Below are 144,179 nucleotides of genomic sequence, written 5' to 3' on the forward strand. Positions count from 1 at the left end.
TTTTTTATTTACACAAAAGAATTTTGGCCTTATTACTTCATCGATCACGGATTAAGAAAATCTAACCTTAAAAATTAAGTACCTCGTACACATTATCAATTGGCATTAATTAAGTAAATTCTGAAACATTATCTGCACGTACTAAAATTTCAACAAATTGATCAATTGGTATTAATTAAGATGGAATCACAATTTCATAGTCAAATATTGGAATCAATTGAAGCATCAAATTATGCGTATACCTGATTCATTTGTTTCGTTGTAATTAAGGGCTTAAACCCTCAGCTCGCGGGAAGCAAAGTATAATGGATGGTCCAAAAGAAATGATTGCAGAAAGAGGAATTGTTTGCAATGCAAATTATTAAACCTGAGAGCAGTTTTTAAAGCTGAGTGGACTGGGCCAACGCATCGACATCAGAAGATAAGCCCACGCGTACTCCGTACAATGATATCAAGTCTCCACCTATGGGGTTTCGATTTTATCTATGTGGCTATTATTTAACTCTTCAGATTAGGATAAACATCAAGAGCTCAACATTAATTATTAGTATTAGTACTTTCAGCTTTAATAATCGATAGATTCATTAAGAAATAGTTACTTCTAAAGTAAGGTATCCCAGCCAAAAAATATTGAATCAAATGGGCTGGTGTTCTACGTGACTTTGAACTATCTAGCGTCTCTTGCTGATAATAAATTTATCTGTAGTCCCGTTTGGAGTTAACGTACATAGTACTTTTGGGTGCTAAAAGTACTTTCGAGATATTTGATAAATATCATTTCATAAAATTAGGAGTGGAGCTTTTGATGTTAAAAACACTTTTAGTAAAAATTAAAATTTGGTACTTTTAGAATAGTTTTTATGTTTTAAAAAATAAAAACGTTGAATTTAATATTTTATCCTATATTGTTAACTAAATAAAGAGATAAACACATTTAAAAATTTTAAAATGACACGTTATCCAATAAAAAAAAGTACTTATTGAATTATATATCTTACTAATATACTTAAAAGTACTTGAATACTTAAGAAATGCATTTATAAAAAATTTTATTAGGTGAAATACTATTCAATAAGATACCATAACCACAAATAGGCATTTTTCTCTTTTTTAAAGGGATCAATAGGAATTCTTACTTATCCTTTTAATGACTCAAATCCGTAACCTCTCGCTTATGATTGAGGCGTTTTACTAATTAAGTCGCACTTCATTGTCCACATTTGAACTCGTTAATTCATCTTTATTTAGAACAAAGTATCTGAAAATAACAATGATTCCAATTAACTTCTATCCACAAAAAGGTAAATACATAAAGACAATCGTAGGTTTCCCAGACTTCTTGAAAATGTGGTTCTGATATGATATTATTGGTTCGGGATTTTTCTGAAAATTTCATCCAATTGAAAAACGTGCTGTTTGCATCCAAGTCGAAAATCGACAAAATGGGATTTGTTGTAGAATGTATGACTAGGTTCATACAAATGTCTTTTTCTACGTAAAAATCATGATAGACTTTGAAAGGTTTTTATTTCTACCCGTTGGCCTAGCTGATATGAAACTTCCAGCTCCGTCCCCCACTTTCTATTTCCTCCTGGAAAGTGGAAATATATTACACGTTTTTCCTTTTTCTCTTTTCTTTTCTAGTTTCAAAAAAAAAAAAAAGAAAAGAAAAGATCAGCCAACTAAGCTGAAAAACAGATAGACATGACCGCGGCGTCCAGTTCATTTCGTCCAACTAGGACAAAAGGGGTCCCCAGAGGACCCCATTCTTCTACTATAAAAATGGCATCATTTTAGGCTAATTCGATCATAGCCAACCACGGTCAGTCAGTTAAGCTGCTAATATCTTTTTCCAGAATTTTGTAAACATGGCTGGAGCAACGGCTAAATTTCGCCAAAATTTTGACCAGAACAAGATGGACAAGTTTTATGGTGATCAAGAAAGTTTTAGGGAATTAATTTTTGGGTTCATTGAGGAATTTTCTGAGGATTCATCTGAGAGTTCCTGCAGCTCTACCTTTGAGTTTGATGATAGAGCTATAATTGAAGAAGATGTTGACGAGGATGAGAATTTTTCCATCGTCGAGGAGTCCAAAGCTTTCTGGGAATCCCAGGAAGATCTTCTCCAGGTAAAGTTTGTGGTATTTTTATGTTGTATTAACAATTAAGAAGCTTTAGTATTGAGTTGTACTTAACCTTTCCTTTCTTTTCTATAATTATTGCAGACAGCTCTGTGTAGGACTACTTCTATTGAAAAGACAATCAGGCAGGCAACAAAGGAAGCTGTGAGGGATATAAGTTCAGTTGGTTTGGATTGTGCTTGTGACAAAATGGTTGGCAATAGTTGTGAGATTTGTTTGAAGAAGGAAATCTGCAATCGCCTTCGAAATGCTGGATATAGTTGTGTTGTTTGCAAGTCCAAGTGGAAAAAGTCACCAGAAATTCCATCAGGTAAATGAAGTTGAATGAATTTAATCAACCAAGTTACTGTTAATTTTGATCAAGAAAGAATGAAATGGAGAATTACATTTTGGTCCTCAATATATAGTGCAATTCAATTTGAGCACTTTCATGTTTTGAGTCCTCAATATATAGTGTAATTCAATTTGAGCACTTTCATGTTTTGAGTCCCTTTTGGTTTAGCAATGGCAATATGTTGTTTCATTACATGTAGACGCAACATTATATACTGTAATTTGAACTAATTAATGTCAGCTCATTTCTTGTCGTAACATATATAGCATGTTGGATAGTTCGCATTAAGATATTGAGAGTTGTTTGTTGTTAATTTCAGGGGAGCACACCTATTTGGAAGTGGTGCAAAACTCAAAAGGTGGTAAAGGAGAAGTGAAGATACTTATTGAGCTGAATTTTAGAGCTCAATTTGAGATGGCTAGAGCAAGCGAAGAATACAACCGGTTAATCAACCAATTACCCGAAATTTTTGTTGGGAAATTTCAAAGACTACAAAATCTAGTAAAGATCTTATGTGCTGCATCCAAGAAATGCATGAGGGAGAGAAAAATGCACATTGCTCCATGGAGGAAGTATAAGTATATGCTAGCTAAATGGCACGGCTCACCGGATCAACAAAAAGTGGCTCCAATTTTGTCGCCCGTTAGTCGCTTGGGTCGGGCAACGAGGCCAAGAACCTCGATGCTTACTTTTGATTTGGTTGGTAGTTTACAGGGAATACAATGTACCACAATGATCAAAGTAGTATGATAAAAGAGAGCTGTTTTTTTTTTTTTTTTTTTGTGGCCACTACAGGTTTTTATTTAGATGCTAATTTTTCGTCTTTCCAAATAATACAAATAAAAAATAGCAAAAAAATTGACACAAGATATATATATATATATATATATATATATATATATATATATATATATATATATGTTGTTACGTTTCCAGTGGATTGATTCATTCGCGGGACAAAACCCGATAATATTTTGTATTCAAGCCTGAAAATGTGGTCCTACTAGTTGCTGATCAGGAAGTTATCTTCATCTATCAAGACTTGAAGAAGACAACAGAACTGCTTATGTGATGTTTGGTAGCAGATAAAAGGGTTCTTGGTTGTGACTTGTGAGGGTTGCTACTTGAAGAGTAGTCCCCACTTTGTTACAAAAATCATCATTTCCGTAAGGAAATTTGGGCTTTGAAGATAATTTTTTTTATAACAAAAAAGATTTTATTGTAATTCAAACGAGTGCTAATACAGAAATGATGCTCTTGGTTTACTACTATAGACATTTTCAAATTAAAAAAAAAAAATCCCAATGGTAAAAGTCAAAAGTGCGATTATCGTGCACCGTACGTGATGAATAAATTGCAGTTTTAGTCCTTGATTTATGGAGGACGTCCGAATTTAGTCCTCTCAAACCCTTACTTGGCTCGTTAGCCCGTTTCTTTTTCGCCGACTTAGGTTCATTGAGATTTGGGGAATATTCTGGCTGATTAATGTACTTGATACTCGTTTGGTGTCAACAACGATATGTTGGAAAGGTTAAAGATCTCACTTGCATAGCATAATTTTTTCTTACAGACTCCACCCTTTTGAGGCTCTCTTCATAGCATTTTTGAAAAGTAAGGTACTAAATTTGCCAAAGTTAGAATTTTCATGGACTAAATTGAACAGCATCCCAATGTCAAGATTTCCCCTTTTTTTATTTTAACTTTTATTTTTGTTTTGGTGCAAGCAAGGGCTAGAGTCTAGATCCTTGCGTGCATATCTTTCCTTGGATCTGATTAGTTCCATTTTGGTCAATTCTCTGTAGATTCAAGTTTTGTGGGCATTTTTTTAATAACACAGTTAAATCATCTGACTCCTAAGGAACCCACAACTTGTCATGTCTTACGAGGATAATAAAAGTAATATTAGGGAATAAAGATAAGGATAAACAATTTTAGGGTTTCCTAGTTTGATTTTCAATCACTCCCTCTTCCTTTTTCTTTGTGAGGCTGAAATTCTCTCTTAATTTAAAAAATTAAAAGTAAGGTATAAATTAAAGAGGATCCATTAGTTGAATATAAGAAATCGAACATTGTTTAGTGGATCATATGAGGTTGCAGCATTTTGAAATGCTATCACAGCAATAAAGATGTCTAGATTGTGTCAAAAGGTTAAAATACAAAGATTTCCAATTTGAAAAGAAAAAATTTTTTAATACAAGACTAAAATTTGGAATTTTCTATTTTTAACATGGCATCAATGGCTAAAATCGACCTTTTCTTGGTTTGAAATTGATGGTTAAAATTGCAGTGTCCGTGAACAAAAACTAAATTTCATATTTTTGCTATGAAACTTTCCACTCAAACATATTACTTTCGGAGGAAAAACCCAATGATATATGTGACAGCCCCACCTCCCCCTAAGGCGAACCAAAGGGGTCGGCGGGCCGTCTTCCCAACTCTTGTCGGGACTCAATCGTTCACATACAGTTCTCAATTAAATTACAATATAAATCTCAAATATACATCAAGTTCTCCAAGAATTACATATCCCAAATGAAGTGAAAACTAGTTCCCAAGCGTGGAACGTACACGTACATCCATTCAAGTCCAAACATTCATACAATCCCAACTATTACACAAGAGAAATCTAAAACTCAAACTATATAGAAGATAACCCATCCGGTCACATGAATAAGTACTACGAGCACTTCCTTCACCTCGAGCCCTGCAGAGGGGAATAAAAATAGTTTTGGGATGAGCTAGAAACTCAGCGAGTAACCAGTAAAATCAGTAATCTAATCAGTTTCACAATCGTTCATTTCAATGATGTCATGATTTAGTAGTCACATATACGTTTATTGCTCTCGTGAACCAGTGAAATCATTGTACCCAAACACCCAACGTTCAAATCGATCACTTAATGTTTAACAGTAAGAGGGAGCCCGTTGATGCTCCAGATGAACATGAACAGTAAGACGTGGTGGAGACGTTGGTGTTCAGCACAAGACTCCCCAAGAACTCATTGAAGCCAAATCATGTTATAAAGTCACATGCAAGCACGCATGATATGCAATCGAATAAACAATGCAAGAAAACGTTCATAAGTAACTTTGGAAATAGTTTGGGGTCACTCACCTCCGCGGCTCAGAAACCATCCATCATATACAGTGTCCTCGATCCAATCCAAGTCTTTCAACCCAAACTCAAAGCAACCAAGCACTCTCTAAGTTCGGACAACATTTCCCCTTACTTTCTTTATTTTCTAACTTATAGACAACACCAATACCAACCCAATCAATCACAATTACCCATACGGTTCGTAGACGATAAAACATATCCAATTAGGCCCACAATACCTTTCAATCAAGCCAATTAGAAACTCAATAACCAATCCATAAGAAAATCCCAAAATTAAACCCTAGAAACCGGAGTTTATTCCCTCAAGCGAAAATTTTCCGCAATCAACCGTAATTAACACACAAGAGCTTCATTTAACACCATAACAAGCTATCAATTCAAGACCAATCCATGATTATAATATAAAATCAGAAAATCCCCTAATAAATCAGAAATTCACCATAAATTCCTTCAACCCATGAAATACTCCACAATACAACATATTTAACCACCAAAAACCCTTAATTAACCAATATTAGAACAAAAGAGAACTTGTTTATCCAACTTACCTCAAATTCAAGAAAGCTTTCAACTTAGAGCTTCCCTTCCAAAATCAACCCATCAAAAGCTTTACACCACTATAGTACACCCTTGTATGAAATATTTTTCAAAACCATCGGTGAAAACGCAAGATTTGGTGAAGATTGAAACTAGGAAAAATTGAGAGCTTTTCTCTCTTATGAAGCTCGGCTGACTTAGCAAGAAATGAAGATATTTTGGGCAAAAAAAATAGGATAAGTAATGAAAGAAATAGCCGGTCAAAACCTCTGACCGACTGTGACACGTCACAATCCGGCCGGATTCCTGGGCGGATTCTGGCCAGAGACGAAAACCCCTTTTTTCAAAACCCAACAACAATCCGGCCAGTTCTTTTGCGGCCAGATTCGGCCCTTTCATTTTTCACAAAATTTTTCGTTTCGTTTCCAGTTCACAAGCAGCGTTCATCCACTGTCCAACAAAGATATATAGGTAAAATGAAAAACCCTCCTTTCGGGGCGTCACAATATATTCATGTAAGTAGTCCCAACGCCAAATTCATTAAACTAGGGGACAACGGTAAATTTCGAAGGACATAAGATAGATTTCCCTACTCCAAACTCCTTTAGATAATAAATTTCTAAATTATTCGAAGAATTCTAGAAGCCAAGGTCTCTATAGCAGTAGGTAAAAAGTAAATTTAAGTCACAATTTGGTGAAATATTGAATAAGGAAAAAGACTAAAAGACGTTGAAAAGAAAGTGAAAAGTGATCAAAGTAGAAATCATCTATATTGGCTACGATTTTTCACGATTTTGACATAACCATTAATACATGCTCTCTTTTTCTCATGGAAATCATCGTGTCATCCAAAAACCCCTTTCCGACTCATCCTAAAGTACTTCTTGATGTTGACAAATCTTAAGTAAATCAAAGGGTTTTTAGTTTATTAATATAAGAGGTAAGATTCCCTCACTTTTTGAAATTTAGTAATTGATGTTATTTTCCTTCTGATGTATGAATCTTCTGCCAACTTGCCATTGATGCAAAATTTTTAAATCAATGAAATGGTCATTGTTATCTTTATTAAAAAAAAAAAAAGGTAACCACATAGTTTTGAGTATTTATTTACTTTCAACATGCAAAATTCCTTATCTTTTCCTTCTTTTTGTGCTAACCACATCAAATTCACTTCGAGTGCACAGCTAATTTTCTAATGATTAAAACATCGAAATTTAAATTTGCTTGAATCCCTTTCTTAGTTTCGTCTTCGCGTTTCTTCATGTCATTATTGTCTGGACTTCTGGTGTCTGTCTATTTTTCTTCAAAAGAAGGGTAGCCGTTGCTGAACTGGATCGAGATACTTAATTGGGTAGATCTTATCTTGTTTTGACCCAAGAAAAGGTAATTAGGATTAAACTTGACACTTGAAGAAGAACCTTTTCAATTATAGATAAAAGTATCCTACTTTATACTTTTGATATGATTGGTTAGTGGTTTGGAACCCATGGTTTCCGTAAAGTTTTTTTTTTTAAATAATGATTGTACTTGTTTTCAGCTTTAGTCTTATCAAATTAATTGGGAAAAATAATTTATTAGTCATATAAATTGAACTTTCGTTCCTTCAAGTCTGAAATCTTTCAATTGAGTCCTTGAACTAGCTGGTAGAAATTCATCTAGTAGACCCTGTGGCACAAAAAAGAAGCTCAAATTGTTTAACGGCAGTTAAATATATCCTCACAACTGCAAATTTTGGAGCTTGAGGTGCAATTTTTGAGAAGGGCTGTTTGAACACTTTTAATATATATGTGTATATATATATATCTATATAAAGGAGTTATAATTTGTCTGTTAGGTGATTTTCATCTGACATTTTAAGGAGCAATTTGGGGATTGGATAAGCATTATACAAGTAATCCACCTTAGAGTACAAGCAAGTCATGCTCATTGGAGTATGAGTTTACTACAGTGCCTTTTGTGAGATGATGATTACATTCGCAAATAATACTTATGTGTCATTAGTGACAATTTCACCCCTTTAACCATTCGTTTAGTACAATGGTAAGACAAAAAGAGAGGGATGAATTGGGGTAAAGCCATTCGATTGAATTAAATGTGTTTAAAACAATATTATATAATGGGCCAAAATAGAAGAACCATTTGTGGACTGTAACTGTAGGAAGTTTTGTCTTCTTCATCGTTAAAACTCAAGAAACATTAATTGAGTTCTTCTAACAAAAGACATTTATTTGAACCAGTAATTGTAGCTTGTTGAAGAGCTCATTAAAGTGTAAGAGGCTAAGAATCATTTGAACTCAACTCACAATTGTAACTGAAAACCCCCCATGTTCTCCACCATTTGTAGATTAGTTTTTGAACTAGGTGGCAATAATGGCAATCACTAATATATGAAATTGTGGCTTCAAATGTTTCTGTTTCACACCGTTAGAGTTAGATTTGCAAAGGTATGCTCATTTTCAATCATGCTTTTAGCTTTGTGAACTGTATATCTTTGTTTGCACAATAAAAATTTCTAAATTAGCTTTTGTCATAGCTATTGCAAGTAGGTGAAGCGTGGGTAGATTTTTTTGTTAGATTGCATTTTGTTTCTCAAGGTACAAGATAATTGTGTATTCCCACTTGATGCATGTCATCAGTTGTTTAAATGTGATTACAATTTTATTGCATTGATTACAGTTGTGCGGCGTCTTTGACAAGTGTGTGAATAATTGATCTAGTTTTAAAATTATATTACAGATGATGCAATTTTTTATTTCAATAGTTAAGTGCATGAGATAGTGTGTGCGGGTTGAAATTGCTATTTGAATAGACAAGTCTCTATATTCAAATGCTTTGTTATTTTTTTATTGAATTTAGTTGAACTCATGAAATAGAAGTTTTTGGAAGTAACAATCGAACCAAGCTCCACTCCAGAAGCTTTGACCATAATTGGTGAAACTCAAAGCTCTGCAGAAGGCGCTCAACCATCACCCAAGAAGCACTCATGAAACAGAAGTTTTGCAGAAGGTGCTCAACCACCAACCAAGAAGCAGAAATCTAATCATATCCTTTCTCATCCCTATAGCTATTTACCTATTTTTTTTTCCAAGAAAGCTTGAATTTTTAGAATGTAGGTAAGGAGATTTGATCTATTGACCTACACCCAAGTAAAGTTTTAAAGATCTCTTGATGGTTAGAGTAGTTGGTTAGCTATTTGCCTACTTACCTCTTAGGACTACTACTTTATCTATCTATCTATGTGAATAATATGAGGTTGAATAGTAGAACCATTCAGTATCAACCCTCAATCTGAACTATAACTATGTCTATTATCCCTTCACTATGGTCGTGTAAACTTTTATAATTCTCTCACTGATTTTATGCTATAATAGTATGCAATGTTTTATCTACACCTAGTATGACATTTTTGGCTACCATTAATAGTATGCCTTACCTAAGGAAAAAATAAATTGTCCAACATTACCAAATTATTTAACAACATCGCAGGTATAAGCTCCCATGCTTTGGATGGGCCTTCTCCCTAGTGTTTTGGATTAAGAAGGACTTAAAGACTTTAAACTAATTTCGAATTTGAGGACTTTATTAAAAGAATTTGATTGTTTCCTGTAAAGTGTATAACTAAACTTTTCCTCAAAGTTTAAAGCCTGTAAAGTATCTGTGAACTCTCAAGAATCTAATTAACTTTAAATTAATTCCATAGAAGTTCTGGAAAGCTAAAGCATGGGAAGGGACATAAAACAAGCAAATCTGAACTTTGGCTGACCCAATTATATCGAGTTACAATACGTAGGTTGTTTGAACCCGTATGCAAACGTTTTGTTTTTGAAAAAAGATATATAATGTTTTGGTGACTCCTGACGCATTACAAAAAGCACAATCAAATGCAGACTTTCAATTGGAAAAGAAAAAATTTACGTTGATAGATGATACAAAAATGAAATCTCTTAGAAGCATTGAATAACAGTCATGAACATTTCTTCAGTAAGAAACCATTTTCTGACATATATTGACTTCATACCAATCAGCTGATGCCCGAGTGTAGCTCAAGGCAAAATGCCATAAAGGGAGTTCGTGATTTAGGTAGACTTTTGTTGTTAAAAAAGTGAGCTATAGACCAATAAAGCTACATCTCTTTCGTTGTCTTTGCTTTGCTGGATTCTCTCTATCAGACGAATTCTGGAAGACGAATGCTAACTTAGATATGTGGTGTAGTTGTTGTACGAGGATAGTGCAGAGGGATTAATGAAAAGATATTTTGTTTAGAAGCCTGAAACATTTTTGAAATGACCCGTTAAAGATGGAGTCCAGCGGATGTCTTCTTTAAAGAAGACGACATGGTATATAAGTATGTTATCGTCAGGCTCAACTTGCAGTTCATGAATGTGCAACTTATAGATCCATTTCAGGTTATTCTATATTTTTGGTGATTCATTTAATCGTGCTTTTGGATGTCGCTTTTGCATGCCAACTGGTGAGATAAGGAACTGCAAGTAGCTTAATATAAAATAAAGCCTTTCTTTATCATCGATTGGATCCAATCCATATTTTGTTTCTTCTGCAATTTTTTGGGCCCTTGTGTTTTCTTTCTGATTGATTATTCCCCCCCCCCCCCCCCCCCAAACCCCCCTTCTCTTCGCTACTTAGTGAATGACCAGCTAGAAGCTTCAATGGTTGGATTTTTCAAATATTTTTGCTTTCTTCAGTGTGAATATTTTTTTTTTAGCAACATCAGTGTGAATGTTTTAACTAGTAAGTTAGTTTTAGGCCTTAAAAGATGTGTTTATTGAGTTTAGGTCCCAAAAAATATTGCCCATTGATAATTGGGTCCCCTTGGATTTAGTAGGAAAACCACTACAACCCCATACCTTACCAGTTAAAGTCCCCAAATGATTTCAAATGAATTGCAAAAGCACATGCATATCAGGATACAGAACAAAAAAAGCCGCTTTGTAGATTATTTATGTAGTAGTAGCATTAAAGTGCTCAAATTAATTATCTTTCCACATTATAAGTATACATCCATCATGAGGTTAAAGTTCCTCGTAAATTTCCCACTCCTGCTCTTCCATTTCTCAAAAATTTGGTATTATGCTCAACATCTAACAGATAAATCAGAAAAGGTATGGCAATAGAACCGAAAACAAGGAATTTCTTTTCACAAACTGTTTGGTTTTTTTTTTTTTTTTTTTTTTTTTGCAAGTTGATCTTCGTAAGGCGATGTACACTTGATTAAGTTACAAATGTTGCATATGATTATTGGGAAGACTTTGCATGCAAGTCCATGGTAAGATCATATCTAGTCATGGCTGTTGCGTTTTCAGCTACGCAAACTAATTAAAGGTAAAATATTCATAAGGGATTATAAGCCGAAATTACCAACAACCTCAAAATTTATTTATTTTTTTTAAAAAAAAAAGGAAAAAAGGCCACTCAATAACATTTTTTTGCCTATAGGAGAGGCGTGGAATTTAAAAAATGGGGAGAAAGTAAGAAAGCTTGAATCCAGGCCTCTAATTGCTCAATGACTTTGATGCACTCAAAGTACCTCCAAAAAAAAAATGTACCTTAGTTATGAACTTAAAGCCGCAGGATAGGAAGGTTCATCTTCAATCGAAGAGACTAAGAGTAAGGATTGGTTTTGGAATATTCAGATGCCGAATGGCGGCCTAGACTGCTTTCCCACTAATATTCGCATAAGCTATTGGAATGTCCCATTCTAACATCTGATGACTTTAGCTAGCACTAAAGGGTAAGCATAGATCCTACCCCACCCTCTTGGCCGATGAAGATTGACTCTAAACCTACATGTGAAAATACTTAAGCATTTCATCTTTTTTTTTTTTTAAAAAAAAGGGGTTCTGCAATTACCTATGAAAAAAAGTAAAAATCAAGAAGTTGAAGCTATATTAATGGATTGTCTATAGACTACCAATCGGCCTAATGTAGAAAGTTACTCCACAAAAACACGAGGGATCACAACAAAATACTTATAACATTTCTCTCAAGTCTCAACCAATTGCAAATTAATTCTTCTAGTGGACCCAAAACAGCATTATCTCAAGGATATGAGCTAGTAACAGGAACATTATGTACGTTTAATTGATTTAAAAATAGCAAAATACCCAAGGTCTGCAATAGTAAAATCTATTTTGTATTGCTAGTCGATGTTATGGATATACTAATCCAAATGGGGTGGGGGACTTCTTTACAAATTATTATCTATTTGACCGAGTCTCTGGTTTATTTGATTCGCACATTTACAGAATCTATTATGACTTCTCCTTTAACCATTTCAATCGAGCAAGAGAAGTTCTAAGGTATTCTTTTATTGTATTGCTACTGTTTAATAAAACTATTGGCGCATATACTCTTGATCCAACACGAGATCAGAAGGAATAAACTCTACAAATAATAAATAAATGGGTAAATTACATTTTACCCCCCTGTGGTTTACCCTTTTTTTACATAACCCCCCTATGGTTTCAAAAAAGCTATACATAACCCCCTCATGGTTTGGATTAAAGTGTCAAAGTAACGGAAATAGTCACTCGTAACGGAATTTCTTAAAATGTCGAAATTACCCTTATAAATACATGACACATTAACCCCCTATGATTTTTATATTTTACCATATAACCCCCTTATGGTTTAATACTTTACCATATAACCCCCTTATGATTTTCAAAATATACACATAACCTCCCTTGGTTAATACATAAATTTCAACCTTACATAAGGGTATTTTTGACATTTTAGGTGACGCCGTTACGAGTGACTATTTCCGTTACTTTGACACTTTATCCAAACCATAAGGGGGTTATGTATAGCTTTTGAAACCATAGGGGGGTTATGTGAAAAAATGCTAAACCACAGGGGGGTAAAGTGGAATTTGCCCTAAATAAATAAATAAAGACACAAGAGATTTTCAGCTTTAAGCACATACCCAAAGGCTTATCATTGGGCTCTTTCTCTCCAATCATCTGAATATTACATTTTTTTCCCAATTCAATCATACAGCACAAACAATAGAACACAAAAATAGTTATTGGTAGCAAACTATTTGTGATGAGTTAACAGTTAACTACTATAATGCTATTTCCTAAAAGAAAAAAACCCACTATAGTACCATTTCTGTAATGAGTGACTGAATATTCCACTGGAATATTACTTGTATCCTACAGAACATAGTTATAGAGTACATAATATACCGCAATAAATTCGAATAAGTCTAACTATACTATAATTTCATATTTGCTTGGCATAAAAAAGGGCACATCCTATATTCACTAGCATGCTATAGAATATCCACATTTGTTTTACATCAATCATTCCGAGTCTGGTGTAGCGGCATGCCTTCAAAGAAAATATAGATAATCATGGGCGCGGCGGCCCGTATGTTAGTCACTAGCGAGTCGTCTTCGGGCCCGAATATGCCCCTCTTTATAAATACCTTGGCGTCTAGGACCATTTTTAACGTGCATTTCTTTCTTGCTAAATTTCAAGTAGCAAAAGCAGTTTCATCTCTTAGCATCTCAAGAAATCATTGTCATGGCCGCCATTAACAAAATTCAAGTGGTTTCCAAAGAAATATTAGGGCAAATAGCAGCAAAAAATGGTGATACCAATCTTTATGAATCCCGTGATGCTGGGGAAATGATTTTTCACTTCTTTGATGAAGTTGAGGAGTTTTCATCTGGTAGTTCGTCATGTGGTTCTTCTAGCACTGGCTTTGATGGCAAAGAAGGCGTTTATCATGAGGATGTGGAGGAGGACGACGAGGCAGCAGCTGTCGACACCGCAGAAAATAGTTCTAAGGCTGAGGCGGCTAAAGCCTTTTGGGACTCACAAGAGGAGCTTTTGCTGGTAATTTAGCTTATATATATGTGTGTGTGTGGCTGCTTTTTCTTGATTCTGTTGTCCTTTGTTTAGAGGTGGCAAAATGGGCGGGATGGGCGGGATTTGCTTGGGTTTGAGATGGAACCGAGTCATATGGGTAGGGTTTGGGTCCAACCTTACCCATATGTGTTTTGGGACTAACTTGGGCGGGATCATTTTGGGATGGGTTTAGATTCATCCCGCCCAATACCCAAATTCATTTTCTACATATTTTTTTTCCTTTAATTCATTTTTTATTTTTTTATATAATTTTAATATTTTTGATTTATTAAATTTCTTTTAGTTTTATTAAATAAACATGCAAGTGCTTTATACTCAAGATTCCCACCAAAAATTGGATTAACAAATAAAGGAAAAGATAGATATACAGCCATATTCCAACATATATCAAGATGGCCAAGGTCCTTAGGACGTTGAATATTTATCCTCATAATTGTCCAAGGATGACAGGTCTAAACTAACTGAAATGCTAGAAATTCTTGTGGATAATGACTAAGAAGACTACTAGATTATATTCGCTGGTATGACTATAAAAATTGTTAAAGATAATTTTTGAATCTAAGACTCCGTTTGGATTGACTATTTTTTCAAAAAATAAGTTTTTCAAATACAATGTTACAGTAATATACAATAACTCAAGAAACATCCCATCCATATTAGTATATCAAATATTTCAAAAAAATTTTATAGTAAAAATTTTTCATATACACGGCTACAATAAAATATTTCAAAAACACCTACCAAAAACAGCTAATCCAAACGGAGCCCTTGCCATTTGAGCCCAATGGGTACCCAAGTATTTCCCATCCTTTCCCATTCATTAATGGGTATAGTTGGGATGTGTCCCAACTTAAACCCAATACCAAATTATAATACCCATCCCGCCCAAAGTTCCTTTGGGCATGGGTAGCCCATTGGGACTTGGGACAAATTGCCAACTTTAATATGAATTGAAACTTTACATTCATGTTCTTGGTTGTTTTTTGATGCAGTCAACTTTACGTCGGACCACGTCATTTGAATCAAAAATCAGGAAGGCAACAAAGGAAGCTATAATGGAGTTAAATGCCATTGGTGTTAATTGTGTCTGCCAGAAAAGGGCTGTTGATGGCTGCCGGAAATGTATGCGAAAAGGAGTCTGTGATCGGCTTCAGAAAGGTGGATTTAGTTGCACCATTTGTAAGTCCAAGTGGAAAAGCTCACAGGAGATTCCAGCCGGTAAGTGGAGTTAAATTTATTATTAGTTAATTGAATCGCCCTTGTGTGATTGAAACAAAATAAACTCTTATGAGTAGCTTTTTGCTTACTAAATTTCATTTGTTAGGACCAAATTTTTTTACTTTAGTGCTACAAATGTGGTCCCGGGTGTTTCATTTCTAGCGGCCACCATGTCACACTTTTGGAAATAAGAAAAAGAATTTTTGCACTTTGATTATTGGATAAAAGGTAGTTTTATAATATGTGTTACAAGAGAAAATGTGTATTGCCATATAAATTAATCTTATATACATGCATATATGATTATGATTAGATGCATGGCATGTACATAAAATTTGTGTTTAATAGTGTATACATTATCATTGTCTAAAAAATTAATTCATACCATACATTAAAACTTCACGAATTTGCACATCTTAATTAGTGGACCTTACTTATGCAGTTATGTGTAATGGTTCTATAGCAATACAATTAGCAGAAGTTTCAGAACAAAATTGTATGTTTCACTCTTTATAGTGGATAATAAAGCACGTAACAACATTTGATGGGTTTTTTATTTGTGTTTTTCTTGACTTCCCATTTGAAGACATAAAACCCCATCTTACAGATCTCCTAACTAATTCAATCTTTGCTAATCGTTTAGGGGAGCATACCTACGTGGAAGTAGTTCAAGATACAGGACCTAAAAGAAGTGAAGTGAAGGTGATCATTGAGTTGAATTTCAAGTCAGAATTCATGATGGCAAGAGGTTGTGAGGAATATAACCGGCTACTTGAACGATTGCCCGATGTATATGTTGGAAAGACTGAAAGACTCAAAACTCTGATCAAAATACTGTGTTCTGCATCAAAGAAGTGCATGAAGGAGAATAAAATGCATATGGCACCATGGAGGAAGCATAAATACATGCAAGCGAAGTGGCTTGGCAAACCTGAAAAGCAACCAACATTAATCTTGCCTGAACTGCATATGGAAATCAGGCCATCAAGGCCCAAGGCCTCCATGCTTACCTTTGACTTTTCGGATAATTTGAAAATCTTGCACCCTGCAACCATGATTAAAGTCTTGTAGTCATAATTTTATGGTCAATTTTGCAAGCTAGATCTCTTATGTTGTACTTTAAATTATGAGAAGCGATGGTAGTAATGAAATTTTGAGAGTTTTGTGTATGATTTCTTTTGAGAAAAAGTATTGGTTTGTAAATAAGGTAAGAGATTTAATTGTTTTGAACGAAATTAAATTGTTTCCAAGCAGATGAAAAAAAATGTAGTTTAGTGTAAATGTCAATCTTGTCTAGCATGATGGATGCAAATTCAATGCGTCGTAACCATGGTGTCAAGCTGAATGTTGATTATCTTTCTTCCTACTATCTTCGTTGAAGTTTACGAACATTGTTGGTTTGAGCATCCTTGTAGCTTATCAAGATTTTGCTTTTGTATGGTGAGTTTTTGCCAAAAAGTTTTTAAAATATTCACTTGATATATAATCACTTTCTTATCTCCTATATATCACACTGGTACAGTAAGTATATATGTATAAATGTATATATGTATATGTGTATATGTGTGTGTGTTTGTGTATTACCAAAATTTCAAAAATTGCCATAACTTTCTAAATAGCACCTACTGCCTACAGTTTTCAGTACTAATCAAACTTTTATTTTATGTATGTCATCATCACCTCAATTAAAAACAAGCTCAACTTGCAGTTCATGAATGTGCAATGATATAAATCCATTTCAGTGTAAATCTATTCTTTTCGTGATTTTCTTAATTGTGCTTTCGGATGTCTCTTTGCGTGCCAGCTGGTGATTTTTTTAGGGTAAATTATATATAACTTTCTGTGACTTTACATAATGTCAGATGATCCCTTTAAGATTTTAAGATAGCTATATAACCCTTATATAGTTTTCTATAAAGCAAAAAATGGTTGGAATGTACAATTAGTTATGGCAATTATGCAAGATAGATGCGCTCCAAAAGTGCATGTGATCAAATCATAATATCTACTTAATCCCTCTATGATTTACACAAATATTGCGTTTGTCCACATGACCCTCCATTAATGGTTCTATCTCAGGCGATTATATTTGTCATTTGATTTAGTATTTAAGTAAGAACACTACTGGTATTTTAATTAACGACGTTATATAGGTTTTTTTTTTGTCAAGTTTTGACTTTACATGAAACTATAGAGAGTGAAATTGACATTTTAAAATATTAAAGGGTCATGTACTAATAGATGAATCTATAGTGGAGTTATTTGTAATTTATCCTTTTTTTTAATCTGGATTTTTGTCCTTATGCCTCTTCAGGTTTGTTTTTCTAATTTTTTTTATCAAAAAGCTGGTTTCTTTAAGAAGGGTATAACCTTTGCTGAAGTGGGATGGATATACTGAATTGGGTAGATCTTATCTTGTTTTGACCTAAACAATGTTAATTAATTAGGCTTATACTTGAAACTTGAGGGAGGACCTTTAAGATTATACATTGGCATATACAACAATTTGTGCCTACTTTGTATTCTTGTTATGATGGATTAGCGGTTTGGAGCCCACGGTGTTCCTGAGGCATTGGTTTATTGATTCTACTTAATTTCAACTTTATTATCTTCGCGAAGGCAGACATATATAAAAGTGTTAAATCCTTATTTCATGTTAAGAGTTCACAACCTATGGGGTCTTTAACCCTTGGAAGTTTAAAAATAAGAGTTAATTTTACTTTGGACTTTTAATCTATACTTAGATTTTCACTTAAATTTTTAAAGTTTAAAGTGAGACACTTTAGTTTTTAAAGTATAAAATTTGTCCATTTTAAGTAAAATCTTTTCTACTTAAGTTTCACACAAGTTAGTTTAGTCGGTAAGAACGGATCAATTCCTCACAAAAAATCGTGTGTTCAAATTTTGTTGTTAATGTAAAGGCTGCATTGATGGATATATAATCTATAAGAACTCTTGCAAGTGAAACATGCCTTGACTCGTAATTATGATCGAAGTCGAACTCATTCAAACTTTTTTCTATTTAAAATAAAAAGCACTAGAGAGAGTTCATCATCTTGGTATATTGAAGTGCTGATTTTAATAGTAATACTACGACTTTTGTTGTTAAAGTGAGATATGAACCAATGCATTTGTATCTTTTTCGTTGGATTACTTTGCTGGATTCATGTCATGCCAATTTTGTAAGACGAATGCTAACTTAGATATGTGGTGTAGTTGTTGTACGAGTATAATGCTATTGATAATGAAATGGCAATTTGTTTAGAAGACTGTAACATTTTTTAAATGCCCGATTAAAAATGAAGTCCAGCGGATGTCTCCTTTACAGAGGACATTATGGTATGTCATCATCACCTTAATTGAAAAACAAGCTCAACTTGTAGTTCACGGATAATGTACAATTTTTAAATCCATTTTGGCGTGAATCAATTTTATGGATGACATTTTTCTCTGTGCTTTTGGAGGTCCTTTTTGCATGCCAACTGGTTAGGATAGGAACTTAATCAAAGCAGCTATACCATTTTTAACTAGGATTCAAATTACTATAAATTATTGGGTAAAAAACAAAAAAGCCCATGTGGTAAGTTTAATATACAGAAAAGTCCCCTATGGTTTCAAAATATACAATACAACACCTCATACTTTGAACTAAATTATAAAGATGACGGAATCCGTTAAACTTAACGGAAATGACTTATTGGAACCTAAAAAAATTTTTTATGCCTAATTTTTATCAAATATACCTATTCTATCCCTTAACCCTTAATTCTCTCTACTTAGAGAATAAAACAAATGATTTTTTTGAGTTGTCTTTTGCTTAATTATATCAGTGCATTTTGGTAATTTCATCCATTTCCGTTAAGTTCAACGGATTCTGTCACCTTTACAATTTAGTTCAAAAAGCATGAAGAGTCGTGTTGTATATTTTGAAACCATGCGGGACTTTTCTGTATATTAGGTTAACCACAGGGGGTTTTTTTGTTTTTTACCCTAAATTATTTGGGATCCTTGTCTTTTGATTCTGATTCTTTTCACTTCTTTTCTTTCATTCTTCTCGACTAGGTGAATGAATAGCTCGCCACTTCAATGGTTTGATTTTGGCAAATATTTATTTTCTCCAGAGTGAATGGTTGTAAATCGCAAGTTCGTTAGGCCTTAAAAATGTGTTTGTTTTGTTCAGATACCATATAAATTAGCCCCACTGGCATTGGATTTTATCATATTTAATAGGAATAGCACTAGATCCCCCGTACCGATACCAATGGAAGTCCCCTAATGATGTTAATCATGTCAGCAGACATATTATGAGGAAAACTGAACGCAAAATCACCCTCTCTTGACCATCGAATTCTCCTGTAGATTATTTTTGTAGTTTGTACTACCACATTAAAGTGTCCCTACAAGTTAATTATCTTCATAAAAGTCCTGCTTCTGTACTACACCTCTTCCATTTCTCGACCGTTTGGGGTTAATCCACAAACCTGGGATAGAAAACTCAGAAAACATATTGGCGTAAAACTCGAAGCCAAGAAACAAGATTTTTGCCTTTTTTTTGCCCTCTTAATTTTAGTTCAAGGAGGGACGGCAAGCTAGTGTTAAGCACATTACTCATAAGCTAGTGACTGAGATTTGAACTCCGTCACAATAGAAGAAGTAGCGTATTCGTCGTAGTTGATCCGAAAGTCTTCTTGGTCCTACGTTAATATGAAACCCTACTTTGAGTTATACTTTAAGTTATTTATCATAACAGTCCTGTAACTTTAGCCCCCGGCGCTTGAAGGAATTCCCCCCATGGGTTGGGATTCCACGGGGGACAAACAAGTGAAGGGAGGCCTGGGAGGGCTCCCAAACAATAGTTTTAATCATAATATAATCTATTCCTTACCTTTCTTACAGCTTCTAAAGGAAGTCTTTAAACATCTCTGTGTTTTGGGGGAGGGGATCTTTAACTCATGATAAAGAATAGGTAACTCGGTGGTGCAATTTGTCGCACCATGACTAACTCCTATTCTTTAAGTACAAACGTTTTGGTTTTATTTTGTGTAATACTTTATAATTTGATTGATTATGTGATTATTAAGAACACTTTAGAATATAAATACATGATAAGATCTGGTTACTGTTTTTTTTTGTTTTATTTCGTGTAATATTTTATCATTTGATCCTTATAAGATGCTAAACAATTGATATTATAGGATTATTAAGAACACTTTAGAATATAAATATATGCACTACAACAAAAATGACCTTTAACGGCATTTAAAAGTGTCAGTATAGATAATTTAACCTGACACTTTACCTTTTATGACACTTCGGACGAGTGTTGTCCCTTCCAATGTGGGGATAGACTCGTAGCATTCAAACGTGTCAGGATAGCTATAGTATAACATTAGGATATCGAATTCTATGCTGACACTTTTAATTGCCAGGAGTTTTTTTTTTAATATAGAAGTAACCTGTAGGTAGTGCTCTCTGCTATACATTCTGTCAATCAGAAACCCAAAGGACTTGTAAAATTATCCCAAAAAATAGAATGCATATAGTAATCTAAAAACAAAAGTCAATGCTCAAATATAATTTATTGAACTAAAAGTCAGTAACAAGTACTAACATAGCAAATCCCTAACAAGTACAAATTTGAAAGATTCTCTTGTGCACAAACTAAAAGATCCTCATGTGCACAAACTAAAAGATTCTCTTCACTAACAAGTAGAAAGAACTTGCAGTAGCTTCCAAACTTTCCAATGAAATGAGAGCCTTCAGTCATAACCACGAATACCCCATCAATCTTCAGCTGGTTCCATCTATGCACAAAGTTTGTTGGGATTATTAGATCATCATAGCTAGCAATAAAATTCATTAATGTGTGAAAAGCATAAGGAACCACTTACCAAAGCTGATCTTCAGTGTAGTTTGTGTGCCTCTCGCATGTCTTAATCCACTTCTTGAATCCATTGACAGAGCATTGTGCAGTAAAGATTGCTGTAGCTGCTAAGAGAGACGAGGGAACCTAAGCATTTCATACCCGACGAGGCACAACTCAACGATCAAGAAGGACAGAAGCTCCAACTAGTCACCAGAAGATTATTGCCAGTTATTAGGAATAGAAACAGAAACTTGAAAGGAATTTACTACAAAACAATAAAAACAACCGAACAAGAAAGGAATGATTGAATCATTTGTTTTTTAAAAAACAATTTTCTGAATAAACATGGCTTCTCTCTTTCACTGGCTTGTCAACATGTATCCAGCACTCGGTGGTCTTTTTGAAGCTCAAATATCTTTTTCCCTTCTTTATAGCTGCTTCCAAAGGCTGCTCTAGAAATCACATCGGTAGAAAGGCTTTGCAGTTCAGGATTGATATCAATTTCACTCCATCCATCGGATGCAACCAACATCTTCTATCGATCAATCAGGTTCCAGCAACTTGCTAAAAACTCTGGCACCATTCCCTGCTTTCTTTAAGTCATAAGTACATAGGAATGAAGCTCACTTATATTAACAGTTTAGGCATGCAACTTGATCAAGATAATGCACTTTTGCTCTTACTTAGCATAACTTGTTGACATCAGAAAAGTTCTTTTTATTGCAATGCATTTAATTAAAGAATGTTCAGTTATGTTTCACATTCTTTTTGGTCAAATGTACTAAAAAAGAATTGTCTACCCTGCTTTTCCGACCATTAGTCTATAAGACACCAACTAAATAGCCAAAAGCCTACCAGAATAAGATATGAAGCATTCCACGAAGCATTACTTACACTGCAGTGGGACAGAAAAAATCAGAAAAATTCCACAGTAATCTAGAAGAAAGCAGGGATTACCGGCAGCTTCTCATGGTGGAATGCAGGAGTAATTAACCTTCTACGCTTGGCCCATTTCTCACCTTCCAAGGTTGAGACTCCCAGCGTTAAAAGGTCCACAAGAGGATTCTGTGGAGGCTTTTGGAAGTGACCATCCTTGTCATTCAATGTCAGCCTCATCAGCTCTGCCTTCCCCATTATCAGTCTCGACCTTGTCCCAGTCCAACTCAGGCATACTTTTCCTACTTTAGCAAACCAAGCCACCATTAATCACAATTCAATGGAGTCATAGTTTTTATTTTTCTTGGCAGATGTAATTGTCGAGCTTGTAATAACATGCAAATAACTAAAAAGTTTCACCCCTCAGAACTATGTAAACTATGATTAATTCAAATTGAATAAACTAGGCTTCTCTCTTTCACTGGATTGTCAACATGTATCCTTTTAAGACTCTTTCACACGAAGTATCTGGTCACATGAGATTTATTTGTAATCACTTTTCTAAGATTCACTAGTTTCTCGGTTGTCTAGACATTTTATCGAACAGGTTATAGACAACAAATTCATAACAAAATAGTCACATGAACCAAGTAGACAACCGAGAGGAATAAAGCTAAACAACAAGTGCACTCAAATTATAAACAATTACTATATCCATTTCAATCTCAAACAGACTAGGCTAGAGGATGGGTATCGGTACTCACAAATCAAGGATTCTGCTGTGGCTTTCTCGTCCTGGTTGTAATCGCTCCCCATGCTAGGAAAGGCGGGATACTCTTAGAAAGGAGAGTCTGGAACTCTTTCACAGTTCCCGTGGCTGATTGTTCGTTACTTTAACCGGTCACAGGAGCCAGAAAGAGCGAAAGGAAAGAAAGTGGAAGAAAGTCTCCTTTAGTATCTCGGTGGTCTATTATTTTCCAGGTTTCTTTACCCATCTGCAATCGCCTTGTGCCATCTACAAAAAGCTCCGATCTTAACGCCCCTACTTGGCTGAGAGATAATTTGCCGAGAGTTAGTTTGCGGAGAGAGTGTGTTTTTTGTGAGAGAGATCAGAAGAAGCAAAATTTAACTAAGTGTTTTGGCCGGCAAATTGAAAGTTTTGAATATTTCACAGCAAATGAACCTTCTGCCAATTCACTATATATGATGTTGTTTTGTGCCTTTTCTTTTTTTTTTTTTTTTTGGTATATCTCACATTTTCTCAAATGTCATGATAGGTAGTCTAAAGGCACATTATCATTCTTATATCAGATAAAATTTAAAAAAAATTAGAGTGTATATTATTGAGTTGATAACAAATGTCATAATTGAAGTGTTATAATGACACAAACCAACAAGTGTCCTTATAGGCATGTCAGGAAAAGCCATTTTTGTTGCAGTGATGATAGGATCATATCTAGATCTGGTCACTGTTCTTTTAGCTGGTCAAAGCAATTAAACATAAATCATTTTAAAGAAACTGTAAGCCAAAATAGTCTGCCTACATTCAATAACTCAAGGGGCAAAGAGATATTAAGCAAACCTTGGGGTTTAAAGTGCAAATTACAGACAAAATTATTAAGCCATTTTGTCCTCTCTACAATCTAGTAGCCTGAATGGATCATTCTTTTTTTTTGAAAAGATAGAAAGAGGGAGAGATAGAGAGACAAAGAGGGACAGCTGGGACAGGTATTAATCTGTTCATCCTCAACAGTGATAATAGAACCTTGATGTCTCTCAGATAGCTCCAAGAAAGTATCTTATATCAGCAGGATGGGCAGGTTCATAGTTGTGAATTTAGTCATGCACTTGTGCCTGCAGCATGGGAAGGTCCATTTTGAAGGAAATAAACTAAGAAAAATGAGATCTGGAAATGGGAATAATTCCGATGCCCAAGGGCCATTTCTGTTCTCCTACTAGTGTTCGCATAAGCAATTGGAATGTCCATTCTAACGTTTCTTGAATCTACTAAGTAGTAAGTGACAATTGGTGCTAATGTCCTATCCTTCTGGCAAATGAGGATAGGAGCCAACCTATCAACCTACTTCTATAAAATATACCTATAAGTTATTTTTTTTATCCAAAAAAAGGAAGAAAAGTTTATGCAGCTACCTTAAAAAGAAAAAAGAAAAAAGAAGAAGATAAAATTCAGAAGAAGTTAACACCAAAAAAAACCATATGTGTTTCTGCTCTTTTCTTAAATTTCTTCTGCAAAATTGTTGCAATTCAAGGGATTGTTGATAATTTTAAAGCATTAATTAATATGGATTTACTTTCTTGGGGCACCAAATAGAAACAAAAAAAAACTTGTAATATAAGGGAAAAATAATTATAAGTGATTCTTTTCTTTTAATAGGGATCCTATGTGGCAATAAATGGATTAATAAGGGAATAAAAACAAAAAGAGAATTACTTTGGGATTATTTTATGAGAAGTAGATTGTTTTGGCCAAAAACTCACAACAAAACAATAAAAGCGAGATATAGCTAGAAGATAGGATATATATGTAAATGCGCTTGCTATCCGATGCGGTGATGCCATAAGAATACACAATAGTGAGACTGTCATTATTGTTTCCATGAAAGGGTAAATTTCTTCTGCAAAATTGTTGCAATTCAAGGGATAGTTGATAATTTTAAAGCATTAATTAATATGGATTTACTTACCTGGGGCGCCAAATAGAAACAAAAAAAGCTTGTAATATAAGAGAAAAAATAATTACAAGTGATTCTTTTCTTTTAATAGGGATCCTATGTGGCAATAAATGGATTAACAAGGGAATAAAAATAGAAAAAGAATGACTTTGGGATTATTCTTTGAGAAGTAGAGGGTTTTGGCCAAAAACTCGTGAACATTGGAATTTAAGCCTACAAATGAAATCATAATTACAATTAATGAGCTTCCACTTCCCATTATTCAAGCCATTTAATATGCTTAAACAAATAAGTTAATTATTTAAAAAAGGGGATGCGGATCCTCTGCGACAGCAAGTGTAACCACAAAGGACTTTTAACGATCGAGATCGGCTGAACAGATTTAAAAATGATCTTGAATCAGATCAATCTTAATCGTTAAAAGTGCCAACCGTGATTTTAGTTTGCACCCGTAACTACAAGGGGTATCTAGACCCAAGAGAAAGGATAAAGGTGATACTGTAACTGTACATTAACTATGTTATACTTAATAATAGAGTATTTTGGAAATGATTGACTGAATATTCCACTTGAATATTACTTGTATCCTACAGAACCTAGTTAAAGAGTGCATAATATACCCTGTTGGAGTAAATTTGAATATGACTAGCGGTAATTTCATATTTGCTTGGCATAGAAAAGGGTACATCCTATATTCACTAACAAGCTATAGAATATCCACATTTGTTTTACATCAATTATTCCTAGTCTGGTCGTGTAGAGGAATGCCTTCCAAGAAAATATATAGATAATCATGAGCGCCGCGGCGGCCAGTATGCTAAGTCACTAGTGAGTCATCTTTGGGCCCGAATGTGCCCCTCTCTCTATATAAATACCTTGGCCTCTAGGACCATTTTTCATGTGCATTTCTTTCTTGCTAAATTTCATGTAGCAAAAGCAGTTTCATTCCATAGCATCTCAAGAAATCATTATCATGGCAATAGCAGCAAAATTTGGTGATACGAATATTTATGAATCCCGAGATGTTGGGGAAATGATTTTTCACTTCTTTGATGAAGTTGAGGAGTTTTCATCTGGTAGCTCATCATGTGGTTCTTCTAGCACTGGCTTTGATGGTGGAGAAGGCGTTTATCATGAGGCTGAGGAGGAGGATGACGAGGCGGCGGCGGCAGCGGCTGCTGACACCGAAGGAAATGGTTGTAAGGCTGATGCGGCCAAGGCCTTTTGGGATTCCCAAGAGGAGCCTTTGCTGGTAATTTACGACATATATATTTGGCTGCTTTTTCTTGATTCTGTTTTCCTTTGTTTAATATGAATTGAAATTTTACATTCATATTCTTGGTTGTTTTCGAATGCAGTCAACTTTACGTAGGACCACTTCTTTTGAATCAAAAATCAGGAAGGCAACAAAGGAAGCTTTAATGGAGTTAAATACCATTTGTGTTAATTGTGCCTGCCAGAATAGGGCTGTTGATGGCTGCCGGAAATGCATGCTGAAAGAAGTCTGCGATCGGCTTCAGAAAGATGGATTTAGTTGCTCCATTTGCAAGTCCAAGTGGAAAAGCTCACAGGAAATTCCGGCCGGTAGGTTGAGTTAAATTTATTATTACTTAATTGAATTGACATTATGCGATTGAAACAAAATAAACTATTATGAGTAGCATTTTGCTTACTAAATTTCATTTGTTAGGACCAAATTTTCTACTTTAGTGCTAGAAATGTGGTCCCTAAGCGTCTCTCATTCTTTGGGTCCAGCATGTCACACTTTTGGGAATAAAATGTTTAAATTACTACTATATACGTTGGAAACTTTACCCATATGCACATCTTTATCCATTGAGTGGACCTTACTTATCTGTAATGGTTCTATATATAGCAATACGTACAATTAGTTGAAGTTTCAGAACAATTTTGCACGTATCTTTCCTAATGATGGCTAATAAAGCACGTTACAACATTTGATGGTTTTTGTTTTTTTGCGTGTGTTGTGTGTTTTTCTTGACTTCAAATTGATATGAAACAATAGATGCTATCTTATTAGTCTTCTTAACTAAACCAAATCTTGCTAATTGTTTAGGGGAGCATACCTACTTGGAAGTTGTTCAAAACACAACATCTAAAGGTGAAGTGAAGGTGATCATTGAGTTGAATTTCAAGTCAGAATTCATGATGGCAAGAGGTTGTGAGGAATATAACCGGCTGCTTGAACGATTGCCCGATGTATATATTGGAAAGACTGAAAGACTCAAAACTCTGATCAAAATACTGTGTTCTGCATCAAAGAAGTGCATGAAGGAGAATAAAATGCATATGGCACCATGGAGGAAGCATAAATACATGCAAGCGAAGTGGCTTGGCAAACCTGAAAAGCAACGACCAACATCAATCTTGCCTGAATTGCATATGAAAATCAGGCCATCAAGGCCCAAGGCCTCCATGCTTACCTTTGATTTCTCGGATAATTTGAAAACCTTGCTCCCAGCAACCATGATTAAAGTCTTGTAGTCATAATTTTATTGTCAATTTTGCAAGCTAGATGTCTTAGGTTTTGCTCTAAATTATGAGAAGTGATGGTGGTAGTTGAGTTTTTTGAGAGTCTTGTGTATGATTTCTTTTCAGAGAAAGTGTTGTTGGTTTGTAAATAAGGGAAGAGATTTAATTAATTGTTTTGAAGGAAATTATATTGTTATGAAGCACAAAAAAGAATGTAAAGTAGGTTAAACGTCAATCTTGTCCAGCTAGCGTGATGGATGCAAATTCAAGCAAACGATAACCATGGTCTCAAGCTGAAAATGTTGTTTACAAATTACTTTCTTGAATCGTTGTACTTCATGTTTTTATAATTGCCGAAAGGTCTTACGATCAGTTCTTGTTCGAGTGTTATTGTAGCTTTTTAGAAATATAAAGCTTCTAAATACTACTTATTGGCAACAATTTCTGGACCATTCAATCTTTTTATTTCTTTATTATTAAAAAGTTAAATGATTGGCTTGAAAAAAATATATATTTAGGACTAAGGAAAAAAAAAACTTTCTGAAATGTGGGGAATAAACAGACTAAGGGTGGGAAAACAGATTTGGCATACTGCCGTTGTTTTAAGGCCCATAATCATGTTGATTAGGTAAAGAGTTTGTAAAGAATGAGTTGGTCATATTACTCTTGTACACTTGTATAAAGGGTGAAAAAGAAGGTTAGAAAGGGAAAAGAAATGAATAAATTACTGAGCTACACTGGGAATGAAGTAATACCTCTACCTATCATCAAATTATTTAATTAAACCTGTAATTAAGAAAGGTTAAAGAATTAGAGATTGCTTATATATATATATATATAAAACAGAAATCATCATTTCGTTTATGAGCTCTGTACTAATCACAGAAAATACATTATCAAACATGTCGCGGAAATAATAGATCTGAAGGATCAATAATGTTTGGCAAAAACATAAATTGTCTCTCAATGAAATCTGAAAGTTAATAGTCATCATTTGTCCTCTATACAGTCAAGTTCAACCAATAGAGTTTTTTTTGTTGTTGTAAATCTAGGAGCTTAACGTTTCAGGTAATAACAATAATGTGTTTTTCCAACCATATCTAACTAATTATTATAGTTCGACAAAATAATATATATTTTAACCTTTCTGATCACCTTGGCCTTTTCATGGATATCATCGTACGTGTCATCCAATTCGATGCTAATCCTCAAGAAATCACCATCATGCTGTGTCAATTGCAAGATTAGATAAGGTTAATGAGTTAATTCCACGTTTTAAGATAAAGAGGTATGTTATTATTAGGACCAAGCTGATGATTTAATTAAACCAAGTTATAGTTGCTAACTTGCTATTGGTACCCACAAGAAAATATTACAAGCTAGTTTCATAATTTCACAAAATGAAGGAGAAGTTAAATATTCTCCATAAGCAAGAAGACAGCAATAAAATTCTGAAAAGTCTACGTGTCTAAACCATGGCGTGAAACGTTTTAGAAAATCAAAGTACAATTTATTGTTGCAATTGGTGCTCGTGTTTGATGGAACGAAGATTTATTTAATCACACGATGATTAAATAATATGAAATAGATTTGTTCTGATAGTGAAATTATGAGTGTAAATTTCTCTTTACAACAATAGTAACATGCATGTATCCCAAAAAAGAAAAATTCTTTTTTTTGAACAAACTCAAGCTGAATTGCCTCAAAAGTCCAGAAATATCCAATTAAATCTTTTACTTGGGTTTAGGGGTAGATTAGACCAAGATTTTCTCTTTTACTTTTTGCTTTTGGTCAATGATTACCGTGTTAATTGGCAAATCTCTCACTCGTCCGCTTCTCAGTTCTCTTTATCAACCGTTTGGCAAAGATAAAGAAAGTACTTAATTTCTGTTTAGTTCGAAGGTAGGCATTAAACCCAATGTTTTAAAACTCAGACCATTAACTGAACCGGTGAGGTATTTGAATCAAAGTTCAACTGGTCGGACCGATTCAACCCTGGTTTAATGAATTTTTAAAAAAATAATTTATATAAATATATATATATATATATATATATATATATATATATATATATATATATATATATATATATATAAGACATGCAATGGACTAATTTAAAACTTTATATGATGAAAAATTTAATATTTTCAAATAACTTGGATTTTCAAAAATAAAATTTTTTAAATTATAAGTTGAAACAAATAAATTTTATCACAATCTCAATTATATCTACCAAAAAATAATCTTAAATCCACCCCCCAAAAATACCACAATATTTTAAAATTATACAAAATTCGTGTCAATGGGAATTTACACATTGTGTGTTTAAATTTTAATTTATATTTTTGGGATTTAGAGATTGCAATTAAACAAAAAAAAAGAAGTTTGGAGTTTGAAAGAAGTCAGGAAAATTGAAAATAGAAATTTAAACTTGATAAGAAACAAAAAATAAGGTAAAAGTGAGTGGTTGTGGCATTTAATAATTAGTCTTTAACGTTAAAGAAAAATAATTCTTTTTTTTTTAAATTTTTTCAATTTAATGGACAAAAATAAAATTAAAAGGTGGAAGAAAATATCAATAAATTAAAACTAAAGAGATTTGATTAAAAATGGAATGACAAAAGAAAGGAGGGGGGAGAGAGAGAGAGAGAGAGAGAGGGAGGGAGAGAGAGAGAGAGAGAGAGAGAGAGAGTTGAAAATTAGAAAGAAAGAGTCACCGGAGGATTAGATTTTGTAAGAAAAATGGAAAAAAAAAAGATGGATGTTTATTTTATAAAAATGATTTATCAAAAAAACTTATAGGATGCAACGGTACAATGGTTACTATATTGGTTTTCTATCACAAAGATCTTGAGTTCAATCCTTGGCAGTTGTGTTTTGCAAAATTTAAAAAAATATTGAGGGAAAAATTGAAAAATCCGAAACCATCGATTCAACCCCGGTTCATCGATTTTGACCGATTTTCTTACAAAGTCAACTTTAGTATAGAATTGGACCGGTGCCTTGGCCGGTTCGCGGTTCAACCGATGGAACCGGCCAGTCCGGTCTGATTTTCAAAAGACTAATTTAAACCTTATGAATAAGATTAGAGAATTGGGAGGAATTGAAAGTCGAATTGAAAGCTCATCATTATTTGGTTAATGTTTCTATCAACTAAATTGAGGCTTAATATATTTATTTTTCAATAATCCCAAATTGATCGTTTTACTGGGGGATAATATCAAAAACCTCGGTTACTTTTGTTATTTGTGTGACAAAATTTTTAAAAACCCTAAACTACCCTTTCGCTTTCTAAATAAAAATATTCCTAAACTACTTTGTTCACTTTAAGAAAACTATCACCTTAAAACAATCTCTTATAGTACTAGTACATCATAATGTTATACCCCATTAAAATATAAATTTGAAAAATAAAAAAGATATTTGAAAAGTAATACACTTACATCAATTTAACTGTATATGCTTAAAACGATTTCTTATCAAATTTATATTTTTTTCCCAACATCTTCCCAACTCTTGCTCAAATCATTATGAAAATCAATTCAAACTAAGCAAATAAATATACCCCACTTTATCATAATAACAAAAAGTAAAAGATAAACAAAATTCAATTTGTTATCATTTACAAATAAAATATTGCATAGTCATCCAAAAAATGAGTAAGAAAGAATGATGGTGCAAAGGAAAAAAGCAAAAAGTGACTTTTGTTTCTTTTTTTTTTTAAATTTTTGTGCTCCATTTATTTGATGTGTTGTGAATTATGTGTCAAGTAAGAGTTAATATAGTCTTTTTACAATTATTAGGAGAGATAAGTGATACTTCTAAAATCTTAGGAGTGCGAAGTGATTTTTAGAGGAACCTCAAGGGAGGTTTCTAATATTATCCCTTTTACTTGTTTAGTTTTGTTTGAAACCTCTCTATAGCTAATAATAAGAGACTCACCTCCACACAACGTACTGGAAAGTCCAACGTCTAACTTTGGCAAGTCGTAGCTGAAAGTCTTTATTGACAAGTCACAATGGAATGGTCTAACAGCTATTTATCCAAGCAAATATGCAGTATACGTGCAAAGCTATATACCATATAATACAGCACATGAAAAACATTTAAACGTAAAACCATATGTGTTTTAGGCCAATAAGGCCATTATATAGCTTTCAGAAACGACTAAAGTCTATTGACGCGTCAAATCGGGAGACTAGTCTAACATTGACATCATTCCAAGAGACTATTGAAATTTTGTTCTTCATTTGGAAAAGGGACGATAAGCAGTACATCACAGATCATTTCAAAATTGCAAACACAACGTAAACACGTGAGATTTTAAGAAATCACGAGGGTATTTCTAAACTTTAGAGATAAGAATAGGATTAGGTTGAAAGATTGATTTATATAAAAACACAGTCTATTAATAGTTGATAGAGATGCCTACAACTTTTCAAATTGCAGCACCGATAATTTCGGTATTTTTCCTTTGAAAACAGCATTTGATCAACCAGTTACAATTCAATTCAGTAGAAACGTGTCATCCCGTGCTAATACTTGTGATTATTAGCCAGAAATTACTTGAAGATTAGTTATCATTGATCTAACGTCTCGCCTATTGGTCGCCATCTTGGCTAAAATCACCAGCCGCATGAACAGCAAAACAAGTGTATATTCTAACCTTAATTATCAAAATTGGTCGCATTATCATATTTCCGGCCAACAAGATCAGCGGATTATGATTAATTGATTATGGTCTGGTCACTAATTTGCACTTAAACTTTTGATTTTCTTCCCTTCATGTACGGTGGTCTAGTCTATTTATTGTGTTACACCTTTAATGTTTTCCAGTACTAAAAATGCATTTGCACTTTTAATTAGTGCATCTTGACGCACTATGCCACGGTTGTTGTTGTTGATACCATGGTATCACTTGGTCCAGAATTAGCCAAAAATCACACTTTTGGACTCTGAATAAGCAAATGAGGACTTGATGTTTTCAGAAATTTGAAATCTCAAAAAGTTGCATTAAAAAATTTCTAGCCAAATTTGAGAGGTGTTCAAATTTATGTTTGGTAAAATTATTTTGTTTACCCAATGAACCAGAATATTCAGTTTAGACATGATTCAATAACAATACATTCTCAGAATAATATACTCGTCTTTCGTTACTGGACAAGTCGGAAAATGAAGTTTAACTCCTATCGAAAACTATTTTGCAGTTAGCTAACATTTTCAAACACCAGCAAAGAAAATTAACAACTTACATGAGGCATGTTGAATATTGCATATTTTACCTTTCCTTTCCCACTTGTTGGTCCTCTGAACCAGATCCCAGCAAGCCCTTGACAACTGTCGGATAATGAAATTTTGGCATTTTCTTGATTTCTTTCAATTTAGATGGTAAGATAGGAGGGATTATACCCAGGAGATCTTGAGTTTAAAACCTCTTACTTACAATAAAGAAGTATTTAGAAAAAAGATATATTAATTTTCTAAAATGAATATTACCTATAAAGCAAAAATATTTTTATATCTTTTTTATGAATTATTCATATTCGTTCAAGTTCAACAACTAATTTAAAGAAAAAAAAACCTCTTGCATTAGCACGGGTTAGAATACCAGTACATGGTTAGTCTTAGATTATCAACTATTTTATTTTTGAAATAGTGCACGAACAACTTTGAAATCTATCAAACATTTTGAACAAATTTAGGGAGCTGTTCTTTGTGCGGCCGAAATTTGTACAGTGATTTAGTATGTATATGTCTTACAAGTCGTTGTTCCCACTGGAAAACAGTCAACTTACGTCCTGTCCTGTTCATAGGAAGAAAAATTCCCTAAGGCAACACTTTTACGAGGTTTTTGGGCCCAACGATGGATGTGTTAACATAGATGATAACTTACCATTAATTTGGTCCATGTTCTCTTTAGATGATATGGTTTTCGCAAGGACTGATTAGATTGTGATATTTGCGATAAGGGTTCAATAAAAAGTTGATCAAATTTATTATTTCACGAGGACTGCTTAGATAGTGATATTTGCGATAAGGGGTTCAATAAAAAGTTGTTCAACTTTACTATTTCTTTTTTATTAATGTAAAATGTGACAGTGGAAGATTGGCATAACCTAAACTCAGTCGTGCTGCGAGAAATTTTTAGTCTAATTATTAATTTTTTGAAGTTCAACTAGAACGAATTTAAAAGAAATAGTTATTCTAACTCAAAAATTTGCGAAAAAATGCAAAAAGAAATAATAATAATGTCTGAAAAACTCTAATTGTAATAAAGATTTCGGTTAGCCATTAATGCCATATTGTAATCTTTTCCGTTTTAAGTTTATTTGGATGGAGAAGTGAATTAGAGTTGAGTTTGGATGAAAATGGTTTCCAAGCCAAATATGAAAAGCTCTTGTTCTAGTCAATAAGGTCACATCTTTTAGGAGCAACATCAAAGTCTACCAAGTATGACCAATTTAATCTCTTTCATCCAGATCCCAGGAAGACAAAAGTGTATTTTTGGTATCGCAATATAGTGATAACAAGAAATGAACAACTAATAAAATTTCGATTACGGATCATGACTAACCAAAGCCTTTGGAGTTGTTGATCACCACAAAAAACTTTAAGTCTTGGTGGGGTGGGAGGTTAAGGGTTTATAGTGATTTATTCTAAATCCATACGGATGTATAGCGTACCTATCTGATTCGATGGTGATTCAGTCCCTACACTCATCTGGTTTGATGGTAATTTCCATCTGATTCGACGGCAATTCAATCTCCATCGATTTTCTCTAAATTTTGTTGGGCCTCTCCAGAGTAGGAGTAGGATCAAGTCTTTGTCTACCTGAGTTTTTTGGTGTGTGATGAAAGAGAGTAATTGGCTCATTTTGAAGCATTAACACTGGAAAATAGAGCATCTGCATTATGAGATCTTTCAACCAATTGTTGTTTTGGCCATGAATCCCTGGATGATTCCGGAAATGTGTCCACAAACACCTTATGGCTACGCCCCAAACGTCTTAAAAAGGCACTTGGAAGTGGTAATGACAAAGTTGTTGATGCAAATCCATAATGAGATGGCCCGAAAAAAAAGTGTTAATGTCATAATAAGCAGTCGATAAGTTTTACTGCATTAACAAATTAAGCATGTCTAGTTGATCAATTATTCCTTAATCCCAAGGAACTGATTAGTATACCCATGATCCATCTCCGCCATGCTAGTCATGGATCATTCCATTGGAAGAGGACCAAAAATAGACAGACAGAAAAGAAAAAGAAGGATAAAGTGGAAAGGAAAAAGAAAGAAAAACGCCGAAGTCATCTAGTCTCGCCATATTTGGAAAAAAAAAAAAAGATGAATTCTTGCCTTAGTGCTAGTGGTAACAACACGAAACAAAGATGAATTCTAAGCATAGAAGAGATAGAAATATAGAAATAGATCAGGATTTACAATTAAAGAGTATTATTTTTAACTCTTGGTGTTACAAGAAGAAAGGAAAGAAAAAAGTGTTTAAGAGTCCATTTACTAGGACCTTCTAATTACCTGGTCAGTGCATTGAATTTCTAGGTAGGAAAAATGGGAGAGGTCTTCATGCCATGAATGTGTTCACATCCTCAAACTCTTTAAGTAGTTGAATTATTTAATTAACATCTTTAAGAATATTGAACAATTAGAGTGTGTCTACTAATTAATAACCTAGAACCAACATTACCTAAAAAGAAAAGAAAAGAAAAGAAAATCTGGAGCCATCTTCTGCCCTCTTAAAATAATAAAATGAGTCGATTGTAGATTTGTAACTTCTTCAAAAGTTAAAACTGTCCTGATTTCTTTGCTACTGATTTGTCCCAATTTATCCTGGCGCTTAAGTCATGGAGAAGCGAAAGATGAGTAGAAGGCCGAACAAGGTGCATAAAAGTCATGGAGTGAAATAATACTACAACAAAGAAAACAACAAAAAAGGAAAATTAAGGTGATGGGGTCGTTGCACTAGTTGTCCATCAACACGGTACAAACGAGAATACGAACCTCCCAAGAACTTTTTGTAATTTTTCCACGAATTTCATCTACGCCAGTCGGAACATAAAATCGTCAAAATGTCAATGAACAAACCTGTTTTCTTCCAAAAGCCTAGAGCAACTTGAATCGTCTTATCATTTTCCATTGGACTTGTCTCATTTGGTTAATTGCAGCCCGTAGCTTCTATCATTTTCCCGTACGAAGCTTGGCTGATGTTTCAGGGCAGGGTCTATTTTCTGGCAGGTAACTATGGAAAACTTGTATGGCAGGTAACTATGGCAGCTACTAATTCTTTTTATTGGGACCATAGTTATAATAAATTTTATCTTTAATTCTTTACACATATTCTGCTATCATGAAATGATGATGAACCCTTTAATGTAACAAATCAATTTTCATTCATTATTACTTAATTAATATCTATTATATAGATTATCCATTTTCAACACTTTGTTGTACGCGTTGGCACTATCCAGGGGGATATTTCTGTGGCGACATCTCATTTAATTAAATAGAAATTAGTGTCCTTAATTTGTGGCGAAAAAAACAAAAAAAAAATCCATCTTCTAAATGTAAAAAACATAGTGGTATAGCACTATGATAATGACAATCCGAACATAAGCTCCAGCACCTTGCGGGTTTGTTTTTCTTAACATTTAAGCTTCAAATTCCAACTTGTTCTTGGAATTTAGTATCGCTGTATTAAAATTATTTTATGACTTAACCAAATGGCTTGAAACTTGTTTTTATAATTTTTCGTTTAACTTAACCAAATGGCTTGAAACTTGTTTTTATAATTTTTCGTTTAATCCATTGAATCGGTTCCTACCAAATGGTAATAGTGTTGTGGTTAACTTAAGTTCCTTTAATATGATGTTCAAATCTTTTCAATTAATCATGTCCGCATTAACAAATATGAAACTGTGATTGTGGCCTAAATCCAAATGAAGTTTACGCCTCTATAAATTTCAACAATTGGAAGAGGGAACTAGATTTATGCTATGTGCAACGTGCTAAAATGACTTGTTCCCTAAAATAATAAGTTAATGTTAACATGATAGACATAGATGGCAAAAGTATAAACTATTTATGTGCATTGACCTTTTTTTTTCTTTTTTTTCTTTTATCCTTCCTTACGCCTTTTTCACGCTCCACTATCATGCGTGGGATTCGAATACTGAACTTGACAATGAAAAGATTTAATTTTTTGCTTGATATGTAGAATAATAAAGTATACTAACATTTTTCTTATTTATTTGTTTTTTTTTCGAAAGAAGTATAACACTTTTAAGGATACGTGAAAATTAACATGTTTAACATGAGTAGTACAGATTTTGACCACTATTTCTTAGAGAGAAAGAAGTTGATGTTCTTGTTTCTTTTCTTCTTAGAGAGAAAAACCGATGCTGATTGATTCGGGCGTTAGGGTCCTACGATCTCGCTTCATCGAAGGTGCCGATTAACTCACGGGACAGAAATACTCAACATTGCTCCAAGTGAACTCAACATTTTTTCCAACTTGCCAGCTATTGAATGATAACGAGAATTCGGAATTCTAGAATTGTCAAATGTGAATTGCACGATACCATATCCACACTAACCCATCACAACTAGTTAGAAACTAAGGTAATAACGTGTAAAAGGACAAAAAAAATCGTAGCATTCATTACAGTTTGTTTTGCAATTAATCTCATGAATCAAAACTCTGAAATAGGGGAGGTTTGGTAAGTGAATTTCATACTTGACAATGAGTTTCAAAATTAATGATAGTGATGTTTATAGTTTTTTTTAAGTGTAAGCAGGGGGACTCAACTCGAGATCTCTTGCTTACACTCTCTCCCCCCGTACCACCCAACCCATCTCTCCCCTAATGACATTTATAGTTTAGTTAAGGTTAACTAGAATGAGTTAATAGATATGAATATGATAAAGTGATTTCAGAGTGAGTTAGTTAATGGATATGATCACCTCATTTTAGAATAAGTTAATAGATATGACAAGCCCCTTTCATGATTTTTGTGATTAACTACCTTTTAGTAAAGGATAAATGTTAACCTGCTCGTGCATCTCATATTTTTAATTAAAAAATAAATTTTAAAAAATTTAAAGAAATACTAGAAGAAACAGAGAGAGTGGAATAAGAATAGAAGGAAAAAAAATATAAAACCATTCTATTTTATTTGCTGAATCCTCAATGAGCTTGAACAAAAATTTTTTACTATTAACTAATTAATGATGGTCATAGTGTTTATGATTTTGAGAAGAATTAGATTAGATGACAAAGTTGATAAGAAATTATGAATTCAAAATCTCCCACGTCACGTATAAATGATACATATTGTCATCATGAGTCATAACGCCACGCATCTTTCCTCTTGGCTTCGTCAAGTCCCTTGTCTTTTCGACGCTATAAATCCTGTGGACCAGTGACTCTGACTTTTAGTACACTTAAAAGAAACAAGTGAGTATAAAAATCAAACCAAGCGAAAAAAGGAGAAAAGGTAAGTATAGAAACAGCACCAAATCGCAAGACCATCCTCAGCATTTTCAACTTTCAGAATCAATATAGGCTTTCTTTGTGCTGCTAACCAAACTTTGGATCCAAGAACATGGAGAAATTTCATCCTTCAACTTCAAATTCGAAACCAGAAAAAAGAATTAAGGAGAAAGACAGAAGACATCGCTTCAAGAATCTCTATTCTCAGCTTTACTCTCTTCTTCCAAGTGACAGCTCCAAGGTCTTTTTACCCCTCAAGATGTACTCAATTCAGATGGTATTTTGTGCATAGTTTTATGAGTAAGAAAAATTGAAATTTTGCATAGGAAGGACTAACATGTGGTTAATGATGTACGCAGGAAGTTTTGCCAGTGCCTGACAAGATAGGCGAGGCGATAAATTACATCAAGAGCATGGAGAGAAAGCTGGAGAATTACAAGCAGATGAAGGAGAAGTTGCTGTGCGGAAGAAGACGATATTCATCTATCAAGAGCTCAGAGTTGATGAATGTTGAAGTGCATGATATGGGACCTGATACGGATATGATTTTGATAAGTGGACTGAAAGAACCAGCTTCATTTTATGGCAAAATTCGCCTGCTTCACGAAGAAGGTTTTGAGGTTGTCAATGCTAACTTTTCCAACAATGGAAACTCGATGCTTCAAGTAGTTCATGAGAAGGTAAGTATATAGTGATAGAACAAAGGAAAGTTAGGCATCATCTTATACTGTATATCCTCCTTCAGCTGATCTCAAATGGTTGAGCAAATCAAGTAATGGCATTGAAAATATACTAATTTCCTCAATAATTTGATTCATATTTGTTTAGGGTGGAATATCAACATCCAGCACTGAAACTACAGAAATTGCCAAGAGGAAGAGGTTAAAAGAACTGATCTATGGCTATTCACATGGCGAAGAGGAATCAACACTAGATTTGTGGGATTTTGAAGTTGAACCTGATCTCTTGGATTCTGGCTTTCTTGGACCATTGCCAGCAGGACAGTTTTCTTTTCTGCAGCAAAATTAAAGTCCTGCACCTTCAGGGAGAACTTTCCGTAAGAAATTAAACAGTGATGCTCCAGTTTCCATAAGGGAATCTCAGATTATATTTACACCTTTACCTCTATGCAGTGCAACCAGTATTTGGAGGACAGAGTAAGGTATAATTGCAACCTCAAAGCTTTTGACATGTAGGCAAAATGGTGGCATTCGATTTTGACATGATGAATCATATCTAAGTTGGACTTTGGTGGTTATATGAGATGACAAGATTACAAACCCTGATTTGTTGGTCCAAGACTAAAGTAAGGAAAAGGTGAGCATAAAGCAGTGAATGAGTCCTATGTTGGTTTATGTTTGCGCACTTCATAAATTAAGTCTTTCCTCAATTTTACGCATGATCATTCATCATAGTGATATGGTTCTGCGAAAATCTACATGCATCAAGATTCAGAAGTGGAGTACAGTGATTAGTTCGTGTAAGATTATTTTTCAAAAATTTCAAATCACAGCTCCAGCTGAATTTGACGAGATCATTTACATGTATTTGTGCTTGTAATTAACACTTGTTTCCTGCCCTTGTTATGAGAATAAAGACGAATACAATCTCAACAATTTCGAACTGCAGCTATGCATCTTGATTGATTTGAGCCGGAGAATTCTGTTATAAGAGAAAACCATTGCTTGTCACTGTCTTAATTAGCTTGCAACTTATTTACTTTGATTTTACGCGAGTGCTTATTGTCCGCTCAGCAGCCACATTCCTGAATCCTTAGGCGTTAAGCAAAGGGTATTCTTAAAAGTAGACGCATTAAGCAAAGGGTTTGGTCAACAGTGCCCGGGGCGGTCAAGAGGGAGTTTAGGCGTTAGCTCTTATCATTCGATAAGAGTGAAACTAACGTGGAGAAGTTTAATAAAGTAGGGGCCGGGGTGCAATAAAAGTGAATTGGTATATATACATAACAAGTTAAGTATAATTTAAGTATAATTTAAGTATAATAACAAGGGGTTTGGGGTAGATAAGGTTAGCTTTAGGTGCGATTGGCACAGTTACTGTATTTTTTTTTTTCATAATTTGGTACAGAATTACGTAACTTTAATAAATTTCATGATGTATAACAAAAATTATGTGGATGTATATCAAATTATGAAATATGACAAAATTACGTGAATGCATATTAAATCATGAAAAGAGACTTAAAAGAGTATAACAACCATATCAATTGCGCTTAAAACTAATCATACCTATCATATTCCCTAATAATGAGTATCCCAAGGGTGCCCTGATACTTTGCTGATGCTTGGTTAGCCTATTTGCAGAACTTAATGGAACTCCATATATTATTTACTTCTATATTTTGAAAGATTATTATGTGATTAAGATTCTAAATTTACAAAAAAAAATATAAAATTCCCTCAACATTACTTAACCGGTTGGGATGTTACATACTCGCAGAAGTGTGTAAAATTTGGCGAGTGAAAGTACCAAATAAGCATAAGGAGATAAGATATTAAAAATTTTCAATATTAGAACCCTAATTTGACAATATATATAATGAAAATACGGTTTTTTTTTTTTTTGAATAAAAATTTGAGTAGGTTCGGCTCTGATTGCCAAACAAAAGTAAGATTATGAGTAATTAATTGAGACCAGGATAAACTTTTTCTGTTGTGAGTTACCAAAGCGTATTTCCTTATCTAACGTTCCCATCTTCCCATGTGATTATGTCTGTATTGCAACATTTTGGCCACGAAAGAGGGAAGTGGGGCCCCAATCGATCTTGCTGTAGCGATCTGCACTTTGCATTTTTTTTTCTGGCTGATGTTCATCCTCGACTGCTAGAAGTTTCAATTGCACTGAAGGATTGGGAAACAAATAAATCATAACCGGAGATAAAGTCTTGATATTATTCCCCCTTTGTAATTGCCTACGTTTTGCTTAGTCTTCAGAGTTGTTTGATTTGTGGACAGGGAAAATATATCCAATTAAACTCAACTATTTTTTTTTTTTTTTTTTTAACGTCCTCAGACAACTAACATATAACTCAAGTTTTACTTTCCTTCTTTGTCTATACAATGATTCACCAATACTTCTTCGATCATTTTTATCCTTTTTCAATATGATCTGTACACCCTTTTCTTCACCTTTTGTGAAGGTGCACTTGCTGAAATTTTGTTACTAGGAATTGGGGTTTGGTTGCTTAAGAATTAGAAATAGAGTTTTAATGGTTGAAAATGGGGAAATATGATGGTCATTTTGTGTGAGCGTGTGTTTTCTGAAGAGAAACTAACTTTATTTCTATTTTGCCCTTGCAATTATATGCACGTGAGATAGGCATGCATTTTTTTGGGTGTAAAACTAAGCAAAAACGAGTTCTGTGATCAAACGCACAAAATTGTTTATATCTGAAGGATTGTTTTTTGGGGTATTTTTGAAAAATTTTGATGTAGCAGAGTTTTTAGATTATATTTTGGGATATTTTTAGAAAATATTTTGGGATATTTAAGAGTAAAAGAGTTTCTAAAATATTTTTTAAAACTTTAAACTAAATTTTAGATTACCTTTTAGAGTACTTTTTAAAAATTTTTATTGTATTTGAAAAATTAGTTTTCAAAAAACAGTCCCATCCAAACAGAGAGCACTCCTGATTTGAAATTTTCTCCCCCATCCCAATTTCTTTAATCCCATCCCTGCCTTAATTGAAATTTTTTTTTTTAAAAAAAATTGCATTTGAAGGTCTAAGTTGAAGATGAAGCATGTAAAATTGAACTCATGTCTAATTTCATGTTGCCCCGGAAACAAATTAGCTTGTTGAACCTTCATAAAATGGGTCTATTTTCAAAATAGGAATTATATGATGTGGTCAAGTAGGGTGGCTATGATCGCTAGATAAAAATTTCCAAGAATTTATTAATTGTCACTTTCTATATATTAATTTAAAGAAAATGAAAACTAGTGTCTGCTATTGTGACGTTGATGACCTTGTGAAATACAATTTGTTGTCCAAAGATGGACGGAATTATGCCTGTGCTAATTTGCCAAAAAATTTCAAAATTTTAAGCATAAGATTAAACAAATTTTCTTACTAGAATTGGAGCGATTCAATTCCAACTTTTAGATACAACATGAAAATCTCAACGATATGTATCAAAAGAGTTAATAAATAAATTTATTTTACCTTGTATTACATTAATTAAGAATTACAACAATGTTTAGTATAATCAAGCATTTAATATTGGTTTTACAAACTTTTGTTCTCTCGTGCCTTATCTCCTATAATCAGATTGGTAATTTTTGTTCCACGTTTTTTTTTTTAATAATTGACTTCGACGTCTACATCGCGTTGACTTCGTGGCAGAATCATACCCTAGCACTTGACGTCCAGAGCAGGGTGTGAAAAGTACACGTGCAGAAGACAGGAGTCAACTGACCCCACTATTTTTCCAGCTTTGCCGGCTGATGCATGATAGATGACGTCGCATGTTGTGACGCACTAGTCGTGTTTTTTTTTTTTTTTTTGGGTTTATTTTTATACTTTTGGTTAAAACTAAAAGTTTTCGAGGGGAAAGCACTAATTAATTCCAAAGAGTAGTTTATAAAAGAAAGTGCATTTCTAATAGTTTATACTAATAATTCTTACGTCTATTAAAAAGTTTTGAATTTAAACTTTTCTTGATCAAATGACTGCATAATCAGACATTTAATATACTCGTTTAATAAGATTGCTATACTTTTGGCATCTACCTATAAAGTTGTGAGTTAACTTGCAGCTTTGCAGTTTAGCATAAGCTTGGTCTCAAATTAACTATATTTTTAGGCAATAAAGAGATGTCAAACAAATCTGGAGGGGAGCAAAGTACGAATAATCCACAAAATTATCGACCATTACTAATTAGGTTCTCCTCTAGATAAGCTAGTAGCATGGAATGGATTATTTTAACCAAAACATGAAAAAGAAAAGAAAAATGTTGTGGCAGCCAAAATTTTCAGCTGTGGTCCTAGAGGTACCAACAACCTCAGAATTAAAAATACAAGCTGCTCATGACTTTGATGCATCTGAATACCTCCAAAATAGTGCCAGAGAGATGAGGTAATCAGATAATTGCCAACTGATGAAATTATTATGATGAAGCAAGATTTGAAATTGAACAAAATTTCCTTTTTTTCTTCTTGTTTCCCTTTTGTTCCTATTTATTCCTTTGTTTCCTCCTGTGAAAAATCAAAGTTTGTCTTCCGGAGAAATCTTGATAATGGTGGCAGTAGTAGTGGAAAAGTCAGTGGTGGGGAGTATAATAAATGATGGATTGGAGACGTCAGTGGTGGTGGACAAGGGGAGAAGAAGATTAGGAAAAAGAAAAAAAGGAAAGATGATGAAGAAGGGAAAAAAGGCAAAATAATCTTTATGTCCCTATCTTTTTTATCTATAATAATTACATAATCATACTAATGGAGCGTCCAGCCCACACCCTTAATATACAGTCAATTTTTTTGGATTTCATCACTAATTTTATTTAAGTGCAATGGATTTCGTAGTTTAGAGACTTAAGTGTCTTATTTTGAAATTTATGAATTGAAGTGAAATTCTGCATATACTTTGGAATTGACTCCCTGATTAATTCACTCCATCATATTTTTCCCTATAATGTTCCCTGTACAATCTCCAAATACTCTCTTGGTTTTCATTTTTTTAACTAGTTTTGTACCCGTTTGTTGAACGTGAATCTTCGAAAAATGATAAACTATTTAGTCAAATTTATAAAAATGTCAATATGAAATACAAACTTAATGTATATTCTATTATAACCTTTCTTAAGTATATTTACAATTCTAGACAACAAAATCCATGATCACTTACAATTCAAGATGAAAATTTAGTAGACATTTTGTCTTCGCAAAAGGAACGAAAATAAATTTGCCCCTCTCAGTTCATGATCACTCAAGAGATATAGACCAAATACTTATAATATGAATGTTTAACAGCAGTAAAAAATATAGAATAGATAGTTCAACTAAAATAACTAACAGACTTACATGTGGTTGGGAAAAAAGGTTGGAGAAAATAACAAATTCAACTCTTGGAGTATGCGCTGAGGAAGGATCCACAGCACCAGCTACAAGCCCAGTACGTTGGACAAATAAAACAAAGGCAAATTAATAAACATCTAACATGCATCCTATAGCATATGAATGTTGTCCAATTCGGTGGAAACATCTAACATATTTCTATATGAAAACTTACGACGAAAATACTATTTTAAATCCTATCTCTTCATACAAAATAAATAGAAAAAAAAACCAAAACACACAAAATTCAAGATATGTTACTAAATTCTTACAATTGGAGATGAACATGTCTTTTTAAAAAAGAAATATGTGTATCGAAGGAAGATTTACCTGATAATCAAGAGGAGTGGAAACCCAAAATCGATGCTTTAATGTGCCAACCGCTTGCATTGGAAATACCTAACCATATAAAGAGGCTATATGTAGGCATAAGAATTGATAAGCATATGAAAAGATATTGATAAGAATATTAAAAGTAGTTTTATCTTAATTTAAGTTGCTGAAAGTATGTAACTTTGGGTAGGAAATAAGAATTGATAAGGATATAAAGAGATATTGATAAAAATATTAAAAGTAGTTTTATCTTAATTTAAGTTGCTTAAAGTACATAACTTTGGGTAAGAAATAAAAATTGATAAGGATATAAAGAGATATTGATAAGAACATAAAAAGATGATAATAAAAAATAGTTTTACTAAAGGCGTGCATACTAAAGAAATTATACGGGTCATACCTTATTGTTGTACCTAAAGTTCACAAACCAAAAGAGGAGCAAGCGGCCACAAATATATGATTATGATAGACTGGTAATCGGCCACGAATATCGGATAGAATGCTAAGGATGGTTTTATAAGTCATACATGGATGATAAGAACGGTTTTATATTTGAAATTTAATTTAGATAGATATTGATAATTGATTTCGTGCTTATGAAAAAAGATAGATAAGCTCCATATAGAGCATAGGTTATTATTTTTTTTTTTTTAAAAAGGTGGAAATCATGGAATAAATGAACAAAGGCAAAAGAAAAGAGAGATGGAAGAGCGTAGGTTATTTTATAGAACGTGTTGAAATCACTTGCCCCTGTCGTTAAGCCACGTAGAAAAGAGAAATCCTAAAGTAATCATAAGAATGAGAATATGACTTTATTATATATATATATATATATATATATATATATATATATATATATATATATATATATATATATATATATGATAGGTACTAGTTAGTGTACTTAATTTGTACCAAAGTTATCATATGCAAAAGCATACTCACATGTATCTGAAAAAAGGTAAAAAGAAAAAAAAATGAAGCTAATTAGTCATCAAGTCTTGCCATATCTGAAAATGAATTGTAGTCCATCTGTACATGCATTCTTTCCTTAGTGCTCGTGGTAATAACTATATATTCATATTGAATCTTGACTACTAATAGATATTTGTTCATTGAATTTTAAGATACTTACATCCTAAAGGTTGTCATAGTACATTTGATGCCTTAAAAGAGTGTTGACCAATAAGTAGAGTATGCCATACTGCGTACCTAGAATCATCATCTTCTTCCCTCTTAAAATAATAAAATGAGTAACCTCTAGCTTCTTCAATCCTAAAATCTGCACTAAAAGAGTTTCTTTCTTTTTATTTGGCTAATGATTTTAGCTTATCTTGTAGTTGTGTCACAACTACAAGACTTAGAAAAAAAAAAAGAAGATGATGATTTCACACTGTGACGGAGTCTACAATTGACAATATGCTGGACAAATAATATTTACCAAAAAAAGAAAAAAAAAAGAAAAAAGTTTTGGAGTCTTGCATCATTGGTCATAATATCAACGCGGCACAAACACGAAAACTAACCAACCAAGAAAATCCCCACAACAGACCCTTTTAAGTGGGGGAATAGCCATTCTAAATTTTCTGCGCATTTCATCTACATTCGGAACCTAAAGTCTGGTCAAGGATTCAAAATCGTAAAATTCAATAAACAGACATGTTCTTCTAAATGAGCCAAAATAAATACTATTTATAACTAAATGTCTGATCTTATTTATTGCAATCAGTAGCTTCCTATCATCTTCACTTAATGAATTGTCAGCTTGGTGATTACTCGCACGTTTAACCTTCTTTCGCAGATTTTTTTTTATTCGAATCTTATTATATTTTAATTTGGGTTCTGTCTTTTAGCAGTTGACTATGGGCATTTGTAAAGAAAAAAACTCTATCCGCTAATTCTTTTTTCGTTGGAATTGAAATGTCATATTTATTGGTAACTTTTTTTTTTTTTTTGTACGTAATTAACTGTAAAATTCAAATTCTGCTCTCATGAGATGATGAGGCACTGTTTGATGAAATAAATCCATTGTCAGTCATTTTATAACTGATTTAATGTTGGATACAATCTAATTAAAGAGGTAGAACCTTTTAAAGGATACATGATAAATGATAAAACATTTAACATCAGTGCAACAAAAAAAAAAAAAAACTTAGATCCTGCGTCAAATTGTCAAGTTTTTTTTCTTTTCTTTTTTTTTTAATTCTCTCACCTTTTTTTTCACACTCTTCCTACCTCTAATTGTTAGATCCGAGATTCGAAGCCTTCCTGTACTCTTCTTATTCTTGTCTTATTTTTGCTTAATAATTTAGGATCAATATGGAAATGCTGATTGATTCAGGCATTAGTGACACCTGGTTCAGGCATTAGCTACACTTGGTTCCTAAGATTTGTAGCAAGTGCTCATGTACGTACACAGGCAGGAACTCCAGATGTCAACGCTCTTTTGCAAAATCGATGAATAGTGAACTGACGCTGTTTTGCAGATGTCAACGCTGTTTTGCCAACTTGCTAGCTAATGAATGTTAACGAAAGCTTCTGCAATTGCATTGTAATTTCACTAAAATATATATATATATATATATGTACTAATACCACAGATAAAAAAAAAAAAAACGAGCAATAAATATAAACACTTACATAATAACAAATAAAAGCATGATAAATTTGGAAAGTTACCCACCACATTCAATCCCATCAATCTAATTTTAAATTAAACCTATTTGGATGGTCTATTGCATTGTGGAATTTCTCTCAATTGTGGATAACTCCAACCCAAAGATAGCCGACGTCCCCTTTCCAAGTGGCTTCGTCATGGCTGACGCTGTAAATCTGTTGGAAAATTAATTGTAATTGTTTGTCCGCTTAAAAAGAAAGTGATTATAAAAGCCAGCAACTTACTTTGAAAATCGATACTTCTCTATGATTTCTTTGTGCTAACCAAACTTTGGATTCAAGAATATGAAGAAGTTTCATGCTTCAGCTTCAAACACCAAAGCGGGGAAAAAAATTTCTGAGAAAAATAGAAGAGATCAGATGAAGAGTCTCTGTGCTGAGCTTTACCGTCTTCTTCCAAATGACATCTCCAAGGTCTCTTTACCCTCGAAAGACACTCGATTCAGATGGTATTTTATGCATAATTTTTTGTGCATAGGAAAGATTAACATTTGATTATGTAACGAATTCAGGGATTTTGCCCGCTGCCTGATAAATTAGGCGAGGCGATAAATCATATCAAGAGCATGGAGAAGAAGCTGGAGAATTACAAGGAGTGGAAGGAGAAATTGCTGTTTGGTAAAAGATCATGTTCATCTACTTCAAGTGAATCTAACAACAGCTCAAAGTTAACTAATGTTGAAGTTCAAGACATAGGACCTGATGCGAATGTGATTTTGATAAGTGGGCTGGAAGAACAAGCTTCATTTTATGGCATTATTCCCCGGCTTCATGAAGAAGGATTTGAGGTTGTCAATGCTAACTTTTCCAACAATGGGACCTCGATGCTTCAAGTAGTTCATCAGAAGGTCAGTATTCAGTTATAGATCCAGCGAAAGTTAGGCATTCTGTTATTTTTTTTTTCTCTCCCTGAACTTTTTCAGATGCTTGATCAAATCAAGTAATTGCATTGCAAATGAACTGCTGATTTTTTCAATAATTTGATTCACATTTTTATAGGTTGGAGCATCAACATCTGGCAGTGAAACTGCAGCAGTTTCCAAGAGGTTAAAAGAACTGATCTATGGCTGTTCACAGGGCGAAGTTGAATCGAATCTGGACTTGTGGGACTTTAGAATCGAACCTGATCTCTTAACTTCGGACTTCTTTGGCCCTTTTACAACAGACAACTTTTGTCTTCCGCAGCAGCATTGAAGCTGCTTCAGGGAGATTTTACCATTATAAGTTATGGAGTGAAGCTTCAGTTTCGGATTTTACACCTTACCTCTATGCATCGTAAACAGCAAATGTCGTATCACATAATAAATTGCAACCTCAAAGCTTTTGTCATGTAGATAATAAATGTCGGACGCATTCGATTTTGATGCGACGAACCATTTACATCTTATACCTTGGTCAGTTGTGGTTATATGAGACATAAGATAGCAAGCCATGGAGTCTTGCAGTAGTCGTCCGTCAACGCGGTACAAACGCGAATACGAAGTTACGAACCTCCCAAAAAAAAAAACGAAAAGACCTTTTTTAAAATTTTCCACGAACTTCATCCACATTTGTCGGACATAATCTTTGATCAAGGACTTAAATCGTCAAAGTGTTAATCAACAAACATTCATATGTAGAGTAGTAAGGTATAGTAAAATTTTTCTTCTTTATTTTTTCCGAAAGAAGTATAACCCTATGAAGGATATGTAATAAAACGTTTAACATCAGTAGTACAAACTTTTGACCACTATTTCTTAGGGCATCCATAATGGATTATTCTCTTTCACTATACACGTCAGTATTTCACTATCTCTTCTTTTATTATATTCTTACTCATAATAGATTACACTTTATAAGATATAATAGTATAGGTTCATCGTCAAATCAAACATTTATTTTAATAATACACAACTCATAACCCGTAAATAAATAAAGTAATTTTTTAAAAATAATTTCGTTATTTTTAAAAAATAAATTATTAACTTTCTTCAAATTTTTTTACCTTTCGAATTTTTATTTTCTAAAAAATAATATTATAAAATTTTGAGTTTGAACAATATATCTTTTTCTATCCTTCAAAAAATAATATAATGTTATTTTAGGTGTCTTGTGTGTTTATATAAAGAGAACCAAAAAATAACCGTTGAAAAAAAAAATTGAACGTTGACTTGCATCATGAAATTTTAGCCGTTTTCCATGTTTAATCAAATTTATCTGTTGGAAAAAAAAAAAAAACTCACTATCTCCTCTTTTTCACCAATATTTACACATATCATTCTAGTGATGCGTATGATACTCATTACACGGTCCGTGTCATGGAAGGCATGAGATGCCGTTGGAGTTGCTCTTAGAGAGAAAGGAGTTGATAATCTTGTTTCTTTTTAGCTTCATTATTAAGGATCTGTAAACGGCTGCTGATGGATTCGGATATTATTTACAGCTGGATCCTACGATCTCGCTCCGTCCGCGGTGCCTATCAACACACCGGCATAAATAAAGAAATACTCAACAGTACTGTTGCAAGTGAACTCAACTTTGTTTTATTTTCCCCAAGCTGCCCAACTTGCTAGCTATTGAATGATAACGAGAATTCGGAATTCCACAATTACAATTGTCACTATATACAAACTAACCCATCAAGTATAGTACACACTAGTTAGAGACTAAACTTATAACGTGTAAAAGCACCCAAAAAAAAAATTTGTATCATCCAATACAGTTTGGTTTGCAATTAATCTCATGAATCAAAGCTCTGAAATAAGGTGGGGTTTGGTAAGTGAATTTCATATAAGAATGGATTTCAAATTAATGATAGTGATACTTATAATTTAGTTAATATTAACCAGAATGAGTTAATGGAAATGAATATGATAAACTCATTTTAGAATGAGTTCATAGGTATGATAACCTCATTCTATAGTAAGTTAATAGATATGATAAACCACTTTCATGATTTTTGTGATTAACTAAGTTTTAGTAAAGAATAAATGTTAAACTTACCCGTGTATCGCATATTTTTAATTAAAAATTAAAAATTAAAAAAAAAACGCTAGAAGAAACGAAGAGAGTGGAATAAAAATAGAAAAAAATAAAAAAAACCCCTACAATTCTAGTTGCCAAACCCTCTACGAGTTTTAATAAAAACATCTTACTATTAACTAATTAATGATAGTCATAGTGTTTGTGATTTTAAGAAGGATTGAGTTAAGTAATAAGATGGGAGAAATTATAAATAAAAAGTCTTCATTAAAAACCTATCACTTACAAACATTGTATTTATCATAAGTCATCACGCCGTGCCTATTGACTTTGTCAAGTCTTGTCTTTTCGACGCTATAAATCTGTTGAGCCATTGATTCTGATCTTTAGTCCGCTTAAGGAAAAACAAGTGAGTATAGAAACAACACCAAAACGCAAGACAATCCTCAACATTTTCAACTTTCAGAATCAATATAGGCTTTCTTTGTGCTGCTAGCCGAACTTCGGAATCAAGAACATGGAGAGATTTCATCCTTCAACTTCAAATTTGAAACGAGAAAAAAGAATTAAGGAGAAAGACAGAAGACATCACTTCAAGAATCTCTATTCTCTGCTTTATTCTCTTCTTCCAAGTGACATCTCCAAGGTCTTTTTACCCCTCAAGATGTACTCAATTCATATGGTATTTTGTGCATGATTTTATGTGTAGAAACATTGAAATTGTGCATAGGAAGGACTAACATTTGATTAATGATGAATGCAGGAAGTTTTGCCTGTGCCTGACAAGATAGGCGAGGTGATAAATTACATCAAGAGCATGGAGAGAAAGCTGGAGAATTACAAGCAGATGAAGGAGAAGTTGCTGGGCAGAAAAAGACGATATTCATCTACCAAGAGCTCAGAGTTGACTAATGTCAAAGTTCATGATATGGGACCTGACACGGATATGATTTTGATGAGTGGACTGAAAGAACCAGCTTCATTTTATGGCATTATTCACCTGCTTCAAGAAGAAGGTTTTGAGGTTGTCAACGCGAACTTTTCCAACGATGGAAACTCAATGCTTCAAGTAGTTCATGAGAAGGTAAGTGCGTAGTGATAGAACAAAGGAAGGTCAGGCATCCTGTTATACTATATATCCTCCTTCAGCTGATCTCAAATGGTTGAGCAAATCAAGTAATGGCATTGCAAATAAACTAATTTCCTCAATAATTTGATTCATATTTGTCTAGGGTGGAATATCAACATCCAGCACTGGAACTATAGAAATTGCCAAGAGGGAGAGGTTAAAAGAACTGATCTATGGCTATTCACACGGCGAAGTGGAATCAACAGTAGACTCGTGGGACTTTGAAGTTGAACCTGATCTCTTAGCTTCTGGCTTTCTGGGACCATTGCCAGAAGGAGAGTTTTCTTTTCTGCAGCAGCATTAAAGTCCTTCATGGAGATCTTACCATAAGAAATTAAACAGTGATGCTTCGGTTTCCATAATGGGATCTCAGATTATATATTTACAGCTTTACCTCTATGCAGTGCAACCAGTATTTGAAGGACTGAGTAAGGTATCATTGCAACCTCAAACCTTTTGACATGTAGACAGAACGGTGGCATTCGATTTCGACATGATGAATCATGTCTACGTTAGATTTTTGGTGGTTACATGAGATGACAAGATTACAAGCCCTGATTTGATGGTGTAAGATAAGGAATAGGTGAGCGTACAAGCAGTGAATCAGTCCTATGTTATTTTATGTTTACACAAATTTTGCACCTGGAGTGTTTCTCTTTTTTGTATTTTCGGTATTCAACCATAGGAAATCTTACAGAAGGAGATACCATAGACATTTTATCATTAAATGATAAATGTTGCATCATGTTTATAATACATTGTCAGAATTTTATGTTGCATAGATAACTTGAGTTTTTAACGATTACATATGCGGCATAATATGTGATGAATCCATTTTCCTCATTAATACAACTCTGTCAGTACGTACAAAGAATCGTTTAGGGAGATATATTCACAACTTTCCATCAATCTTAACATGCTAATATTTAAGTCTTTCACTGCATTTGAATGTAGAGAATTTAGTCTAATAGTTAGAATTGAAACCCTAAAAATTAAAAAAAATTTAGATTCAAATTCTCCATTCTTCTTCATTTTTTCAGTTCCATCCCTCGCATTTAAAAAAAAAAAAAAAAAAAAACTACGTTTGAGGGTCTAAGTTGAAGATGGAGCATGTAAAATTGAACTCTTGTCTAATTTCATGCTGCCCCTCGAACAAATTGTCTTGTTAAGCCTTCGTAAAAGGGGTCTATTTTCAAAATGGATATATATATATATATATAAACTTGGGTCAAGTAGAGTGACTGCGATCACTGGACAAAATTTCCAAGAAGTCATTAATTGTCACATTTTATATATCAAATTAAAGCAAATGAAAACTAATCGCTGCTTTTGTGATTGTGATGGCCTCGTGAATTCAAATTTGTTGTCCAGAGATGGACGAAATTGTGCTTCTGCAAATTTTCCAAAAAAAAAAAAAAGTTTGAAAATTCAGAGTATAAGATTAAATAATTCTTCTTACGAGATCTAGAGTGATTCAGTTCCAACTTTTAAAGATAACATAAAAATTTCAACGATATGTATCAAAAAACTTAACAAATGTACTTATTATATCTTTTATTACATAAATTACGATTTGTCCTGTAACCAGATTGATAATTTTGTTCCTCGTTAGTTTTAATGATTCACTTCGAATTCTGCGCCGTGTTGGCCTCGAGAACCCGTAAGCCAAGGCCATGCACAGTAGCACGTGATGTCCAGAATTTGGTGTTAAAAAAAAAAAAAAAAAACACATGCAGAAAACTGGAGTCGACTAATCCCACAGTATTTTTTTAGGTTTACCAACTGATGAATGATACATGAAGTCTCATGTGACGCAATAGTCGTGTTATTTATTTACTTATTTACTTATTTTTTATTAAAGTTTTTGAGGAGGAGAAAACTACTTAATTCAAAGCCAGCTCCGCGATTTTAATAGTTTATAAGTTTATGTTGGTTCTTACGGATCGCCCATCACAGAGTTTTGAATCTAAACTTGGTCAAACCACTACATAACAACCCATTTTTATGATCACTACACTTTTAACCTCTACTTGATTAGGTTCTAAATTAACTAGCAGCTTTGCAGTTTAGCATCAGCTTGGGGTCAAATCATTAATTAGGGAAGCAAAGTGCAGATGACCCAAAAAATCATCAACCATCACTAGTTAGGTTCTCCTCTAGATAAGTTAGCAGCGTGATGGAACAGATTATTTTAACCAAAGCTTGAAATAGAAAAGAAAAATGCTGCGGCAGACCATTTTTTTTTTTTCAGCAATGGTACTATAGGTGCCAGCAACCTCAAAATTAAAAATAGAAGCTGTTTATGACTTTGATGCTTCTCAAGTTATGAAGTTGTCGCCACGGGATGGATGGCAAGGTTCATCTTCAAGTACATGAACCAAAAAGAAAGGATATTTGGGGTTTTAATATTCTGACTCCTGGGGTAAGAAAAAAGAATTGAACTCAGACTGTCGACCTACTTGTAAGATGTATACTTTTACATTCAATAATTACCTGAAAGAAAAATCAATGGATTGTCTCTAGATTACCAATCCACAAGAATAATAAAATAGTTAGTAATCACGATCAAGTATACCATTCCTCTCAAGTCTCGACCAGTTGCAATTTAAAATCTCAATAGTTGAAGATTATCTAAAGAATGTGAATGACAATAGCATCACTTAGGTTTGAATGATTTTAAAATAGCCGATTAAAAATCTTCAATAGGAGAATCTTACTTTGTATATATATATATATATATAAAAGAATGTTATTTTATGTTTGTAATTGATATAATAAATCTACTAAGGGATAATTTCAGAAACCTCCCCTGAGGTTTCTGACAGTCTCAATCACCTCCCCTGAACTTTGCAAAATATCAGATACCTCCCCTGAACTTATAGTTGGAGTAACAAGATCAGCCTATATCAGAAAAATGAGCATTAAAAAAATATTTTGAGGAGTGAGATGATATTTGTGTTCCACATATGCCCTTTTTGCTTATCCACAACTTGAGCTAAAGCAAAAGCAAAAAAAAGAAGTAATAAGTTGAACTAGATAAAGACAAATGCAGATGGCTTCTTCAAGCAATGTTATAATGCTGTTTATATTTTTTTTGTTTTAGCTATTAGACATTTATTTAGCTAATATGATCATTCAATTAATTGAAACATACTTCTGGTGATATAAAAAAATGTATAGTTTTATAATTTGAGTGATTAAAAGTATAAATTTTTATTAGTTAAGTCATATTTGAGTGGTTAAAAGTACAAATTTTTACTAGTTAAGTTACAAAAAAAATTTCACTATTTGCTTAATTGAGTGAATGGCAATTGCAGTTAAATAAATAGTGTAACGATCAAAAAACCAAATTCTCAATAGTTTAATAACTTTTTTTGCGATTTTCTCTATGGAAAATGAAATGAAGTAGCAAGATACTTCATTTCATTTAGTGCTAGATACTTTAGTTGAAATTTTTTTTAAAAAAAAAATTAGTTCACACTGTAGTTAGTCGAATTTATTCAACAAGCTTCATTTGAATACCAGAACTTAGGTAGATTCGATTTTCAAAAAATTCAATAACCCAAATTGTGTCGCATCACTTTATGAAATGATGTAATATACAATTTACGTCATTGAATTTTTGAAAACCAAATTTACCCAAATATAAGTAATGAGTTACACTAGATAATTGTCTTACAAAAAAAAAACATGAAATACATGACTTTAGAAAAAGGTAAAACCAGTGCTAAACTCTTCATTGGTAATTGTACTACGAATAAAATGTGTAAAGTGGAATAGAAGGTATATCATAAGTTATATCAAAAAGTTATATCTCTATTACTTATTTAACTAATTCTGTCAAAATAGCTTCAAAATATATCATAAGTTCTGAGGGTATATCTGTCAATTCATCATCAATGATATCACAAATAGGGCCCAATAATCTGACAAGGAAGGTATCTGATATTTTACAAAGTTTAGGGGAGGTGAGTGAGACTATCAGAAATCTCAGGGGAGGTTTCTGAAATTATCCCATCTACTAATCCACATGGGTTGGCGGACTTCTTTACAGACTACCTCTTGAGTCGAGTCTCCGGCTAATCCGATTCGCATATTTAGAGCATCTATTATCACTTATTCTTTGGGCACGCATAAGGCGTGGCTAAATCGAACAATTGAGCTTTCAAGGCACTTATTTTAAGGTACAGAACGCGTGTGTGACTAAATCGAACTACTTAACTTTTTAAGGTACTTATTTTAAGGTACCGCTGCTGTTTAAGAAGAATAATCTCGCATATGCTCTAGATCCAACTTAAAATTAAAAGATTTCACTTGCACCAAAATATATAAAAAAAAAAAAAGGACACAGGAGATACTGAACTTGTTTAAGGGAAAAAAAATGAAAAAAGGGATCATTTCAGAAATCTCCTTTAAGGTTTCTGACAGTTTCGCTCTGCATCATTGAATTATTAAAAATATTATTTGCCTCACTTTCTGAAAAAAGCGTATATTTCTTTTGCCAAAGTGTTGCAATTCAGGAGGGAAGCTATGTTTTTAAAACTTCAATATTGAGCTCACCTTCATTTATCCATATGTTTATTGTTTGCCCTTAGATTAGTAAATGAGAAAAACCTTTCTTTTGATGTAAAATGTTTTGAGAAAATGTAATAAATTGTTTAGAATATTTGATTTTTATTTATCTAGATCGATGGCTTGAAAATTAGAAAAGGATAAAATGTTTAAAAAATTACATTTAAAACTTATTTGAGATGTTTAAAAGGTGAAAAAAATTATTTTCTTCATCTTTACAATATTTCAAATTGTTTTTACATACTTTGTTAATTATTTATAATATGTCAAATTTAATTTTTGTCTCCTAATCATAGATAAATTTGTTAAAAGATCTCTCAACCTCAAACTTACAATTATTCATTAAAGAACACATCCATCAAGTTTTCAAACATCAAGAGATTTTATATTAATTTATCATCACAATTAAGAGACCACAACAAAAAGGAAACTTTGGAATGAAATAATTTTCCCTTTCCTAAACATAACAGTATTTTTATCATATAATTTGAATTGTGTTATAAAAATTTAAAAATAAGGGTGGCAAGTGATATTTTTTAAACTTTAGAGATACTAAATAATATTGTTAGAAATCTAAGAAAGAGGTTTCTCAAATTATCCCAATTTTTTTACATCAACTGCTCCTAGAGCAGTGGCATGCCATACAAGAAAAACTTACATAATCATGAGCTGGACCGCCAGGATGCTAAAACCCTTGTAACTACTCTTTTCGATTATAACCGATGGAATCATCCATTTTGTTACATAAAAAATGATCGATTTGAAAAGGTTATACGAAAAGAAATGTCACAATATTTCTTCTAGATCTCCGAAAGCAATATAAAACAAAGAACGTCTTTTACATACTAGATCTGAATTTCTTTTAATTGCTATTTACAGGATCTAAATTTTTTCCATTGAGATTTGTAGCTAATGAATTTGTAATTTAAATTCATAATTGTTTCTAATTAAGACTGATGGATTAGATATGCGCTTGATCTTCAATGAATTATAATTTCTCCAATTACTTTTCCCATGGACTTTCAAATGTACTCCTTTTTTTTTTTCCCCTGTATAGGAGAAGTCATGGCAGCAAGCAAAGCCAAGCATTGAAGACAAGGAAATGGGCCGTATCTTTGCAGGAATCACAAACAATGCAGGACGCGCTTAGAGACTCTTCAGTTGGTGTATGAACACACCCAGAAAGCCCACAGAGTCTCTTGTAAAAGTGCTAAAAAGATGTATTCCCCAAACAAATCCCTGAAAAAAAAAAGTAGGTTATAATTGTTAAAACACAGTAAACCAAGCTAAAGCTGAATTTAATTTTCATATCTCTGGGGAGATCCATATATTAATATATGACTATATATAAAGGTCTACAAATAATTAATATAAAGGTCTAAAAATAATTGACATGACACGTTAGCAGTCCAATCCTATTGCTACAGCCCATTGTCCTCTGAATGTAGTAATGGCTACAAACATCAAATTATGAGTTCAAGCACATTTGCATGTAAGTATGTATAAATATGTAATACGCATTATGATAATACCTAAGTTTCCCATGTTTAGTCATTGAACATGGATGTATTGAAGATTTAACAGCATTTTTAATGCCAATAAGCCAATAACTAAGGCCACCTTAGAGCTTCTGATTTCGAAATGCCTGGCTCTTTTCACACGTAAATTAGGAGATTATTCATAGAAAACTCTCTTGAACCTTTTTTTTTTCGATATTCAAAAAAAAATTATTAAATACCAAGAGTTTTCACCGTAATTTGATCCCATGCTAATTGCATTGATTATCGACCCCAAATTACTTGGAAATGTGTTGCTGCTTTGTCATTGTTCCGATATCTTCCCTGTTCGTTGTCGCTATCCCAGCAAAAATACCTGCCGCATTTAGCACTAATCAAGTAAAAAGTATGCATTTGAGCCTTAAATCTCAAAATTGGTGGGATTATCATTCTTCTGGCCCAACAAGATTAGTGGACTGTGGCCTAGAAAAATTATTTGCCTAAAACAAGATTAGTGGACTTTGATTATGATATGGTCTTTTATCAAAATTGATTTTATTCCACTTGTCCACTACGGTCCAATCTATTATTTCGTGTTACCCTTTTTTCTAAAAAAAAATTAACAGGGAAAATGTGAAATTTAAGAAATGGAGTGGGGGGGGGAAGAGGGGATTCCAATGGGAGTAGATCTTCTATTCCCCTCTCTCTCTTTGTCATTCTCCATCCCACTTTTTATTATATTGCTATTTCTTCTTCATAAACATCATGTTTTAGTTCTTTTTTATTTTTTTAAGATCTAATAACTATTAATTGAGTAAAAAATAGATACACCAGCTTCAAAAAAGCAATATATAATAGATTATTAAAAAATATAGCAGAAAATCCATTACAAAAATCTCATTTTTATGTATCTTGATTATTTAAGTTTGTTGAATTTTGTGTATTACTCAGTTAATAGTTATTGGATTTTAAGAAAACAAAAAAGAACTAAAACATGATGTTTATGAAGAAGAAATAGTAATAAAATAAAAAGTGAGACAGAGAGTGGCACAAGGAGTGGGATAAAAAATCAGTTACTGATTCGAATCCAGGAAGTCCGGAGCCCTTTTTTTTTTGTGTTACACTTTCAACAGCTTTTGTTGTCTAATAGCATAGAAGTTTCGCACATGTGATTATTGCATTTTGACGTATTTAACAAAAGTTGCATTATGGATTCAGGACTTAATATTTTCAGATTATCGTTCTCAAAAATCGTTCCAGCCAAATATGAGAAATATTAAAGTTTTTTTTTTTTTTGGGGTACACAGAATTATCCTGGTTATCCAAGGAACCTAACCTCCGTTAAGACATATTAGTGTTGATTTTGATTTCTGCCTAATAACGTTTTAGACTTGTAGCTTAGCAGTTAAGTCAAGCTTAGGCTGATGCTGAAGTCAACTATTAAAATTTTCAAACTTTGAAGTCTATCAAGCGTTAACTCCCTAGAACCGACCGACATTAATTTAAACAAATTCAGAGAAATGTTCTTTGCATGGCCGTAATTTGCACAGTGATTTAGGATGAGTACGTCTTAGAATTCTCTGTTCCCACAGGAAAAAGAGTCAACTCATATCCTTTTCTTAAGGAAGAAAAATGCCCAAAGAGAAGACTTGCATTTACGTGGTCTCTGGGCCAAAGAATAGAAAACAGGTCTTTAACACAATTGATAAGCAAGGATTTTGCATCCAGAAACAAGGAAGACAAAAGGATTTTGGATATCACATTGTAGTGACAATAAGAGCTAGTCAATAAATATTGTAGATCAAGCCTTTGTCCACCATGATTTTTTTTTTTTTTGCACTTGTTATTTTGTTAATAATAGTGCATCTCCACTATAATTTTTTTTTTCTCGATGTCTCAAAAAGCAGTCGATCCATTTCTAATGCACTAAGAAACTAAGCATATTTAGTTGATTAACACTTTCTTAATCCCAACTAACTGATTCGGTTAGCTTAGCCATGATCCACCCCCACTATGCTGCTGCTAGGCATGAAACATAAGTTCGCAAGAAGACCAAAAGTGCTGAGACAGGATTAAAAAGAGAAGTAAAAAGTATGGAAAGGAAAAAGAAAAAATAATAATAATAAAAAAAAAAAAAAAAGAACGACCGTTGAAGTCATCAAGCCTTGCCATATCTGAAAATGGAATTATAGTGCATCTGTACATGCATTCTTTCGTAGCGCCTGTGGAACAAACACAGATTTGAAGCGTAGAAGAGGCAGAAAAATTGAAGTAGGTTTGGGGGAACGAGGACAACCATGGACTCTTGACTACCAATGGATCTTGATTCATTGAATTTAAAGGTATCTACATCTTAAAAGTTGTTAGCAAATTTGACATGCTGTAAATAATATTGACCAAGAATTAGAGTATACGCTAAGTACCTAGAATCACCGTCTTCCCTCCTAAAAAAAAAATGAGTAGATTCTAGCTAAAAACTATCCTAATCGAGTCGATGTCTTTTGATTTCACTTATGGTTTTACCTTCTCTTGAATTGACAACCCCAAGACTTCAAAAAAAAGGGGTTGATTTCACGCTATAGTGTAGCCAAGATTTGGCAATAGGGTGGGTAAATAATATATTTTTTTTTAAAAAAGAAAGAAAGAAAGAAAGAAGTTTGGAGTCTTGCTTATTGGTCATAGTATCAACATGATACGAAACGAAAATGTACCTACAAAAATACCCTTTAAGTTGTGGTCATAGCCACAATAAGATTCTAGCTTCTTCAATGCCACAAACTCTCCTGATCGAGTCGCTTTCTTTTGATTTAACTAATGGTTTTAGTTTATCCTGACTCGGTCAAATTACTTATCACTACTCCAACACATGAGAGAGAGAGAGGAGATGATTTCACAATGTGGCGGAATCAACATTTGGCAATAGGATGGCAAATAATATTTACCCCAGAGAAAAAGAAAGAAAGAAAGAAAGAAAGAAAGAAGTAGTTTGGACTTATACAAAATCGTGAAATTCAATAAACAGATTTGTTCTTCTGAATAAATGCGATTTATAATACGAATTGTTAGGTCGGTGATTAGTCGCGCAAGTTTATTCTTCTTTCGCAGAATTTTTTATTCCAGGCTTATGATGTTTTAATCCGGGTTCTGTCTTTTTAACAGTTGACTATGGTTACTTAGCTTGTAAAGGTAAAAACTCTATCAGCTAAATCTTTTCTTATTGGAATTGATATGCCATATTTATTTAGTATTCAAATGCTTTTCCAACTTCTAGACCGCAATCAAAACTCCAATCAGATGAAAGGAAAAATAGTTTTGTTAACTCCTGGTGAGAAAAAAGAAAAACTATTCACTAAAACACCTTCTTGTTAGTGTAAAAGAACTAGTGGTATAGAACTACGATAATGACAATCCCAAGAGATATATTCGAGCATTCTTAAATTTCACCTTGCCACTTTGTTTTCTCAACTTAAGCATTTAAACATTAAAAATCGAACTTATGCCTGGAATTTAATATGGGTGTTTTGATTTAAGTTATTTGATGATTAAATCAAATGGCTTGAAAACCTTGATTTGCTGTTCTATTATATATATAATCCAGTGAATTGACTTTAACCAAATATAATAATGTAATTTACTTTATTTTCTCAACTGGGGGAGAAATGAATTGGGCCATCCGAAAAAAGGGAGCGTGAGTGAGAGATCTCGTATTCAGAGAGATCTCGTATTCAGACTCTGCCACTTATACTTTTTGAATATTACAATTAACAGATGGTGATTCTTTCTAAACTTATACTTACTAGCCTCCAATCTCTTCAATTAGTCGTGCCGACAGTACTACTACAAAGGTGTGATTGTGAAGCTACTACCAAGGAAGTTGAAAAATCATTACAAAAATTGACAGTAGGAGAGCTATATCAGTAAAATGTTGACATTTGGAAAGAGTGAACTATGTTTATGCCATATGCAACGTACAAAAAGGACTTCTTCCTTAGTCTTCTTCCTTATGCTATATGCCTCGACTTAGTTTTTCGTTTCATACGTGAAGTAATAAAGTCTTACTTATCAACATTCTTGTCTTCATTGTCCTAGAAGAAATACAACATTCTTAAGGATACATAACAAATGGCAAAACATTTAACATTAGTGCTACCAACTTTTGATCACTATTCCTTAGATCCTGTGTCAAGTTCATATAACTTTTTTACCTTTTCACCTCTTTTCGCACTTTTTCTATCTTTAATTGTCAGACTCAGGAATTGAATCCTTTTTACAACCTTTACGTTCTTGTCTTATGTTTGCTTAATAATTTAGGCTCTATGTAGAAATGCTGATTGATTCAGGCATTAGTTACACCTGGTTTAGGCATTAGCTACCCTTGGTTCTTACACTTTGTAGCAGATACTCGTATGTATAGACCACGTCTACTCTGTTGCAACACGGTGAAAGTGAACTAAACATTTTTCCAACACGCCATCTGTTGAATGACAACGGGAGCTTCCGCAACGACTAGTGTTAATTCACCATAAAATTTTTATATGTACTAGCAAAATGGATATAAAAAACTAAAATAATAAATATAAACACTTACTCCTATATAATAACAAGTGAAAACATGACAAAATTTGGAAAGTTATGTAACACAATTAATCCCATTAATCTAATTTCAAATTAAACCTAAATGGATCCTCGATTGCATTGTGCAATTTCTATAATACTTGTAGATAATTCCAATCCAAAGATAACCGACATCTCACATGATGCAGTTTTCTAGTGGTTTCGTCTCGGCTGACGCTATGAATCTGTTGGATTAATATTAATTGTAATAGTTTGTCCGCTTTCTAAGCGAGTATAAAAGCAAAACCAGCATCCTCTGCAGTTTCAATTTACTTTGAAAATTGATACTTTCATATGCTTTCTTTGTACCAACCAAACTTTGGATTCAAGAATATGGAGACGTTTCATGCTTCAGCTTCAAACACCAAAACGAAAAGAAAAATTACTGAGAAAAATAGAAGAGATCAGATGAAGAATCTCTACAATACGCTTTACCGTCTTCTTCCAAGTAACAACTCCAAGGTCTCTTTACCCTCAAGATATACTCGATTCCGATGGTATTTCATGCATAATTTTTGTGCATAGGAAAGACTAACATTTGATTATGTAATGAATGCAGGGATTTTGCCCAGTGCCTGATAAAATAGAAGATGCGATATATCACATCAAAAGCATGGAGAAGAAGCTGGGGGATTATCAGGAGATAAAGAAGAAGTTGCTGCATGGCAAAAGACCACGTTCATCTGCTTCAAGTGAATCTAACAACAGCTCAACGTTAACTGATGTTGAAGTTCAAGACATAGGACCTGATGCGAATATGATTTTGATAAGTGGGCTGGAGGAACAAGCTTCGTTTTATGGCATTATTCGCCGGCTTCATGCAGAAGGATTTGAGGTTGTGACTGCTAACTTTTCCAACACCGGTACCTCGACGCTTCAAGTTGTTCATGAGAAGGTCAGTAGTCAGGTATAGAACCAATGAAAGTTAGGCATCTCTTATTTTGTTTTTTTTTTAATTCCTGAACTTTTTCAGATGCTTGAGCAAATCAAGTAATGGCATTGCAAATGAACTAATTTTCTCAATCATTTAATTCACATTTTTATAGGTTGGAGCATCAACATCTGGCAGTGAAACTACAGCAGTTTCCAAGAGGTTAAAAGAACTGATCTATGGCTATCCACAGGGCGAAGTTGAATCGAAACTGGACTTGTTGGACTTTGAAATTGTACCTGATCTGTTAACTCCTGACTTCTTTGGACCTTTTGCAACAGAAAATTTTTGTTTTCTGCAGCAATATTGATTCATTGGAGTTGCTTCAGGGAGATTTTACCATTAGAAATTATGGAGTGATGCTTCAGTTTCAATAACGGAGTCTCAGATTATATATTTACACCTTACCTCTATGTATTGTAAACAGCAAATGAAGGACCGATTGAGGAATAAATTGCAATCTCAAGGCTTTTGTCTTGTAGATAAAATGGATGCATTTGATTTTGATATGATGAACCATTTGCGTTTTGTACTTTGGTCAGTTGAGGTTATATGAGACATAAGATAACAAGCCATGATTTTGTTACTTATTAGCACAAAACTGAAGCAAGCAATTGGTGAGCATATAAGCAGTGAATTCGTTCAGTGTTATTTTATGTGGCCACTCTAAGAAGTCTTTCCTCAATTTTGTATATAATCATTCGTCATAGTGATAAAACGATACTAATCAAGATTCAGGAGAAGATTACAGGATCGGTTCATGTTAAATTATTTATTCAAAATCATGAAAACACAGCTCCAACTGAATTTGACAAGATCATTTTTACGTGTCTCTACTTGTATCACTTGTTTTCAGGCTCAGCCCTGGTTAAATCCCATGAAGAACTGAAGGATATGTACTAAATGCAGGAAAGCTGCTTTATGTGATTAAAGATGATGTTACAATCTACAAATTTTGAACTCTAGCTACAAATCTTGATCAATTTGAGTCCGAGAGTTCTGTCATAAGAGAAAAGCATGGCTTCTCACTGGCTTTAGCATGCAACTGGTCACTCACTCTACGTTTAGGCGAGTGCAATAATCTCTTACTGTCAGCAGCCACTTTCCTTGAATCTTTACTGCTGAATCTTGAGTCTCGGGCCGATGTAGCCAATGTCAAAAAGTTCCAACTTCATGAGAAACTAGTCCCAGTAGAGCTTTGCGAAACCATGGAAGATTCCCTTGCTGGTGTGCAATATCGAGAAAGTCATGTTAATTTAGCCAATGTATGCCTGATGCCTCTTCTTGTTGCTTGCATGCCACTGATGTAAGTTGAAGGATTCTCTCTGAAGAGTTGAGAGAGCCATAAAGATTCTGGTAACAACTTCTCTAGGTGAAAAATTGAAACCTTTTGAAGTAGCAGGGACAGCGCAGTATCTTGGAAAGTAGATGCATTAAGATGAATATAAATGTGTTAAGCAATTGAATGTTTCAAAAACAAGTAGGAGAATGAACAAACTGGAAATTTCAGCTTAATTAGTAACTCATGTCTGCTCGATACATTTTTACAAGTGGAATTAAGCAGCTAATTAAATTCCAGCAGCTGAATTAACCAACCGAGCCAAGCTCAATCTTGCAAATACTCGGCTAGCCAAATTCTTGAACTTCTTTGGTTTGATAGACTGTGTAATTTTATTCATAGCCCCACGTATTGTGAACAACGATCATCTAGCCCAAGAGGGCAGGAAGTTAGGCCCAAATTGAGCTTCAATTTACTAGTACACAATCCGATTAAATGGAGTTCAAGGTTAAGTAAATGAAAAATACACATTAGACGACTTGAATCCATGGAATAGCCAGCCACTTGTACATGATCTGCTCTATATTTATTTATTCACAAGGTAATAATGCCCCCTAACAATTTTTATAATTTGCAAAAAAAAAAAAGAAACTATATATTATTTTAGCATTCAAAGTAAGAGGTACAATTTTTCAAAAAAAAAAAAAAAGATATGTAATAATTGTGCCAAAATTTGAGATGCAAAAAAGTTTAGTAAAAGTTGAAATGTTTCATCTTCCATATGGTGGAAAATTATTTTAGTATTATCTTGCAATTCTTGAACAAATATTAAGTTAGTTAGGAAGCCTAGAAAAAATAAACAGAGTTTTTGTCTAATTCAGAAACAGAATTTGAGGAGTTTTTGTCTAATTTAATTTTTACGTTAAGTTGACAGAAACAGAATTTGAAGAGTACGTCTTGAGAAGTTGATAGAAAAGTAGTAACTCTTTTCAAGCATCTACCTTTTTTGCCCTTTTTAGGGAAAAAAAATTTCATAAATCCTTCTTACTCCATGATAGTACACTTCAAAGAAAGCCAAAATGTTCTGCAAGACAGACAAAAAAATAAAGAAAGAAAAAGAAAAATAAGAGATAAAGAAAGGGAAGAAGACAAAACACATGTCTTTCATAGAGTCGTGCGTAAGTGATCACGGTTTCAGCAGGAACCAAGGAAAAATCGAATCTACAGAAGCTTTGTTTCATCACGCAACATCCATAAAAATTAAAATGTACTTAACCGAAAACAAAATTCATACTTTAGTTTTTTTTTCTTTTTTACTTTAGTTGTTAATTAGATTTTTTTTCAGTCGAAGTTCGTCCTCACTGGATGAAGATTCAATTGTATTGAAGGACTGGAAATTTTGGAAAACGAAGTTTGAGTTTTCGTGAAGAAATTAATTTTCTTTTTAAATGATGAATCATAACTGGAGAAATCAGTCATGTACCATTATATGTTTGTTGATTAAATTTCTTAAAAAAATGTAAAATAGCAAGTATTTTGAAAAATAAGAATAACTTAAATGATGGCACGTCAGTATCTAATTAATCAAGAAAAAGGATAGAAAATTTATTGATCTGCTTGAAAATTAAGTATTACGATTTTTTACTTGAGATTGTGGAGATAGCGAGTGAAAATGAATTCCATATTGATGAACTTGGTCTTGCAACTAGTTTTAGTTCAAGATTTTTTTTTCTTGTTTTTACCAGTTAATAAGTGAGTACACTAATTTTATTATTTTGAAATTTAATTTAAGGGACACAGGACTAAAAGTAACTAAATTCTATTAGTAATTAGGAAAAATTATTCGAATGTCTTACATTTACTTTAAATTGAATACATTAGAAATTAGATCTGACCTTACCAAAAGTTTAGAGATCAAAACTACACACTTTTACCAAAATTTTAGAAACTAAAACTGCACAGAAACTAAACATTGGGATCAAAATTGCATTTTTCTCTTATTTTAAAGTTTTCACGATATGACTTCGGAAGCTCATTGCAATGAACTTTGATCCTTCGTAAAAACTTCGTTGCGGGATCATATTATATCACGTGAGACCGTGGACGTGACATAAAAAACACGTGCCGAAAAACTGCAGTCATCTTATTCCCGTTTTCCTTATTCTTTTTTTCGACTTTGACAGCTGACGATGATAAGCTGACGTCTTAATCGCTGACGGCTCACTCGTTTTTGTTGGCTTTATCAAGTTTTTTTTAAAAAAAAAAAAAAAAATCTTTTGAACCCTATTTAATATTTATCTATTGCTAGCTACTCTGGTGCTATAATATTGAATTTGATATCTTGATTCTTTTCAACTAAAGCATGACGAACAAAAGCCAAATAAAAATAGCTAGCGCAAAATAAAAGTATCATAAATTTTAAAATATGATGTATGTAAGTGAAAAAGTAAAAATTTTGTAAAAAAATAAAAAAAAATGTTCCAAAATTAATTTCCCGTCTATACAAGAATAATTGCTTTTAGAGATAATTCCACTTTGCATCCTTCAACTGTATCTGAATTCTCATTTTGGTTGTTAAACTCCAAAATGGGATACTTTAATTCTTAAAGTATAAAATTTGTTCCATTTAAATAAAATCATTAATCGAAGTAGGACAGATTCTATATTTAATTGAAACATTTTATAATTAGGACTAATGTGGGACACATATTATGCTTTAAGGACTAATTGGGACATATTTTATTTAAGCAGGAACAAATTTTATACTTAATTTAAGGGCTAAAGTGGGAATTAGAATATATTTAAAGGGTGTCACCTTTTTTTTTTGGGGGGGAGAGGGGGGGGGGGGGGTGCGCTACTTCCCAACTATTCAGCATCTACTTGTTTGTTCGCTCTATTCCTACTTGCTACTTCTGATTTTCCCCTTCATTACATAGGCTGTCTTAGTTATCAGGCACAAAAAGCATAGCACCAAGGCGAAAACATCCAATGTTCTCCGTCAATTCACAAGCATAAATATACCTTTAAAGAGCTTAGAAGATACATTTGCAACAATTTCACAAAAGTATATATAAGCTAACAAAAACAAGATTAAAAGTCCCATAGACGGATCTAGAAAATTTTAGCTAGGGGAGAATAATCACCAGTTAAGAATAACTAAAGATTGGAAATATGCTAGAGGAATTTCTATTAACAAAAATTAGCAATAGTATTTGCCTTGGAGCATCTGGGGTCGGAGCAGAAGAGATCAATAGTTAAAGTCCAAGTCAAGAAACTCTGACCTTTCATGTTTGTGACCACATATATATAACGTATTGGCTTTTTATGCCGATTTTTATATTTGACTTCTATTTTAATTCTCGTTTCAGTTTAATTAGTATTTGATTGATATTTTACCTTATTCCCAGTCCCTGCTGCATGCGCCTTATGATCTCCATCCTTGAAATGCCCTAAACATGATGATATATTCATACTGTACAGACTTATGGGGCCTTCTTGCCATAACTATATACAAGAACAAGCACCAAAAAGCTTTGGTTGTTGAATACATAACAACTGGATGTTGCAGTGAAAAAATATGAACCTTTCCAAGAAACCCCAAATACTCTTCTTTAAGATTGCTGTAGTATTATCTCCACAGAACCGACCCACATTTTAAACAAATTCGAGGAAATGTCCTTATGAATTATTTCCACTTTCCACGGGAAAGGGGCATCTTTAGTTTCCATGAAAATGACTTAAGCTTCATCAGTATATAGTACGTGGCAAACACTAATTAATTATCACATCAATCTTTATAACCGGCGACCCTGGTTCAATTTGGACCACGGCCGAAATTTGTACAGTGATTTCGTATAAATTTGTCTTGCGAGTCATTATTGCTACAGGGAAATAGTCAAATGTGTCCTTTTAAGGAGAAGAAATGTCTGGAGAGAAGGCTTGCATCCACATGATCTTTGGGCCAAAGAAGTGAAAGTGCCAGACATAGATGTTAACATACACGACAAATACACCTATCACCTACTCGTATTTATTTTGGCCAATCTTTACTTCGTTGAATCGTACGAAGGGTTCTAGATGAAGAGCTTAGATTCTTGAATTTGCAATATGGGCTTCAATTGAATTGGTAGTTGTTTAACTTTAGAATCAATACTTGATTAATGTGAAAGGTGGCAATGGATGGGTTGGTACAACCTAAACACGCTTGAATTTTTGTTGGACATAGCCGACTAATTTTTGTTGGACTCGATTGAATGCTTTTTAAGCAGAAATGGTTAATTTTAGTGTAAAGTTTTTCGATGACTCAAATTATGAAAAAGATTTGGGAGAGGCTTCAATTGTAACCTTGATTCCTTTCTTGCTAATTAGCGGATGAGAATCATCGACTTTCCAAGTTAAGGATGCATGCAAGGCAAAACATGAAGCTCTTATTCTAGTCAACAAAGGTCACTCTATCTACTTGGACCACGCTGTACGAGAATTTTAGGCATCACAAAATATAGCGAAAACAACAAATAAACAGTGGATGAAATTCCGATTGTGGATCAGGACTTTGTCCACCATATGTCCTTGCCCTCGCCATTTATCACATATTGGACGCTAAATATCAGCATTTGCCAAAAAATTGCTTTTTGATGTGTAACATAAAAAATGTAATTGGCTACTCTTGAGTCATTAACACTAACAGGACATGTCCACTACTAAATCTCTCAACCAATTGCTATTTGGCTTAAAATCCCCGAAGCATATTGTATATTTAGGTGCCCACAAACACCTTATTGGTAATGCCCCAAAAGTCTAAAAAAAAACATTTGGTAGTAATGCTTATCCATTACATAAGCTAATGTAATGATGTCTCCAAAGAAAGTGTTAATGTCCATTAAAGAATTTGATCCATTTTAAAGCAATTAAAAATTGAGCATAGGTAGTTGATTACTACTTCTATTTATCCCAACGGATTGATTCTTTTATCCATGAACCATCTCCACCGCGTTAGGCAAGGGGGGAACCAAGATCCTACGGTAAGTGAGATCAAATTTTAGTATAGTGAAACTTTTTATTTTGTAAAAAATAAACAATAAAAACTACTAACGTTACAAATAAATTATAATTGTGCTCTACGAGTACTCATTTTCTTAAAGCGTTACAAAATTAATTCATTATCAGTTTTGTTAAATACATCTTTTCCAATGTAAGTAACTGAAGTTTTTGATTTTCTTAAAATAATTTGCGAGCTATCATTGGCTTGAGCTTCTATGAGTTTCTTTTAAGAAATTTATCTTTATCCTATCATAAATAAAAATCATAATAACTTAATTTCATATTATAAATAGAAACTTACCATCTACTTGAAAAATTCTTGTTTTTGAAAACTTTGAAGCTTGAAAAATTGGTTTTTTCGTTCCGCTCAAGAAAGCTCATCCTTAATTTTTGGAAACTTTTCTTGAACTAGCTTCCATAAATTACTTCAAATAAATTCAAAATTATTGTGATGGTAAGAATTATGAATTTTCAATTATTTGGGATCAATGCATACAGAAAAGAGAATTTGATAAAATTTAATGGAATCAAATAAAATGAAACTTTAAAATCATTTAAATTTCTGAAGTCAAAAAACTAGTTTTTCCAGAGTTAAGTGGGGTCAATTGACCCCATTTGATTGCATGTGGCTGTGCCACTGATGCTAGGCATGAATCATGACATTGTGAAAAGACCAAAGAGGGGAAAAAAGAAAGAAAAAGAAAAAAAGTAGAAAGGGAAAAGAAAAGAAAAGCAAAACTTTGAATTTTGAAGTCATTGGTCTTGCCATACTTTGAATAAAAATAATAGTACTCTTGCCTTGGTGCTAGCGTCAATAACACGGAACAAAGACAAATCGAAGGGTAGAAGAGGGCTGCTACACGTGAATCGAACGCTCCGACCAACTTGAGTCAAAATTCAATTTAAACTTAATTAGCATGGAACTCGAGTCGATCTCGAACTAATTAATTCGAACTTGAGTTTAAAGATACCTTCAACTCGTTAGCTCTTAAGTTGACTCGATTATATGTATAAATAAATAGATAAATATATAATTTTAATAATAAAATTACATTTATATTTCTAATAGTTTATTATTTATTAAAATAAATTATTATTTTATTTATTTTTTAAAAGTAAAATAATTATTTTTATATTTTTAAACTCGAACTTGACTCGAATTTGGGTAGAACTCGAGCTTGAGTTTAATAAAATTAAATTAAGTCTTGATTCGATTAGATCAAATTTCGACTCAACTCATCTCATTTAACCAAAAGAAAAATACAAAACTAATAATACACAAATGGTAAAAGCTCAACTGTTGACTATTGACTACTATTGGCTCACTGGATTTCTAGACATGGAAAATGCAGAAGTGCTCTTTTTCTTTCCTTTTTTTTATTTAGGGACAGACAGAGGTGCTCATGCTAAGATAAAGGTGTTCAAATGCAAAAGGCAGTTGATGCGTTATTTCCTTGAAGATTATTGACCAATAATAGTACATTGATGGTCTAATATCATCTTCTTAGGTCTTAAAATGAGCCGATTTTAGCTTCATCAGAGTTAAAAAAAAAAATTTTTTTGAGTTGTTTTCATTTGGTTTGATTAAAGTTTTTAGCTTAGTTTACGTTGATCAAATTACTCATCAAGAATGCAAGAATTGAACCGAGGATTTCATGCTAAGGGGCAGTTTGACTAGCCCTTGGGAGTGGGAGATGCCAAAAAAGGCCAAAAGGGGGTCACAAAAATGAAGAAGAAGAAATTCTAGAAGAGAATGAAAGAAATAACAGTTAAATCATGGAGTCAAATAAATGCTTTTTTTTTTTTTGGGAAAAAAAAAAAGAACCATGGAGTCTTCAGTCTTGCATTAGTGTTCGTGGTAGTGACACGCAAGGAAGACAAATTCGAATCTATGGAATACCCTTTTCAGTTGTGCCATAGCCATTACATCTTTTCCACGAAATTCATCCAGGCTAGTCAAGACAAAAATTTGTGTGAATGAATAAAAGTGATCAATTTTCAATCAACAAATTTGCTCTTTTAATTAATGCTAAAGTGAAAAAAATTTTATAACTGGAGAAACAGAGACTTGATAGATATCATTTCACCTTTTGCTTGTCTGATTTTCTAATTTCAATAAATAGCTTTCACTCTTTTGTCTGTGGGAATCGTTGATTAACTGGTGATTAGTCGTGCATGTTTTTATTTTCTTGCGCATGACTTCGTTTTCGAGAATTTTATAAGTTTTAACTGATTTTTTTTTTTTTTAAATTTTGTTTACTGAACTTTATTTTTTGGTGACAAAAGTGAGCTCGTGAAGAAAAATTATCCACTAACTTTTCATTAACACATCATGCACCTAATCTAATGGCGACATTTTCATTACCTCTTTTGCATGAGACGAGGATGTGACATGTAATGCCTTTGTGGGTCGTCGCACAACTCATTGTCGGACACAAAATCGATGAGCTTCTAGTCCTTAAAAAAGATGAAGTTATATCGGTTGAGCCCTTAATAAATCAATTTCTCACTTTTTCTGTTCAATTTTGGAACGTTTATCTAACATTTAGACCACAATCAAGATTCCAACCATCTTTACGGACTGTTTGTTTCGTTAGTCATGATTACAAGTTGTTGCCAAAAAAAAACTTGTCTGGTTGAATCTTGGTAAGAAAAAGATGTATTCATATATAGGATGTATTCTAAATATAGAAAATCATCAGTGTAGCCTTTGAATCTATGATATGATATGACAATTCAAAGGTATATATATGGGGCATTCTAAAATCTCACCTTTTGCATTTTGTTTTCTTAAATTGAGCATTTAACATTCAAACTCCAACTTATTGATGCAAGTAAATTCAGGTGCGATTGATTCAATTGGCTAAATAAACACAAAATTACTTTTTAAAAAAAGCACAAAATCGCTTGGAAACTTCTTTTCTTTGTTTTATGAAATGATTCCAACCAAATGGTGATGATGTGGTTTGGTATAGTTGCCATAGTCGTGTCTTTTTGTAAGTAACGTGTGAATTTATATTTACGAAACTAGAATTTTTGCAATTAGTCATGCCACAAATTTTAATCAGAAATCGGACAAATTTTTTGATTGTGACCTAATCTGGGGCCAAGTTTGAATATCAAACAGAAAGTTTACAACTATTGACTTTAGGAGAGCCAAAGTAGCCTTAGATTTATGCAACTTGTGATATAACCACACACACATATATATATATATATATATATATAAATCTAAAGACTCCAACAGTGAAAGAGATGACAAAAGAGAGAAATAGATATCATCCCGTGACTTATTTTTTTAGTTTAAAATGTAAAAAAGTAAACTATAAAAATATGCTTCTTCTTCTTTTTTTTTTTCCCTAAAATGCCTAATTTGACAAAAGAAGTATAACATTCTTTTAGTATTTTAATAAATATTTTAATAAATAAATATATATATGTATTAAAATAAAAATCTAAAGACGCCAACAGTGAAAGAGATGACAAAAGAAAGAAATAGATATCATCCCCCGACTTATTTTTTAGTTTAAAACGTGAAAAAGTAAACTATAAAAATATGCTTCTTCTTCCTTTTTTTTTTCCCCCTAAAATTCCAAATATGACAAAAGAAGTATAACATTCTTCAAGTATACGTAATATAATAGAGTTGATATTCAGTGGGTACAAACTTTTTATCACTATCCCTCGTAATTGATCCTGCGTCAAGTAGATATCCTTTGTCTCTTATTGTTTTTAATACTAACCGAATTCAAGGATTTTCAGAGGAATTGCTGAATGATTCGGGAACTTTCATTTTAACCTGGGTCCTAGGATCCCTCTTCGTTGCAGTTACCCAAAACAACACGTGGTGAAAAAAGTCAACTCATATAGTTGGGAAAAAGCGAGAGTGAACTCAAACTTCTGTTTTCCAACTTGCCGGCTGATGAATGATGAGTGACGTATCAATTAATGATTTCATACTGGTTTCGTCATGACTCTTTATCTTTTGACGCTATAAATTTGCTGGAAATCCCATTACTTTCTAGTGCTGGTCGCAATATTCTCTGTCCACTGAGAAAAAGCTAGTATAAAAACCAAACCGCAAGCACAAAAGGAACTTCAACAATTTTCAATTTTCAAGATTGAAAGTTTCAAATGCTTTCTGGTTCCTAACTAAACTTCCAATTCAAGAACATATGGAGAGGTTTCATCCTTCAACTTCAAATCCCAAAATGGAAAGAAGAATTGTTGAGAAAAATAGGAGAAGTCACATGAAGGATCTCTACGCTCGGCTTTACGGTCTTGTTCCAAGTGACAGCTCCAAGGTCTGTTTTTAGTTTTTACCCCTTAATTCAGATGGTGTTATATTCCTATTTATGTGTGTTAAAGAGAGAGAGATTATGCACAGAAGGGACTGACTTTGACATATGTTGAATGCAGGAAAATTTGACAGTGCCTGATCAAATAGACGAAGCGATAAATTACATCAAAAGCATGGAGAAGAAGCTCGAGAAATGTAAGGAAAAGAAGGAGAAGCTGTTGTTTGGAAAAAGACCATATGCAGGCGCTACAGGTGAGACTACAAAGATAACTAATGTTGAAGTTCATGACATGGGACCTAATTTGGATGTGATTCTGCTAAATGGGCTGGAAGAACAAGCTTCATTTTATGGCATTATTCGCCTGCTTTGCAAAGAAGGTTTTGAGGTTGTCAATGCTAACTTTTCCAGCAATGGAAACTCAGTGCTCCAAGTAGTTCATGACAAGGTTAGTATTCAGTAAAAGTACTAGTGAGATCTAGCCATTCTGTTGTAATTCTTTATCATCTTTCAATTTTCTCAATGCTGATTGAGAAAAGAAATGGCATAGCTAAAAAACTGAGTTTCTTGATTGTTTGATTCATGTATGTGTAGGGTGGAATATCAACATCGAGGACTGAAACAACAGCAGTTGCCAAGAGGCTAAAAGAACTGATCTATGGATACTCACGTGGAGAAGTTGAATCAAGACTAGACTCGTGGGTTGAATCGAGACTAGGCCCGTGGGACTTTGAAATTGAACCTGATATATTAAATTCTAACGTTCTTGAGTTGATGTCACCAGGACAGTTTTGCTTTCTGCAGCAACTTTAAAGTTGCGCGCGCAAGTGAGATTTTACTATAAGAAGTTGGATAACGATGGTCAATTTCAATACAAGGATCTTAGATTTGTACATTTATAGTTTTGCTTCTATGCAAGCAGCCGGCAAATTTAGTACTGAATAAGACCTGAGTTGCAACTCCAAAGCTTTCGACATGAATTAATCTGTAGATATAGTTAGAGGGATTTGATTTTGACAATATGAACCATTTGTATGTTAGAATTTTTTATTAGATAAGATAACAAGTTCACAATACTTACAAGCCATGGCTCTTAAAATAGTTACCAGGTATGCATATGGCAGTGAATCAGTCCTATGTCATTTTATGTTGCCTCTCAAACTTTGAAGTCTTTCCAGAAATTTTGTATGTGATCATTCATCATAATCATATGATAATGCCACAATTGATACATAAGAGGATTCAGAAGTGGAAAAGATTAATTAATTCATGCAAGATTATCTTTCACAACTTGAAATCACATCTCCAACTGAAATTAAGAAAATCTTTTAATGCATCGTCACATGAATAGTTTCCAGTTCTGGTTAAATCCCCAAGGAATCCTAAAGGAAATGTAGCAAATTCTTTTTGCCTGACATTGAAAACGAATAAGATCTGAACAAAATCAAAAGTAGCTAGTCATCTTGATTGATTTTGCCCGAGAGAGTTCTGCTATTGAATGAGATAAGAGAAAAGGATGGCTGCAGACTGGATTTAGCTTGCAATTCGTCCATTCTTGCTCTTGCAATAATCTCTTATTTTGGCAGCAGCCACATTCATCAATCGTTGCTGCCAAATACTGATGTTCAATTTCCACACCAGGATCTTAGATTTGTACATATATAACTTTACTTGTAAGTGAGCAGCCGGCAAAATAAGGACTGAATAAGGCCTAAGTTGCAACTTCAAAGCTTTGACATGAACTAACATGTAAAAATAGTTAGACGAATCTGATTTGACAGGAAGAATCATTTGTACATCTGAATTGTGTTAATATTACACGATTATAAACCATGGTTGTTAGTGTCAGGTAGGGAGGTATGCATATAAGCAGTGAATCAGTCCTGTGTTATTTTATGTTGCCCTCAAACTTAGAAGAATCGTCACAAAATTGTATCTGATCATTCATCATAATCACCTAGTTCTGCCAGAACCGCTACTTATCAAGATTCAGGAGTGGAGTACAATAATTAGTTCATGAAAGATTATCTTCCACAATCTTGAAATCGCAGCTCCAACTGAATTTGAGATAATCTTATTAATGCGTCCTTATGTGACTAATTTCCAGTTCTCATAAAATTCCCAAGGAAAACTGAATGTAGCGAAAGCTGCAAAATCATTAGCCTGCTATTGAAGGCGAATAAGATCTGAACAAAATTGAATGTAGCAATCCAACCTTGGTTGATTTTGCCGAAGAGAGTTCTGCTAATGAATCAAACAAGAGAAAAACACGAATCTCTACTTGGCATTAGCTTGCAACTCATTCACTCTAATTCTTACAATAATCTCCCGTTTTCAGCAGCCATATTCCTCGATCCTTACTGCTGAATTGCTGTTGTAGCCAATCTCAAAATTCAAACTTCACGTATGCAGCTTTTGTATCTGCTTACTCCAAACTTCAGGTATGTATGTTAATTTTGTATCTGCTATGGTATAATCCCTTTACTTGTACGCCTTTTCTGTTATGATGAATAAAATAACCAAAAAATAAAACCGTTCAAGCTTCAAGAGAATCTGGTTCAAGAGCCTTGAAGAAGCAATGAAAGATTCTCTGGCTGGTACAGAAATTCTAGAAGAAACAAAATGCATTCCAATTCATTCAAGAATAATTGTGCAAAAGGAGCTAAAAAGGTGCCCATCTGTCTTCTTGTTAATGGCCCATGTATAAGCATCTGGACAAACTTCTTCCCAGTCACGCATGTTAGTTGAAGGATCGTTTCTCAAGAGATAAGAAAGCTATAAATATTCCAATGATAGATTTTGCAGGTGAAAAGTAACACATTTTGGGATAGAAAGTTACTAGTATTTCTAAATTAGAAAATTAATGGCATAGAGGACCCAACAAATTAATGATAATATGCCTAAAATGGTCAAAAGATGCCATAATGACATAGCAAAAGTAAAACAGTACATTATCATTAATTTAAACTATCTCGTTAATTTTGCTAACAATATTAATGATTGCAACCATATAAGTCCATGACAATGTACTAAAAGTTGTCAAAAGATGCTAAAGGATCGTGTTTATAACAAAATGGTACATTGTCATCAATTTTGATAATCTTTTACCTCATTAATTTTGATAATGCAATTATTGATTGGATTTAATTGGGAGAATCTTAAGAATTTAAGGGGCAAATTGTGCAAAATTAAGAGTTTAGGGTGTAAAGTATCTAAAATTAAAATTTGGAGTGTAAAATAAAAAGTAATACAAGTTGAGGGGTGTAAAGTGGAGTTAGTCCTAACTCTAATAGTATAAGTCTTTAGTTTCATTTGAAGATATGGGATAAATATGGAGCCTGTGGATTTAAATTCTTTTCTCATTTATGTTGCCCTCAATATGGAGCTTGTGGATTTAAATAAGCCTTCACAAGTTCATTTTTCATTGTTGTTTTTCAATTTTTAAACTATTTTCCAATTTTTAGCATGCAGGCTGAGTTAAAGAAATAATTGTCAGCAAGAAAACAAGAGTAAGATCAAATATAAGTTAGGCAGATCAAGCTATATGTTCAACAAAAAGAAATGACTTGGCTTGCTGTTGATTCCTTAAGCCTTGTTCCCAGTTGTTTTAGATTTTACAAAATCTAATTATAGAAATTAATTATAAATAGAATCAGCACAAGTTAATTTTTGAGTGATTACAGATTTTAACAATTTTATCATTAAAAAATCTATAATCAAAATACATAAATAATCGAGAACATTGCAAAAATTGATTATCCAAATTCAGAAATTATGATCAGTTAACATGATCAATCAAAATCAACAAGCCCTCAGTTAGGGATGGGACTACACCGGATTCTAGTGTTCTTTCTTTGTGCATATTTCCCTGTAGCCCATCAACCAAATGACCAAACTCGACGAAATTTTCTTCTGCCTTTGCATTGCCTTAATCACAACATTAACCAAATCTCCTTTTACACGGATCGTATCCAACCCGCGTGCGACCGTGCCTATCCGCGTCCGCGCCCACACTCAACTGTGCCTAGCCGCACATGCGACCGTGCCCAATTGGGCAAGTTCCGTAGCACTGTACATAGTAGTCCTGACATAAAAATTGGAACCGTTAATAGACCCACATCTCATTCCCCCAACCAAGTGCCAAGCCTTGTAGAATTGAGCAAGGCATAGAGGTTGTGCCACAAATTGCTAGAATTGTGTAGCATATGCTAGAAGTTTGTAGAACGCTCTGGGCTATTCAAGAGCCTTGTGGAATAGTCTAAAACCTTGTGGATGAGATGGGACTTATGTAGAAGTTTCTAGGGTCCAAGTATACATAGACTTTGTATAGAGATTTCTAGAGAACATGTTTAGGTATACACTTTATAGAATTCTTTAGAGATGTGTAGTGTTCTTGGCTTGCCTATATGTGACGGCCCCACCTCTCCCTAGGGCGTTCCCCAGGGTTCGGCGGATCGCCTGCCCAACTCTCGCCGGAACTCAATATTTAAAATGAAAAAATAGATTCCACGCCAAAAGAAAGCTCTATTAACTCTATTACAGTTTCAAAAGTTGCATAAACTAGTTCATCAAGTCATACATACCACGAGTACTAGAAAGTAAACCCTAGAAAAGGTGTTAACAACAACCCCCACGATAACTATATACATCTTACTCGTCAACTTATACAAGTACAAGTTCAACTATTCTATAACTCAAAGGTCTAACACCTGCCCGAGCGATCCCCGCGTTGGGCCCCTGCTAAGAAAAACAAATGGAAAGGGGTAAGTTATATGCTTAGTGAATAATCAAGGGGGTACAAATGTAACTCACATAATAAACAAGTAAATCAGGATAATTCACATCAATAACAGAAAAGTGACATCACAATGGTAGGATACGGGTGGCTCCAAAACCAGTTCAATTCCCCGAGCTTGAACGCCTGTTGACACTCCGTCAACCAAAGTACTCATGGTCCGTAGACTCCACTAAAACTTCCCCGTTCACCTTATCAACCCCCGTTGGCCAGTCAACAGCACACAGCAGCTCGAGCGAAACAAAATAATTTAGCTTTCATTAAAACTATAACAAGGAACTAAATCCCAAATTTAGCATGGAACTATCTTCGACCAAGCCCCAACTGGCTCGAATAGTTCGTCTAACCCTTGGAACCGGGTTGGAACCAAGCCCTGAGATATCCGATCTCTCAATAGATGGTATCTCTCAACAAAGTACACAACAAAGTACTTACCCCAAACAGCACACAGTAAATGGAGTTTAATTCAAGTCATGTAAACACCCCCATCAGCACACAGCAAAAGGGTGCTACTAAAGTCATATAACCACCATCCTCAGCACATAGCAAGAGGGTGATACTCAACATAAGGCATGTATTCTCACATAGAAAATCAAAACAAAGGATGGGTTTAGGTCGAGTGAGATAAAGTACACCCTCGCCTAAGTACCCATTTAACATATACAAGGTACTTCAACAATTCCATATCAATAAACAACCCAATTACTCACTTGATAAAGCTTGGCACGAAAAATGATACAAGTCACTGAGTTTGACCGTCACAGTCAGAAGTCTCACAATCTGTATTGACATATTATATACACACATAAGTGAAACGGCCATACAATAGCAGTTTATAACTTAAACGATCGAATACGCTCGAAAATGGTCAAAATAATAAAAAATCGTCAAAAATGACGTTAAGGCCAAAAGAATGTCGAAATTGGCCGAAACGGCTAGAATGGTAACAAAATAACAAAAATAGACCTAAACGGTCCAAAATGGCAAAAACGGTTGAGAAATGCACTTGCGCGTGCGTGAAAATGATTTTGCTCATAACTAGAGCTGTGGTTATCGGATCAAAATGTGTTAGGTAGTGTCTCGAAACTTAAACAAATGGTTACAACTTCCATGCAGACAACTCGACCCAGTTTTTAGTGTATTCAAGTTAAATTTGCAAGATGCAAAACTAGAACTCCAAAAGCTCGTTTATCTTTCTCGTGAAAATTTGGCGGCATGCCCCTTGTGTTTACCCATTTTCCAGCCATTTATGGCTTCAATATTTTCCTCAAACAAACCCAAAATTACATACACAACAATCTCATTTCAATAGCCGTTCAATAGGTTCAAGACAATACAAGAACAAAAATCAAGCTAACAATAAGTGCGGAAATGAGCTTTAGTAAAAGACAGATTTGATAGGGTTTTGCGTAATGGACACAATCAAGGCTACGCTTATCGGATTGGAATGCAATTTATGCCATTTCGAAGCTAAGACACAGGGCTACAATTCTCATGAAAATCACTTAATCAAATTTCTAGTGTAACCCACTCAAATCCCCAGTTCACAGAACCAAATTCCAACTAGTCGGCTAATTAACCGTACTACCTTTAAATGGCCATATCTCAGGCTATCAAAGTCCGTTTAAGGCGTTATTAGAGACATTAAAAAGCTAAGACAGAGTACTAAAACTTTAATGTTTTGGAAAATGACTAAATCAGCACGGATCATAGTGAATAGACACGGTCAATTGGATGAACTGTCTAAAATGGATCACTGGAAGCATCCCAAGGCAGCGAGGGTATTTTGGTCTTTTCATAGGCTACGTTGCTCTGATTGAGATGAAATTTTGTAGGCAACTATAAAATATCATTCTCTACAACTTTCATGTTTTGTTCCAAGCCTAATTCGGCCTCTAACATAGGGCACTGAAACCAGACAGAACTGAAGCGTACAATTCTAGAAATCAGGAAATTTTGGAATTTCAAGGGTAATCTCTTCATTTTCTTGATTCAATCACTACCACAACCTCTTATGCAAGCCTATATACATCATATACCACTCTTACAACAAGTATAAGAAGGAAATCAGTCAAATCCTAGCTTACATACATCACCCCAAAATCATCATAACAACTTGTATAACTACTAATCTAACCAAAACATGAGTTATATAACATCTTAAACAAAAATAAAAGAACCAAAGCTATAGGTCAAACCTTATACCTCAACAAAAGGGCTTGCAAGAGTAATAGTTCACCTCCTCTTGAAATTTTTGGTTCCCTTAACTTCCCAAGTTCACAGTTCACAAGTTAACCGGTTTAGAATCTTATTTCCTTCACTCAAATGGTGCAAATCAAGATGAAAGAAGGTTGTTTCTCTTGCTCTCTCACTCTCGGTTGTTATGGTGCAGAAATGAAGAGCTTTTGGAGTTGCTTTTAGAGATAAATATGGTGATAAGAAAGCAAGACAAAAGATTTGGCAAGAAACCATAGGTGAGTGACACTTGTCACCACCAAAGCCATCCAAATTTCTCTTTCTTTTCCTTGCATTTTGGGCCATAAATTTCGGTCACATGGCTGAAAATGAGAGAGATATTTTACAAAAATATCAAGGGTATGTGGTGGTAAGGAAGTGGTGGTCAAATGGTGGGTTCAATCGGTAGTGATCGATACCCGTCGGATTGAGTCGATTTTTCTTAAATCGCGTATATTACAGTTTTTAATTTCTAATCACTAACTTATTATTATCACTTCTAATCATATAATATTTTCTATCCAAAAATCACTCTTACTTACCAAATTTGATCCTCACTCCATACCGAATAGTCACCCTACAAAAAAACGTGAAAACCCTAATTCACTCTAACTTAAAAACGGATAACGAAAACCCTTACTTCTATATTTGTTTACACTTATTGTAGTGTGATTGGCTAGTAGGACTATTATAAAACCATAAGTTCCAAATAAAAGGAAATTTTTAAGAAAAACGTGAGGCTTTTACAATTCCATAAATCGAATTTAGGCTTCGCTTAAAATGTGAGAAATTTGAGAAAACGGTCAGTCACAAATGAAACTAGGGTTTTGATTAGACTTTTAGGGTTTCTAGTCTTTTAAAACAAAACAAGGTTTTAAATCAAATCCAAAGAAATAACTTTAGTTTCTTCTTTAAAACAAAATAATGTTTTAAAATAAAAATAAACTAAAGAAATCGTAATATCCTTTTTGAGACTAAACAAAAGGTGATCCTAAAAGTTGGGGTATCACAATCTCCCTTCCTTCAAAGAATGTCGTCCTCGACATTTTTTTTTTTCAAAAGGTGATTTAGTATGTAACACAGTAAATTGACTAAAACAACAAGATATAACACACCAAATACACAAGGAGACATATACACAATATAATGCACCATACACACCAAGAGACATTTCAAGTTAGATAAAGTCAAGTGCAGCAGATACTATATATGTAGGTATTAACATACCACAAGTAAATGACATGTAGGAATAATGCAAGGGTAAAACGAAAGAAAACGCGACTTGTCGTCCCACACTCAGCTAAGACGATCCTGTCCAATCTCTCACGTCACTTTCTATCCCAACTATACGTCCGTTGACCTCTAGTACTCATTCTAACTAGACAAAGCCTGTTCATTTCCCGAAATGCAAGTCTCAAGTGCTTAGTACCGTTTCAACTTTGGAGTACTCGGGCACGAGAATCCGAAATAAGACAATTCACGTCTCGAGCTAGCCAGTCCCAAGAGTAAACTATCTACAATCGAAATTCCTCCATGACGTACCTATCTACTGACCTCACATGTCACGAGAAAAATTTAAGGCCTAATAACAATTCATGACTCCATAACTTAAACTCAACGAGCACTTAATCCTTCGTATTTATTCACCACTTGACCCAAACTCACTCCGCACAGAGACCACGCGAAACAAGCTCTGATACCACCTGTGACGGCCCCACCTCCCCCTAGGGCGTTCCCCAGGGTTTGGCGGGTAGCCTGCCCAACTCTCACCGGGACTCAATATTTAAATTGGAAAAATAGATTCCATGCCAAAAGAAAGCTTTATTAACTCTATTACAGCTTCAAAAGTTGCATAAACTAGTTCATCAAGTCATACATACCACGAGTACCAGAAAGTAAACCCTAGAAAGTGTGTTAAAAACAACCCCCACGATAACTATATATATCTTACTCGTCAACTTATACAAGTACAAGTTCAACTATTCTATAACTCAAAGGTCTAACACCTGCTCGAGTGATCCCCGCGTTGGGCCCCTGCTAAGGAAAACAAATGGAAAGTGGTAAGTTATATGCTTAGTGAATAACCAGGGGGGTACAAATTTAACTCACATAATAAACAAATAAATCAGGATAATTCACATCAATAACAGAAAAGTGACATCACAATGGTAGGATACGGGTGGCTCCAAAACCAATTCAATTCCCCGAGCTTGAACGCCTGTTGACACTCCGTCAACCAAAATACTCATGGTTTGTAGACTCCACTAAAACTTCCCCGTTCACCTTATCAACCCCCGCTGGCAAGTCAACAACACACAGCAGATCGAGCGAAACAAAATAATTTAGCTTTCGTCAAAACTATAACAAGGAACTAAATCCCAAATTTAGTATGGAACTATCTTCAATCAAGCCCCAACTGGCTCGAATAGTTCTTTTAACCCTTGAAATCGGGCTGGAACCAAGCCCTGAGATATCCGATCTCTCAATAGATGGTATCTCTCAACAAAATACACAACAAAATATTTACCCCAAACAGCACACAGCAAATGAGATTTCATTCAAGTCATGTAAACACTCCTATCAGCACACAGCAAAAGGGTGCTACTCAAGTCATATAACCACCATCCTCAGCACATAGCAAGAGGGTGATACTCAACATAAGGCATGTATTCTCACATAGAAAATCAAAACAAAGGATGGGTTTAGGTCGAGTGAGATAAAGTACACCCTCGCCTAAGTACCCATTTAACATATACAAGGTACTTCAACAATTCCATATCAATAAACAACCCAATTACTCACTTGATAAAGCTTGGCACGAAAAATGATACAAGTCACTGAGTTTGACCGTCACAGTCAAAAGTCTCACAATCTGTATTGACATATTATATACACACATAAGTGAAACGGCCATACAATAGCAGTTTATAACTTAAACGATCGAATACGCTCGAAAATGGTCAAAATAATAAAAAATCGTCAAAAATGACGTTAAGGCCAAAAGAATGTCGAAATTGGCCGAAACGGCTAGAATGGTAACAAAATAACAAAAATAGACCTAAACGGTCCAAAATGGTAAATACGGTTGAGATATGCACTTGCGCGTGCGTGGAAATGATTTTGCCCATAACTAGAGTTCTGCTTATCGGATCAAAATGTGCTAGGTAGTGTCTCGAAACTTAAACAAAAGGTTACAACTTCCATGAAAACAACTCGACCCAGTTTTTAGTGTATTCAAGTTAAATTTGCCAGATACAGAACTAGAACTCCAAAAGCTAGTTTATCTTTCTCGTGAAAATTTGGCGGCATGTCCCTTGTGTTTACCCATTTTCCAGCCATTTATGACTTCAATATTTTCCTCAAACAAACCCAAAGTTACATACATAACAATCTCATTTCAATAGCCGTTCAATAGACTCAAGACAATACAAGGACAAAAATCAAGCTAACAACAAGTGTGGAAATGAACTTTAGTAAAAGACAGATTTGATAGGGTTTTGCGTAACGGACACAATCGAGGCTACGCTTATCGGATTGGAATACAATTTATGCCGTTTCAAAGCTAAGACACAGGGCTACAATTCTCATGAAGATCACTTAATCAAATTTCCAGTGTAACCCAGTCAAATCCTCAGTTTACAGAACCAAATTTTAACTAGTCTGCCAATTAACCGTACTACCTTTAAATGGCCATATCTCAAGCTACCAAAGTCCGTTTAAGACGTTCTTAGAGGCGTTAAAAAGCTAAAACAGAGTACTAAAACTTTTATGTTTTGGAAAATGGCTAAATCAGTACGGATCATAGTGAATAGACACGGTCAATTTGATGAACCGTCTAAAACGGATCACTAGAAGCATCCCAGGATAGCGAGGGTATTTTGGTCTTTTCACAGGCTACGTTGCTCCGATTGAGCTGAAATTTTGTAGACAACTATAAAATATTATTCCCTACAACTTTTATGTTTTGTGCCAAGCCTAATTCGGCCTCTAACATAGGGCACTGAAACCGGACAGAACTGAAGCATACAATTCCAGAAATCAGGAAATTTTGGGATTTCAAGGGCAATCTCTTCATTTTCTTGATTCAATCACTACCACAACCTCTTATGCAAGCCTATATACATCATATACCACTCCTACAACAAGTATAACAAGGAAATCAGTCAAACCCTAGCTTACATACATCACCCCAAAATCATCATAACAACTTGTATAGCTACTAATCTAACAAAACATGAGTTATATAACATCTTAAACAAAAATAAAAGAACCAAAGCCATGGGTCAGACCTTATACCTCAACAAAAGGGCTTGCAAGAGTAATAGTTCACCTCCTCTTGAAATTTTTGGTTCCCTTAGCTTCCCAAGTTCACAGCTCACAAGTTAATCGGTTTATAATCTTGTTTCCTTCACTCAAATGGTGCAAATCAAGATGAAAGAAGGTTGTTTCTCTTGCTCTCTCTTTCTCTCTCACTCTCGGCTGTTATGGTGTAGAAATGAAAAGCTTTTGGAGTTGTTTTTAGAGATAAATATGGTGATAAAAAAGCAAGACAAAAGGTTTGGCAAGAAACCATAGGTGAGTGACACTTGTCACCACCACAGCCATCCAAATTTCTCTTTCTTTTCCTTGCATTTTTTGCCATAAATTTCGGTCACATGGCTAAAAATGAGAGAGATATTTTGCAAAAATATCAAGGGTATGTAGTGGTAAGGAAGTGGTGGTCAAGTGGTGGGTTCAATCGGTAGTGATCGATACCCGTCGGTTTGAGCCGATTTTTCTTAAATCGCATATACTAGGGTTTTTAACTTCTAATCACTAACTTATTATTATCACTTCTAATCATATAATATTTTCTCATCCAAAAATCACTCTTACCTACCAAATTTGATCATCACTCTGTACCGAATAGTCATCCTATGGAAAAACGCGAAAACCCTAATTCATTCTAACTTAAAAACGGACAACGAAAACCCTTACTTCTATATTTGTTTACACTTATTGTAGTGTGATTGGGTAGTAAGACTATTATAAAACCATAAGTTCCAAATAAAATGGGATTTTTAAGAAAAACGTGAGGTTTTTACAATTCCATAAATCGAATTTAGGGTTTCGGTTAAAATGTGAGAAATTTGAGAAAACAGTCAATCACAAGTGAAATTAGGGTTTTGATTAGACTTTTAGGGTTTCTAGTCTTTTAAAACAAAACAAGGTTTTAAATCAAACCCAAAGAAATAACTTTAGTTTCTTCTTTAAAACAAAATAATGTTTTAAAATAAAAATAAACTAAAGAAATCGTAATATCCTTTTTTAGACTAAACAAAAGGTGATCCTAAAAATTGGGGCATCACACTATAAATAGGCTAAACCCTTTCCATTTGTAGCAACCTTGTGTAAGAACTTTGAGTGTAATATAAGCTTTGCTTTGTCACATATACTTTTACTTTAGCCTACTACTTTTATGCTTCCGCATAATTTTCACATACTTTGTGTTTAAGCTGAACTAGTCAACTGTTCACTGTTTTAGACTTGAACGTTCGCTAGTATCGCATAATGTGTTGGCCTGTAGAAAAACAAGCAACCCATGACACTTCAAACAAGCATTAGGTCCAGTTCCTCTTCAAACGGAAAGTAATAGCCTCTCCTATTGCCCTGGACAAATTAGGTTGCTATAATTTGAGCCCCCATAATTTCATTTCTCATTTATGCTATTCAATTTGTCAAATCTTTTCCCATTCTTAGCCTGCTGGGAAATTTTAATTTAGAAAACTATAACTTATGCTTTCATGGGACCATATAGCGTGGTTACATAGAGTTATGAGGCAAAAATTTCCTAGATGGTGTGAATTGTGGCTTTTTATTTAAGGATAATTTCATAAACTTGTCCTAAGGTTTGTGACAATATCAATTAACAACCATAGAGTTCAAAAAATATAATTTACCTTCCCCAGTTTCAACATTTTGTAATGTTATCAACCCATTTCAAAATGTTAGAGTGAAAAAACTCATTTTGGGAGAAAGAAAATAAAATTTTTCCAAAATTGCTCTTTTGTTATATTTCCTTAATTGTCATGACAAACCATTTAATTCCTTAATTTGAAAACTCACCATCTCTAATGAAAAATTAAAAGTTTCTAATGGGCTGAGAAATCTTTCACTGTTTTCATTCATAATTTGGACACAAATAATTTAAAATTTAAAATCTTAAATGATTAACAAAACATATAAAAATCAGACAAAATACTTTACAAATAAAGAGAAACATCTCAAACAAATTTTCCAATATGAACATTAAGCACTTTATCTTTTTGTTATTTACTAGAGATTGATCTAGACGAAAAATTTGAATATTCTATATGATTTGTAAAATTCCTTAAATTCACCAAATACATTTTACATTAAAGCAAAAATTTTTTATTAGGTGCCTTAAGGGCAGACAATAAGCATATAGAAAAAATAAAAGCGAGCCCAATATTAAAGTTTTAAAATTTGTGCCTGTTATCTTCAAACTTCTATCATACTACTACTAAAATTTGGATCGATGAAAACTACAGGAACCAGAAGAAAATTCAGTACAATCGATAGATCCTCCTTTGGAAATGGTACCCAATGGTGCGTTCCCACGTGAATCAATACTGCTAAAATTATCCCACGTGTATCCTTAACAAAGCGATCTTTGCCGTAATTGGTCAATGCTTTTTAGTCCTAGGATCCAGACATCCCATATATGATAGCTAACTCTCAAAATTCACGTAATGTTTTATGTTTATTAAACGCATAAAGTGAACCTTTTATAGCCTTGACAATGACAAATCTAACTCTATTAATAGAGACATAAAACACGATATTCCTAACTTAACTAAGAAAGCTCAATCGGCCCTAATGGAAACTTAAGCTGGGCAAACTTGACCTCTACACAAACGACTCAATTAAAATGTATCTCAACATGACAATCTACCACGAATCTCAACTAAGGCTGTTATCGAGTTAAGCCGAGTTCGAGTAACACTATATTCGAGTTCGAACGAGTATATAAATTTGAGCTCGAGCTCGACTCAATAAAATGAAAATTAAACTCATGTACGACTCGTTTGAATTCGAATAAATATCAAGCCTAAACTACTTGAGATCGAGCTCGAGCTCGAGTTCCTATTTCCTCAAATCCAAAAGGTTGCTACATGAATAGTGTAGAAGGTCAAAAAAATCGTCTCTGCTTTGCAGGAAGTACAAAATCCAGTACTCATGGAGAAAGAACAGAGACAGAGTGCAAAACATCAAAAGCTACATAAGTAGACCGGCAAGATCAAAATGAATCAGCAAGTTACCTAGTCCCAGAGGTACAGCAGCTAATCTTGAACCACCAATAGAAGGGTCAGTGTTAATTTGCATTTTTTCTCCAAAAATTTACAATAGCTTTTACTCCTCTTTGATTCTACCTTAAATTTAAGCCGCAAATTGCTAATTTAATAGCCTCTACTCATTGTCAACAAAATCCACAATTTTTACCAAAGACCCAAAATTAGGTTTCCATATTCCGAAGTACAATGGGAACTTAGACTCAAAAATTCACACCCAAATACCAAGGTCAGTCTTTTATTACCTCAAACGAGATCATTGACTGCCGGCTGCCAGGTGCTTTACAATTGAGTGACATTCAGCCGCTAGTCATGCAACAAGTGCAGAAGAGATAATCAGCGGCTCAACGGGATCATGTTGTGAAGTTGAAACCAAAAGAAGAAGCAAATTAGTAGATGAGACTTGAGAGCCAGTGGCTTTTGTAGAGAAGCAAAACGCGATGCTGGTTTTTGCTCTCCTGCGAGTTGCAATGAAGTACTAAAGGTTTGAACTTTGAAAGTGAGATTGTGAGAGTGCATTCTTGTTCAGAATTCAGACAATAAGGTAAACAAGAGTGATTTTTTTTCTTGTTTTTAATTGTTTACATTTTAGATTTATCACATTACCATTTTGCCATCCATCACTTTTTTTAACTGAACATTATTTCATGTAAATTTATTAAAACACAAACCCATAATAGTCATTTCATAATTAAAATATATAATATAAATATAATACGAAAAATCGATTAAACTCGTCGAGCACTTGAATAGTTATTTTCGGAGCTCGAACTCGACTCGTTAAATGTAACAAGTAGCTCGAGCTCGATTTTACCGAGTTCGAGCCAAGCTTTTTACTAAGCCGCTCGCAAGCGGCTTGACTTGATAGAACCCCTAATCTCAACCCAACTCAACATGAGATCTTGGACTAGATTTATTCATAGCTACTACTTAAACAATCAAAATAAATGATGACATGAATCAGACTCAATCATGAATAAGTGAGTATGAGTTGAACTCGCGATCACTATCTTCTTGAATAGCTTGACATCTAGATTCATATCATGTTGCATTTGATCAATATGCATAATATGATTCCTGTCCAGTTTTTCTATACAAGTTCATGTAATTGCTCTAATATTAGTAGATCGATCAATGTCAATTGTCAGTGAAAAGTAGAGCGTGCATCCAAAATTATGCAAGATGAACACATCACCACCTGGAGAATCCTTCTCAATTCAGTTGCATTCTTTGGGTCGGCTTTGCAAAATATCAGCGAGTCATCAGCAAAAAATAAATGGGACACAGTAGGACCAAGTCTACTGATTTTTAGACCCATTATCCTTTTGTCCTCCGTAGCTGTGTGGAGTAAGCTAGAGAGTCCTTCTGAACATAAGAGAAATAGGTATGGTGACAACGGATCTCCCTGCCTAATTCCTCTCTGGGGAGTCACATATTCTCTGATTTCACCATTGATCGTGAAAGAGTAATTGACTGTTGACATGCACTCCATGATCCACCTCCTCCATCGGTCATTGAATCCCATTTTGTTCATCACAGCATCCAAAAACCTCCATTCAACTCTGTCATAAGCCTTAGACATATCTAATTTCACATCCATAAACCCATCTTTGCCTAGCCTTTTGTTATTAAGATAATGAATGAACTCATGAGAGAGCATGATATTATCAAGAATTTGTCTTCGAGGAATGAAGGCTGACTGATTTTTACTAATGCAATGGTGGAGAACCTGCTTTAGCGAGAATTTTGACTATGATTTTGTACACAGTAAAGCAGAGGCTGATTGGTCTGCACTGCTTAAGGGATGTAGGATTTATGACTTTGGGAATGAGGGATATGATTGTGTGATTGACTGACTTAATGAGATGCCCTGTATGAAAAAAATTTTGAATAGCCTTGACCAGATCCTCTTTAATAATTTTCCAAAACTTTTGAAAAAAAATAGGAGGCATCCTGTCTATTCCAGGAGCTTTATCAGGACACATGGAGAAAATGGCAGTTTTGATTTCTACCTCACCAACAGGTTTCGTAAGTTTGTCATTTATAGTCCCTGAGATAGTGTGTGGTATAGCATTTAACATTTCCTGCATGTCACCTTCCTCTGAAGCTTCGAAGAGTTTAGTATAATAAGCTGCAATTTCTGTGCCTAGTTCCTCTTCATTTGTAGTCCAGCTCCCATTCTCCCTCTGGATATGATTAATTCTGTTCATTCTCCTTCTATCTTTGACACACACATGGAAAAACTTGGTATTTTTATCCCCTTCCTTCAGCCATTGCAGTCTACCCTTTTGGCTCCGATATATTTCTTCCTATTTGTAAGCCTCTCTTAAGCTGTTTTTCAGAATTTTCCCCCGCTCCTTCTTGTCACTTTTATCACATTCTTTAAGCTCCTGCAACTGTCCTTTGATCCTATCAATCTTATGTTTTGAATTTTCTTGAACCTTATTTCTCCACTTTAGTAAAGCTGTTCTACGCAATTTGATCTTCGGAGTTACTTTATACATCCTGGAACCATTATTTCCTTGCTTCCAAGCCTGTTCCACAACCTCATAAATCTCTTGGTGTTGAAACCATCTTTTATCAAAGTATAACCTTTTCTTCCTCCTAGCTTGGGTTAGTTTAGTGTCAAAGAGCAGTATGCTGTGGTCTGAAGCATAGGAGTCACAATGTTGGCAGCTAGCTTGCTGAAAGAGTTGATACCACGGAAAACTACACAAACCTCTATCCAGCCACTGTTTGATCTCACCTTCCCCTTCCCAATTGTTGCACCAAGTCCATGGGTGCCCCTCGAATCCAATCTCCAAGAGCTGATTGTTGTTAATGAAGTCTTTAAAAGGCTTGAAACTACCTTCTTTCCTCCTATTCCCTCCCCACTTTTTAGCATTTGATACAATATCATTAAAGTCCCCTGCTATTAGCCATTTATCACCCTAAAGATGCTTCCTGGATTGAATTACTTTCCATTGTTGTTTCCGAATTTGATCATCGCAGCTTGCGTAAATCCCTATAAACCACCACTCACTCCTATTCTCATGATCCGCAATGTGAGCTTTAATGGTAAAAGCTGTACACAAAACTTGCTTGATCCTTACGTCCGCCTTCCACATAAGTGCCATACCTCCTGCCTTATTCATGAACTCCACAACTTGTATCTTATCAAACTTCAAAATGTTTTTTACTTTTCCCATATAATTACTCCTATTCTTAGTTTCACACAAAAACACCATACTTGGAGAGGAGAGGTTGTTCACCTCTCTCAGTTCTCTTTAGTAAAAATGTGGATCAGCAACTACAACTGGTTACTTCTCAAGCTCTAGGGGACATTCAGATAGTTAATAAAGGGAGATATCTGGGGCTTTCAATGGTAGTTATTCAATCCAAACATCAGTTATTTAGGTACATTAAGGATAATATCCAACATAGGCTACAAAGGTGGAAAAATAAGTTGTTGAGTGCGGCTGGAAAAGAGGTAATGCTTAAGGCAGTAGCTTACGCCCTGCCAACTTACACTATGTCATGTGTCAAGATTCCTAAAAGGCTGTGTAAGGATATAAACTCCATAATGGCAAATTATTGGTGGGGAGAGGCCAATGGAAGAAACAAAATGCATTGGAGCTCTTGGAGTAATATCTCGCGGGACAGGAAATCTGGAGGACTAGGATTCAAAGATTTAGAGGCCTTTAATATAGCTTTACTAGGTAAGCAAGTGTGGAGATTACTCACTCAACCAAACTTGCTTGTTAGTAAAGTGCTTAAAGCTCGATATTTTCCTAAGGAGTCCATTTTCAACTGCAAGGTTCTTGCAAATGCTTCGTGGATCTGGAAAGGATTGATGGGGGCAAGGAAGTTTATGGAGGGAGGAATTCGGAGGAGGTTTGGGAATGGGAAAAGTACCAATATATGGGATGATTGCTGGATTCCAAATGCTCATTTTGGCAGGTGTCTTCACCTAAACCACAGGGAAGCATGCTTCAAAAGGTTCATGACTTGATACATCAGCGAAAATGGATCCGACCCCTAATATTTGCGACTTTCAGCAATCAGGATGCAGAAAAAATTTTGAATATCCCCATCAGTTTAGGGGACAGAGAGGATTGTCACTACTAGATCCACGGAACTAATGGCATCTATACTGTGGAGTCAGCATATAGGAAGCTAACTCAGGTAAAAATGCACCACAATAACAAAGGTGGAAGGGAGGAAGCTAGTACAAGCTGGAGCAACCAAAGCCAAGGAATCTGGAAGTATCTGTGGAAGCTCAAAGTTAAGCATAAAGTGAAGATCTTTCTATGGAAATGCCTTAGCCAAGCTCTACTAGTAAGACATTTAATAGCGAGCAGGACAAAACAGAGTGACCCAATCTGCAGAGGGTGCGGTGAAGAGAGTGAAACAATTGAACATGTTTTGTTCCATTGCAACTATGCCACACAAGTCTGGAGGTTAGCTCCCATCCAATGGGATGCAACTCTGGACCACCAAGGTTGTTTCAAGAAGTGGTGGACCACTGTGACAGAAGCCAAAGCTAGAGCAGAAGGAAATGATCACCTATCATTAAAATCCAACATCCTCTGGCACATATGAAAAGGCAGAAATGCAAGAGAGTTCGATGCTAAGCAAAGGCAGCCATGGAAAACGGTTCAGAAAGCTCAGGAAGAGTGGTTTGAATTTAAGGAAGATAATGACATATCATCAACACGGAGTACAGAAGAAACAGGAGCTCGGCAGTCACAAGTGCAGCTACAAGAACAAAGGCACAATTCAGTGACACTGAGACTAGCAATACAGGTGCGAAAGGTCACTTCTCAACTTGGAATTGGGATCACATGCGCTGGGAATATTCAACACCAGGCTCAAGGGTGGGTGCTACATGAGAGAAGTTCTGAAAATCATCTCATTGATGAATTAGAAGCTGTCAAATTACTGCTCAGTAAAGCCGCTGTCTACCAGTTCGAAAATATTGAGGTGCAGTTGGACAACAAGCGAGTTTTTCATCTCATTCAGCATGCCAAAATGCTGGACATGCGCGTCACAACGCTGCTAGAGGATATTCTCACTTTGAAGGCCTTGTTTCGAATGTGCTCTTTTTGCCTAGTTGATGGAGATAATAATCATTTAAGTAATAGGATTAGCGCTTATGCGTTGAATATCATTCAAGATGAGGAATTTGTGATTCCTTAGTGCCATTGTGCACTGGTTGTATTTAGTTATTGAGCCTTTGCTTGATTTTGTAAAGATTATTTCATGATATAAAATCACTTATCGTTTCGAAAAAAAAAAAGAACACATCACCATGATAGTGTCATTACGAACACAAAACCACTAAATATAGGAGCAACAATTAAACTAGCGGAGAATGACAAATGCTAACACTGCAGGCTGACTTCCCAAGTATTTAGATGGAACTTTTAGTAATTTGAACAATAACCCAGATTGGCTGGATTCTGGATCCGTAAGCTGAAATCAGTAGCTAACTCTTCTCTCTGCTTTTCTCTAATTTTTTCCTCTTTTTCTTCATCTTCTTGGAAGGCCTTCCTTTTTTGGAGGGAGACCACCGTGGGCCCCTACTATGGATTTTAAGTTTTCCTAGCTGTTCTCCTAGGAGTTCCTAGTGGGAAAATTCTTCTAGAAGTTTCTAACAATAATTTTCTATTTATATCCTTATTTCGTTGTTTGATCCAAATTCATTTCAGATCTAGTTATCAGATTTGAAATTTATCTTATTATATTTAGAATTACATGGAAACTCCAAATTGTACAAGAAAAAAGGAGGAAAGGATTATAGGAAAACTTCAAATCGTACAACAAGGGATTAAAAAAATTCAATCACTAACTGATCTTTTCTAATAGTTGAACAGCCTTTTAAGGACAATATGTACTTGACTACAACTTTTTGTCATCCAAGGTTTTTTTTCTTTTCCTTTTTTTTTTTGGCTTTAGCGATTGAAACGAAAAATTTGGGCTTCCATATTGGACCACCTCATCTACCCACGGAGGCACAAGCCCAAAAAAAAGTAGCATCGCCTGACGCAGTTTTTGGCTGAAGAGAGTCGAGAGGTTATGGAAATTCTTGGGTAGGACGAATGGCAAAATTACTTTTTTTTAGAGGGCTACTTTTTTTTTTTTTTTTTTTAAGTGTAAGTGAATAGTTTCAAATTGGGATCTCTCACTTACCGTCTCTTCCGTATCACCTAACCTATCCCTCCTTCCAGAGGACTACCTAGTTTATATAATCTATGCAATTGTATGTGCATGCTAATCTGGATACTTTATTTTTTTTTTTTTAGTATAATATTGTTACAATTAGTCCTACACTAGGGAAAGGAGAAGGATGAACCGATTTAATCTATTGAAAGGTTCGAATGGAGTTAAATAACCTTCACCTTCAACCATGTTCAACCATGCTCCTAAAAATTTTGGAAAGGAAACGCAGTTAAGGGGATTGATCCCTTGATATGCACCCTGTTACAATTGATCTAAATACCGAAATGGCTAAAAGGTCTTTTTAATTGGGCTCGTAGACTGGCTTTGCTCAAGCAAATTTCTTTCACTTCCGTATCTTGATCATTTATGTTATTAATTTATTCAACAATATTTAAAATCGTAAAATCTTATTCAACTTATCTGGACTAATTTAAAATTTAAAATAGTTTCAACTAAAAAGAGATGAGATTTGAGAAGCTGAGAGAAAATAAAGAGATTAGAATCTAAAAGTTTTAATTTCTAAAATTTCAATGTTAGCCGCTAAATCAATGTGGAGGCTAAACCCAGACAGCCCTATACAGAATTCTAACTCATTTAAAGTATGAATTAGAAGCTAATAATAATGTTTTCTGTTCATTAGATACTCTATTTTTTTTTCGGCCTTTTTGTTTCTTTTGAATTTTACACCAATATTAGTACTCAGGCACATTGATGGAGCATAACCTCCATCTATAGTTCCGAATAAACCCTTTAATTTATAAAAACGATTTATAGCAAATTACTAATCAAATTAAATATCGCAAATTAAATTCATGAGGAAAAAGGGGGAATATATTTCTCATGGCAAATCCCAAGAGGTAATAGCAGAGTCTCCGCTCCCCAAGGCGATAGGATATGAGAACGCGACTCTTTCAGAAAAGCGGGATTCTTCCTATAGAAGCCTCAACCGCTTTTACTGAAGAAGCGCTTTGTTTTGACGATTCAATCATAATAACTTTTTGAGACTTGCGAGCATTATTGTACCAATCAGCTCGCCCCAATTGAACAATCGTCGTCGTTCCATAAACATACCACCGAAACCTTAACTACACAGATATAAAGACGAGACGACGTCGTAGAAAAGCCCAGAAAAAAAAACCCATAAAATTAATTAATTGAGTGGTCATCAAACATCAGAAAATTTAAAATCTTTTCTCATACACAGCATTGTCAAACTGTGTCAGAAGGTGTCCTAAGATTTTAAGATTTCATCATCTGTATGATTTATTAATAATCAAAACTAAGAATAAAAATAAAAAGGAATACGAAAAAAAAAGGAGGAAGAATTTGGAGAACGAATCAGAAAGAACGTAGCAAAGGCTGTTATAAATCAAATGAAGAAATTTCATCAATACCTTCTATTACTTTCATCATATTCATCCTCCCTTAAATATATAAGAAAAAAATTTGTAAAAATAAAAATATTTTGCTTAAATATTCGTACAAATATACCTGCGCAGCCGAGCTTAGCTCCAGGGAACTAGTGGATATCTAAAGGTGGAGGTCTGAGACGACGAGAGGAGGGGAATTTATACAGATGGACTTTGGAGCCCTAACACAGCTTGGGGCTGTAAATGATTCTTTTGAGAAGGTGGCCCCATTGGAGTAGGCCTCTGAGTTTTAACTAATAAGACTGGGCCGATGAGTCCAACGTACTACAGTATCTGTCCAAAATGACAGCCGACATATATGATGGTTTGTTTTGTTCTTGCAAATTGCATTACTTAAAAATTTGAAAATTGATTTAAAAGTAAGGTTTGCGCTTAATCTCTAGGTGAAATCAATCATAGTTATGATTCTATTTATTTATAAATAAATAAACAACTTCGAGATGACGATTAGGGTCTGAAATTCAAAATGATTTTCATAAACTACTCCATTTTTATTCTCTTACGCATTCAAGCAGTTAGAGTTTGAGCTCAAACTTGATCAAAATCGAGTCTAGATCGGTTATTTAGCCGGTACTGATTCATCACAAAAATACCAAGTTTTGAGTAAAAAAAAAAAGTGTGGCATATAAGAATTCTCAGGTCAAAAGTGGAATTTCCGCTATTATACCCAAAGAAAGGATTAACATTTCCTACTGAACTTACCTTGGGCCCTGCAACTTTCCTCATTGTCACCAGTCAAGTGAACTGAAGCAGAATTCCTTTGCCTCTGAATCATCCGGCGTGCATCCAGGACAAAGCTGAGGGACCCTGATGACTTATTTGCATATAGTTTAGGAATTGAAAGAGGCAAAATGCGAAATGATTTCCCCATGGAATTTCTGCATTAGTTATGACCGTCTCGCTTATTGACTTGTACCCTGCGATGGCTCTGGTGTAGAGTAACACTACTAGTACCGTACTATTCGTTGCGCTTGACTTATGATTCACTTGTTGCATGTATAATCTTGTCGCCAACATGATCATTCCGTAATTACATCATTAAACAAATACCCTAATCAATGAAAACTATGAAGGATAATATGTTAAACTGATTTTCATCAACTTCATCAATTTTTGAAACAAGATTCAAAGGAAAAAAAAAAAGTAGTTAAAAGAGGGAGAGGGGTCAAATTCCATAGGATTGCAAAACCACTTTTACAGTTGCCTGGCTGATAGTACCAGGGTCCAATCTTGGACTGATTGAAAAGAGAGGGGGGGGGGGGTTGGGTCCAATGTTGGATTGCATTAGACTATAAGAGTAAGGCCTGTACTAGGGTAATTCCAGTTATAAGATTTGTTTGGATAGAGTATTATTCGAAATATTATTTGAAATAATTATTGTAACATTTTTTATAATGTGATGTATGTGAGATAAAAAAAATGATTCGGAACATAAGAAGGTGGGTTGAAAATTTGGTTTGTTTGGATAGGGTATTATTTGAAATATTATTTGGAATAATTACTGTACCACTTTTTATGATGTGATGTATGTGAGATAAAAAGGTGGTTGGGAATATAAAAAGGTGGGTTGAAAAATGTGTTTACGATGCAAGCGAAATATTATTTGGGATAACTTGCTATCCAAACAAATGTTTTTTTCGTGGTTCTAAATTACTTTTTCAGCTTTTTTGGAGATCAAAAAGTTAGAAATTAGGAGCAGTAAAATAGGTACTTCTGACTTCTGAAAAACAAAAGTAATTGGTAAAGAGCCCTAATTAATCTTGCCTTGTTTCATTTTTATTAGCTTTTAGAGATGTGTAGTAAGCACTCTGAAGCTATAATAAATTTAACACCAAACACAGCATTAATGGTCGACTGAAAGCCTTGGACAATTGGGCTCAGTTTGACGGTGAATTTCAAGAACATGCACATCTGATTTGAAGATTTGAAATGCTTTTGTGTGTGGTCAATACGATGTTGAAGTGGTAGGTGCAAATATACCAGAACAATTTAATGAAAATTCTGAAAAGTTGGACGAGAAAAAGACAAGGCAGGAGTGAGTAAGTCAAGATATAACAGTCCAATAAATGATACCACTTGAAGTTTGGCCTTGATTTGTTTGGTATGATCAAGGGAAAATGCCACGGCGGTTATAGTCGTTGGCCAAAACTCCACGCCTTCTTCACCGAATCGAATTGGAGAACAATCATCTTGTAACGAGGAACTCTTTAGAAATTAGAACACCATATCCAAAGTCACATATTGTATTGAAGACCCTAGAAAAAATACAGGGCAGAAGTTTAAGGGTAGTGTTAAAATTTAAAACTTGCTCTGGCACCGTTGAACTTTGTCTTAAACTGACGCGAAGGGAATGTTAATGGTAGGCAACGTTTTTTTGAATATTTTGAAATGTATAGTTTAAAAATTTTGAAAATTTTTTTGAGATTACTGTAATTAAAATTTTTAAAAAACTTGTAGCAAAAAACTTGTCTTCCAAACAAGGCCATACTATCTTTGACATTGAGACATTGAGTGATTTTGATATGAATTTATTTGAAATATAATATACGGGTAGGCAAGAAAGGTAAATGAAAAGAGATTGTTACCGGTAGATGGAACCAAGGAAATAAATGATGATTGAATAAAATTTTCATTAAGATGGAGGTATCTCTATACACTCCAAAAGTACTGAAAACGTGCATATATAACTTACACACAATCTATAGGAACTGAGGTTTCTACAAGGGAATTTTTATATAACTTAGCACCCCATGCAAATTACTAGTGTATGAAGTAAAATGATTTCAACAAGTAAAGTAAATTTCAACAAAATCCTTTGTTGATTAACTTTCCAGATAATGGAGAAAGGGGTAAGCCATGCAGATTGCATCTTGCTGAAAGCTTTAAATTAGAAAGTTAAAGACCTAGTCTCTTGAACAAATTTTTTATTCCATTGTATACTTCCTTGTCAAAGGTACGAGGCGCAAATTAAGGTTGTATAAGAATAAGCAGATATAATCTTCTTGACCAGTACATGTGTGTTTCGTGTAATACAGAAATAAAGAAAAAACAAAAGAACAAATCTGGATTTCCATTTTCTGTCAATTTCCCAATTTGACATGAGAAAGATAGAAAGCTAGGAAGCCTACCTTCATAGAGGAAAATCGGGGATTGATTGGTAAGAAGACATCCTTCAGTAGCGGGATTGCCATAGAGTCATCTATCGAAATTTCTGATTCCATTACGGCAATAAAGCTGAGTGACATGGCCGAGCTTCTCAGGTACTGTCCACTCGGACTGAAAGGCTGTAACAACTCTGCATGCTCAACCTCCATTTACTTCTCTGAGTTATTTGTTATATTGATCTTTGATGGTGTACAAATGAGTCTTTTTTAATTTTTATCAGTATTGTAGCTAAATTATACAATGCATTTTGACATTACTAGTACTGACATATTTGTTTTTTGACACATAAGTTTTATTAGTTTGTCGGAAGCAATTATGTCCGGATGCCTTTGTTTTCTCATCAAATGCCAATCTATTGGCCACCACAAAAGATTTGGTGTTATGGGGTAGAAAGTTAAGGGTTTAAATCTTTACTTTCATCACTTTGTCACTAACACATGGTTTCTCAAATTTATACAGATTCGTAGTGCATTGATTTGGTTTGATGAAGTTTTAGTTCTTGTCAGTTTTTCACAGGGATAGCAATTTCCGACACGACCTGAAAATACGATACGAACATGACACAAAATTAATTAGTTTGGATTGAAGTTTTGCGGGTTCGAGTCAGAACGGGTCGAACCTGATGGACCCGAAAAGAAAAGTGGTCGAATCCGGGTCAACCCGTGAGTGACCTGATATAACACGATAACCCGTTTACGAATTAAAAAAATTTAATAAACATAAAAATTATTTTATCTAACTAAACTAAGTTATTATTTTTTTCCAAAGGCATTAATCACTTAATTCTAAATGAATTTATTTAACTTTTGTGAAGTTGAAATTATTTTAAATTATTTTATACTATTTTAATTTATTTTATATTTGGTTTGGGATAAAACACTTTTACCGTGTTTTAATTTATTTTAAATTGGTTTGGGATTATTTATTTAAATTTTTATTATTTGATTATGTAATTAGTCTTGTACGAAATTGGTTTTATTAGAAATTACAGTAGTAAATTAATAAATTAAAATTAAGTTTCGAGTCATTTCGCATCGACTAGCCAACCCGCCAATCCGAAATTTTTGGGTTCGTGTCAAGTATTCTGACCCATTTTGGGTTGGCGGGTCGGGTTCGGGTCAACGAATTTTCTATTATACTCTGGTCTCAACCTGACCCGTCAACCTGAAACGGACCGATTGCCACCCATAGTTTTCCATGATCCAATTGAGCCTTCTAAAATAAGTTAGAGTAAGAGTAGAGTAGATGTTGCCGATTGACATTAAAAAAAAAAAAGGAAAGAAAAGTGTAGCGCTATGGCCTGTTGCAATGAGGTGATGAACTTCATATTTAGGCGCGGGAATCGGGAAGTTTGATTCACCAACTTTTCCGCTACCATGTTTGAGATGCCTCGAGAGATTAAGTCGTTTGGAACTAATTTTGAACCGCTGCAACAAGGATAAGAAACGGACTTTGTCTTTTAGCTTTATTCCATGTGAAAGTAACCTAGATTTTCCAATGAATCAATACAGTTTAAGAACAGATAGATCAAGCGTAAGGCTCTGATAAAATTAGAGCAGATATTGTCAAGAGTGAGTTTCAATTTAGTAGTGTCTAGTATAAGTTTATTTTGTGAGTGTTATTATTATATACGCCTTGAGTGTAGTAAAATTATTTACTTACCTCCATTATTATTAGATTTAATCCGATATTTTGTTATTAGAATCCACCACAATTCAATAATAGTTTGTGTAGTTTTTCCTCTTCAAACGCAATTTATTTTTATTACGTCCTAATGGAGGATGGGAGGCATTAAATGCAACAATTATAGAAGAGAATTATGGGCCATAATCAAAAGATTGGTATTCCCTAAAATGTAAAGGATTAATTTTCTATACACAGACAGTGTATACACTTTTACCATTAGATATATGATTCAAATTTGAATTTGAAACTCAAATTTTGTATATGTGTCGTATATCCAATCGTAATAATATATACGCTATCAATGTATATATGATTTACTCAAATTTAAATGAATATGTAAATCAAACAAGTTCGAAACTTGTCTGTTAAATCAATTAAGTTTGAGATACAACTTGTAAAGGCTTAGGATAAAAGGCACAAAGCTTGATGGCCCTAATTTCATAAACAGTAATAATATGTTACTCAAGTTCTTCTATCATTCGATAAAACCTTTTAGCAAAGGTTTTTAGTAATATAACATGACCAAATTTCGAGTAATCAAGTGTAATCAAACAGAAACAAGTCTTGAAAATCAAATTAACAGTGATGAAATCAATTTATCGTTTGTGGAGAAGTCTGGACAGCTGCTTCAAGGATGGCCTCAAAAGCATTGTTGATGCAAGACTTGAACTTGCAAGGATCTATAAAATCTTTCTCTGTTACAAGGCAAATCCTCAGCTTTCCCGCGTAACTTATAACTGTTATGTGGAGACTCTGCATATTCAGCATGCAAATAAGGATGTTATGGTGGCTACAAACAAATCATATATGTGTAAATGTGTGTGTAGAGAGATTATCAATAATTGAATCTATCAGTGGACGGATAAGACATGAAAATAATAAATATAAAAAAAAAGAAGAATTACTTGTGGATCACCAGGAACAGCAAAGTAAATTCCTTTTACTGGATGATCAGCCAAAGACATTTGCTCCACTGGCCCTATTACATTGGTAATTGCCATGCTTGAATTCTTCAAAATGCCACGCATGTACCTGGCTACTGCCTGTAGACAGACTCCAAGAAAATATTCAATTAATCTCGGCAAGTACTCAAGCCTAATTGAGTTTAAATTCGAGCATAGTTAGTTTTTGGCCTTTTAATACTTTTGTACTTCAAATGGTAAGTTTAAAGGTCCAAACTGAGATAATTCTTTTCTTTTGTTTGGAAGTGGAATATTTTGAATTTAGGATCTCCTACTTGTATTAATCCCTTACACTTTACTATCCAGCTCAATGCTTCCCCCTCCCCCCCTCCCCCACCAAAAAAAAAGTGGGATAATTCTCATGTAAGAGTTTTCAATCGAAAATATAGCACATAAGAATTTAAAGGTCCAAAGTGAAATAATTCCTTTGTTATACCCAATGAGATTACCAAAATTTTCTCTAGAACATACCTCGGGGCCTTTAACTTTTCTCATTGTTTCCATCAAATAACTAGTCAAGAGTACTGAAGCAGAATTCCTTTGCCTCTGAATTATTTGGTGTGCTTCCAGGACAAAGCTCAGCGGATTGATGACTCGGTTGCTGTAAGTTTAGGAATTGGAAGAGGTAAAAATGCGAAACGATTTCCCCATGGCATTTCTGCATTAGGTTTGATCATCTCACTTACTGACTTGTACCCAGCAGCGTACCTGGTGTTGAGCAACACTACAGCGGTACAATTTGCCTCGCTTGACTCATGATTCATTTCTCGCATATATATTCTTGTTCCAAACATGATTATTCCCATAATCACATCATTAATTGTCTGTTAAGGAGTGGAAAACAAATGTCTTAGCCTATGAAAACAATTAAATTTGATGTATAATAAGTTAAACTGACTTTGGTCCGCATTATTATCCCTTGAACAAGATTAGTTAAAAAAAAAAAAAAAAAAGAATGACCAAAATCTATAAAAGACAAGGCAGATGAATAATCCTGAAATTTCGATTCAGTAAATGACTCCAAGATTTACCACTTGAAGTTTGGCCTTGATTTGTTTGAATTGATCGAGGGAAAATTCCATAGTGGTCATAGTCAACGGTCGAAACAGCACCCCTTCGTCATCTGATCGAATTGGAGTGTGATCATCTCGTAACAAGAAGCCTTTCAGAACACCATATCCAAAATAGTATATTGTATTGAAGGCCCTTGAGAGTACATCAGGCAAAAAAGTTGTGCTGGCATTGTTGAACTTTGTCTTAGACTGACCTGAAGGGAATGTCAACGGTAGGGAAGGATTGTCCGATCTTTTTAGACAAGAAAGAAGAGCTCCCACCAAGGAGTATCCATCTCCAAGTGCATGATGAAGCTTAAATACAATATTGCTTGCCGCATTTGTTGTTGGATAATTCATTACATGAATTTCCCATAATGGACGCTCTGGTGGAAAATCCTCCATTCCTAGCTTTGACAAAATAGTTTGAGAGACAATCATCATAATAATCTGGTGACATTCCTTGTGGGAATTTTGGAAAGTTCACATGCTCGTTGACATTCACTTCTACCCTTTTCCATTTCTTCTGTCCATCCTCTCCTGCAATCTGTTTCTTCACAATCAATTTGCATTCTACCTTTTGTCTTAGGAAGCTGTAGCTGGGAATCCATCATATATTTCTTTTTGTTTAAGAAATGGATTGCTACCTTAACTATATTGACTATTTCTTATTGCTGAACTCGACCTATTATTCATTTCAAAAACAGAACCTTTTTTTAGGGTTAATTCTGAAAATACCCCTGAAATTTGAATCGGATCCCCCCCCGGGGGGCCTAGTCCATTATTATCAATCATGCTCATTTGGCATTGTGCGCCCAATTTTGCACTAAATTGCTCATGTGACATTTACTTGTTAATATAGAAAGACTAAATTACCCTCAAAAGCAATATCCTAAGTCTAAAGATTGTATAAAGCCTACAACTACACAACACAAATAATAAAAAAAAAGGGTTAATTACTTTTGCATATCGTTAAATGATCTCCCTAAAGTTTCAAAATAATCACATAACCCCCTATGATTTTTTATAAGGTAGAAAATAGACAAAATGTATAATCATTTATGACATTTATACCAAATGCACTCTAAAAGTATGTATGATAAAATCTTAATCTCTATGTAACCCCTTTATAGTTTGTATTAATATTCAATTTACTACCTTGTGATTTTTACATTTATCCATATAATCCCCCCATGCTTTTATAATTAAGCCATCGATTGATTTAGCATTTAAGGGTACTATTGGTATTTCAATGACGTTATATAAGTTATTTTCCGTCAACTTTCCATTTTACATAAAATCATAGAGAGTAAAATGGACATTTTGAAACATTAGAGAGATTATGTGGTAATAGACAAAACTACAAGAGGGTTATATGCCATTTACCCTAAAGAGACTAAATAGAAGTCTCCATAGATCAAATCACCTTTTCAATTATTCTTTTTGACGATCAAGGGATTCCATGAATCTATAGGTGGAAAAGATGAAGGAATCCTTGTGTATATATTCCGATGCTAATATAATTACCACTTCTTGCTATGAAAGCAAAGTTTACAATAGCCAACATAAATTTCCAAAAAATAATCTTTTAAAGAGCAAATTGTCTAGATGACCACCAAACTTTTAACATCGTTGAATTTTGACCATTGAACTATTAAAAGTCTGATTTTAACCACTGAACTATCTAAAGTTTAGATATCGAGCAATTCCGTTAGATTTAATCGTTAAACATAATAGATTTGAATGTTTGCACGATTCACGAGATAAAACAAAAAGGCATAGTTAAGGATTAAATTTGACGGAATGATCTGAAAGTTAAACTTTAGATAATTTAGTGATCAAAACTAGACTTTTAATAGTTCAGTGGTTAAAACTCAACGATTTGAAAAGGTCAGTGATCATTGAATCATTTGCTCTCTTTTAAAACTTAAAGTGTGGAAAATCTTACAACGGGTGGTTCTCCGTGAAAGATGTCTAATTTTAGCTAAAATTTGGACATATATGTGTTAAGTGTGTTGCACAGACTAAGCTTGATATGCTCATGCAATAAGTCAAAATGACTCCCATAACGTTTTAAAATGTCTACTTCACCCTCTATAGTTTTATGTAAAGTGAAAATTTGATAGAAAATAGCATATGTAACGTTGTTAATTGAAATACCAATGGTGCTCTTATTCAAATGTTAAATCAATCAACGGATTAACTATCTTGTATAAAAATATAGGGGGATTACGTGGATAAATATAAAAATTATAAGAGGGTAAAGTGGATATTATGTAAACCATAAGAGGATTACATGAATACTAAAATTTTATTACACTCATATTCACACTTGGTATAAACTCTGTAATCGATTGTGTGTTTCGTCCATTTTTCACATTATATAAAATCAGAGATATTAAAATCAGAGGGATTATGTGACTATTTGTCAATCATACAGACAAAGTGTGGAAGGCGGGGATCCACGTCGGCATTGTCGTCCTCCATGTGGCGAGAGGGGATTGGCTTCATGGTGACGTGGCAAGCAATGATTGGTGACAAGTTTGGTTCCCTTGAACATGTCCTGCACGTAACCCCTTTTTTTTTTTTCTCTTTCTTTCATTCTTTTGTGCATTGGTCTTCAGACTCTTCACTGGAAATCAGAAACGGGTCCACCAATCCCAACCACTCCAGCCTCGAGACGTCCTCTCCCCTTTGTTTCTCCTTTTCCTTTTCTTAATCAATTGATCATCTATGCCTTTTGCTAGAAGCGATGGGCTTGAGATGACCACTCAGTCCTATCCATTCTTTAGCCATTCTCTCTCATACATTACCCATTGTGCATTCCCGAAGTTGTGGCCAATGAGATATCTGAAGAGATCCCCATGAAATTCAACTTTCCTGTTCTCTTCTCTTCTTCCATCTCTCTTTTGTTACGGGAGAATAGATGGTGAAAAAATCAGTTGAGAAGAAAAAAATGTTTTGATTAAAATAAAATAAAGGGAGAGGAAAAAGGTTTGATTCTTATTTTTTCAACAATAAGCATTTACAGGGGAAAAACTAAACTACACTCATGGCACACCAAAGAGAGTCTCACTCAACCTAAGGGGGGATCCACAGAACTTCACCATCCAGACAATTGCTAATTCCTCCAATTTCTTATGCCCGAGTTCTTTTGTACTTTCCTTTGCTTTCTGAAGAAACCATGTTGTGGGTTTTTCTATTTTTTCCCAATAGAGCAAGGGATCAATGATAAAGGAGGCATGGTTTTCAGGTTATGTTAGAAAGTTAGTTATAACTGAATTTTGCTGAAAGGTTTGTTAGTGCACGGAAATTCTTGCCAGCAAGATTCTGTCTGCTCAATGGCAGTGTATAAATCCAGAGAATGTAATAGAATTGGTAGAAAAAGATTAATCACATTTACTTCCCCCAAAATTCTCTGTTTCTCTTCCAATTTCTCTCTCTCCCTTCTCCCTCTTTTCCCTCCCATTTCTCTTCTTCTATATTCAAATCTTCCCACGCCTGCTGGCCTCAAGTCCTTCTACTACCACACTGCCAAGGGTCTGACAGAATATTTGAATTGGCAAATTTCATGACTTGTGGACTTCCGCGGCGCAAGTACGGAAGGGCTCGTGATTGAGTACTTGATGCATTCCTTTCAAATAGCTATTTGATTTTCGAGTAGTTGGTTGATGCTTTTTTCCAGATAGTAGTTGAGCCATGATACGACATATTCAATATGTCGTACGCAAATTCGTTGGATATGAATGTGCGCAAAACCCTCCCTTGTAGTTTCAAAACTAGCGAGTTAAAATCTACTACTATCAAATAAAAAACCATTCCATACTTTGCATGTCACATTATTCAGCTCACATTCTCTCCTCATATTTGCGAGCACCTGCACATGTCAAGAACAAAACTGAAGCAAGTAGAGATGTAACAAAACTACAAGACACATATATTACTCTAAACTATAAGCCAAACTTCTAAAAAATAAATGTGTAAAACAGCATAAAAAAAAAGACAACGAGGCAAAAGCGCTTAGATAACAACAGTCCAAAACACATAAATCTGTAGCAAGAAACTCGTCGAGGCAATTTTCCTGAAAATTCATCCAAGCTGTTTTTGTCCCAAAAAATTGAAAAAATCTCTTCTAAACTTGAAAATCAAGAAGGCTACCGATAAATAAAAATTCCTCAAGGCTTGGCTGTTAATAAATGATTGATCCTCCCACGATGCCTCCTCTTCCCTCAGTTGATGCCACTTGATAAGGTATTGTATGACAGGAGCAGAATTGCGCAGGATGACCCTTCTTTGTAAACTGGCCGCAGGCTGCAAAAGGCACTGATCTTGGTGGTCAAGCTCTGGAAACATAGGATTAGTAGGTTGATGTGGCCCCAATTTTGGTTTAAGGAGTGAAACATGGAATACTGGGTGAATCTTGGCCCCTGCCGGCGGCTGGAGCTTGTATGCCATAGCACCAACCTTTTCTATGATCTGAAAAGGTCCATAAAATTTGGCAGTCAATTTCAAACATTTTCTGATTGCTATAGATTGTTGGCGGTATGGCTGCAACTTAAGGAAAACCCAATCCCCTACTGCAAATTGTCTTTCTGTCCTGTGTTTATCACCAAATACCTTCATCCTATTCTGTGCTTGGCACAAATGCTCCTTGATTCTTTGTAGCATTTGAGCTCTGGTCTGTAGCATAGTGCTGGCTGCTGGTGTCACAGTGTCCTGGTAAGGACCTATAGGTAGGGACAGTGGTTTATAGCCATAGAGAGTCTCGAAGGGAGTAGCTCTTAGACTAGTGTGATAAGAGGTGTTGTACCATAGTTCTGCTAAGCTTAACCACTGACTCCACTGAGTTGGAGCCTCGCCTGTCATGCATCTCAGATAAGTCTTTAAGCACTGGATAAGCCTCTCACTATGGCCATCAGTTTCAGAGTGGTAGGCAAAGCTATAATGCAGCCCAGTTCCAGCCAACCTGAACAATTCTTGCAAGAATTTGCTAGTAAAAATTCTATCTCTGTCTGTTATGATAGATTCAGGCATACCATGCAGCCTATGGATGTGGTCCAAGAAGAGCTAAGCTACCTGTGCTGCTGAGAATGGGTGTGAGAGAGCCACAAAATGACCAAATTTAGTGAGTCTGTCTATGATCACCAGAATTGTATCAAACCCCCTAGAACAATGTAGTTTCTCTATGAAATCCATGGTGATGTGAGACCAAACTTGAGTTGGTATAGGGAGAGGCTGTAACAGTCCTGGATATGGTACATGTTCACTTTTGTTCCTTTGACAAACCTCACATCCTTGTACAAACTGAAAAATATTTGTCTTCATGCCTGGCCAATAGAACAAGCTTTGCACCCTCTGAGCACAAGCCCTTTGGCCAGAATGGCCTCAAATAGGAGACTCATGCATGGTTTTGATGATCTTTTGTCTAATCTCCTGACTATTCCCCACGTACAGTCTCCCTTTATACCTAAGTATCCCTTGGTTGAACCTGAAGTCAGATCCCTGTGGTGCAGGGTCAAGTACCAGTTGACTCAGCAGGTCCTGGCAATGTTGATCCCCAAAGTAACTGTCCTGTAACTCTTGCATCCATACAGGTTGAACTGTGGTTAATGCCAGGAGCTGTTGTTGTTCAGGAACAGCTCTCCTAGACAACACATCAACAACTGTGTTCTCTGACCCCCTTTTTATACTGAATTTCATAATCCAATCCCAACAGCTTGGTTAGCCATTTGTATTGTGCTGTAGTGGTCAATCTTTGCTCTAATAAAAATTTCAGTGACTTATGATCTGTCCTGATGATGAAGTGGTTGCCAATCAAATAATGTTTCCACTTAGTGACTGCAAAGACCAAAGCCATTAATTCCTTCTCATACACAGACAGCGCCATGTTCCTGAGGAAAAATGCTTTACTGACAAATGCTATAGGATGTCCTTCCTACAAAAGTACAGCTCCCATACCCTGTCCACAAGCATCAGTTTCCACCACGAAAGGAATGTCAAAGTTAGGAAGTCTCAGCACTGGTGCACTACTGATGGCTGTTTTGAGCATATCAAAGGCCTTCTGTGCCTCTTTATTCCAATTATAGGCATCTTTCTTAAGTAGATTGGTCAGTGGTATACTAATTGTTCCATACCCTTTAATGAAACGTCTGTAATACCCTGTAAGCCCCAAGAAGCCTCTAAGCTCTTTCATAGTCTTAGGAGAGGGTCAGGACAGGATGCATTCCACCTTATTCATGTCCATCCGTACCCCTCTGTTGGAAACCACATGTCCTAGATATTCCACCTCCTGCTGAGCAAAAGAACACTTAGAAAACTTGGCATGCAGTTGGTGAGTTTGGAGCACTTCCAACACTTGCTGTAATTGTTGATGATGGAGTTCCAAACTGGTACTGTAGATCAGTATGTCATCAACGAACACCAAAACAAACTTCCTCAGAAAAGGCTCAAACACCTGGTTCATCAAGGCTTGGAATGTTGCAGGGGCATTTGTTAATCCGAATGGCATTACCAAGAACTCATAATGGCCTTGGTGAGTCTGGAAAGCAGTCTTGTGAGTGTCTTCTAATTTCACCCTGATCTGATGGTATCCAGACCTCAGATCAATTTTTGAAAAGAATCTGGCTCCATACAATTCATCTAGGAGTTCCTCAATGTTGGGTATAGGGTATCTGTCCTTGATGATCAGGTCATTTAGGTGTCTATAGTCTACACAGAAACGCCAAGTATTATCTTTCTTTTTGACTAGCAACACTGGAGAGGCATAAGGGCTGTTGCTCTGCTTAATAATTCCAGAGCTCAACATTTTAGCTATTTGCCTCTCTATTTCTGTCTTCTGTGAGTGAGGGTATCTGTATGGCTTCATTTTGAACGCCTGTGCTCTAGGTTTTAAGGGAATCTGATGATCCAGGCTCTTGTTTGGTGGTAGTTGAGTAGGCTCTTGGAAAACCTCTGGAAACTGATCCAACAGTGCTGCAACTGTTTCTGGTACTGCCTCTGTAGTCACCTGACCAAGCTGTGCTGAAGTAGCACAACACCTCCTTTTGGCTTGCAAGAAGCTTCTGAGGTCCTTCCTTCTAACTAGCTCCATTGTCGCATCATTCACTGCTCCATGTAAGGTGACAACCTCCCCTTGGTGGAACATGGATATTTTAAGTTGGTGGAAATAAAAAATAATAGGGCTATAGTTACATATCCAGTCCACACCTAAAATGAGATCCCAATCTCCTAATTCCATAATTCTGAGATTAAAGCTGAACTTGTAATTCTGAACATTCCAAAGGACTTATGAACATTGAACTCCACTGGTCACCAAACTCCCATCACCCATGGTGACTGTGAATGGCTTCACATGCTCAAATGGAATTCTTAGTGCAGACACAAGTCTGTGATGAATATAACTATCACTGCTTCCTGTATCCACCAGAATTTTTACATTTTCCCCTGCTAGTTATCCTTGCAATAGGATTGTATTCCTCCTGAGGGAATCTGAGAATGCATTGAGGGATACCTCTACTGATTCCCCTGGATTGCCAGTCAATTCATCCTGCTCCCCCACTGCATCTTGGAATTCTGTATCCTCCTCCTCTTCATATAACATGAAGTTTAGCCATTGTTCCTCCTATATTGTACTTCCTGGGGGGATAGCCTCTTAAACTCGGGTTTCCTAGTTTCTGGTTTTGGTGTGTTGTTTTGAGGCAATTTGTAGGTGCTGACTCCCCGATTCATAGCTGTAGGGTGTCTGTACATTCCAAACCTTGGTTCAGCCACCACTTTGTTACCTTCCTTTACTGTCCTTCCTTGTAACTTAATAGCCTGCTCCTGCAAATGAGCTATCTCTATGACTCCAGAAAGGGTGTTTGGCTTGAGCATACACACCATAGGCTTAATTTCTTCCTTGAGGCCAGTCGTGAAGCTAGAAATGAAATATTCCTCACTCAGGTTGGAATTTTGAATCAACATCAATGTCTTTAATTCCTCAAACTTTTCCTGATAGGCCTCGACTGTGCTGGTTTGCTGCAATTTGTTAAATTCCTCCACAATGTCCCTGCAGCAGGTCCCCTTGAACCTCTGACAAAGCAATTCCTCAAACTCTCTCCATGTTAGTTGTGGTTTCTCCAATTTGACCACCTGAAACCACATATCAGCCTTTCCTTCCAAAAACATCTCTACCACCAGTATCTTATGGTCCTCCTGGATACTATGCAACATGAAGTATTTGTTGCATTTCCTGATCCACTCACGTGGATTCTCTCCCCCGAACTGGTGCAACTCAATTTTAGGAAGAAAATGGCCAGAAATCTTACCTAAGAATTCACAGTCCTTCGCCTCAGTTCCTGCTCCTAAATCCAACCTCTGGTGACTAAGTGGTGTTGGTAGCAATGGTGTTCGATCTCTCCCCATCTTAGCCTCACCACCTGCACTCTTTTCCTTGATCAACAATGTCTTCATCATCGAACTGAGTGCTTCGAATTTCTGTTCCATTCTACACACGATCGAATCCATGCGTTGATCTCTACCTGTCATTTCTTCTTTTACCTGTTGCTGTATACTCCTGACGTCCTCCATGACTTCCTGCAGCTTCTGTTCTTGCTTCTTGAGATGATCCTCCAAAACCTTGAATCGAGTGCTTTCTGCCATTTGGATTTCAGTAGCTAGCGAAGGATCGGTCAGCTCTGATACCAATTTGTCAGGCCCTTGGCAGTGTGGTAGTAGAAGGACTTGAGGGCAGCAGGCGTGGGAAGGTTTGAATGTAGAAAAAGAGAAATGGGAGGGAAAAGAGGGAGAAGGGAGAGAGAGAAATTGGAAGAGAGATAGAGAATTTTGGGGGAAGTAAATGTGATTAATGTTTTTCTACCAATTCTATTACATTCTCTGGATTTATACACTGCCATTGAGCATACAGAATCCTGATGGCAAGAATTTCCGTGCACTAACTAACTTTTCAGCAAAGTTCAATTATAACTAACTTTCTAACAAATCTGACTCCATATGAGAAATTACACCAATGCCCTTCAAACTTCTGCTCCAATTGCAATTACATCCCTGTGCTTGACATCTTCCTGTGAGGGTTCGTAGATAAGGTCGTAGATGATTGTTGCAAACTGTTCTTTCCTTTTCAAATGAGAAGCGGCCCAATAAAAGAAAGAGTAGTGCCGGTAGGCATCACAGACGTGCAAGTATTAAACTTGTAAATGCTGTGCTGACCGGTTTCTCTCTCTCTCTCTCTCTCTCTCTCTTTTCCTCCTTTTTATTTGGTGGTCTTCCCTTCCAATTCCTTTCCATCTGCAAAGATGCCACAATTAAATTTTAATAAGATGTTCTCCAAACTATAATCAATGCATTTCTGCCACCAGAATCATAAAGCTGTCAACCATGACACAATCCATAACATAGCAGGTGTCTCCATCAGACCAACCCAATTAAATAAACGTCGGTTCTTGAATTAAACGCACCAGTAGCAATCCTTCGGATATTTCACATGATTATAAATCATAATTCCTTTTTGAATAGGTGATAAGAGAAGAAAGGAATTCCAGTTGCAGTCCAAAAAAGTAAGGGACAAAAAGAACAGAAAAAGTAGAAAAAAAAATGGGACCTCGACCAATCTTGAACAAAAGTACAGTTTGAAGTGGAAAATTTCTTTGCCTAACTCCAGAGGTTAACACTTGATAATGGGAGTGACAAGGTTAATATTCAGGGTTCACTTGGGTTATCAAAGGAAATTTAACCTAATGAAATTTGGAGGGAGGAGTAAGTGGTTCCAATGGTCGTCGACAAGTGCAGGAAAAAGGGGCGGGAAAGGGGTGATACCAATAAATATGAAGGAAGAAATAGTTTGGAGCTTTGGGAACTTCATCTTTTAGGACTGCTGAAGAGAGGTGAAGAGATTTTGTGAGAAAGAAACACAAGGATAAAGGCGAATGGGAGGAAAGTGATGATGATCTTCTTCATCTAAAAGATCAATTAAGTTCTTTGAGGCCATTTTTTCTACAGAATTTTACCTGATTAAATGATATTTTTTTTAAATTGTAAGTACACTTGATAAATTAATACCTCTTTAAAGTAATAAAATTTGTATGGTTCCAAAATTATTGATTTATAGAGGTTCTATTGTACTAAATCACACAATAATTGGTAATTTAACGTTCAACTACAAATGATTCGGCCCTGTTTGGCACTTGAGTTTTTTGTCAAGTTTATCTGCTACAATTTTTTTAAAAACTTTAACTACATTAATCTCAAAAAACTTCTCAAAGTTTTTAAACTATACACTTTAAAATATTCAAAAATTTATACACTTCAAAAATTTTTTAAAAACTTCTACGGTAAGTTACAGTAAAATTTTAGACAAACATCCAAAAAAATCCACTTGCCAAACAGGGCCAAAATTAGTTAATCAATTATGTAGAAATTAGTTATCATAGAAGGACCAAGTGTTAATGTGTTGGATATTTACATGGTAAAATGTTTTGAGGTAGATCTTCAACCACATATTTTTTTAATTAAAGCAATAAATTTGGAACATTGCGATACCATCCAAGAGAGGACTCGGTGTGGTTGGAGTTTGGTACAGTTGGATCCAGTTGTTATATTTTTTATATTATTTGATGCATAATTACATTATATTATTGTATTTGAAGTAAAAATAATGCACATGACTAAAATATTTAACATATATTCAGTACAATATTATGATATATTTGTACATCAAAACTTTGAATATGTACGATGACTAAACGAAATCCCCGAATCCTTATCCTAGCAGACATTAGTTATCGTACAACGTTTTTCGCAATTTACAATGTGTTGGACGTTTTAAAGGCAAGATATATTGACTTGATAAACCTTGAAGCATATATTCATAACTAAAGTAAGGGAAAATAACATCGATCATTCTTTACATATAAATGAAACTTTAGTCCCTCAAATTCAAAATGAGCTATCTTAATTGTTCACAAATAAGAAACACTCCTTTTTTACTTGGTCACATTTCCAAGCCATAATTTGACCGGAATAAATTACGGACACATCAAGTATTCAACATTTAAAAGACAAATCTGACAACTCACATAATAATTCTTGACCCAACAGTAATTGTTGGTGTATTTGATATACAAGCACACAAAAGTGCTAAAATTCGTACCACACAAATTTCACTTAAAAAGTGGGGTTGACATTAATGATCTTAAGGCATCTTTTATATTATCCTTAAGGTGTTATTTACTCTCCAATACACAAAGTATTTACTACAGGATTATGGCACGTTACTTTCGGAACACAACAAGATTTAGAGAGACTCGATAACAAATATCAAGTTTTCTCTCAAAGAATGATCAATTGTTTTTCTAGTTAGTTTGATGTTAAGAAACTTGTTTATCTATAAGAAAAAATTATGTTTTCCACTTGTTCCTAACGTTTAGAAACAATGTATTCTTAAAACACAACTTTTTGGTGCAAAAAATAACCACCATTTGAGATGAAAATGTGCCAGAACATCTAACCTGCATTCAAAATCCGGTCCTGGGTCCTTGTCTGCACAAAATCGGATCCAGGGCCAGTTCCAATTTGTAAAGCAGGCCAATGAAAATCCCGCGCTAATCCTTCTTAATCCAGGCCGAATCTGAGGCCGTTTCGGTAATGCGTGCTCTCTAATCTCTTCTTGAACAACTTACGTAGCAACCCTCTAATGACTTCATCATTTGTAGATTTTTTTTTTTTCTTTCTTTGGGGTCTAATGGAGGGCCCGAGGCCCATGACAAAGTAACTAGTCTAGATTGGCTAACGCCTATTACATTGTGAATTACGAGAGCTCTCAAATGCAAAGGAGGCTCTTCAATCATCCTCCAACCCGGGCTTAGGTTGAGGCTGACTTTTTCTTCCTACCAAGAATTAAAAAACACAACAAACAAAAATGCAGAGCTGTTCGAACTTTGAAGGAGGGAGATACCATTTAAAGAAGAAACTGACAATGTGGACTTGGTGCAAAATTTCTTCTATTTCCCCATTCTGGTTTATATATATATATATATATATATATATATATATATATATATATATATATAATTCTTCTTTGTTTTAGTAGTACAATCCTGTGTACGGGATTGGTCCATTAAGGTTCTATAATTTTTTAACTAGATGTCCTACGTTGGTTCAATCTCGTTGAAATCAAGGTTTAAATTGGTAGAGATGACACATAAAGAACAACCCCAATTAGTCAACACAGGAAGTCTACATCCTTTGGTGATCAACCCAAAAGGTTGGCTCTTGCATGCACAGTGTATCATTCAAGGAGGGCAAGAAATTCTACCTATCTTTCTGCCTCGCTCTTTACTGCGGTACAAATTGCATCTAATATCGTTACAGAGGTACGAAGAGTGGTTGAGACTTGGAGAAGCGTGACTAGAACCAAAAGACTAAATGGGGGATTTCTCATGAATGCTTCGACAGTGTTTAGCTCATGTACTGTATAGTACTGTAGTCTCATGTTAACTCTTGCATCTATTCAGACTTCTTTACCTGATGAGTTGTACAACTTAAATGCTCTATCAATAAAATTGATCTCTTTTGCTCCAAAAAAAAAAAAAAAAAGAGGAACCTTATATTTGAGATAATTTTTTTTAAATACTGAATTACTTTTTTAATATGATATATGTGAAATATAAAGATATTTGAAAATTTTGTTAATAATGTAAGCAAACAAACAAATTTTAGAAAATATTCTAGTATCCAAAATTTGGCTTTGAAATCTTATATTCTATCATGCTCTAAGGTGACCCTGTATGCAAGGTTACTCCATTAAAATGTCCACAAAGAGTTGAATTGGATAATAAGATAGCAGATAGGTAAGACCTTTCACTTAAAAAAAAATTTTTTTATAAGGACTCCATTTTTTTTTTTTCATATTTTGGTACTAAATCCTACAATATTCTTTTGCATTTTATGCTGTTCAACTCGCATTTCCATTCTCCAAAGGATACCATTTGTTCTAATCCCTGCTACAGATTCTCCCACTTAGTAATAAATTAATCCATCGTGCCCTAGTTTAGCAGCCAAAAAATCTAAAGAAAAGGAAACGCAACAGAAGGGTCGAAGAAGTTCCCATGCCATCTCTGGAAGTTGTAACAAAATTTTAGAACATTTCATATGAGAAAGCCTATGAAATGAATTGATGGCTTGATAGGTGAAATGAGTTGATTACGACAGCATCATGTTCATGTACGTGATCTTCAACAATTAATTAATTTGCGTCGGTGTAGCAGATCCAGACTTTGATTCGGCAGCAGCTTTGAACATTATATTGAAGGCATCTTCAATGCATGATTGGAACTTCTGAGGATGAATCAAACCCTTTTCTGTTCCTACTGCAACCCTTAGCTCTCTCATGTAACTTATCATGGTTATGGTAAGGCTCTGCATGTGAGTTCCATAATAGTTAGTGTGTGTGTGAGTGTCTATACAGACACACACACACACATGTATATATATAGAGAGGCACAAATACTTCATAAATTGATACTTTGTGCCTAGGTTTATATTAAAAAACAAAAAAAAAAAACACAAAGGAAAAGACACGTTTTGGGTAAATTTCATTGACTGACTTCTCTTTGGAGATGGGCTATAATTCATTAGAATTGTTTCCCCTTGATTTGTGAAATAAGGCTAACTGTTCCTATGGTTCAACAACTAATTTGGCAAATGACTACTCTAAGCTAGTAGTATGAGTTTAAGAGTACAACATTGTCGTCATTAGCAACAATAAAAAAAAATTTGATAAAAATATTAAAAGAAACAACGGGTTAATTTAATAACGTACTTCAAGTTAACACGGAGAGTTAATAATAATTAAACGAGTTTTGAGGCATGCTAATGCAGATTATGGCACATAATTATAGAGGCAGTAAGTGCAATTTTACCTGAAACCTTATTAGGTATATATAGAGCAACTACCCACAAAGTTATGGTAGATATATGGAAAATTAAACTCAATCTAAACCCTCTCTTTTGATGATAAAAACAATGTGAAAATTGGACCAACTAAATAGTTTGTTGTTTCGCATGATTATATATGTACCTGTGGAACGCCAACAACCATGAAATACATTCCCTTAGCTGGGTGATTAGCCAAAGCCAATTGATCCACTGGCCCGGAAATATTCGATATTGTCATGCTCGAGTTCTTCAGAGTACCGCGGACGTACTTAGCTGTTCCCTGGCCACAATGAAAAACTTAATCACAGCTTTAAACCCAAAAAGAAAAATTAAGAAAAAAATAACCTATCATATCATTTTTTTGACGTATACCCTTTTGTTTTTAAGGAAAATATAGGTGTAGAATCCTTTAAAATGCCATATTTTACTGTCAGGACAGTTGTAAATTTAAATTCATGTCAAAATACTTGTGGAGTAAGGAAAATTTTATATATTTCAATAATTGTAGAAGCCCAAGCCACCTTATGGTGAGGATGGGCAATTGCCTCAGTCCCCCACCCCCAAAACTTTGAAAAATTATACAAGTGACCAGTAAAATTATCAGTTTTATTAAATTTCCCCACATTTGCACCCTTAAATTTTTCAAAAGTACCTCTACCGTTCTTATTAGCCCTTAAATTTTCTCAAATTTCCTTCATTCTTTACATTCCCCTTAGAGAAATAAAAATCTAACATTTGTCGTATTGAAATTTAAAAAATTACCACGTGAATGAAGAAATTTTGATGAATTTTATACTTAACATCAGCGACAATTAAAAATTATATTGAAAACACTAACACTATAAAAAATGGTTAATTTGAGAGGTTCTAACACCATTATAGAGGTATTAATTAACCCTATTAATCGCAACACTTCCCATCTAAGTGTAAACTTGGTTCATCCATAAAAAATGCAACATGGTTAGCCTAATTAAGGGTAGCATATAGGCGTACCTCGGGGCCCCTGTGTCTCCGCAGCGTCTCTAGCAGCTGACCAGTTAGATAAACGGCTGCAGAATCTCTTTTACTTTTGATGGTTTTCTGGGCTTTAAAGACAAAATTGAGGGGATTTGAGGAATCCTTTTTGGTAAACCTTGGCACCGAAACATGCAAAAATCCGAACTGGTTTCCCCACGTTGATTCAGTGTTTGGTTCCACCATTTCCTCAATAGACTTGTAGCCAGCAATATTTCTAGTATTCAGCAGCACCAATGCAGTTGAACTTGCATTGGTCTTCTCTTGGTTCATTGCTTGCATGTACAGTCGAGCACCCAGAAATATTACTCCACATATTACATCATTTATGGACTGCTCCCCCAAAAAAAAAAAAGAAATTTTGTACTAATATATTAGCCACGATTGTTAAAGGTACTTTTTAAACATTTATATATATATGTTTATCTCAGTAATCCTTCTAGATTAGTAGTAGAATTTTGAATCCTTTATTTACGTTGCAACAAATTCTTTTGAAATCAAGATTTCAGAATTACAAGTGAGTTCTAACGTAATAGTTTAGGTGAATGCCAATTGACCAAAGGTTCAAAATGGTTCTAGTTTCGTGATTGATTGCCTTAAAAATAATAATTTTCTACGTCCCATTTACACATAATTGATAGAACTAATAGAAGGAGCAATGTTTTGAAACTTAGTCCACCTCTCAGTCTTCGTCTATGAGGGAACAAAATGCAGTGTAATAATAAAAATATATGCGTACGTATGTATGTATATATGTGTGTATGTGTGTATATATATATATATATATATATATATATATGGCTATTATCCAATCATAAAAAGAAAAAAACCATCTCTATGTATATACAAGTATTCACTTATTCAGAATCCAGACAAATTAATAGACAGCAGATTTCTTCGTCTTATAATTGAGGCAGCTGGTGACAAGACAAATAGACATGGGACATGGCAGCTTTGCCTTAATTCGCCTTCGTCTAGCTATATGTATTAATTATTTGGAGGAATCGGATGGAATAAATGTTAAACAACTGGCTCTGTCCATAACACTATTATCAGGTGGGGTAGTCCACGGTAACCATTAATTACCAGTGTACTGTGACCTCTTCTAATTTGAAGGCATTTTGTGCTGAAAAGAATTAAGAGGCCATTTGGATTGTTATTTTTTAAAATTTTTATAGTAAAATATGTTGTAACAATTTAATGTACGTGAGATAAAAAGTTAATTAAAAAATATGTTCATAGAAAATATAATATTTTTTTTTGAGAAAAAATGGCAATCCAAATAATAAGTATTGTTTTTACAAGTCTTTCCTCATTATTCTGCTGAATAAAAATATTGCTAATCCAAAAAAGGTAAGCCCATTATCTGAATTAGTCAGTGTAATTATAAAAAGATGTTAGAAAAATTGGGTACTCTGTGAGTTTTCAAAAATTCTTAATGTATCTAAAATCAAAATCCAAAAGGAAGCCTTTTTGCTATTTGACTATACCCACTGGCAGAATCAGAGGTTGAAAGTTTAGAGGCCAAGAACAAGGAATAAGTATATATATATATATATACTTAATTAAGGGGGTATCATCAGATTTTTGTATTGTACAGGAGCAAAGTCTAAATTTTACAATAATCAATGCAAGTGAAAATTTTAAAATTTTAATGGGGAAAGAAAGAAATTTCTGAAATAGGAGGGTGCATGACTGGACCTCCCCACACCCCCGCCAGGGACTGTATCTATCACCAAAGAAACTCCCATGTCGAATTTAATGCACCTCATGGAGCCTTTTCATTGGATGTGAAGTTTTGAACTCTCAAGAACTATAAATATGCACCTTTCTAGATAAAATCATAATCTCATAAAGCTAAAATTGACCAATTAAAAGCCAAAAGGGACCAATTAGCCACCCCCTCCTTATGATTTGAATATATATATATATATATATATATATATTTTAAAAGAATGATTTTTTAATAGAATATTCTTTTGAAAACTAAAATACCATTAGGATATGTTGTCCCCTTCTCGTACAAAAGGGTTAAGGGAATACGGTAAAGTATAACGACATTCACGCACCCTTATTTGGTATCCAATACACTGACTACTTAAAATTCGCAAAGAACGAAATGAATTTTAAGATAATAAATGTCTATATATAGATATCAAATAGAGGTACGTCGTGGATATCCTTTCCATGATGAGATTTTGGCATGTTTAACTCCTCAAGAATATTATAAAATCCATAATGAGAACAAGATTGTAGGCTTACCACTTCAAGATTGACCTTAATCTGCTTGATTTGGTCCATGGAAAATGAAAATGTTGTTATACTAATCGGTCGAAATTCCACCCCATCATCGCCCGACCTAATTGGAGTCCGGTCATCTTCAAGAACAGTGCTTTTCAGTACACCCCATACAAAATCTGATATTGTATTTCCAATCCCAGAAAGAATTCGAGGCACCTTTTTGCAAATGCTGCTATCCTCAATACTAATATCTTGTGGATTCGTCCGAAATGCAGGAAAAGTAATGGGAAGTGAAGGGTCATCAGCTCGTTGTAAACAAGAAAGAAGTGCCCCCATAATGGAGTAGCCATCACCTAAAGCATGGTGAAGTTTGAAGACAACATTTCCGGCTGCATTTTTTGTAGGGTACTTAATGATGTGAATTTCCCATAATGGTTGGCTTTGTGGGAGTGTCTCCATTGCCAATTTGGTTAAATAGTCATTGAAGCATTCATCATAGAACTCTATTGACTTTCCCTCTGGAAAATTTGGCACACGAATGTGGTCTTTTGGTTTGACTTCAACCTTCTTCCAATATTTCACCCCTTTTTCATCTTGAACCTACCCAAAAAAAAAAAAAACAAACACACATTAATTAATGCTATTATTAGCATGTTTATGTAGTTATACACATCTGCATTAAAAAATGACATGGTTTTGTTGATTGAAATTAATTCTCCTATATATGATGCAAGAACATGATGAAAAATTCATCTAGCTAGCTAATTACTGTTATTATAAGACAATGAACAAGATGCACATATACATTACCCCAAAAAAAACAAGAAGAAAAACAAAAGGCAAGCAAAAAGAAGAGATATTGGAGGCGGTTTCAATACCATGATGGAAGAAAATCGTGGATTGATGGGGAGGAAGACATCCTGAACTAATTTCACGGTTAAGGAGTCATCTTCCTGTATTGGAATTTCAAACTCTAAAACTCCAATAATACAAATGGATAGCACGGAGCTGTTGAAGTATTGGCCGGTTGGGCTCACAGGTTGAGAATCTTCATCATGATTGAGATCCATTCTGGTTTTTTGAGCTCCTAAGCTCAGGCCAAAATTCAACTGTTTATAAAGGTGAAACGTGAAGCACGTACAAGTTGGTGGTGGCATTAATTACCCCACCGCCACACAATTCAGGCCAACTAGTTAGCTAGCTGTTAAGATATCAAAATGGCTACATTTTCCACCCCTACAAAAAGAAGGTACAAGAAAACAATAATGGTGTGAAGGAAATTATTGGAAAGGAAAAACCTTGTGAAGCTTAATGCAATTGGCGGTTCATTCATTTGTATGGTGTGAAAGAAATCTTTATTATTGTGTGTTATAAAACTATAAAATGAAGATACTACAATAGGAATTGAAGAAGTATTAGAGAAAGGAGTAGAGAAAGGGAGAATGATATCCTTATATTTCAACAAGATACAAAAGTCCTTTCAAAGGGTTTTAATGTACCTCTATATATAGGCACTACAAGATTAAAGGTACATAAATCCTATTAAACATCCACTATTACAATAATATGAAGAAACCTATGAAACGGTTTCTCCACTACATGAATAGATTTATGAATTGTAACTTCTATACATAATGTAATCATAAATCATGAATTAATCCTCTTGGGAATACAAAGGGACATCCATACTTTTAATTGTTTCATAACACTCCCCCTTGGATGTCCATTACACAAAGAATATGCCTCGTTAAAACCTTACTACAGAAAAATCCAGTGGGACCAAAAACTCTAGTGAAGGAAAAAGAGTACATTATTCTTGTATATTAATTTCTCCCCCTGATGCAAATATCATTTGAGATCTTTTAATCATCGCATTCCAATATTCTTTGCCAATTGCACTGAGATATGGTACTTCAGGATCAAGTGTCTCTTCATGTTCCTCTCGCGGTCTAAAAGGATCCTTATTAGGATTTAATGATCTGACAACCATTGAAATATTTAATATATGTGCCTTATTCATATAAAATCGCTTTAATACCTTCTGGGTATAATTAGTTTAGTGGACAAAAATTCCACCTTTCAAATGTTTAATTTGTAAATCAAGACAGAATTTTGTCTTTCCAAAATTTTTGATCTCAAATTCTATTTTCAAATATTCAATAATATTTTTGAATCTCTTCAGGTGTTCCAATTAAATTTAGATCATCAACATATACCACAATTATCACAAAATTTGATCCATTTTTCTTGATAAAAACACGTGGACATATTGGATCATTGGTATAACCTTCTTTAGTCAGACATTCATTGAGGCGGTTATACCACATACGTCCAGATTATTTGAGCCCATACAGAGACCTTTGTAATTTAATAGAATAAATATTTTTAGGATTTGATTTGCATGCTTCAGGCATGTTGAATTCTTCAGGAATTCTCATATAAATATCATTTTCAAGATTTCCATATAAATATGCAGTAACAACGTCCATTAGACGCATATCTAGATTTTCATGTACTGCAAAACTCACAAGATATCTAAATGTGATAGCATCCACTACAGGTGAAAATCAGGCCTTTGTGAAAATTCTTGAGCTATTAGTTTTACACCTTTAGGTGTTTGGACTACAAGTCCAAAAACTTTTCTTTTAATCAATAAATCCAATTTAGATTGGATCGCATCTTTCCACTTCAAACAATCATTTCTATACCGACATTCATCAACCGATCTAGATTCATGATCCTCATCAATTTCTATAATATCAAGTGCTACATTTCATTAGACTCCAATTAAATTTTCTATGATTTAATTCTCTTCAGGAGTTGGCTCTTCAGGAGCAATCTCTTCAAGAGGTTGAATTTTGTCATGACATTTATTTAATCTCCAGAGATATTTGAAATCAATTTATACCTTATTTAGGTAGGCCGGGCTTAAATTTATTTGTAGCACTTATGCATGTCCTTCAGGGACATCAATTTTAACCAAGGTATTTCCTACAGGAATAGTTGATTTAATAACTCTTCTGGAGTCGATAATATATCTGACAACTGGTTTGCAATTTTCTGCAAATGAATAATTTCTTGAACTTCCAGTTCACGTTATTTTGTATGAGTATCGAGGAAATCTAATTTTTTAGGTGATTTCCTTTCGGTTGATTTCTTCCTCCCCCTAATGTCGGGAATCGTAACTCATCAGAATAAATAAATCATTTAATAGATCACTCATCAAATATTTTACGATATTTAATCGTAAAAAGTGATTCATACCCGACATAAATTCTAAATTTCTTTTGGAGCCATATATAATATAAAGGAGTATGTATAAATACTTATCGGCTCTCAAATATTCTCACTTTTGTCAAATCATATATCCATTGGGATCAGTAAACTTCTGGTTTGCTGCAATTGATGATTATAAATCAAAATAAAAATGAAGACAACTATATCGATAACCATTTTTCTCTCGAATGGTTATTATAATATAATTAACCTTTATCTCACTTGATTTCTAAATATGATCTTTATTATTGTCTCATTTAATGTCTCAATTTGATATCCATTTCAACGGATATTCAAATTCAATAAATTTTTCGAGACATGGTAAAAAGTAGTACTTTATTCATGATAAATGTGACGCCCCCGCCTCTCTCAAGGGCGAACCCTAGGGTATCGGCGGGACGCCTGCCTAACTCGCGCCAGGACTCGAAACACAAAACTAATAAAACTATATTAAACCAAAAGAGAACTATTTATAATATATACAACCACCAAAAGTTCTATTTACATCTTCAAAAGTATCGGGTCAAACCACTCTAATATACTATAACCACAACCAGCAGAATATAGACCCTAAGGAGGGTCCTTATACAAACCACCAAAACAAAAACAAACATACTATATGTCCAACTATTACAATCAAACCTAACTATACTAGTGTACGTGCCAAAAGTCCCCGCGTCGGCCCCTGCTAAGGAAAATAAAAGGAAAGGGGTAACCTATATGTTTAGTAAGTAAACAGGGGCGAAAGCGTCAAGTTCACGTAACAACAGTTACACAGTAAGAGTAAAGCAAAAGCAGAAAAGTAACATCACATAATAAGGATACAGGTGGCTCCAAAGCCAATTCATGTGCCATGTATGATCTCCTGCCGACACTCCGTCGACCACAATTAATGGTCCGTAGAACTTCACTTCTACTCCCACCGTACACCTTATCGTTCTCTCTGGCCAGACACCTCACAAACTTGCTCGAGCGAACGAAATTAAGCTTGGTTCACAAGCTCGGGTCACAAACTTGGTTCACATAATCGGTGAACCGGATTCACAAACTTGGTGACCTCAACCAGGTTGGACTGACTTCGACCAAACCCTAATCGGCTCGAATAGTCCATCTAGGTCATGAGATCGGGCCCCAAACTCACAAATTTCACAAAATTTATTCAAAAGTCACCCCTAGTCACAAGATCGAATAGTCCATCAAGGGGTTTAGTTCCAAAATGATTCATATACATATGTCATGTACAAATATGTGCGCAAACTAGGGTTTAGGTCGAGTGCGATAAAGTACACCCTCGCCGAGGTACCCTTTTCATACATATCAAAACATATAAGCAACTAACACGTAAGAGCGGCCTGAATACTTACTTAACGAATAAGGATAACAAAAGGACAAAATTCACATCGCGAAGAGTAGCTAGTAGGCCCCACCGGCTCCACCTAATTCACCACCGTCTGAAATATAAGATTGCATCACATAATATCATAAACGGCTACTAACATACTTAAAACAAGCAAAACGGCAAAATCGGCACATACCAGTGCGGAAACGGCATACGGAAATCGGAAATGATAACCTAATCGCTTTGCCGTAAAAACTGTTTTGAACACAATCGAGGCTATGAGTGTCGGATCAAGGTACATGAGGTACCGTTACGAAGATAAGAGGAAGGGTTACAATTTTCATGAAGACACCTCAATTCGGATCTAAACGGAAATAGGTCGAAAGTATAGAAAACCGTTCCAGGAATTCGCACTCTAGAGTAACGGACAGGGTATGTTTGCTGGACCGTAACTCCCAGTTCACTAATCCAAATCAGGAAATTCCAAATGCATTAGAAAGCTGAGACATAAGGCTAAAACTTTGATGTTTTGGCCAAGACCTGAATCCACTCAGAACAGAACGAAAGTTGAGTGTCAAAGTACCCATCAGAACTGTCCAGATTCAAGGTGGTTCTGACGATCGATCTTGTTTTGGTCATAACAGGAGCTACGGAACTCGGATTTCAACGTACTTAATACCGTTTCGAAGCCAAAACCAAGATCTACATTTCTTATAAAGGAGTCAACACCCAGATCATACGGTATCAAAACCAAAAAAGTCACGGGCAGAAGCTAAACTAAAAACGCATAGAATCTGATGTTCAAAATAGGCTTGAGGATTTTGTCTATAACTCAGGATACACTAATCCGTTTGACCTGAAATTTTACAGGCATATTCAAGACTTAAGGGGCTACAATGTTGAAGAAGGCAACTTTGTCCAGTTTTGAGTGTAACAAGGTCAAAAATGCAAGATACTATACCAAAACCGGAAAAACAGATTCACATAACGCATTCCGCTGCAAACAGCATAACTCAGCCTACTTAAGTCCAAATCCATAAATTTTAAAGCCATCCGAAAGCTTAGAAACAGGGTTACATTTAATCAGAAGACCTAAACAACCAATTTTGAAGCATTCCAAACCAAAATAACCAATTACAATCGCAGTTCTCAGGTTCGGGTAGAAACAGGACAGCAAGGGTAATTCCATCTTTTCACAAGCTACGCTACTTCGATCGACCTGAATTTTGTAGGCACCTCTAAAATATCATTCTCTACAACTTTCATGTTTTAACCTAAGATCAAATCGGCCTCTAACTATGTGCTACAGAACCGGACAGAATGAAGAACAATGAAACCCTAACTTGCTAATTTATCTTCCAAACCAGAAATTTGCTGCAATTAACTACCATTCACACCAACTAGCTTCATTCTCAATTATTTTCAATCATCATACATAGCCACATAATATTAATCATATGCAAACAGCAAAAATCCCAAATAAATAGAAAACTTCATCAATCTTAACTAAAATCAAGAAATAGTCCACCAAATCACACTTGTAACAACCACAAGTCATTAATTAAGCATCTTTAGATAGAAGAGAGGGGTTCCATAGTCACTCACCTTAGAACCAAAGAAGAGAGACCACTTAGCACCTTAAACTTCCAAACAACTTCACTAGTCACCTCACAACTACTAAGAGAAGGATTTTTATGGAGAGTTTTCGAATTTAATCGGCTGAAATCGAAGATTGAACCAGATTGAAGCTAAGAAAGTGAAGAGGTTTTTCTTCTTTCTCCTCGGAGAGTGGCAGGCTATAAGGAGCTAAAAATGAAGATGATTTGGTAATTTTTTGATTTATTTGGTCAATTAATAAAAAGGTGAATAGTAGCCAAAATTGTAAGGTTTAATTATATGGTGACACTTGTCACCCTATTTAATACATACATATCCTTTTGTCTCTCTCCACTCTCATCCATATAACAACCTTTAATTATCTCATAACACCCGGTAAATTAAACCCAATATCCAAAACTTAACCTAACTGACCGAATTTTTCCAAACTTACCGCACTAGTGGGTCCCACGTCCGATATACGTTCTTAATTTCTCAAAAACTAACCGATACTAGAAAAATCATCTAAAACCTATATTTACTCATAAAAATTATCTGGGAAATTTTCCTGATAAAGAAAATGTGAAAAAAGACGGGAGATAAATAAAACTCCACTTAAGTTTTCTAATATTGTAACACTAGAGATTTACTAATCCAGAGTTTACTAACCATTTTCAAACTTGTTAAACCTCTGTAAACTATAACGAATCCTATTTTTTATCTTGTGCTAAAACACACACTAGAATACCGCATAAATTAGGGTTTTATCATAAGCAAAGTTAGGGTTTTCAATTTTAGCCGAGTTTAGGGTTTCTCCTTAACCCTAAAACCTTAATTTCACCACACCGAATATTAAATGACCATAATATCAGCTTACGAACTGACTGGGGCCTCACAATCTCCCCCACTTAGGACAATTTCGTCCTCGAAATTAATTCTTTGGTCAAAGCGTACCTTCGAAACCCGCCGAAGGGTCAGTCACCTCTTGTTGACCCATTGCATACACTCTTGCTGGCCCTTTGGGTCGATTTTTCCCTGCATTTGACGGCTTCGTTGTGGTCCCTTCGGTCGGTGGCTTGAGTCCTTCCTTCCGCATCTTAGGACACCGGGCAATCAAATGTTCGGTGCTGCCACATTTGAAATATTTTCGTACCGAACTATTTTTCCAGCAATTTTCATCGGTGTGATTGCCCCCACAGAAATCACAGGTTGGTTTAGCGGCCGTACTTGACCCTCCACGCTGAGCACTCCTCTGAGGCTCTTGCACTATCTGACCTCGCCCAAACCTATTCAGGGTTCTTGTAGGTCGTGGACCATCTGCGCCTTTACTCATCTTAGCAAGTGGCTCGTTTCGCAAGCTTTGTCCAACCGTGGAGTCATTCGAGTTGGGTTGCCTCCTTTTCCGGTCATGGAAGGGTTTAACCTGTCCCCTAGCAGTCTCAATCCGCTATGCTTTTTCTAGTGCCTGACTAAAGGTGTCCAGCTGTGCAGCCGCTAGTGCCTCCTGGATCTCCACATTTAAGCCTTGGGTAAAACGGCGAATTCGCTTTTGCTCCGTCAGCACCAGTTCTGGGGCAAAACGGGAAAGTTTCGTAAACTGAGTTTCGTATTCCGCCACACTCGATGCCCTTGACGTAGGCGGATGAAATCATCTTCCCGTTTTTCTTGCACAATGGGCGGCAAGTATTTTTCGTTAAATTTTCGTGTGAAGTTGATCCAGGTCCAAGGGGTCTGTTCGCGCTCCCACTTGGCTTTAATCACGTTCCACCAGGCTCGGGCGGCCCCTTCAAATTGAAAAGCAGCAAAGGATATCTGTCGTTCCTCCGAGTACTTAAGCGCGGCAAAAATATCTAGCATACGGTCCATCCAACCCTCCGCTAGGTCAGAGTCGGGTCCACCTACAAACTTAGGGGGTGCAAATTTTTGGAACCGTTCTAAAGTATGGTCCTCTCCCTCATGATTACCCGGATTATGTCCTGGTTTATGTCCAGGGTTCCCAGTACTACTCCCCTGGCCCTGTTGATTTGACATTCGCTCCAGAAGATCCGCCATCCGCTGGATGGCTGTAGCCACTTAGTCTGGCTCTTGTCCTTGTTCCTTTTCAGGGTTTCGTGCTCGCCCTCTACCTCCACCTCGAGTACCGGAGGCCATTTAAGTGCAAAAGTCTATAGATCGGAACATTACATATACTTATTATTCAAACTATGAACAAAAGTACGGACGTAAAGCGTATACACAGAAGACACACAAAAGATAAGTTCAAAATGCTTTTCAAATATATACATATATTTACAAAGTCACACCAAAAGATTTACAGATTACCGACTTCCAGTCGGTACAAAACCCAATGTACACATGAGCACTGGCTCCAAAATCTAGTCAGCCAACCAAATAACAAAAGAGAGTAGTCATGCTAGTTCTAACAAAAGTCATACACTAGCTAAACAAAAGTACAAAAGCGACCCTAATCGCCTCCCCTAGGGCCCAGGTTCCCAACGGAACCTAACGTGTCTACCTCATCCATCCTCTCTGGACCGGTGGCTCGTGACGGTGCCTCTGCGGTTAGATCTAGTAGGAGCTCGCAGTCGACAGACATGCTCCGGGCCCTATCCCTCAGCTGCCTCTTCATAGCGAAGAGGTGCTGGTGTGTGTCCTGAAGCTGACGGTGCAAAGCGTCCGTCCTCTCCCTCTACTCTCGGAGACCCTGCTCCAAATCCCTAATACGCATCGCCTGCCCAAGGCCAACCTCTCTAGTCTCGTCTAGCTGTCTAAGCAGGCTGCGTCGCTCGTCGTCCACAGCCAGGACGATCTCGTCAGGATAACAGTATGTGTACCAACATCCACAAGGTCGGTGCGCCACCTGACCAAAAGGGGAGTATAAAGTGTAAGGCTCTCCAGGTCTCTGCCGATAGCGAATCGCCCGCTTACGCAGCACTCAATCCTCTACACCTCTCGTATTCAGAAATCTCGGTCCCACGCCACTGGGTCCCGCACCACTCGAACTGCCCGGATACATACCTACAAAACATTAGGTCGTCAGTTAACCGGCATTTCAGCTTCAAATATATCATTCAACTTAAAAGGGTTACATATGCCTAGTGCCTATTGCGTATGTCCCACTTGCCCAAGTTCTCTAACTTAGGCGCTCTGATACCACCTGTAACGCCCCCGCCTCTCCCAAGGGCGAACCCTAAGGTATCGGCGGGAGGCCTGCCTAACTCGCGCCAGGACTCGAAACACAAAACTAATAAAACTATATTAAACCAAAAGAGAACTATTTATAATATATACAACCACCAAAAGTTCTATTTACATCTTCAAAAGTATCGAGTCAAACCACTCTAATATACTATAACCACAACCAGCAGAAGATAGACCCTAAGGAGGGTCCTTATACAAACCACCAAAACAAAAACAAACATACTATATGTCCAACTATTACAATCAAATCTAACTATACTAGTGTACGTGCCAAAAGTCCCCGCGTCGGCCCCTGCTAAGGAAAACAAAAGGAAAGGGGTAAGTTATATGCTTAGTAAGTAAACAGGAGCGAAAACGTCAAGTTCACGTAACAACAGTTACACAGTAAGAGTACAGCAAAAGTAGAAAAGTAACATCACATAATAAGGATACAGGTGGCTCCAAAACCAATTCATGTGCCATGTATGATCTCCTGCCGACACTCCGTCGACCACAATTAATGGTCCGTAGAACTTCACTTGTACTCCCACCGTATACCTTATCACCCTCTCTGGCCAGACACCTCACAAACTTGCTCGAGCGAACGAAATTGAGCTTGGTTCACAAGCTCGGGTCACAAACTTGATCCACATAATCGGTGAACCGGATTCACAAATTTGGTGACCTCAACCAGGTTGGACTGACTCCGACCAAACCCTAACCGGCTCGAATAGTCCATCTAGGTCATGAGATCGGGCCCCAAACTCACAAACTTCACAAAATTTATTCAAAAGTCACCCCGAGCCACAAGTTCAAGGGGTTTAGTTCCAAAATTATTCATATACATATGTCATGTACAAATATGTGCACAAACTAGGATTTAGGTCGAGTGCGATAAAGTACACCCTCGCCTAGGTACCCTTTTCATACATATCAAAACACATAAGCAACTAACACGTAAGAGCGGCCTGAATACTTACTTAACGAACAAGGATAACAAAAGGACAAAATTCACGTCGCGAAGAGTAGCTAGTAGGCCCCAACGACTCCACCTAATTCACCACCGTCTGAAATAGAAGATTACATCACATAATATCATAAACGGCTACTAACATATTTAAAACAAGTAAAACGGCAAAATCGGCACATACGAGTACGGAAACGGCATACGGAAATCGGAAAGGATAACCTAATCGCTTTGCCATAAAAACTGTTTTGAACACAATCGAGGTACGAGTGTCGGACCAAGGTACATGAGGTACCGTTGCGAAACTACGAGGAAGGGTTACAATTTTCATAAAGACACCTCAATCCGGATCTAAACGGAAATAGGTCGAAAGTACAGAAAACCGTTCCAGGAATTCACACTCTAGAGTAACGGATAGGGTATGTTTCCTAGACCGTAACTCCCAGTTCACAAATCCAAATCAAAAAATTCCAAAGGCATTAGAAATCTGAGACATAAGGCTAAAACTTTGATGTTTTGGTCAAGACCTGAATCCACTCAGAATAGAACGAAAGTTGAGTGTCAAAGTACCCGTCAGAACTGTCCAGATTCAAGGTAGTTCTGACGATCGATCTTGTTTTGGTCATAACAGGAGCTACGGAACTCGGATTTCGACGTACTTTATACCGTTTCGAAGCCAAAACCAAGATCTACATTTCTTATAAAGGAGTCAACACCCAAATCGTATGGTATCAAAACCGAAAAAGTCACGGGCAGAAGTTAAACTAAAAACGCACAGAATCTGATGTTCAAAATAGGCTTGAGGATTTTGTCTATAACTCAGGATACACCAATCCGTTTGACCTAAAATTTTACAGGCATATTCAGGACTTAAGGGGCTACAATGTTGAAGAAGGCAACTTTGTCCAGTTTTGAGTGTAACGAGGTCAAAAATGCAAGATACTATACCAAAACCGGAAAAACAGATTCACATAACGCATTCCACTGCAAACAGCATAACTCAGCTTACTTAAGTCCAAATCCAGAAATTCTAAAGCCATTCGAAAGCTTAGAAACAGGGCTACATTTAATCAGAAGACCTAAACAACCAATTGTGAAGCATTCCAAACCAAAATAACCAATTACAATCGCAGTTCTCAGGTTCGGGTAGAAACAGGACAGCAAGGGTAATTCCATCTTTTCACAAGCTACGCTACTCCGATCGACCTGAAATTTTGTAGACACCTCTAAAATATCATTTTCTACAACTTTCATATTTTAACCTAAGGCCAAATCGGCCTCTAACTATGTGCTACAGAATCGGACAGAATGAAGAACAATGAAACCCTAACTTGCTAATTTATCTTCCAAACCAGAAATTTGCTGCAATTAACTACCATTCACACCAACTAGCTTCATTCTCAATCATTTCCAATCATCATACATAGCCACATAATATTAATCATATGCAAACAGCAAAAATCCCAAATAAATAGAAAAATTCATCAATCTTAACTAAAATCAAGAAATAGTCCACCAAATCACACTTGTAACAACCACAAGTCATTCATTAAGCATCTTTAGATAGAAGAGAGGGATTCCATAGTCACTCACCTTAGAACCAAAGAAGAGAGACCACTTAGCACCTTAAGCTTCCAAACAACTTCACTAGTCACCTCACAACTACTAAGAGAAGGATTTTTATGGAGAGTTTTCGAATTTAATCGGTTGAAATCGAAGATTGAGCAAGATTGAAGTTAAGAAAGTGAAGAGGTTTTTCTTCTTTCTCCTTGGAGAGTGGCCAGCTATAAGGAGCTAAAAATGAAGATGATTTGGTAATTTTTTGGTTTATTTGGTCAATTAGTAAAAAGGTGAATAGTAGTCAAAATTGTAAGGTTTAATCATATGGTGACACTTGTCACCCTATTTAATACATACATATCCTTTTGTCTCTCTCCACTCTCATCCATATAACAACCTTTAATTATCTCATAACACCCGGTAAATTAAACCCAATATCCAAAACTTAACCTAACTGACCGAATTTTTCCAAACTTACCGCACTAGTGGGTCCCACGTCCGATATATGTTCTTAATTTCTCAAAAACTAACCGATACTAGAAAAATCATCTAAAACCTATATTTACTCATAAAAATTATCTGGGGAATTTTCCTGATAAAGAAAATGTGAAAAAAGACGGGAGATAAATAAAACTCCACTTAAGCTTTCTAATATTGTAACACTAGAGATTTACTAATCCAGAGTTTACTAACCATTTTCAAACTTGTTAAACCTCTGTAAACTATAACGAATCCTATTTTTTATCTTGTGCTAAAACACACACTAGAATACCGCATAAATTAGGGTTTTATCATAAGCAAAGTTAGGGTTTTCAATCTTAGCCGAGTTTAGGGTTTCTCCTTAGCCCTAAAACCTTAATTTCACCACACCGAATATTAAATGACCCTAATATCAACTTACGAACTGACTGGGGCCTCACAATAAACTTTTCTCCTACAGGGAGAAATATAGTAGTGGTTCTTCTGGAGTTTTCAATCACTTAAGCACTAACATTAATTGTGTTTGTCTCTTTTGTTGAAAAATAGTGTATATAGTAACACTTATTAATGAGACACATATCATTATCATCATAATTCTTATGGGACAAATATCATCACTATAATCCTTTGATCCCAAATGTTTAACATCTATTTCTTCTTCGGGAAGAAAAACTAATTAAATCAATCATCATACACCTTCAGGGTGTTTAAAGAAATTGGCCATGTGAAAATGCTATTATAATTTTGATTTGTCAAATGTACTTCGAGACATTTATCTTTAGGACCTTTATTTTCGTGTCCTTATCATTATTATCCCACTTCAAGTGGTAACTTTTTCTCTTGTCATGGTAAAATATATATTTACCAAAATCATAATCATGGCAACAACCATAACTAATAAATTGAAATTTAGTCGCATTTACTTCTGGGAATGGACTAGAACTAGCATGCAATAAGTACAGAATACTTCTCAAATTTCTCTTAATATTGCTACTACAGGAGCATATTCGAGAAACCAATTGTGGAGAATATCATTTTCAATTAAGAAATAATTCTAAACATAGTAAAATTGTGTATTTGCAGCCATAAGTAAATTTATCATATCAGATTTTGAAATAATGACCATTTTCTGGTGGCCAAATATTTTCGTTAAAGAACGACCATCTTCAGGTAATCGAATCTTTTTCTTTAAATATTTCAAAGGACAAGTAGATCCTCAAATATAATTAATTTTCTATAATGGCATCTCCAAAATTCATTGCATCAGAATATAAGTATTTATAACAAATAATTTTAAAGATAAATAAGTAGAATTAAAAGGAGAAATATTACCTCAAAGATGTCAACCAGTATATATTTGTGTTTAGTAATTGTTCAGCAATAGGCACTTGTATTTTTAGATCATTTAAATGTTAGCCATAAGAATTGAAATAAATTTATGTGTCAAAAATTTGCCTCAATAAGTAGACAGAAATTGCCGAAAAAAATACGGGCAGAATCTCGTGTTTCACTTTTACTCAAGGTAGAGGCTCCGTTTTCACCTTTTTCTCAAAAGTAGAGACTCGTGCTGATAACGTGTTATAAAACTAATAAAATGAAGATACTACAATAGGAATTGAAGAAGTATTAGAAAAAGGAGTAGAGAAAGGGAGAATGATATCCTTATATTTCAACAATATACAAAAGTCCTTTCAAAGGGTTTCAATGTTCCTCTATATATAGGCACTACAAGATTAAAGGTACATAAATCCTATTAAACATCCACTACTACAATAATATGAAGAAACCTATGAAACGGTTTCTCCACCACATGAATAGATTTATGAATTGTAACTTCTATACATAATGTAATCATAAATCATGAATTAATTCTCTTGGGAATACAAAGGGACATCCATACTTTTATTTGTTTCATAACATTGTGAAGTTAATTATGAATATTTACCATGCGTAATTTTATTGTCAAATCGTCGAACACAATTGGCTTTTCGGATTTCTATTTTCAGCAATCGTACCTTTATTTCAATCAGGTGGAAAAAATCTCGTTCAAGAATATCCAGCTTGACTGGAGTAAAATTTTAGTTTACGTGTAAGGGATAATTTCAGAAACCTCCCTTGAGGTTTCTTATTATTTCACTTAGTTCCCTTGACGTTTTAAAAATTACATTTACCTCCCTTGATTTGACACTTTGGTAATCAAACTTTAAAATAGAGTAAAAAAATTTATGAATACCCTAAAATGCCCTTATCTTACAAATTCAATTTGTTCTTCTAAACAAAAAGAGTGTAAATTTTTTCATGCCAATATTTGTTATTCAATAATCAACTATAACAATAAACCTTTTGCTATAATAGGTTATTTTTTATAGTGCTTTATTAGGAATATAAATTCTTTTTAAGATAGAGAAAAAATGCTAATTTGTTTCTTTTAAAGTTTATGGATTATTTTTTAATAAAAGTTTATGGACTAGTTTGTTGATGGAACTATCATAATTTAGTAGTGATTTTGAGCTACTTGTTTTTAATCATTGTTGACTTATTCTTGATTTTGATACCAAAAAAAAGAGCTACAAAAAATTGGATGATATTAAAAATTATCAAAAAAATATGACTAGTTTAAAGTTTATAAGAGAAATGAATGAGAAGGAAAAATGTAAAAAAAATTATAAAATCCATCCTTTGTATAAACATGGTAACAAGAGAGTTTCATTAAAACTACTAAGGTTAGTATTGTCATTTTAAATGGACAACGGAGGTAGGTGTAATTTTTGAAATTTTAGGAGAACCAAGTGAAATTATTAGAAATCTCAGGAGAGGTTTTTGCAACTATCCCTGTGTGTAATATTATGGGTGAGACGTGAATCCTTGTTTAGAAAAATGGCTACTATTACTTCAGAAAACTTGATTCTCATTAATGCCTTAACTGGTTTTGTTATAATTTTGTCGGTAATTAGGTTTGATTGTCATGTGTTTCCTGTTTGCATTCAACCCAATATCATCCTAGCATAAGAGTTCTTGTTTATGATGTAGAATGATGCTTGTTAGAGTATTTTGAAACTTGGTCTCTACTACTTGCAACCTATACCTGATCCTTTATTATTATCGCATCTAAACATGGATCTTGTATAAAGATAAGTCGATTCAAATTGGTATACAAAAATCATGCCATGTTAGTTTATTTTTTTCTTTTTATTTTTTGGCAAAAATTTCTTATATATACTAGAAACATTTTTTCTTTTGACTAGTAGATATATGGCGTTATTTTGATGGGTATAATTCTCCGTGCTGTTTTCATTTGATTTTTGAAGAATGATATGAATAAGAATATTTTCATTGTGATAAAATGTCAAACAAAGTCATCGTCATAAACAATAATGTATTGAACCAAGGCCAGTAAAACTTTGCTGCAAAGAGAAAATAAAAAGAAAAGAAGAAACCCTTTGATGTAAATATCGTGGCTTTTCTTTTATGATAAAAATTGAACTAAACATACTTTGCACCCTTCAATTACGTTCAAATTTTCACTTTAGTCCATAAACTTCAAAATGAGACAATTCAGTCCCTAATGAACAAAGTTTGTTCCACTTAAGTAAAATCCCTAAAATATACAATCCAAATATAGTTGAAGAATGCAAAGTGGAATTAACCCTTCAATTTTCTTCATATTGAGTCATAAGCAACACCGAAGGGCTTCCAAAAAAAAAAAAAAAAAAAGGAACTTGGCAGCAAATTAATTAGTAGACTTTGCATGATTGTGGCTGTATATACTATAGGGCCAAGCAATAAAACCCTTGAACTTGCAAACCAGACATGGATCCTGGAGCACTAGAAGAGATAAGATGTCTATTTTTATTCGATAAATATTAGTATACATGATTGACCGAAATCTATTAAAATTGTAAATTTAACCAAGACAAAGTTCAGAAACTATTTATGTCCCAATTATTTTTATGCAAATAATGCCTGGTGAGCCTCTGTCTTATCTTTTCTGTGGTACCATTGAGTACTTTTCACATGGAGGAAGTAAATATCGACATAAATAAACTTCCCTACCAAGTCTCCGCAATAATATGCGAACCAAAAATTTGCTTAAAATGCGAACCAAAAATTTTCATCAAAAACTTCCATATCGTATGTCTCCACATATATACATATACATACATATATATATATATATATATATATATATATGTGTGTGTGTGTGTGTGTGTGTGTGTGTGTATAACACTGACAGTATTTGCTTAAAGCAAAACAAACTTTTCCCTCGAGAAAAAGGGGGGCAAAAAAAAGGGCTAATTACAAGCACGATAAAAAGTATGTCGCCAAAATTCGTCGGCAGTACAGCAAATAACGTAATGAAGACTAAATGAAGCATAATCGATTACTTGCCGCAAAATTAGAGCAAATTATCATGTGACATTCAATGGTGTACTAATTGGTGGTTGGTGGGGAGCAGAACCATTATTGATAGCGGCAAGAGATATCATATTGAAGGCCTCATCAATTGATGACTTGAACTTTTCTGCATCTATCATTCCCTTTTCGACACCTATTGCAACCCTCAGCTTTTTCATATAGCTAACCATTGTTATTGTAAGATTCTGCGAGCAAAAAAAAAAAAAAAAAAGCAACGAATTTTACCTCTTTTATTATAGATTTAAGTACAAAAGAAAAAAAGAATGGTAAGAGATTGCACTTCTAATCAAATAATGGTATGAAAAATTTAACAAATTTCATCTCTTTCTTTCTCTTTGGTTAATAATGGAATTTATAACGTACCTGAGGAGATCCGGCCATCATGAAATACATTCCTTTAGCCGGATGATTGGCCAAAGCCAATCGGTCTACAGGACCAAAAACATTAGAAACTGTCATGCTCGAGTTCGTTAGTGTTTTGTGGATAAACTTAGCCGTGGCCTGTGGAGAATTAAGAAATTTCAGCTCTTGCAATTCTTCCAACAACAACAAAAATTTGAGTCGCAAAAATTACTCATATTTAACACAATCCCCTACAGTTTATAAAATCTAATCATACCTCAAAAGCCCAACAGGGCTATGCATTCTTTTGGTCAATCAAGCCATGATTCCACAAGTCAAGCCAAAAAAATAAAAAAAAAAATGGCCAGATTTTGCACTATCCGTGATTGCATGGAATAACACTCAGGCAATGGAAAAGTGAAAAACATGAATGCTTTTCTCAATAATACAACTGGAAGGAGTAGGATGTATATCAATTGATTTAAAAACATTGAGGGTATATATAAAACTATTCTTGATATCGACAATTCATACCTCGGGTCCTCTACATTTGCGCATTGTTTCTAGCAATTTGCCGTTGAGATAAACTCCTGCAGAATTTCTTTTTGACCTGATGATTTTCTGGGCTTCCAGGACAAAATTTAGTGGGTTTTGGGACCCGGCTTTTGCTAGGTTTGGGACGGATACGTGCATAAAGGCAAAATGGTTGCCCCATGGAGTCTTAGAATTGGGTTCCACCATCTCCTTCACTGTCTTGTACCCACGAATGGCTCTGGTGCTTAGCAGCACCAATGCTGAAGATTTTCCATTGGTCTTTTCTGGGTCAATTGCTTGCATGTACAGTCGAGTCCCCAGAAATATTACTCCACATATAACATCGTTTACTGACTGTTTCAAAATTTAGAAAGAAAAAAAAAAGCAACTTTTAAGAATTTTTTTATAACAAAATGCAAGGGTATGTTTTGGCTCCTTCCTCTCAACTTTTTTTTTTTTTTTTTTAACATGGAAATTGATTTTTAGGCTATTCAATGGAATCGCTAGTTTTGGTAAAGGTTTCAAATAGGAGAAAAAAATGGGGTTTGAACATGAGCTCCAAGATTAAGGTTAACAAAGTCGCCTTTGAATGTGTTTGCAAACTCTTCCAATTAAGTGGACAGCCCAAGAATGATACTGATGTCTATTTTAATTATGCTAAAAACTTACAATTTCACACTCTAAAAGTATAGTCAGTTTTAAGTTCACTAACTAACCTCAATTTTTACCCCTTATCTAGCTGCCTTAACTGTTTTTCTAATCAATAATCGGAAACTAATGTTTTTTTTTTTTCTAATCCTTAGATTTGTCAAGGTAAATTTTTTGTCGCACTTCTTCCACAGTTTCCCTTCAACTGTCAAAATCAATTCGAGTAAATTAACTCTCAAAGGCTTGATTTGCAAATATATATAATTTGGCCGGCACTTAATTAACCCCTATAATATGAGAATTAATTTTTTATGCACTGGCAGTATAGTGAATTCTTTACACTAAGCAGATACAAACGTAAGCCATATGTGCATAATTTGAATTTCAAATTTGAAATCATATTATGTGGTATAATCTAAATTTATTAGTGTAGAAAAAATTATACACTAATTGACAGCGTATAAAAAACTTACTCACAATATAATGCTACTAATACGATAGAAACTTTACCACGTCAAGATTGGCCTTCATTTGCTTGATTTGGTCAATGCAAAATGTCATTGTTGTAATAGTCATGGGTCGAAATTCCACTCCATCTTCGCCAGACCTTATGGGTGTCTGATCATCTTGAAGAAAAGTGCTCTTCAACATGCTCCATGCAAAGTCAGATATAGTGTTACCTATTCCAGATAGAACTCGAGGGACCTTCTTGAATATGCTACCTTCATCATTATTCTTTCCCTTAGGATTCGTTTGAAATTCAGGAAACGTTATAGGAAGAGAAGGGTCATCAGCTCTTTGTAAACATGAAAGAAGAGCTCCCATAATTGAGTAGCCATCACCCAGTGCATGATGAAGCTTAAACACAAGATTTCCAGCTGCGTTCTTGGTAGGGTATTTAATTATGTGAACTTCCCATAATGGTTGGCTTTGTGGGAGTGGCTGCAAAGCCATGTTTGACAAATAGTCATTGAAGCATTCATCATAGAATTCTATAGACTTCCCCTCAGGGAAAACTGGCACATGAATGTGGTTTTTGGGAATCACTTCTACTTTCTTCCACAATTTCACTCCTTTTTCGTCTTGAACCTGTTCACACATAGATTCGTACTTTACTTCACAACTTACTCAAAAATGAAAAATAACTCGAATTTCACTTTTAGGAAACAAAGTGTCACACAGGTAAAAGTAGTTTGAAGTACCTGCATATTAGTTTTCTCAAGTCAAATTATGAAATTTTGTTAATCATGCCAGCTATAAAGTTTTACGATTTTATTGCTCCCTATATATAATGCTTACCTGCTGAAAAATTTGGTTGCAACAGCAATATGTGAAAAATTACAAGTGGTATATAGACGGATTTGAGGCTGCATAAGTTTCTGTCCTAACTTATTCCTGTAATAAATTGCTAAGGCTTAACCATCCCATTACAAAAAAGTTTTGCATCCATATTAACATGGGAACCTATTTGGAAGAGGGAATCAAAAATTTTTTTTAACACCCCAAGAACAAGTACATAGGACATCCAGAGACAGTAGAAAATGAAGTATATATATTTAATGATAAAAAAAACTGTGCACAATTTTCCTTTGAAGTTATGGGGGTAGCAAGTGATTATACCATGATGGAAGACAACCGTGGATTGATGGGTAGGAAAAGTTCCTGAAGCAGTTTCAAGGTTAGGGAGTCATCCTCTTGTATGGGAATTTCAGACTCTAACACCCCTATAACAGCAGCGGACATTATGGAGCTGTTAAAGTACTGGCCAGTGGGGCTTACGGGGACTTGAAATTCTTCATCTTGATTGAGCTCGCCCATTGTCGTACAAACTAAGGTCCACAACTTAGGCTTCACTAGCTAATCGCTTCGACTTGTCTGTGAACCTCTCTAGTGCCCTTTGCTACCTCACTTTCGGGGATTAAGTTGGGATGGTATATATACTAATCACTCCATCTATGAAGGGTTGCTGTAATTGATTAGAATGGAGCCGTGTAATTCACTCCATATGAATTTGAGCTATTTGGTCGTCACGGGAAGTGACACTGGGCTCCAGAATAAAAGAAAAGAAGATTTCTTGTTAATGGAAACCGCCTCATAAGTTAATTTCTGGCCTTAGTATAAATTTGTATAACGTAGGCATAACTTCAATTTGTCAATTCATACAACTAAACTGACGTAAAATTTATGATTATGTCAAAACTTTATGAGTTTACACTGAATGTAATAGTGAGAATTATATGAACCGATTTGAATTAGATAAAACTCAATTCATGAGACTTCGAAACTCAAGATTCTCAACTCCACGTACATGGTGAAGACTAAAATCACCTACAATAGGGTGGTTATTCATTATATGTTATTCTAATTCTGAAATAGAACGCAAAGTATGAAACATTAGGTTTCAATGCCAAGCAATATTTGAAAAGAGAATATAGTGAAGGTTTCCATAGCTGATGCATGTTTGACTTAATTTGCTTCATTTTTTTGTTGGAATGGTGCATAGAAAAAATATTGATGCATAAGTAATCATTGATAACAAATGAAAAAGTAAGAAAATAGTGAAATATAAATTCAAGTTTGTTAATTATTTTTTCACATATTTCATATGAAAAATGGGGGGTTTTTGGAAGAAAAATGAAAATACAAAATCTAAGAGACGTGAATGTCGGTGTGAAAATACAGCAGATGAACCAGTTTGTAAGCGTGTCAACGGCCCAACCATACTCCTTTTTCAAATCCCCTACACAGAGAACCTATCCAGTTGTAGATTTCTCATTTATGAGGCAGTATTTATGGTATATCAACTGCGAGCAAACGCTGAAAGGCTTTTGCAACCGACTTTATTAATTACGATCATTTCAGGAGTATTAGTTGGGCTTATCCAAATAATAACTCCTGCTTTTGAAAAAAAAAAAAAATTGACATATATATATATTTATATTTGAATGGGCAGTGAAAATGACCGTCAGTGCAGTGGTTTTTTTTTCTCTCCTTTTTTTTTTTTTTTATTTTACACTAGCAAGTGTAATTGCATGCAACGTGTGCAAAAAAAAAAAAAAAGTGTTTTAGATTTGCATAGAAATTATGTAGCATGCATATAAACTTGTTAGAATAAAAAAAATGTTATATAACAAAATAGACTTACTGAAAATTCTTAGTGAGTGTAGGAAAAATGAATCTGTATATATTTTAAATGGACACACAAAAAATGACTATGAAATTATTATGCACTAAATTTAAAACTTGTATAATGAGTGAATCTAAAATGAAAAGGTACAAATGTAGCCTCTATCAAAGAAAATGTAAGTGAATTACGAGTCATAATCACTCTGGACACTGGCAATCCCAAAAAAAAAAAAAAAAAAAAAAATGACAATTGGCTAGATTACTCTTCCGGGTGCCGAAAATTTCCAACAATACTTGAACTAGTCCCTTGTCAGCGGGATATAGATTGACACTTTAAAATGTTTCTTTTCTTTTGACACGTGTAATGATATAGGTGAAGATTAATCGTGTATGGCGGCCTGTAGGATGGAAAAATACACGAACTTGGCGCTGAAGTTGGACAACAAAGCACCAGTTTTTGAAGGCTATCTGCATCACATTTAAGAACATTGTACCCACTCTTAGTTGCCTGAGAGGAGAAAATCAAGAAAAGGGCACATCTATCTTGGATTAATGACTTGACTTTTCGTGCTAATAATTGTGTAGCATTTGAATGCCGGCCTATGTCAACCAACTAACTGATAGTCATGTTTCATAAGCACAGGAAAATAATTGGAATCCAACCATGACTGGAATCTAACCATGAGTGATTAGAAGAATTGGAGTACTTGGAGGAATGGTAGATAATGTGATGCATTGAATGGTAAATTCGAAGAAACATTGAAAAAAGTGAATTGTTGATGTAATTTCTAGCGTTGGTTGATCTATTGTATCTATTGATTTCAAATCTATTTTATTTGTGTCATGTTTGTTTAATATTTTTTTTCTATTACTAGTGCAGATTCATTGAATGAAATGATCTTTTTTATTAAAAAAAAGGAATATAATAATATATTTTCGCCGCCAATATAACTCGTAAATAGTAGTTCTAAACATGTAAAAATAAGATAGCAGTGCAAATTGTCCTACTTTAATTTCTTTAATTAACTCTTTGTGCTCCAAACTTAAACCAACTGCAAAAGCGAGGATTATGATGGAAAATGTCATGTCTTATTAATTTTTTCATGTGGAAACCAAGGAGCTGTTAAGCTCGAACTGGACAACTGGTTAAGCTAATTCATGTTTTCAGCAGATTATTCCATTTATTTCTATTGATTGGGGTGCCTTCACAAAACTGTACACATCTCAACTCCTTTGTTTTTTTTTTTTTTTTTTTTTTTTTTTGTGGTCAGCTCAAAATTTTATTAAGCCTTTGAAAAGAAAGGGTACACAAGTGGGAGGGGTATATCCCTCAACCATTTTGCATGTAAAGAAAGTTTCAGGCTGCCCTGTAATCAATAGAAACCTATCTATATTTAAAGGTTGAAAATGAAATTTCTAAGGGATAATTTCAAAAATCTCCCTAAAGTTTCTGACAGTTTTACTTAGCACCCTCAAATTTTAAAAATTCTCACTTGACTCCCTTACTTTAAACTTTTGGTAACATTTGAAACTCATTTCAAAATATAATATTAAAACTCATTTTGGAGAGAGAATACAATTTCATTTCAAATTTGCCCTTTTCTTGTGATTTCTTAATTATTATAACACACTGAAATTATCTCTCAATTTTTAATAATTGATTGATGTAGTTGTTTAATGAAAATTTAAAAGTTGATAACAAGATAAAAAAACTCTTTCATAGTTTTTCGATCGTTGGTTCAAATAAGAAATGTTAAATTACTTAGAATTATGAATGATTTACAATACTTTTAAAAATAACTTATAATAATTTATAACCATAGGAATACATTTTGTACCAGCTTAAAAGCAATACAAACAAGTTTATATATAGTTTTTAACAGATTGTGTTTTTTTACTTTTCAAGCCATCAATTTGAAAAAATTGAAAAACATGCAAAAGATTTATGAAACTTCTTAAATTAACTCAAACACTTTATAGTAGATAAAATATTATATATATATATATATTTATATATAACTTGCAAAAACATCAAATAAACTTTCAAATATTAACTTTTGATATTTAAAAAGCACACCATATTTTATCCAATTAGAATAAACTTTCATGGCTATTGTTTTTGCTTTTCGTTTGTTGTTAATATACCCACTGTTTTGGTAATGAAAAGTAAGACAACGTATTGGTAAATTTGAAATGAGATTTTATTTACTCTCTCAAAATGAACTTTTTAATATTATATTTTTAAATAGGTTGTAAATGATACAAGAAACCTAAAGTAAAAGAGGCAAGTAAGTTTTTTTAAAGTTTGAAGGTGCCGAGTGAAATTGTTAAAAACCTTAGGGAAGATTTCTAAAATTATGCAAATTCCTAAAGAAAGACCACCCCTTAACTTTATTACAAATTGCCTATATATATATAAACATGTCCTTTTCCATTTTTATTTTTCTTTTTGCTTTGGTAGAACAAGTTTCTCTTTCTTTTAAATATACAAACTAGAGGTCCATTCTAAACCGGAATACTAATAGCGAATTGTCTACAAACCCATTCTAAAGGAGCGGCATTAAAAGGGGCTGTCCTCAAAATGGCCCAAAAATTAAAATTTTGTGTAGACTATAGGTGGAGCCTACCCGAACTGTGGCTAAGCGTGATAAAGCCCATATAGTGCTGCATTGATCTTTTTTTTTTCTTTTTTCTTTTTTTTTTTGTGAAAAAACCATCCACATATTTCATCCATTGCTGTAACTAGCTGACTTTTATCTATTTTAACAATCGTAACAATTATAACCTTAGCAAACAGGAGATATGGCTACTACTCTAGTGCAAGATGAGGAATATCTAAATCTTTGGTGTCGAATGATACAATTATAAAGCTTCGCATGGGCCGTTGCTCAAGTTGTATAGCTTGTTTTGATTTTAATACAGGTTGTAATGTTTTCGTAAAAAAAAAAAAAAAAAAAGATATGGCTAGAATGGTATCCAACACTTGCCTAGCTCTTATGTTGATTGTCTTTGTCTACAAATAATGAGATGCATTTCTCATTAGAAATAGCCGAGATGCAATTCTTTACAAAGTTGAGGAGTAATAGTTGTTTAAGGATGCCTTTCATAAAATTGATGTTTGAAAAGTGAAATTTAAATTCATTAAATTACTCAATTGTTACGCACTAAATCTGACATATCTGAATTTATATCACATTAAATGATAAGTGAATAGTTTATCACTTATTTTTTGAAACAAATTTTGTCTAGAAAATTCAGTGTTATTTAATTAATTCAGATATTTTATTTTTGTTATCAACACGTATGAACATGTTAAAATATGAATTCATTAATTTCAAATGTTGAATTTGACTATTATCAAACGAGGTCTAAGTTATTTAAACTGCCCAACGCAGAAAACACGCATGATTATTCAACCGAAAAAAAATGAAAGAAAGAAAAAGTTAATGCAGCATGGACTTTTTGGTTTGAAGGGGGAACAAACAAATAAAAGAATAGAACTTTGTTTTGTTTTGTTTTGTTTTTTTTGTTTTAAGTGTGAAAATTTGAATCCAAATCTCCTATTTATGATCCCTCCTACCTT

At 34.5% G+C, this 144,179-nt stretch overlaps 10 protein-coding genes, 1 long non-coding RNA gene and 2 other non-coding genes across 14 annotated transcripts; 8 read left to right on the plus strand and 5 right to left on the minus strand.

Moving 5' to 3' along the window:
* Positions 1-1,731: 1,731 nt before the first annotated feature.
* On the plus strand, positions 1,732-3,248 carry LOC113690033 (uncharacterized). The gene is made up of 3 exons (XM_027207857.2): positions 1,732-2,129; positions 2,226-2,451; positions 2,795-3,248. The coding sequence occupies exons 1-3, from the start codon at positions 1,869-1,871 to the stop codon at positions 3,223-3,225; spliced, it is 918 nt and encodes a 305-aa protein (XP_027063658.1). The 5' UTR covers positions 1,732-1,868; the 3' UTR covers positions 3,226-3,248.
* Positions 3,249-13,412: 10,164 nt separating this feature from the next.
* On the plus strand, positions 13,413-16,412 carry LOC113689506 (uncharacterized). The gene is made up of 3 exons (XM_027207277.2): positions 13,413-13,992; positions 15,018-15,243; positions 15,887-16,412. The coding sequence occupies exons 1-3, from the start codon at positions 13,678-13,680 to the stop codon at positions 16,312-16,314; spliced, it is 969 nt and encodes a 322-aa protein (XP_027063078.1). The 5' UTR covers positions 13,413-13,677; the 3' UTR covers positions 16,315-16,412.
* Positions 16,413-20,807: 4,395 nt separating this feature from the next.
* On the minus strand, positions 20,808-23,171 carry LOC113690035 (uncharacterized). 2 transcript variants are annotated; one of them, XR_003448299.2, is made up of 4 exons: positions 22,750-23,171; positions 22,067-22,287; positions 21,135-21,695; positions 20,808-21,047 (listed from the first exon to the last, which is right to left on the minus strand). It is a non-coding gene; the product is annotated as an uncharacterized lncRNA (long non-coding RNA). The 2 variants fall into 2 exon arrangements; XR_011815168.1 differs by having other exon boundaries at positions 22,067-22,290.
* Positions 23,172-25,534: 2,363 nt separating this feature from the next.
* Positions 25,535-27,406, plus strand: LOC113690290 (uncharacterized). The gene is made up of 3 exons (XM_027208128.2): positions 25,535-25,930; positions 26,037-26,262; positions 26,756-27,406. Exons 1-3 carry the CDS (start codon positions 25,652-25,654, stop codon positions 27,181-27,183), a joined length of 933 nt encoding a protein of 310 aa, XP_027063929.1. The 5' UTR covers positions 25,535-25,651; the 3' UTR covers positions 27,184-27,406.
* Positions 27,407-37,734: 10,328 nt separating this feature from the next.
* On the plus strand, positions 37,735-39,288 carry LOC113689771 (transcription factor bHLH162). The gene is made up of 3 exons (XM_027207547.2): positions 37,735-37,913; positions 38,032-38,352; positions 38,501-39,288. Exons 1-3 carry the CDS (start codon positions 37,785-37,787, stop codon positions 38,699-38,701), a joined length of 651 nt encoding a protein of 216 aa, XP_027063348.1. The 5' UTR covers positions 37,735-37,784; the 3' UTR covers positions 38,702-39,288.
* A 7,700-nt stretch (positions 39,289-46,988) lies between these two features.
* Positions 46,989-48,086, plus strand: LOC113690135 (transcription factor bHLH162-like). Its single transcript, XM_027207958.2, has 3 exons — positions 46,989-47,161; positions 47,260-47,595; positions 47,747-48,086. The coding sequence occupies exons 1-3, from the start codon at positions 47,033-47,035 to the stop codon at positions 47,939-47,941; spliced, it is 660 nt and encodes a 219-aa protein (XP_027063759.2). The 5' UTR covers positions 46,989-47,032; the 3' UTR covers positions 47,942-48,086.
* Positions 48,087-50,225: 2,139 nt separating this feature from the next.
* On the plus strand, positions 50,226-51,141 carry LOC113689507 (transcription factor bHLH168-like). The gene is made up of 3 exons (XM_027207278.1): positions 50,226-50,354; positions 50,472-50,792; positions 50,941-51,141. The coding sequence occupies exons 1-3, from the start codon at positions 50,226-50,228 to the stop codon at positions 51,139-51,141; spliced, it is 651 nt and encodes a 216-aa protein (XP_027063079.1).
* Positions 51,142-61,852: 10,711 nt separating this feature from the next.
* LOC113689508 (transcription factor bHLH162-like) lies at positions 61,853-62,760 on the plus strand. The gene is made up of 3 exons (XM_072050115.1): positions 61,853-61,981; positions 62,079-62,414; positions 62,566-62,760. The coding sequence occupies exons 1-3, from the start codon at positions 61,853-61,855 to the stop codon at positions 62,758-62,760; spliced, it is 660 nt and encodes a 219-aa protein (XP_071906216.1).
* A 10,049-nt stretch (positions 62,761-72,809) lies between these two features.
* LOC113689902 (transcription factor bHLH162) lies at positions 72,810-74,214 on the plus strand. The gene is made up of 3 exons (XM_027207706.2): positions 72,810-73,073; positions 73,189-73,515; positions 73,662-74,214. The coding sequence occupies exons 1-3, from the start codon at positions 72,945-72,947 to the stop codon at positions 73,878-73,880; spliced, it is 675 nt and encodes a 224-aa protein (XP_027063507.1). The 5' UTR covers positions 72,810-72,944; the 3' UTR covers positions 73,881-74,214.
* Positions 74,215-94,815: 20,601 nt separating this feature from the next.
* LOC113691179 (small nucleolar RNA snoR31/Z110/Z27) lies at positions 94,816-94,912 on the minus strand. Its single transcript, XR_003448592.1, has one exon. It is a non-coding gene; the product is annotated as a small nucleolar RNA snoR31/Z110/Z27 (small nucleolar RNA).
* Positions 94,913-94,981: 69 nt separating this feature from the next.
* Positions 94,982-95,071, minus strand: LOC113691180 (small nucleolar RNA R32/R81/Z41). Its single transcript, XR_003448593.1, has one exon. It is a non-coding gene; the product is annotated as a small nucleolar RNA R32/R81/Z41 (small nucleolar RNA).
* A 19,961-nt stretch (positions 95,072-115,032) lies between these two features.
* On the minus strand, positions 115,033-120,248 carry LOC113691020 (wax ester synthase/diacylglycerol acyltransferase 4). The gene is made up of 5 exons (XM_027209188.2): positions 120,011-120,248; positions 119,154-119,732; positions 116,871-117,224; positions 116,020-116,157; positions 115,033-115,358 (listed from the first exon to the last, which is right to left on the minus strand). The coding sequence occupies exons 1-5, from the start codon at positions 120,200-120,202 to the stop codon at positions 115,182-115,184; spliced, it is 1,440 nt and encodes a 479-aa protein (XP_027064989.1). The 5' UTR covers positions 120,203-120,248; the 3' UTR covers positions 115,033-115,181.
* A 15,518-nt stretch (positions 120,249-135,766) lies between these two features.
* Positions 135,767-139,482, minus strand: LOC113690815 (wax ester synthase/diacylglycerol acyltransferase 4). The gene is made up of 5 exons (XM_027208888.2): positions 139,091-139,482; positions 137,981-138,559; positions 136,823-137,176; positions 136,310-136,447; positions 135,767-136,131 (listed from the first exon to the last, which is right to left on the minus strand). Exons 1-5 carry the CDS (start codon positions 139,286-139,288, stop codon positions 135,940-135,942), a joined length of 1,461 nt encoding a protein of 486 aa, XP_027064689.2. The 5' UTR covers positions 139,289-139,482; the 3' UTR covers positions 135,767-135,939.
* Between the last annotated feature and the right edge of the window lie 4,697 nt (positions 139,483-144,179).

Source organism: Coffea arabica, chromosome 5c (genome assembly GCF_036785885.1).
Source record: "Coffea arabica cultivar ET-39 chromosome 5c, Coffea Arabica ET-39 HiFi, whole genome shotgun sequence".
NCBI lineage: Eukaryota > Viridiplantae > Streptophyta > Magnoliopsida > Gentianales > Rubiaceae > Coffea > Coffea arabica.

Bases quoted from the DNA above. Each gene is read 5' to 3' on its own strand.
- LOC113691020 (XM_027209188.2), bottom strand. From the start codon at position 120,202: ATGGATCTCAATCATGATGAAGATTCTCAACCTGTGAGCCCAACCGGC. The intron at 117,225-119,153 runs GTAAGCCTACAA...TTGGGGGAGCAG, and splicing joins TTAAGGTCAATCTTGAAGTG to TCCATAAATGATGTAATATG. The intron at 115,359-116,019 runs GTACATATATAA...ACTCACATGCAG, and splicing joins TGGTTGTTGGCGTTCCACAG to AGCCTTACCATAACCATGAT.
- LOC113689902 (XM_027207706.2), top strand. From the start codon at position 72,945: ATGGAGAGGTTTCATCCTTCAACTTCAAATCCCAAAATGGAAAGAAGA. The intron at 73,074-73,188 runs GTCTGTTTTTAG...TGTTGAATGCAG, and splicing joins TTCCAAGTGACAGCTCCAAG to GAAAATTTGACAGTGCCTGA. The intron at 73,516-73,661 runs GTTAGTATTCAG...ATGTATGTGTAG, and splicing joins TCCAAGTAGTTCATGACAAG to GGTGGAATATCAACATCGAG.
- LOC113689508 (XM_072050115.1), top strand. From the start codon at position 61,853: ATGGAGACGTTTCATGCTTCAGCTTCAAACACCAAAACGAAAAGAAAA. The intron at 61,982-62,078 runs GTCTCTTTACCC...TAATGAATGCAG, and splicing joins TTCCAAGTAACAACTCCAAG to GGATTTTGCCCAGTGCCTGA. The intron at 62,415-62,565 runs GTCAGTAGTCAG...ACATTTTTATAG, and splicing joins TTCAAGTTGTTCATGAGAAG to GTTGGAGCATCAACATCTGG.
- LOC113690815 (XM_027208888.2), bottom strand. From the start codon at position 139,288: ATGGGCGAGCTCAATCAAGATGAAGAATTTCAAGTCCCCGTAAGCCCC. The intron at 137,177-137,980 runs GTAAAGTTTCTA...ATTTTGAAACAG, and splicing joins TGAAGGCCAATCTTGACGTG to TCAGTAAACGATGTTATATG. The intron at 136,132-136,309 runs GTACGTTATAAA...TTTTGCTCGCAG, and splicing joins TGATGGCCGGATCTCCTCAG to AATCTTACAATAACAATGGT.
- LOC113689771 (XM_027207547.2), top strand. From the start codon at position 37,785: ATGGAGAAATTTCATCCTTCAACTTCAAATTCGAAACCAGAAAAAAGA. The intron at 37,914-38,031 runs GTCTTTTTACCC...TGATGTACGCAG, and splicing joins TTCCAAGTGACAGCTCCAAG to GAAGTTTTGCCAGTGCCTGA. The intron at 38,353-38,500 runs GTAAGTATATAG...ATATTTGTTTAG, and splicing joins TTCAAGTAGTTCATGAGAAG to GGTGGAATATCAACATCCAG.
- LOC113690290 (XM_027208128.2), top strand. From the start codon at position 25,652: ATGGCAATAGCAGCAAAATTTGGTGATACGAATATTTATGAATCCCGA. The intron at 25,931-26,036 runs GTAATTTACGAC...TTTCGAATGCAG, and splicing joins CCCAAGAGGAGCCTTTGCTG to TCAACTTTACGTAGGACCAC. The intron at 26,263-26,755 runs GTAGGTTGAGTT...CTAATTGTTTAG, and splicing joins CTCACAGGAAATTCCGGCCG to GGGAGCATACCTACTTGGAA.
- LOC113690033 (XM_027207857.2), top strand. From the start codon at position 1,869: ATGGCTGGAGCAACGGCTAAATTTCGCCAAAATTTTGACCAGAACAAG. The intron at 2,130-2,225 runs GTAAAGTTTGTG...TAATTATTGCAG, and splicing joins CCCAGGAAGATCTTCTCCAG to ACAGCTCTGTGTAGGACTAC. The intron at 2,452-2,794 runs GTAAATGAAGTT...TGTTAATTTCAG, and splicing joins GTCACCAGAAATTCCATCAG to GGGAGCACACCTATTTGGAA.
- LOC113689507 (XM_027207278.1), top strand. From the start codon at position 50,226: ATGGAGAGATTTCATCCTTCAACTTCAAATTTGAAACGAGAAAAAAGA. The intron at 50,355-50,471 runs GTCTTTTTACCC...TGATGAATGCAG, and splicing joins TTCCAAGTGACATCTCCAAG to GAAGTTTTGCCTGTGCCTGA. The intron at 50,793-50,940 runs GTAAGTGCGTAG...ATATTTGTCTAG, and splicing joins TTCAAGTAGTTCATGAGAAG to GGTGGAATATCAACATCCAG.
- LOC113690135 (XM_027207958.2), top strand. From the start codon at position 47,033: ATGAAGAAGTTTCATGCTTCAGCTTCAAACACCAAAGCGGGGAAAAAA. The intron at 47,162-47,259 runs GTCTCTTTACCC...TAACGAATTCAG, and splicing joins TTCCAAATGACATCTCCAAG to GGATTTTGCCCGCTGCCTGA. The intron at 47,596-47,746 runs GTCAGTATTCAG...ACATTTTTATAG, and splicing joins TTCAAGTAGTTCATCAGAAG to GTTGGAGCATCAACATCTGG.
- LOC113689506 (XM_027207277.2), top strand. From the start codon at position 13,678: ATGGCCGCCATTAACAAAATTCAAGTGGTTTCCAAAGAAATATTAGGG. The intron at 13,993-15,017 runs GTAATTTAGCTT...TTTTTGATGCAG, and splicing joins CACAAGAGGAGCTTTTGCTG to TCAACTTTACGTCGGACCAC. The intron at 15,244-15,886 runs GTAAGTGGAGTT...CTAATCGTTTAG, and splicing joins CTCACAGGAGATTCCAGCCG to GGGAGCATACCTACGTGGAA.